This window comes from Liolophura sinensis, chromosome 7 (genome assembly GCF_032854445.1).
Source record: "Liolophura sinensis isolate JHLJ2023 chromosome 7, CUHK_Ljap_v2, whole genome shotgun sequence".
Classification (NCBI taxonomy): domain Eukaryota; kingdom Metazoa; phylum Mollusca; class Polyplacophora; order Chitonida; family Chitonidae; genus Liolophura; species Liolophura sinensis.
The window spans coordinates 46,388,129-46,519,599 of record NC_088301.1 but is presented as its reverse complement, the minus strand read 5'-3'; the positions used below and the strand labels follow the sequence as shown (position 1 = coordinate 46,519,599).

The following is a 131,471-nucleotide window of genomic DNA, read 5'->3' as shown; positions in this document are numbered from 1 at the left end:
TTTGGGTTTTCCCTCCTTCAGATATTTATACATCACTGTATACATGTCGCCAGTGCGTTCGCCATGAGTTCAAGTCAAACTTACGCTGGCTTCCTATCCGGGAGTAAGTTGGAAGGTCAGGCAGCAACCTGCTGATGGTCGTGGTTTCCCTCGGGCTTGCCCGCTTTCCTCCTACCATAATGCTGGCCGCCGTCGTATAAGTGAAATATTCTTGAGTACTGCGTAAAACACCAATCAAATAAGTAAATAAACAAATATTTTAATTTGAATGGAGCCTCACCGAAAGAAGTCATCATTGTCACTATATGATTTGAATAACAGTTATATATCAGTATGAGTTAGTGAATGCGTACAATGAAGTAGTCTCCTGGAATACAACTGAGTCACACACTAAAATGACTAAACATCACAACACTTGTATATCATTTTCCCGTGTGTCAGAGGTTTCTTCCATTATTTCTTCTCTTTTCTCAGAAGTACGTTTATGTTCGAAACTCTCCAGTGTGCCCTTTGTGATGAGATTTATATTTAGTTGAAGGCTATACATGTTATACGGCATGGTGTTCTGGTGAATTGGCTATAACTTTTGCTCCATAATAACCATATAGTTTACAATGAAGATCCCGTATGCATGATGTTGTGTCGTTTTTTATATATACAACCTAACTGGTATCTAAAAATCTAAATCAGTGTGTATGTATATATGTCTTTTCTTTGATTTTCTCCACAAGCGTTCATACAATCGACTTCGCACTTACTGGCTTTATCACTGAGAGGCCAAGGAAGTGCAATGTTGAGCTTCTGAAAAATTGCCTATGCAATGAAGCAATGGCGATGGCTCAAACGATCTGAAATGTCTGAAATCAGGAATGGTGTCAAATATTCGAAAAATGGCAAATTGCTTTTAAGAATAAGGCACTGGTGACGCCACAAATCTTTCACTGTGAATAAATACCATATCACTCCATGAAGCATTCACACAGTGTGTCAGGTAAGTCCAAAAAGCACTGAACTTGGTTTTACCAATAGTTTTTTTAAAGATTACCAGAGACAAGGAAATTTAGTCTCGCTATTATGCAAGATCAGTTAGCTATATGCAGGATATGAGCTCACATTAATTAAATATACTTATATAAATGGATATGATATGTATTTGTACTGTGAATAAGAGTACACATTAATTTAATGTACTTCTATAATTAGATCTGTAAAGTTTTTGCAAAGTTTGGTTTCTAGAAAATAACCTTCCATCATTTTAAATAATCACAGGGGCATTCTTCTACTCAGGTGATTGATGTCTTATTTTTTTATTCCAGTTATATTTGTGGCAGCATTTGTTCCATATGGTGGAATAATTTTCATGTGAACGAAGTCTTGCTTGCTTAGGCAACATTGGATATGAATTCCTAGCAAAGCTTTATCGGCAGTCCCCATTAAGCCTAATGCAAGACTGCGATAAAAGAGGCAAACTTAGATGTCTTGAGGCTACTCTCAAAAATACATCTTGCTTTTAATAAAAAATAAATTTCATTTCAGTAGTCTTGTGTCAAACATCTTTTGTCAATCATCTTGAGGATGTTTCAAATAAGCTTATAAGATCGTGTGGTTACCAACAAAGCCAAACACCTTCAAACATTATATGTTTTAAACATCATATTTAAAGTTGGAAAATTCTAAACGGGCTGTTGCCGAGTGGTATAAGTGCTTGCCTGTCAGCCATTAAGACATACATGGGGTGAGTGTAAATCTCGGACATGGGCGCCGAATTCAAAGGCTGTTAATACAGCTCCGTTCTCGAGAAATAACTCTTGTGACATCACTAAAATAAAATGACATGCTTATTAAACGCTAGGTTTAGAGAGAGAGAGAGAGAGAGAGAGAGAGAGAGAGAGAGAGAGAGAGAGAGAGAGAGAGAGAGAGAGAGAGAGAGGTGAGAGAAAGAGAGAGAGAGAGAGAGAGAGAGAGAGAGAGAGAGAGAGAGAGAGAGAGGGGCCTTGGTGTAAATAACCTTCTTTGGCTGGCAGTTTCATTCCATTATATTATTTCACCATAATTACAGCGAATTACCATTGCATGACACCTAGCTTCGAACCTGTAGATACTTTAATTGTAATTAATGACTGGGTGGAGAATGTCTGGAATGTACCCCCGATTGGTTTGTGTCTGTCTGACTGTAGTTTATCCTCATTATTTGATAATTAACCATATTCTTTACTTTCCTGTGAATGAAGGTTGGTTTTATTTTGTTTGTCGATCCTGAAAACCTATGACAGTCGTGAATAGTGATCGCAATATCCACCACCATACTGCTAAATAAGGGCGGGCATTTGCCGGCTTTCTCTTCTATCACGGTGTTGTCATCCCGGCAAGGTGATTAAATAATAGTTCTCCGTGATTACAAGCTTAAGGATCTGCTTCAGAATCTATCGATCAATGTACCGCTGGCACTTCATTTACCCGAACGGAACGAGACAGGGCGCATCAGTATTATTTCCTTAGGCTCTGACTCAAAGCACATGGAGGCACCAGCCCCTTTTAACGGGTTCATGTTAACTATACATTTCACGCTCTCCCCAATTCTCCATGTCGGGTGGCTGTGAAATAGCTCCGAAATATCCTCATCGACATTTCATTACTATCACGAAATAACAGACATCTGATACACTAATTTTAACGGCTATCGTAAAAGCCTTGGTGACATTTCATCTGAACGGTGCGCAAGCCAGAATCCACACTGAAAAAAAAAGCAGCAAGAACGTCGGTTGAGATCAGATGGCTCGTTGTAACGCTAATCAGACGAGGGCCTTGTCAAAGGTTGCACCTACATTTGAAATCACTGTTAATGAGTGTCTAATTCGACAAATGGCACATCACCACAAATTACCCCTTTCTGAGGAAGACAGCGGGGTTTCCGAAAGGCACTGCACACCAAACGAACCAGGCGGATGGATCGCCACAAATTACCTAATTGTCTTTCTTGTACCCAAGCGCTTGCATGGAAGACCATGGCATACCGCCACTTTTGGAGGGATAGGGGGAAGTGAGGCGACGTGTGCTACACCAGAGTGGCCGGAAATGATGATAGGTTCGTAATACAGGCGAAGGGTCTTCCTCCTAACTAGTTTTGGCAAAAAGATGGTGGTATGATGGCAGTGACCGGATTGTACCGGCTAAATTATAGGGGTAATTTCTTGAGTTATTTACTCGAGACCGACCTTTTCTATGTATTAAGGAAAGGCACAAAGTCGGTTTCTGAAGTCTAAAACATATATCCAGTATTCAAAGCGCCCACACGATTTCATCACCCATTGTGATCGCATAACACCTGTCACCTGATTTAATGCACATACCGATAAAATACAATTGTTTATCCAGCAAAACTGAGAAAGACCCTCCTCAATAAGCTCAACACACAACGACAATACATGTGTATTGGGCAGTTTTATGAGTATGTTACATAGCAAAGAGAGGCTATTATGACCGTAGACAACTTAGGTGAATGGCTTAACTATAGACCTTGCCTATGCACTGGTTACCATAAAATCATTTTCATGCGCCATAGAGCCTGTCGGTGGTTTTCCGACTTGTTGACAGCAGCCGCGAATAGGTCCCGGATACATGGCCTGGAGACAACCAAAGTCGGCTCAACTCTGTCACTTACGTGATATACTGACCTTTTCTTTTTAGGCGTTGCGTAAGCTTCTGATGGACAAATATAAACCATTCATTCATTCAGCGCAATTAATGCTTTGACAAGAAAAACTAATCCATTACAACGACTTTCTGTGAGCACTCTTCATGCAGGTACAGCTATGATTCCATCGATCTGTGCACATCATCTGATAAGAAACGCGACAGATTATATTGAATTTCGGGCAAGGTCACTTATCCGTCAGCCATGGGGAAACATTACGAAAACACGCTTGGTATATCTTAATATTAACATCACATGTTAGATGTATCTAAAATGTACAATATTGCCTTCCTGCATAGTATGCTTAACTTAAATCTATTCTTATTCTACTCAATTCTAATATTAAAAAAACTCACATACATGGTGTTCCAAGAGGAGAAATATCCAAAAATAAGAAAACGTCTGCGCTAAGCTTGTAGAATGCCTCATCAGGAATATCTCTGGTGACAGCTCCTCTATGTCAGGTTTCACGAAGCTCTTATGAAGCCGCCTCGCCTCTTATGCTCGCTATATCAGTCTGCGAATCTTGTGGACAAAAAATAATTGTATGACCGAGGCTCTCCCTCTCTTAATCAAAGCGCTTGTAGACGTCGAACGGTCTTCGCTTTTTACAGCACAGACTGTTGCAGTAAAGAACCGCTGTCATGTGTGTGAATATTTGGGGAAAATACAATTTTTCAGGATTAGCCAGTTGTAGCGCATTGTCTGTTTGTGACGTCATCATTGCCTAATTTGCATATGCAAAATTCAATTTTTGGAATACTCTACACTCTGCATTCTTTTATCCTCAGCAATACATCTCAGAATGAAGGCAATGGCAGAAAAGCGTACATCGAAAATATAAGCATACATACATACAATCCTTCCTTTATATTTACATATTTTGCTGTAAAGCGGCTGATTAATTCATGTTGTTTTTTTTCAGTTTTATTTATTACATTACACCAGCTATTGCTCTCATGTTAAAAATCAGCGGGAACGTCACATGTTGCCGAATATTACACATTCCATTTCACATAAAAGCATATATGTTTTTGCAGGAAACCAGATATCAACAATATAATGGATGTAGATCTTCCACAAATTCGTTTTCATTCAAATTTAAGTGGCTGTATTTATAAAAAAAATTAAATACGGTTGGAGGGTTTTAAGCGATAAGTAATATCCACATTTTGAAAAAGGCTCTGGTAACTGGATGACTGCAATGATGACGGCATTCTTACATTTAACTATAGTCCCTGGAACGAAGGAACAAAATGTTTCAAATGTATTTAATAAATTCAAGCTTTGTTAAAGATGACGTTGACGAAAGCAGTATTCACTAAAGTGGAGTATCTCTTTGCAATATCACACTATCCTGTGGCAGTATCTTAGTATCGCTTTGTGGCTGGCGAGACTGCAAAGGAAAAAATGAAACGATACATGGCCTTGCGCTTTTATGTATACGCCTTGGTCCGAAGAACGCTCGTCTTTTGTCATATACAACAGTATGTATAATTGCGTATATATTAATGTTTTACAAAGCTACTTTGTATGTTTGGTGACAATCAACCGACAATGCTTGAAAATACAAGATGGAAGAATATATGACTGTTAAATAAATGTTAACGTATCGCGTGTAAACTTTTATAGTGTTATATACATTCACGCACCAATCGCTAGTCGTGCATTGATCATTCATGGTAAATAATATCAACACAAGTTGCAGATGCACATTTCAAGCAACATTTCGTAATGGTTTACATAATATAATATCGTATGCAAAGCCTAACAGAAGGGTTAAGCTGAATTAACAACAGCTATATAGATCAGATGATCGCTAACGACTGACCTCCATGATCATTTTAAGATGTTATTTTATGTTTGTTTTACTCAATAATTTGTGACACAGATCAAAATCATGGCCAAATACAGAAATATACTAAATCATGCAGAGGGATATACGTATACACATAAGTAGAGCCCTATGGCGTATTAATATTCAGGTAAAGTTAATTAATGACGCAGCTCAGAGGCTGATGGAAGTTAATCAATCATAGTTTCAAAACAACACGTTTTTTCAACCATTAACTGATTGATAAATGTCTACTATAAAGTTTTGGCAACTCTACCTTCACATGGTATAAAGCATACTAAAACCGGTTAAGATATTTTGCACACATCAAAATTTGCGGGTTTATTTGGTATTTTACTACATGTCACATTGTAGGTTTTCTACCTGTTGGTAAAGTACAAGTGCCCTTTGGGCACAGCACCTATTGGTCCTTGACAAGTTTATACCCATAAATAAGCACTTCTTGTTAAGCGGATTTCAGATGGTCCCATCGGCACAATAGCCTATACTCTGTTCTATTTCAATCTGCGGACTTGAGACAAACAGAGGAGAGCTGAGCATCGAAGTCGTGTAAAATCCGTACGTAGGGTGCCTCCACTTTCATTTGGGAAAACCTATACCAAGTTTAAACACGATACTAATGGAAAAACGGTGTCTGAGAGACATTTGCTGCCTCACTACAATGTCTCATTTGTGGAGAGTCCCATGTCTATTCATCCTCAATAAAGCGCCCGAAGTCTTATTTAAACACTAACGCCATTGAGTCCAGCTGCCCCACAAGTTTATCCTAAACCGGGCAGTGGATTAAACATCTCGGCGCGCCCAACGTACAGACTTGGACTGGAAGATTATCACGAAATTCATTTGACATCCTTTCAACAAACCAGATTTTCTGCGGGTTGGCAAACACGTGGTATTGACCCGATTTCTGGTTGTCGTGTATATGACCAAGGGATGTTTTCATACAATATTGCAATCATTATTCGGCTATTTTTCCATCATTAATACCTTTGTTTTCGCATGGGCGTCTCCATATGTTTTTCCAGCCGATAGCTTTCAGGACATCAATCACCTACTTCCTGTGGTCCAGAACCAAGAAACTGCAAACAATCGCTTCACTATGCTTCTTGTAGCATTCTTACCACTGAAATGCTATACTATGACGACTTGTATTTGTCATGCGTAACTCATTCTCCTACATCTTACATGTATATATCGCACAACAAAAGATCGAATTCGCTCATTTGACCTCCCAATGTAGACCCTAAGTTTCTCTTACACCCTACACAAATTATAAAGAAAAGTAATTATGATCAAACTTCCTAGGACATAATGGTAACATTGTTTTATGCTGGATGTCCTGTATAACAAGTATGGCAACTGAAGATTTAAGTCTGATTTTTTTTTGCTATTTATTATTTGTCCGTTATTTTACATCATGGAACAGGATGTTCCTAGGTTTACTCCAAGTTAATGTATAAAATGATATGTTACTGGTTGGTAAACGATTGTGTTTATCATGGTAATTAGGACGACCGAGTTGCAACCTTTGACAGTCGCTGTGGACTGACTAAGAGACCACCACCTGTGACATGCCAGATCGCCTGAAAGTTTGCCGTCGATCTGAACAACACATTGCCAGCATAGATTTTGAGGCAATATCAGACTAATCCCTCCGAGCAGTCTGGCTTTTCATTTCCCGACAAATATATGTGGTGTTTGGCTATTTGTATCGTTGTGCGGGGCAACAAGCGTGACGTACTTATTTCTCTTATTGAAAGACACGAGGTCGTTAAAGGCAAAGAGTTATTCGCCGTTCGTCTATTTAACAAGCGTCCGTCTGAAAGGAAAAAAACACCATGTCAATGAGCTCTAAATTATTCAAACTTGAAGTGTACGTAGAAGAGACGCCTAAGTCATGAAATATTCAATAGTTATTGGGGCCTATTGAGCTAGGGATCGATCTCTTTACTATAAACACATTGCTGGGATATGAGCAGAGATTAGTTTGAAACAACTCTCCTATAACAGGAATGATCTAAATTCCAATGTGCTACACAAGTGTAACTTGTGATTTAAGAAATACTGTGAACAAGTGCTCCGTTTATTGTACAGTACATCATTGGAAATTGTGAAGCACACACACACACACACACCAAATCCGGACATTAGTGCCCTTAAACATACATAGGTCCCAACATTCTTTACGTTGTCATGTGCATGTATATGGTCATATACACCACCAGTATCTAAAGGTGTCACATTGTTGTCATTGTACATAAGTAGCGGACGCCATGGTCATACAGATTTACCTCGCAGACTTTTATCAAACCCTTCGACTTAAAATTGCTGTATCTGGAGTTCATAACTCGCGCGGCGTACTTGAATGGACTAGACTTGGGTTGGGACTATGAACTGTCCAACGAAATGTTAATTTCCTCTTTTTTGCACCCCGCTATTCTAAGGCTGTGTTCAGCAAGCATGCTACTAGTTAAACTGCTTGGTGATATTATCGAATTTTATACGAGTAGCTGGTAGATGGACAACACTAACGATAAGGGAAATAACTCCAGCTAAAGATCATCCGGCTGTTGGCGGAAGAAAGAATGGCATGTACTCCGTCTTCAATGATGTGCTAACAGACGTCATGCTTAATGTCATCTGTCTCTGAAGTCAGCTACAAGTGGTCACAATCAGAATCGGAAATACTCAAACTATTTCTTATGAAGATCAAGTGTCGTGAGGTTTAGGACAGGTTGTTTTCATTAACATGGAACTACCTCCACCTTACGAACGAACGCCTTCATTAGCAAGTGGAACGTCCCTTTCAACACGTGTCTCAGTTCTGGATATAGAGAGAGCTTATAATGACAATGTGAACCTTGAAAGGAGAGATCGCTTCAAATTGATGATGCCACGAATGCACATGTACATGGCAGCTACATGCGCAGTAATGAACTTCATTCTTCCTGGTTTTGGTACGTAGTGCTTCTGTATAGAAACCTTCTGTTCCACTGACTAGTTTAAAGTAATACACGATTAGCGAAAAAGGAAATACTCCTTTTGACTCAATATTTCGGCACTTTATTTTGCCATCATCAAGAGTTGATGCTGATGATGGCAAAATCAACATAACTCTTTCGTTGTTCTTCCCTATGTTCTACTTAGATTACAAAAATACACATAATTTGATACAACATTAACACGACACGATTTCACAACATCCATTAAAACTACAATGGATATTAGGATATCCAAAAATTTCGATGATTAAAATGTTAACAAGATGAGCATTATTGCAGGTTGTAAGTTTAAGTATGATTGAGCACGGAATAAACGTTTTTAAAGAGGAAACAATAAAGGAAAATCTCATTAGAGCTTGTCGATATCTTTTTTGACCGTTCGTTTGAATCCAGAAAGCGCTAAGAAGCACAAAACACAGAAACAAAAATTCCTCTCATGAATTTGGCATTTTTATGTTTACGAGAAAACAGAGGGCGAGTAACCTCAACTGAGTTCACCACGGAATGTACAAGCTTTAGTAACCTGACATTACCAAGACCGTCATGAAGGCGACTTGAAATGGAGACAGCTTTACCTGAACAATGACGCGATACACCCGGGGGGAATGTCAAGGCTTACCGGGTATTAAACACATGCCCAGTCAGTCGTGTAAACGTATTCCGATATCACCATGCACACCTCAAGCTCCAATCAATTAATGTAAGTCGGTGAGCAGCCAGACTACTTTGATGACCACCCGTGTCAGTCAGCTGATTGCTCAACCGCCATTAGAAGAAACCACAGCCTGCGATTAAATCTAGTTGATATCGAAAATCACAATACAATTAAACATTGTTGCCCATCATCAAGTCGAAGAAAATTGGTAATTTTAATCAACGCATTGCCTTGCTAATTTACAACAGTCGTGCCCTGGGATACTTTGCTAAACAATTTTCTTGTATATTTTTAGGGACAATACTGGGCGCTTTTTCTTTGTTCTGTTGCTGTACCAAGTCCAGTGATCTAACAGCTTTGGAAATGACCACCACATTTTTCATTGGAGTGATGATTGGCTTACTTCAAATAACTCTCGTGCCTGTTTTTCTGATTGGATGGGTGTGGAGTATTGTATGGGGACTTGCAATGATCGGAGTATCAGGTTAGTGCTTTACGCTTAAGGATAAATGGAATAGAACTTTTGTATATAGGGTGTATAATAAAAGAGTTCTCACACAGTTAATCCTTTGGGATTGCCTAAATGATTTCCTACTCCTTTTATACCAATGATTCCATTCAAACAATCCCTGAGACTTTAGTTGCAGCTCTCACTGGACCCACATAGCTGCACTGCGGTAAATGTACAACAATATATATTTTGAGCCAACAATAGTGCCTTACAATTTCCTAAACTAATCCCTTTACAAGCTTTGTCTCTCATTTAACTCACAGTCATCCCACTACACACGCCTTCCTGAAACTAATTTATGTACGGAATTGTAAAATCCTATGTCGGCTAATCAGATTTGGTTTAACTGGATGTGTATAGATAAATTATTGATGAAGTGCTTGTTCACACTATTTGGCTACTCGTCAGTATTGACGATCATGGCTGCCGCCTTTACCGCGTGTCTGGCGAGGTTATCGGATTCTCCGTTGACCATACAAGAAAATGACACGAATAACTGTCATTTCCCGTCTGGAAACAGTGTTCTGCCTCCTTTGTGCAGGCAGCGTTCTCAGCCAAACAAGTGGATTTGTGTCAGTTATTCCACCACAAGATCTGACCCGTCACAGTATCGATAGATTTGATTTGACAACTACTGAGCATATGCACTAATCATGGAGTTGCACCACAAGTCTTTCGCTGTACATAATTTACTAAGCCCGTCCAACAACTAGCGCATAAAACGTAACCATAAACCGTCTATGTATAATAATCTGTAATGAACCAGAGGATGATTGCTAAGCTCTAGAAAATGCGAGAGGAAATAGTTAATACTCCTACTCCAAATAAAAATAAGTGCACCTAGCTTGCTCTGTCTGTCGAGGCTTTCATTTTGAGAGTGTCAAAAGCCATGAGCAATGAATTAACGTAATACTTTAATGACGTAATTGACCAATGTCTGTCTTTGAAACGAAAAAGTAATTATAATGGGTAGCAAGTATGCCTGCGATTGAAAAGTGCAATCTTGATTAAATAAGGAAAACAGCAGAGTGTGAAAGATACAGTATTTCCATCAGCTGCCAATACAATGGTAGCTTTAGGATATATTCATATTTAGTACATTTGAGATTCCCATATACATGTCTGTCAAAAGAAATCTATGCCGATATTCATTTATAAACATGACGCACTTTTCTAAAACTTATACCACTTACCTAATTCCATACATGAAAACATGATGCAACCGTTTGTGTTGTTCACTGGAAATGGTGTGATGTACAACACTGGGTTGTCTGACAAACGTAGGCGAGTAGAGAGTAACTTTGGTTCCTTGTCTATATACCAGTTATTAAAGGCTCTACTCGGTGTTAATCTTGCATCTGATGCAATGGCAATGTCTAGAGGAGGTTGGTTCTGTCAACAGAAATCGGTTTTTGAAGAGTAAATGTACTGAGAAAAATTTCCCTTTCTTAGACTTGACAATCCCGGAATGAGCCCAATTATTCCGAGTTCATCATTTATGGCACTTTTCATTGCTGAAGGGCATTCACAAATTTCGAGAACGGCAACGTATTTTTTGACAGCTGTCCGCTCATGTCATGGCCTGTCAGAGGGCTGGTAGCGATCGGTCTCTGTCTACAGGTTTAGTTCATTTTCGTATAAAACCAATTGACTATCCACGTCGCCAAACCTACCGCTCTCGGGTGAAAATGTTCTTTCCCATCTCATCATTTACAGCTTACCAGAAGCCTGTCGCGGATACTGAAATAGATCATGACACCCTTTGTTATATTCGTGAAATGCATTATATGCTATGCTCTATGCTTATAATAGCTATTGTCATCCCAACAGCTGATAAAATTTTAACACATGGCACTCCTCACAGGGCTGCCAAGTTTTAAAATGATGTACTTATTTAACATTCGACACATGTCCCTCAATATTCAATAAAAAACAACTATATTGTTTCCACTCAAAATAATCACATACATTTTGCCACTGACACATATTTATGCATGTGATCGACAAATACCAAGTAATAAATGTGCACTTCTTGGCATTTGTGGAGAAAACACATATACTATACCTGTGTTACTCGCAGTTTACGTCATCAATTTTCAGCTCAAGATTTAGTATCTACAATTAACAACTTTCGTTGTTTTCCCTACAACCTTAGGAAAAAATCTAAACAAAAGTCCCTTCAAATATCTAACATTAAATTACTTAAAACATCCTACAGCATGCCGTCATTGTTTTCCGCCCCATTTGTCTGTTGTACAAATCACAGTGTTTTAGACAAAGGCATCAATTTGTTTCATGACAAAACACCTATATACAATGTGAATCTGTGCATGAAAGCAGAAGCCAATTAAATTCTAATATAGGAAAAGTGGAACATATGTTTGTGTGATATGCACTGGGTTTGTGCTACATTCTACCCTCCCATATATACAGTATGTTAGAATAACAGTCATAAACCAGGCACACATTTGCACAGCTGTGTTTGAGGTTTGTCTTGGGGCAATGCGTCTACTATAAGTTATCCTATCTTTCCATGGAATAGTTTTCCAAAACACCACAGAAACTGCAAGCACCGGATGCTAGATTGTACACTTTAGTTTTATGAAAACCTTTTCAGGAATAAGAAATGGCCAACGACTGAAGTGTGTTATAAATGAACTATAAATGATATAGAAATGTTGAACATTGCTGCCTTGTGAATGGAGGTCGTATCCGCTTTCAGGTGAACAATAACAACTTTCCTAGCTTTCAATCAATGTTTAAATTGTGGGATAAGTTAACGTGTTGATACAGTTTCACTTAACATCAGTTAGACCACTATAAATAGAAGTGATTCGTGGCTAGTATTTATGAAAATCTATTTTTCTGTATAACCTTTGAGAACTAAGATTTTTGTTAGCGTTCACAGGGTGGAATTTGAAAGCGAGCGTAACTCGATTCGTATCGCGTGAAAGCGGCTTTATTCTTATCAAACGGAGTAGTGGAAAGACATACATCGTTTAACTTGTAGATATGACAGAGACTTATATGTCAAAAGAGTACTTGCGACTAATTACAATTACCTCACTATCGCCTCTGAATATAACTCTGAATTGTATTATACCAGCTTAAGTAGGACGCTACTGTGCACTATAATCTCCTTTTCTACCACACTGATACGTAGCCGTAGTCTACACATAAAAGTACATGTAGTGTACACTATAATCCTAGAAATACTTTATACAAAGTCACACCGATATTTCTGTGATAAGAATCATCCGGCCCCGGGGTCATGAAGCGATCTTAGACATGAAGTTCAAATTTTAATTGTCAAATTTTGTATATTCCTTTCCGTTAATTTTCCTGAAATTTATTGAACAATAACTTTCCCAGAAGCAATATTTTGACCTTGTTACATTAACCACAGTGACTTTAAAGTGATTTGAATTTTTGACTTAACTCTAAGGTCGCTTCGTGAACCCGAGGACCGATTAGCTACACTTAACTTTCAAGTGGTGTAGACTCTGGGCTCTACAAATACACAAACAAATAAATATACAAGTACTGTAATGCCCTGTCACATATAAACCAATGAAATAAATAAATAAATGCATTCATAAATAAACATTGTCTTAAATGTACATGATTGTGGTTCATAAGGCCACACGAGCCAATTGTATATGATTCAGCATCTTAACATATACCACTCAATGATAAAAATTAACAGAAATTAACAGAACCACAGTCCCTACACCATTTAGATATACTATTCACGCGTTTTAAGTATTGAACCATTCTTTAGGTTGTTCATCAGTGTTTATTGATTTAGCACTTAAGACTTATTTTAGGCATACACCTAACTTGTTTTGTGAATACAACCGGCTTTGTATTCTTTATAGATAGATATATTTATTATTTCAGGGCTCGAACCTCATGGAAATAGGCTGGTGCTTGTGGAGTCAGTTTGTTTGAACAAAAAAGGTTTTACGTTTTGGGGTTTTGGTATTCGTAGTCCCTCACATTGAAGTCCATGAACACTAAAAGTTACGAATTAGGCTTGCAGTAATGCCATTTGTTTTACTTTAATTGCAAAAAGGGCAAGAATTTTACATCAACATTTGGCCAAATTTCTCTATACATAATATTTCTAACATGATGCAAGATCAACACACAGAAAGCTTGCACGAGGGGAATCTACTGAAGCGGCTGGCACACTGAGCCAACAGTAAATAGATGGAGGATATACAACAAGTGATCCATTAGGTCAATTATTAGACATATGTTCTGAGCGTTTGGGAAAATTACAACACGAGTTTAATAAATTTGATATAATGGGTCACGCATTGCATATCCTATTTATCCCATAACTAATTTTGAACGGATTTAGGTGGTTGATAGAGAAGACAACATCTGTTTGTTTTGACAAGTATGTAAATGAGATGCGTACTGATATCGATATATGTGAAACGGTTGGAGGTAAACCACACATTTAACTAAATATAGGTCTAGAAAACATTGAGGAAATCTGTGATTTCTGTGAAGAGAAAAGACGACGAGCTTTGATTTTTTTTAGATTATCAGCATTTATAACTGCTCATTAATCCAAACATTTGTCTCTAAATCTGTAACCTAAATCTTGTTCATATCTCTATGACTTGCAGAGTGCGGGGAGTTGTGATTTCGAAAATCATACTGAACGAAACATTTAAATTTAGGCTTTTAGTGCGAACATTTCACCTCAAAACTTATTTGCTGGCCTTACTAACCATCAAGGAACTTGGAGAATGCAACAAAACAGTGTCTACGATGTTTCAAAGTGACTGATTTTGGGTTTGGACTAGGTTAGTGATCACTTACAGCCCCGGGACAGCAGGGGCAAGACTGGTGAAAGGAAATGAAGCGCTTGACGCTCTAAGCCTAATCGGGGTACTAGTGGTGTAATTTTTCTTTGTTCCTCGTCAAGAACTCGGAGCAAATGAAAATTAAGCCACTGGTTTAATGAAATTGACATAATGGGTCACTCATTGTATATACTCTATCAGTTGGTGATTGAAATACATATTGACATTTTGTTATACAATCAACGTTAAGGATCACCCTAAAACACGCCAAGTCATGGAGCTGTGTCTTGTATTCACCACGACGCCGATGCCAATGGGTGATGGGAAGTTTAAATCTTCTTAAATGAGACATAACAAAAAGAGTCTAATGAGTACAATTGTGAAATGTCCATTAGTTTTACAAAAAGGAAAGCGACATTCTCAAATACAGTCGTAGTGCACGATAACTTCCGGTTGCGTTTTTCAGTTCTGAGTAGAACTTAAAAGACATGCAATTGAATTCATCACATACCTCTACAGTCATGCAGAGCTACATCCAACATTCAAGACTCACAATGTGGTCCGGAACTTTCTTGTCCTCGCTGACGTAATGGACATTTGGCTTTTCAGCTAATTGATATTCCTTGGAATGGGAATTTCCGTCTGTCATTCTGTATTATCGCTTTTCTCGTATTTCCTGCATTGTCAGCATGAAGGGAATAGACACATTTTGTCCTGTTGCACAACTTTCACAAGGAACTATAGATACTTTGTCCTCTGTTACAACCACATAGCGTGGACATTGGTTTTCCCGGAAGATTCCATTAGTGCTAACTTTCAGTGAAATCTATGTTTACTGTACAATAGTCGTCAACCCAAAATGGACGCTACAGGTCATTAGTCACCAAGCCAATTCCAAAAGCCACAATTAACACAAACCACCAAAGAACTGAGAAAGTATATAAAGTAAGAAATAAGAACGGAATCATGCAGTAATTTTCAATGATGTGGGAAATACACATGGTTTTTCTAGGCGAATGAGTAAAATCAGTATTCAGATCGTTTACCTAATATATAAGCCGTGAATAATAAAATATGTATCTCAGTTTTGCTTTGATTGCAACTGTTCATATATCCAACGTGGCGATCTATATTTCGAACTCAACATATTTCTCTAACACAAAGACACCCATATCCGTGAGCAGGGAAATTGTAAGCCTAGAGAAAATGCCAGACAATCCTTCAGATTTCCAAGCTGCAGTGGAGCCAGTTATAGCCGAATCTGGGTTCGAGCAAGTGATCTCATAAGTGGACCACGGCGAGATCATGCTTTAACCAAATTATTCAGGTAAGGCACAAACAGCAAACAAGAAATAATGAGTGCTTTGAGCATTTAGCTGAATTTAAGCGTTATCAAAAGGGGATATGTTTTTTTCTGGTTGGCAAGATATGAGCAAATGGCCATTAGGTAAGGTCTGAAACGGTGCATTGAACATGGCGTTGAAGTGAAGTCGCGCTATAATTCTGTGAGCGTTGAGGCCATCCTACTTAAAGCATATGCCATCGTGGTATAATCGAAATTATGTCGAAGAAGGCCAAACAAGCAACACTAATCTCCTAACTATCAAATAAATTTAAAACACCTGTGTGCTTAAGATAATACATCCAAGAAACTGAAAAATCTGTATAACACAAACAAGCATACCTTACCTCATATACTTAAATACTATTTTTATTCCTGGGGCAGAGTAAAAACAAATAAAAATTTAATGGTTTTGATTTTTGTGGATTCCACTTGTGTTTAACGGTCATGTTATGGGTTTTATGTGAGGTTTCTGATTGTATATGGAGACGACTCAGTGAATCAGCAAATGTACTTGGATTAGAGTGCTGTTTCTATCCTTCGCTTCTATCTGACATCGTGACCAGTAATCAAGATGATTTAAAGGTTAAAACGTTCTATATCGTGACCTCTGAGATGCCCAGTCTGTCCAGGTTAATTAAGGGCTCTCGGTGTCCAGAGACTTAACCACCATATATACCTTTCTGGATAGTTACTCACGCAAAGTCTGTGTCCAGTCTCATTCTAAGTATGGTCAATTATCGGTTAATTTGTGGTCAGCTTTCAAGGCTTGATGTTCTGATCTTAATCGATATGTAACCTAGACGTCTCAATGTCAGAGCGAAGAAGCTTTAAGATCACTAACCTGTAAGGCGAGAAGCCTGTTTAGTTGTGCCAAACCTTTGCAGGCCTAATATTGCTTGTTACACAACAGTAAAGTGGGTATTTACGGCGTTATCAGTGATGTACCCTCAAGAGGTATTATCGCCTATCTAATGCCGAAAAATCTAATCACATCTCATTATTTCAGATACAAATCAGTGTGTGTAAGGCGCGAGTGTTCAATGAAACATATGCTCAGGAATTTTGCCTGTCATCTTTTTAGCCGGTCTTTGTCTCTTATGAAATATTCATTAGTTTAAATATACATCTATAAAAGAGGGGATTGTTCCATGGGTCAAATCTCCAGTCAGTCCCCGCCAAAGAAATCTTTGCTTCAGTTACTGTATACGTCTGGCGCTAGTTGTGTAGCCTCCCCTATTTACGTGTAATTAAGGATTATTGTTAGAAAGGGCGGAATCGGCAGTGCACATTGACTTGGACCTGAGAGACCGCTCGCCATTGAGCTGAAATTAGCCATCTGTGTAGGGAAACGGAAGTACTTGAGGCTTTAGGATCTTTTGGGGAAAAAATCAAAGAAACCCAACGAGATATTCTTAGTCGGCTTCCAGGACAGCTACAAAGCCCGTTTCCAGAACCTAAATTTGTATAATTAAGCAGCTCTGTTAGAGAGTGGACTATTCAGGTCGAGCATTTGCCGATAAAACTGCTGATTTACGACACTATTTGAAAAGTTGAGGTAAAATGCCAAACCCATCGTTGCTCGTGGGTTAACCTTTGCACTTCCAAGATTGGGAACTCAATCATCGGCTTTTGCTAGCCGAGAAAATGGCACATGGCAGTGGGTTCAACGACATTGCTACCACGTATTGAATGTTTTTTATCCTCAATTATGCGTGGATAAATAGAATTCTATAGATGACCAAAGTATTCTTGGACAGTTGTTTAGTTTAACAGCGTTCATTTAGCTCACGTGTAACGTGATATGATTATATGTAAATAAGTACTACAGCATTCACAGCAAACCTAGAGCAGTGACAGCAGTGTGATAGTTGGCAAATGATCGTATAACAGATGAAATCCGGCCATTTGTGAGTTAGGCTTCTATTCCAACTGTTCGTATATCAACACGACCCGTTACATGTTTATAGTCTCAACCAAGAGTTGTAACCGCTTGCAGCTTTGATATATTGGAAACTTATTGAGGAAAATATGAATTTTCGAAAGAATAAATCAGCCAATATAGCCACATAGCCAAAGTGTATCCATTTACTTTAGAATCAAAAGTAAGTTCGCGATAAATTCTTTTATTGAAACACTGGATACACTCAATTTTATTGTCATAATGTTATGAGTAACCTTATTGCATACAAATTCAAACCGGCGAATATATCCGCTAATGAAATGGTCGTTTATATCTGGCCAAGTCTCAGAACTGCGACAATGACTGATCGGATTTTGAACGTTACGTCATGATAAACAAAACAATCTGTCGCTGTAATCGTTCGGTATCCAGCGGCCAGTGCTGTGTGAACCCCTCTCATCTTTGGCATACTAAGCTGTGCACTTTAATCAGGTACAGCTGTTAGATGTAATAGTAATAGACATACAGTTATTGAAAGCAATGGATTGCTAGAATTATATGCTTCCATGCACTTGAACGATAGGTTAAGGTCTTTGTAACGTTCCTGATACTGGCCTGTCAACAGTTTCCTATGCTAACTTAAAGTGGAAAAGGCGAAAGTCAAAATATCCAACCGTATCGAAGAAGAACTGCCCTATACTTGATTTAAGCCCAAGGGGTCGGAGTTCTCCCGATATGCGTGATTTATCGACGCCATTTTCTGGAACGGACCCACATGGCTCCCAAGTTGGCTTGCCAGTGACAACCAATCAACAGTGGCGCTCAAACATGGCCTTTCCAAGCTATAAATCTTTGGGTCAAGACGGTTAGGTTATCAAAAAGTCCATTCTAGAAACGGGTTACCCACACATGTATTTACGACAATTTATTTTGTGTGTGAAAGTATTAATTCAAAAAAAAAAAACAATCGTTCCAATTCCAGATATTGTATTTTACCGCTTCTTCTTATCTCGTCACAGACTGTATGTAAAACAGCTTTGATCTCATGTTTCTGCAAAAAAATTTGTGACTTATTATATCCAAAGGTATTACTTAATGGATCATTGTATTTTGCATTGTATTTTGCTACAGATTTGTTACACCAGAAATTTTCAGTAGTATGGCCATGGCCGATGGATAAATAAACAAGTACCTAATTGCAACAACTTTGTCTTATAAAACGCCTCACGGTATATGAAGCTTTTGTGATATTTTGAACTCTGACACTACTATGTGTGTTCTCTATTACTCCTTCTTCGTGGCTTAAAATGCAGTCTTTGTATTTAGGACGTCAGTTTCACGTTCAAGTCATAACATGATTATTTTTCTTTGTTATTATCGTCAAACATTGGAATAATTTGCTTAAAGAGTGCAAATGAAAGATTTGTCAAGAAGCACCAAGCTGGGTGACTATATCTAAACAAATAAGACGTGTGTACTAAGAATTATCAGTTCGTCTTTGACACTAACTGACCGGGGAAATATCTGTCACTTCCATGTGTTATTGAATGGATTAATGTTGATGTCCCCTGTGCCTTGGGCACATACAAATAGCCAGTTGGGGTGATAGTGGTTGACCTGGTTGCCCCTTAATACCGAAGGGACATAGCTAACGGCCAGGCAACAGCTTTAGCACCGTTTTATCTCTAGCATGTGGCGAGACTTAAGTCCAACATCACGTGTCACCAGAGTACATTGATGAAATTAGCATAGTGTTATCGTAAGGGGAAATAGTGTGTTTGCCGTCTAAGTTTTCCGATATTTCTGTCAGAAAGGCTTGACCTACATGTCGACATTTTGTTTTCACCAGCACGTACATGTACAAGTGGCTGTACAACATGTGGATTGTTACACACTAATGCTAATATACCATTACCATAGACTCTCAGACCGGGTAGTGATATAGTTGAGACCTGTACATGAATATGTACTTCAAACAAACGTGATTAGTTAGCAGTAAACAATTTTTCGATTTAAGAGAAAACGTATTCATTTTTTTTAGCAAATACAAGAAAATTACACTGCAATACCTTTGTTAAATTAGGTAAAGCATTACTGTAAAGGACCCAGTCCGACACAGGTTAATCCAGGTTACGTTGACTGTTATCATATGAAAGTAACATATGTCTGTAACATGTGTTGCCATGACTAATATAATTAGGTTAATGCACCTAGCTTTGGCGGAATCGAGACCATAACATAATGCATATAATGGCTATGGTCTTCTGGTCAAGGTACATCCCGTTTATTACAAGAGACTTTACAGTTGTGAGTTTCTAGACTGCAACGGGATTCCGTGCGGGTTAGGACACTAAACACTGTATTTGGACAGTCATTAAGTTACCGGCCGGAATGTCCAACTACATGTACCAGGCCTGCGGAGAAATACGGTCACTTATTAATGTGGACACGCCCAACGTAACATCATCACAGGTGATATTTGTCACTGGTCGACAGGATATACTTTTCGTAATGACCGTCTCTTTGAAAATCTTTTCAAAAACCATCATGGCACGGCATAGGTATACGAGCTTCAGCTTGAAGACCCTACGGGCAAAACAGTATAGCACGCCAACACTTTTGCATTTCCCTTCACTAATGGTAAATATTATTTGAGGAAAACGTTAAGAGTTGGACTGTTGAATATGTTAGCGCATATTGCTCAGAGACAGGGATGTTCGCAAAAAGCTACACATGCCATGTTATGTACACAGGGCTTTCATTATAAAAATATACACAAAACCCTTTTCTGTCACATCTGGTATTTTTACGGCAGTTTCTATTTTCCTATGTGACATTTTATTGCCCCATTAATCCGTGCTATTGCAGCATCTAAACAGCATGGGATAATCAGGCGTCGTCCATCTCGTGTGCATCTGGATTGCTGGATATAGATCAATACACACCTGTACAATGTTGATATACCTCTGCTGTCATTTGTCAGATCTCGTCTAGTGTTTATTCAATAGGTTGCCTTAATACTAGAAAGCCATTTAAAAGTAACAAGTTATATTCAAACGACACATAGGTTGATACAAATTTACATTATTTATAACACTTACTGTGGCTAGCCGCCGTCACATATGTGACATATTCTTGAGTACAATGTAAAACATCAATGAAATAAATAAATAACAAGTACAGTGATAATCTTGACGCGAAATATGACATATGACACGTACTATATATTGAGCATTTATGTCACACTGCTAGGTCAGGAGAATTTAAATCTAGCATTTTTCAAACTCGGCGTTTTTTTCCTACTGTTTTCCTTCTGCATATCAAAATCTTATGGGAAACAACAGGTTTATATTTAATAATTATTGTATTGCCATAGTCAATCTTTTTTGAGTTATGAAATCATGTCTTTCAGCTGGAAAATGTTAAGGAACGCAAACTCACGTGAAATCCACACGTTGTTATCTGAAGACAATGAAGAAAACATGCCCCTTATTTTAGATGACATCGAACAGGATACAAGCTACTCAGCAGATTAGCGGATGAACACCACATAGCTGAGTTCCATTCTAAATAATTCAATATCATTGTCAACTTTTTACAACTTCACAGTGGTGGCAGTACAAATGTTATGAATGCTCTATTTGCAAAACAAAGTAATGCAGACCCTGCAAAAGCCTATGCAAAAAAAAGTGAATAAACGAGTCTATCTAAAACAAGTGCACCAGCTGTCATTTCATTGTATTTATTTATCTATTCTTTATTTTTTTCCCTTTCATGGCAGTATCTGAAAAATGCATCACTGCTTTCTCCGTCCACAGCCTGAAGCCATTGTCTAGCGCATGTGGGTATAGTTATAGGGTATATATTCCCCTTCACTATACCCTCCCACGTTATCAAAGGGAGAGCACACAATTGAAAAAAATATGTGTAATATATTCCCCAAGACACAGCATTACTGCTGTTTCCCAAGTTAAAACATATGCTATCAACACAACCAAGACCTAACCGCCTATGCTGCTCAGGCATAGTAACATCGAACAAACTATATAAACATGAATATATATGAGACATGTGGGTCGCGTCAAGCGATTGAGGAGGAGTTTCTGTATTTGTCTTTCCTCATATAGCCATCAGGTAAGCGGAAAGAAGCCTATTTTATGTTCACGTATTAGTGTTAGAGCGTTAGGGATGACTAGCTGGTATCACATTTTCCACAACGGCTGAATTCGTAGAAGTGCTATTAAAAGTGGAAGATCATGCTTACTCAGTGATCAGTCTGAACAAGCTCATGACCGTGTTAATGTGGACGCCCCTAGCGTCTTTAATGTATGCAAATGGCCATTTGTGTGACAGAAAAACTGGCGGGTCTACCGTTAATCGCACGGAGAGATTCTAAGGGGCTCGATGAGAGATCTAAATCCCAATTTATCACCCGCATAAGGAAAATAGCATTGGGCTCTAAATCGGGTTAATAGGTCTGTTTTCCGCGAGAGAAAATAATCCCCGTCTTATGGTACACATTAATTCTACAATTGTAGGAAAATCCGTATCCACTCTACAAATTACTGCGCATGCACACTTCAAAGGCACAAACGACGTGAAAGAAATGCCACTGAAACGTCAAAAAGCAGACACAGAGAAAATAATACAATAATACACAAATATTGTAAGAGATTACTTAATTTCAACTTCAATCTGGATAAAATAAATGCAAATACTCTGCAAGTTTACTCGGCAAGTTTATATAAGTTTATACTGTGTTTGATGATGAAGTCTTGCCTTACCTTGTTCTCTCGCGACAATGAAAACGTCAAATAAAACTTCTGGAATAAAGCCTTTTCTCCCTGTGACTGCCATACGTGTTATCTAGGCCTAATAATGGCACCTTTTACTGTTAATTTCCTCTGGAAGATGTTCGAAGTACACGTACTATGTTATCAGATCTGTCATAAACCATGGACGTGTTGTTTGATGTATTATATGTATAGCCCAGGGCCCAGTTCTTCAAAACTGTCTTTAAGACTTAATGCCAGATTTTCATTTAAGCCAAGTCTTCCGTTTTTTACCCAGTCCAAACATAAGTGCGTAACAGTGTATTAGATATTAATTAAATCTGCTGCTGTTCCATCAGATCTCTGTACAACTGTACTGATTGCTGGGTTTTGTTAAAATTGTAAATATGTAATATGACTTAGTACCAGTATTAACTAATAGTGTTTTTAGTTAATAAAAAACACAGACGATGTCCTCAGATGTTGGAAACAAAGCTGGTGATCTAACCAAATATACAATCCAGTTGACGTCAGATTGATTTCAGTAGGTCTTGATGATATATATCGAAATATAATCCGCCTCTTCGACGAAAGAATATGATTATGACGAACCCTCACCGATAGGGGCCCTAAAGTTTTTACTTTGTTCGCGTCGTGATAAATTCACTGATCTTTTTTACAAGTCCCTGGATATGTACTTTAAAAATATTTCCTTGTAGTACTTGATTTCATGGCTACTTCACTATTGTCACTAAATTTACTGTCTATATAACAAAATAAAATCTATTGATTCTAAAATTATGTAAAAAAGCCTATAAATGTGAATGCAGCCGCTTGATGGCGGCGCTTTCAGAACGGTTAATAAAAGACGAGAAATCTTGCATAACCGAAGGGGATCCGGATTGTTTAGTTTTATATCAACGCTCGCACAAGTTCATATATGTTCATTGGCGAATTTTCCAAGTCTGACATGTTTGGGGTTTATCTTGCTGTGAAAACTGTCTAAATGCAGTGGTAAAGTGTAATTTTCTGAGCGGCATTGATGTGAAAGCTGGCTAAGTACAAATTGAATAGCCCAGAAGGAAATCACGATAATTCACGGAAGACCATAAACGTCGTGGCGCTTGCCCTAAGGAACAGCCGATCAGCACGGCAAATACAGGTCTGACAAGGCCGTCGGATCTTGATTTCGCAACGTGTGTCACGACTACAGACTAGGAACAACACTGTGAAATAAGGAAAATTATCCCACACTCACAGCTCCAGGCCCCCCAGTAATTGCTGAATCCTTTTACAGTAGATGGCGAAAAGTTTTTTCCTATCTACTAGTAGTGAAGCGTAGGGCAGGGTGTAAATTGCTCCAGGGAATACATATACCGGCACGCCAGCCAATTGTCCGCAAAATGATCTGCTGTTTCCCCTTTTCTATGTGGAAAGAAACGAAAGAGAGCTGTGCAAACTGTTGTATCACAAATGATGCAGAAAAATAAGACAAGGTGACAAGGTGTCTGAAACTACGTCATCCAGAAAAGCAATGAGCAAAGAAGTTTTTAACTGTCACGATAATAAATTGAAGGGTGTCGGAGCATTCAATGTCGACGGTCATAAAGCAACGCCATAATTTTCAAATCTTCGTATGAAATAACATAAAACATGAAAGATTTTATAACATATTGTAAGACGATTCACTGGAAGTAAAAATAATCCCATAGCACCTGATGCCATTTCCTGTTTTTGTGTGTGTGCACCAATCAGATTCCACTGGTGTTTTTATACAAAACTCCTTTCGGTTCGTTAATCTTAATGAGAGGGTTCATTAAAGGCACAGAGGCCTGGTAAATCATCATCTTGATTCGTAAGGTTAATAACTCGGCAAAAAATCAGACACCGTTTTCCAAATTTCCCTTGGAGAGTGGGCTCCGGACTATTATTGTAATGACCCGTATAGCCCAACGAATATGCAGAAGTTGTCAGTAAAGTTGAAACAAGCTGTACCTGATATTCATTTCTGTAGCATATATAGCAGAAAACTTCGACGCCATGAGACCTTGGTCATGTATTTCACTGCTGCATATTAAAGCGGTAGAAGCGTCTTCAACATCTACGGAATAAATAAACACAAAGCCTTGGCAGCTCTAAGCCATCTTGTCTAACTAACGACATCATACATACCGTTTTTGCTGTTGTTGTATCCGATAACGATTGTCCGCGCTGGGACATCGTGCCAGTAGTCTTGAAAAGGGTTTGCTTTCCAACAACAGACTCCGATATATTGACAACTCAGTGGTATCACAAATTCTTTTAATTCCTACGTCTATAGATGTGGTAAAAAAAGCTATGTGGAGACTGAATGGTACAGGAGATTCCCCCATGTAAGTGACAACCTTCCGGAGCGGCAGCTCGTTTAATCCGAGTCTCACCGATCGATGCAGGTCCGAATCGCGGAGAAGCCAATAATAACACCCGCCCGATAAGCGCTCGTCCGGGACCACCGTCGGCTACTAAATCTGATGACGTTCGATTGAATTGAGGAGAAAAAATACATGTACCCAAAACGGATCATTATTCTGTAATTTCTCTTGTCATAAGCCATCTGAAAAACACCTCGGTCTAATACCAGGCCAGCCGATCTGCAAACACAGGATGAAAAACATTTGGCTCTCATCTTCGATAAATTTAATTAGCTATTCTCAAATTGTAGCGCCATACTTTAACAACGTTCTATTTTAAGCCTTCACACGGAAAGCAAAAGGCCTTCTCCCGAAGCGCTCGATATGAAAATCTCATGGACGCATTCTGTCGGAAGATATTTATCAAATGGAGAAAATCACGCGTTTTTTTTTTTCGTCACGGAAAGCGATAAGATTGTTATGTTGTAATCACATGTTACCAGCACAAAAAAGATCGCCTAAAATCTGATAATAACAACATTTAAGCTGATGTTTTACATGGAACCAGGTCCATTATTTTAAAATAACGTTCCCCGAGATTTCATTTTGTGGGTTCTTTAATTTAGATATTTGCAGATTTTGGCCAGTCCATCGTAAAAGTTTTTGCTCGACAATCAATTTTGTTTCTTACCAAAAAAAAAAAAAAAGACAGAAATATGTTAAACGTAAGTAATTTTTGAAGTCATGCATTCGCTTTAATGAACACAATAGTCCAACCTGTGCAATTAAAAAACACATGGAGTATAAAAATTCGTGCGCCATAGAATGGTTCCAATTCATGGGTGTTTTTATTACACGATGCAACAGCTTAATCAAGATTTCAACTGCTCGCTTGATTTGTTGCAACAGTCTTGTTTTTATATTTATTTTTCGATTGCTGATTGATTGAGTTTAATTATATGGGATTACATTCATTGTTCACGTAGGCACTGATTTCATTTCCTTGGCGAAAATCAGCAGCTCGTAGAAGCCGCCATGTATCTATGAATGACTATGGGACTCATGATCGTGGTGACGCCCCAGTGCTCAGGGGATCAGCTTACTGAATATCCAGCTTCCTCATGCAGCATATCTGATATATATCCATGTCATTAGTGCAGATTATATCGAAAGCTATGAAAATCATCTATAGGAAATGTCTCTTCAAATGAGAGATTTCTAATTCTATATAATTGAGAATATCCCTGTAATACTTTCTAATCAGTATTAAATCCTGAACCCTTGTCTTGAATCGCTAACGTGTACAACACTTATCTCCTGTCAGCACGAATCCATAGATTTAATTCTTACCTAACAAAGCTAAACATACAAGCAACAAAAACAATCCAAACCTTTCAGCTAGCCTAAATGGACGTAAATTTCACTTTCTAGGCTACTGGGCAAAGTTATATCCCTTACATCTCTCCCCTTTCTTTCTATACGGTTCTGTCGTGTAAAATAAAAATGAAATCAAAATAAATTGTTTACGTTATTTGCCAAAAGCCGGGCTGATGCAACGAATTCCTTCGACCATGGAATAACTTACATCACTCTGAAAACTGAAGTTAAATGTAATTTATGCTTTGAGGGCTCTGACAGCATCTTTCGATGACCAGCAATTCCTTCTGTCCGAATTACCACAGGCTGTAACAGTCATCAATACTGGAAATACTCTATATGTGATTTAGTACCGAGTACAATACCCGTATGTCGTACAAACGCCAACAGCTTCTACTCAAAGCAGCGATTAATATAGGAAGTAACAATAAGACGGCCGTGTAACTGCCTTTTCCCGATACTATTCAGTGTGGCGAATTTATGTCAGTGCCAGACTGGTTGCCAAATGCATGATTTATCTCCAACAAGACCCCAAACAGGCTTCTTAAATAAACCAAGGCAGGCCGAAGACTAGTCAGTCATATTTTTACCAGCATCGAGTAGCTTTCAATCGATTAATGGCCATTTATCTTTGCAGGGAATCAATGAAAATGCTTCAGAGCAAGATATGTTCAATGCCTAAGGGAGATTGCCTTTCGGTAGCAGGTCGTATATCTAAGAAATCGCTCCCGCCATTCAAAGGAAATAGGCCAAAACTGCAACAAAGACCAGGATAAGACTAATCCAAGAAATTTGAGGATTTTTGCGGAGAAACGAATCGCTTCAAAAGTTATAATGCGCCATTTCATGTTGTAACCGCTTATCTTCAACTGACTGGTGATCATTTAATAATGTAATCATTTAAAACAAAAAGCATTATTTTTTTTCGACTGTTTGCTATAGCGTGGACTTTTTACCTGATGTGAAATAAAACGTATGGAAGTCAACATATCCTCGAAGCAACGGCATGATACTTGTCCGTTATGTATGTCACACATGATGAACATGAAGCACGTATTAGTCTTTAAACAATCTATTGATCACTTAAATAATGCCCCCAACAGATTTCTTTCCCGTTTTATTTGAGCTTTAATAGAAGACTAGAAGATATGCAACTGAGCCTCCAGGAATTGCAAGATCAAAATCTGTTTGCGTAAATACACCAGTATAATAAAAGACTTAGAGCATAAGAAAGTAAAATCTTAGCAGTCTGACAGTTGGTAAATGGTAACTAACGCCATTCTGGGTGGCTACAATTACCAGTGAGGACTCGTATAGCTCAGTGAACAAGTATGTAATGTTGTGATCATAGACGTATAATTGAGTGAAGCATCAGTAACAGATAATTTGAATCCGGGCTTTGCGACCGACCAAGGGTGACCATGATCGCATCGTGGCGCACTAAGTACCCAGTGTCGTGTGTTATAAAGTATTTCCTTCAGGCTGTTTTTACACTAGCTATAGTGGAATTCCTAACTTTAACTACATATCTATATATGTCTCGAGCAAAGGATAACATAAATTAGTCTGATTTCGTCTCCATGAAGATTCTCGCTTATACAGTACACTCGCTAATTGGTTTGATCAAAGAGGTAAGTGTTGGTTACTCCTCTCGGAAGGATATGACGAAACGCTTCACTAGTCCACGTAGATGCCAGTGCCTTTGAGCGAACTCATCTTTGATACCATCGGTAATGAACACGAATGAATACGAGATGGAGACGATTTTGCGCCAAGACTGTCCGCTCCTGGCAGCCTAGTGCTTCACTGTGTGTTGACTGGCTTAGTTTATAAAGTATCTCGAGAGAATTATGATGAGATCGAACAGAGGCTAGTCTTGGCCGACAGCGACAAAGCTAATCAATGTCTATGGTGTATTGTCCACGACCTTTCTCCTTCATTTAACGAAGGCGTTCTTATGGTGAAAATTATCTTTCTAGTCCAACACCTAGGTATAACGCAACTTTCTGTGAAATACATGTTCCTGTATGTTGCCAGTTATGTTATCGCAAGATGTTAAGGAAGTTAACCATAAAATACATAGATGTTTTGTAATCCAGGTGATGCAATAGAGTTTTCACTGAAAGTAAATCGGTTGTTCTGGTATAAAACAAACATACCTGTAATATTGACGAATGCTCCAAAATCATACTTCAGGCTTTCATTCACCTGAAATGTACTATCCAAAGTCGACAATAGAGTTCAAGCATCACATTATATACGGATTGCACATGCTGTGGGGTGACGTTCCGGGAGCGAAGGAGATGAATATCAAGTGCCGAGAATTGACAATTCCTCATATCCCTTCTCACAGCATGTACCAAATATTTATTATACCCAAAATAATAATAATAATAATAATAATAATAATGATAAAGCAGTTCAGTTGATCTATGGCGTCCGAGCCTAGAGTTAAAGAGGATAAAACTTAAAGAGTACGTAAGAGTACTATTGACATTGGATATCGTTGTCAGCAGTTATCTTTCGTACAGCAGGACGTGCACTATCCGGACTGAGCGGAAGTTAAACTCCTAAACATGGCGAACGTTGGTTCGACTTGTTCATTTCAAAAATTAAAACTGCGTGTTTACTGTTAAAAGATGGTTAATCGTTACTGGTTTTGACATATCACATTACAAATATCAGATCATACCAAATATATCGACGAGTTGAGTTTATTTTTTTCTTGAAATTGTCCGCGTGGACCTGCAGGCCAGAGTGATTATATCAGATTAGGTTATGTCTTAATTCAAAGTCCACCAGCAAGTAATTACACTTTTTACTCACAGCTTTCCATTCAAAGGTAACAACTGAGATAAATATGAGCTGATATAACCAATAATAATGGGAAGAGTCTGTAACTATGGCTGAAATCTATGTCAAGCAGCCGAGCTCCATAGAAAATGTCTATAGGTAGTGCCCTGATCACTTGTCTCTTCTTCCATCAAGATCGCCTTCCTTTTTCGTAGCCTGGCCTGTTTGCTTATGATACAATTATACCATTCGTACATCAAACGAAGTAAACTTCTATATTGCCAATGTAAACCAGGAATCTGCCGGTGGTTTCATGCGTCATTCAGATCTGTTCCCGTTGCATTGTTTTCCGTCACCGTTTATTAAATGTAATTTTAAAATAGTGGTGTATAATATAGGCGAGTTAATATCGCTGCACTTTGCTTACCTAATTCTGACTACGTCATCGTGCCAGGGGCAGTCTTAGTTGAGTAGGAGTTTAGATGTATTCAGCTTGTCTAGGGTTGCTTACTCCTGTGTTCCTGTTAAGAAATGTCCGGTGGATAGCTTGATTTTCGCTGGTTACTGAAAAGTTGGTTAGCTTCACTTTATGACAATACAAGTGAATTTTCAGGATCCTCGTATAAATTTTAGAAATTAAAATTAATCACTGATGAATAAAAATGACTCACTGCAATTAGTTGCTGCATTGAAAACATGGTGACTTTGAACTTTTATCTGTGATTATGATGTGCCATTTGTTATATTCATTTATTTATTTGACTTACGGTGTTTTACGCCGTCCTCACCAGCTGTTCTAATACGTATGTATGATTGCTGGATTCATTCTATGGTATACGGAAATGAACAATGAGTCAGAGAACTTAAAATATAATATAAATATAATGGGCTTAAAATATTTTAATGCATAGGGTGCAACAAGCAAGCATATTTTTTTTCATTTATGGCATATGCCTGGGTCTATATAGTATACGACAGCAAAACATTGACCGTCATGACTCTTTCGGTATGATTTACAAGCACCTTTTGCGACATTGAGCCGATTTTACAAATGGATTCTTAATTTTAATTGGGCAAAATCTAAATAATACAAATTTATACAAAAAATCTGAATAAGCCGCAAAAGTTAATAAAAAAACACACAACACAAACCCGGAAATATAAGCTGCGAAGGGATAGGAGGAAAAAAGGAAACGCGTAACGAGTATCTTGGTTGTCAATAGGTCTTCGAAATAATTCGTGGCTATATCGTCCTTGGTAATTATTTCTTGAGTCGAGAAACACGGTTTCTAAAATGGCAAGGCCTGCTAATGTCTTGATAGCGATTTATTTGTAAACTTATATCTTTCGCTGATGCCAATAACGAGGGTAAATGTCAATTGTGCAGGGCATTTGTCTTTCAGATATTTAATGGCACTGCTTCCTCCATTCCAACCTAAATTCTTTAGCGCTCTATGGAACATTTTTATCCAATCGGAGGGAAGATTAATATGAAGCCCGTGGTGTTTGTAGATGCTTCATTCGGTTTTGATTGATGTGGAAAAAGAGGCTTTATCTGGGTCATCGTGCACTGCCCTTCAAAGCTTTATAGCGGCCTCGGACCCAAAATAATTGTTCAGCTACGGCGCTAGCTGCCAGAAGAGCTGATGAATTTCCTGTTTTTGTTTCGCATCTTAACAGTCTTCAATAAATCAGATGATGAATCTTCGATAATCTTAAAACGTCCATAATTAACTCGAAAGTTCTCTTTTTGCCTATAAAATGGACATGTCTTTCCATTACGATCAAGCATTTTTTTATTTCTTATTATCTGAATAAAATCTTAGGCTTTATCTTGAAGACTACAATGACACTCTATGCTCTGATTTCTCATCTGTATAAGTCGTGCGTAACGTAGTGGTTTTTATAGTGTTCCCTCCATAGCAATATCATCAGAGTATATACTTAGGGTTACTCAAACAACGTTACTTACTCTCCAGCTTCAGCTTTAAAGCAGAGGGACAGCTTTAGTTGACAAGGTTAATCCCGAACTAGTTGTTGATTGACAATCAAAAACGAAATGAACGAATCGCTGCCTCGTCATTGTGAATTGGAATTTTTTAAACCCGTCAGTGGTTTCAATTAGAAAGCCCCAGAATAAATTCAGAGTAAAATACGTCCACTATATAAAACGTCCCTTTGGACTCTGTTATTGTAATTGTTTATTATGCCAGCGGATGGTCACGGGTTTTCCCCGGTTTCCTCTCACCACAATGTTGGCCGCCGTCGTATTAAGGAAATATTCTTGAGTACGGCGTAAAACATCAATCAAATAAGCAAATAAAACGTGATGACAACACAGCATTTTGAGCAATTCTAGACCTGTCACGCCTGATCATTTGCAAGCTGATTTCTTACTGTCGTCTTAAATCAGCTTCCATGCAATCGAATTCATCCTCCAGAAAGAGTGTGCGAAAAAAATGATCGACATAGGTCTTCTTGTAGTTGAGATACATATCTTTGGAAATTTATTAACTACAGACGAATGTGTTTCGTGGGCCTGAAAGCCAATACGAATTAAAACCTTGTTCCTTTGACAACCTCTGGTGATTCAAAAACACGGTACTAAAAAGTCCCTATTGTACAAAACAAAGGACTATGTTCACAAGAGTTTCCTTTAGGCCAACTGCAGGAAAAGTTGTGGTTCGGTCCAAATTCAGTGTGAAATTATGGAGAATCACAGCATTTTAAAAAAACACCTGATATCCGCAGACTCTTACCAGTAAGACCGCCGGGGGATTTGGGCCACTGTAACAAGACACAAGTTTGGGAGAGTCATAATATACGAGATTTTGTGTTTTTTCCAAAGACCTCTGTTCCATAAACTGTCCAGACTGTAATCATTATAAATGTGTCTGTAAGACGAGTCGAGCACCGGTCCAGCATACAAACTGAGGATGCCATTCTCATAAAGCTCGAGAATTCATAGCCAAGTCATGACAAACCTTTTGCAGTGACCACTATCAAATCCTGTAGCAATTGATCGTTTTTGCTCTTTTGGAACAGGCGTTTGCTGAGGCATATTGTTTCCTCACATAGAAGAAACTCTCTGCCAATAAAGCTTTATTCAGCTTTATCGGCTCTATAAGTGAAATATGTTGTTAATGCTTTTATTTGAAATAAATCCTTTCATATCTTAAGGCAAAGTACAAATTTTGAACTAAAAACCCAGTATCTGAGGGCATATCATCTCCTCGGCCTGGTTGTTCAAAACTGATTTAAGACTTAATACCAGATTTTACTTTCAGCCAAGTTTTCGTTTTTTACTTAGCCTAAAATAAATGTGTAACATTATATTAAATATGAACTAAAACTGCTGTTGCAAGTTATACTTCGACTTTGGAGAAGTGCGTTGGGTGATGATTTTGGATAAAAATTGAAATTTAAAATATGGCTTAATACCAGTGTTAGCTAATACACTTTCGAACAACACGACCCAGTATTATACTATATGTAGAATTACATTCATCATTTACCGATACATTTGCCGCTATTAAAGATTAAACCGTAGGCATTTCATTGAAACTATGTCAAAAAATGAGCTTAACGTACCTGCAAAGTACTACCAGAATACAACTGCCAATGGTATAACCGCAAGTGATTCAAGTAGTGCTTGCAATATATGTGCTTTTTTATCTTCTGTTAAGTTACAATTTAAAAGTACCTGCTCATTTTCAACGGATTCCAGTTTGTTTATTTTATTGTTCCGAATTAACGTCGCTTTCAATACTATGTAAAGCCTAGTTTTCTTTTGAAAAGAGCTGATCGTGCCTTATTTTGCTTGTTGACAGACGAGAAGTACCACGGTAACCTGTCGTCAGAAAGCTCGTCAGTTGCCGGATCTACGTCAGGGATTTCAGTGCCGTCCGCATCTCATGTTCACCTGTCTAGATCTAGCTCCATTAACAGCAGTATTGGTCCAAACACATTTCCGTTCGAGGCCATTTATGCATCGACAGCTAACGTCACTCCGGGTACATCCATTGGAACCGAGATCACCGAAGCGATGCCCATGAGGACGATGCCTGTTAGCACAATACCAAACACCCCACCGCCACCATATGACGCCGCCGCTATAACTCAGGTCTCCACGTAGCCTTCGTCAGCTCTGTCATCTAGTAGCTCCTGATTTAGTTATTAAGCGAGTCAAAAAATAACTTGTCGCTGACAGTTTTCGAAGGGGAGTGCAGAGCGAGGCTAGTTTTCATCCATAGGACGGTTATCGGTGTCGCAGCAAAATCCCGATTGAGAACTCAACATACTGTATACGGCTGCGGAGCTGTCACTTTAGTGGTGACAGGTGACAGTCAGCGGGAAGATGACAAGGCACCCTCATACACCAACATAGAGGCCAGTAATTTTCATGTTGGGAGCGGTTGCAATTAATTTGATTGTAACCATTTGGTAGCGGGGTATGATTGACGTCTGGAGATAATATTGTTTTATAAGATCAATTTATTACCAATTTTGCCTAATCCCTCGCGATCCCACCCGCCGACTTGACATTCTACAGGATGGAAGCTGACAACCGTCCTCTATGGGTTTACAAACTCCGGACATGTCTCTAACTGATGAGTTTATCAGATATGGCCGATATGGACGGCCGCACAGGTGATTGTCCGCCCAATCACTGTGTTTGTTCTGCAGAATGTCATAGCGCCACGCTAATTTAAATCCTTGCTGGGAAGAAAGTTATGTTATTCAAGCATTCCTTCATTAACCCTCATACAATGCGTCTAACTGGTGTACAACGGGCAAAATTACTGTGGTAAGGTAACGAAGTCTTTATACACAGCATATTATTATCGGTCGTTACACACTTCAAAATCAGGACGATGAATGAAAACACCAGACTTGATTGATTTTCATTGTCTAAGACGAAACTTCACGCATTCTTGTTTTGCTCAAATTCAGGACTGATGATGAATCATTTTTGTGTCGAACAGTACCTCATGCGTTGTTTTATTAAGGAAGAGACAATGAGACAATGAAAAAAGGTCAAAGAATGATCTACCATTTGCGAGATAAAAATTGGCAGTATTTCTTTAGCTTGTATTTGGTTTCACGATTTTTTTCATGATAACACATTCTATCGTGTCTTTTACAGACGATACCAGCATTATTTATGCTATGTTTATTGCACACATGTTAATAAATAAATAAAATAATTTGGCGTTAGCAGGAGTTTGGGAAATTGGGATTATTTACTTAACAATCCATTCCTTCATACTACCCACGTTTGAGAGGAATTGTCTAAAATGACGTAAAATGGAAAAATTCTTCCAGCGACAAAAGAATACAACTCCCTCTGTCAGGCGTCAAGGAGTAATATTTACACAAGAATAGTAATGGACAATATTTCGATTAAAATCTGAACCAAAGTCCTCAGTGGCCGAGGAAGTTAGCGCGCCAACGCGGTGCAAATGACCCAAAAGCCTCTCACCAATGCACTCTCTGAGAGTCCAGTTCAGTGCTGGCTTCCTCTTCGGTAGTTCATGGGAAGCTCTTCCAGCAACTTGCGGATGGTTGCGGATTTCCTTGGGCTCTGCCTAGTTTCCCCCCACCATAATGCCGGCCGCCGTCATATAAGTGAAATACTTTTGAGTACCGTGTAAAACGTCAATAAACAAAGAAATAAAAACAAAATTTCTTTCAAATGTTTGAGAAATAAAGTGATAACCGAAATAGGCTAACTACTAATCGGTTTACTAGCCCTTGGTTGACCTACATATCTTCAGTCTCAATTAGGGTATAACGATTGGTATATGAAATCGAAGCCACTTGATGACCACCTGTCACCCTGTGGTTATTTCTCGTGATGCCCGAAAATTGAGAAAATGCCTGCGTCTTTATATTTATGCCAAAAAAAAAAGATTGTCGTAAAAGCAGTTAAATGAATTTAAATGTAGCGTCCGCTCAGTTCGAGTAAAGATACGTCTAAGTAAGTTCAAATCTATAGGCCATCGAATGCTGACAGTGCATTTCAGTGCAAGGTTGACTCCAGTCCTCATTTGGCTGACAGCCACATAAGATGGTTTAGTGATTCCTTACACGTGGGTTGATAAAGTATATGTAATTAATAAAACACGTTGACTATAGAAATGGAATACATATATTTATTAAAGCATACCGGGCATTTCTATTTACACATCTTCGTGGCGCCGCCCTACAACCAAAAATATTTGTAAAGCTACAGGTCGCACATTTTGAAGCTTTATACATCATGCAGTTCAAAGAAGAAAAGTTCGAAGTCGCCAAAAATTTTTTGGGATTTCCTACTCTAAATGTTTCGAGACAAGGTGCCTATGGCTTTGTCAGGCAAAACATGGCATTAACCCTGTATAACTATGGAAGTTTTGACAAGTGACAGGAGAGTGACAGGTCTGAGGCGGGCGGACTTAAAACAGATATACTCTCCACTATTTGTAGTGTCACAGGCAATACTGAAGAAAAAATAATATTGTCCATTGACTAGTGAGGTGCGCACTTTCATGCTAAAAGGCAAAGTAATTGAATAGAATCTCGTGATATTCAATAAAGATTTAGGTGCCGTACACTAAATAATCATTTTATTAACAGTCTGCGTTGAGTAGCTATAATTAGCTTTTGGCATGATTTAAGGCCAGTGTATTCGTCCAAGTTCTCGCCTTCATCCCGTCATTCCTGTGGCCGGATAGAAGTCGGTTACAATTCAGCTAGACACATGCTTCGGTGTCAAGGCTGTGGTCGCTTCAAAAAGCCTTTGCAGAGTATTTCCTTATTCTGTCACGGCTTCCGTAACAGACTGGTCGTCTCAATGAAGACTTGGCTCTGTGCTAGAATATCAGGAGGTAATTAGGCAGGCACTAGCATACTGCTGCAATAGACCCTGGCGGCGGGGAGTCATACAGCCAAGTCATATGCACTCGTTGGAAGGTTATGTATATACTACGGGTGTGACCTACCCTAAGTAGGCCTGGGTGATATTTCCTTAAGTAATTTTACATCAAAAACGAACACACTGGAACAAAAGTCTGATCGCGTAAAATCATATAATGAAAATTTTCTTGCCATAAAAACAATGAAAATGGTTTCACACACGTATGTAACTTCCGAATTAACGAGCATGTTTAATAGTGAAACTGAAACATTAAATCGCCCAGTGTGAATATATTCGATCCTCAATGTCTTGAATTGCTTTGTGGGCAGAAATACTGGGTATTAGTTTGAGTGTCTTATACAATGTATATCTTGTGACATAATTTCTGCTGTGCACTACTTCACATACAATATAAGCAAAGTCCTTATCAAAGTTTATCAGTTGCGTTTATAATGTTGTCTAGCGGTAGTCGCCCATAACAGCTGGCATATAAAGGTCGAACAGACGAGTGCTAATCTGCAAACCACTTAGGGTTTATGATCGAGAGCCATAAAATATCCTTGATACCTTAAAACAATGAAGTGGCAAACGACAAACATGAAATGCTACAGTTGAATAAGTGAAATGAATTTAATACCAGTTTATTATGTCATTTGCTTTCATTAATTAGTCCTTTAGATTTCATAAAGTTCTCTCAAGTAGTAAGCGAAGTATCCAAATCAATGTCTAATTCGTCACAAAGGAAAAGTCAAATGATCAAAGACCAGGTTTATTTACATATAATTCTAACGGAAGATAATCCCCTGGAAGTAGAAGTAGGGAGCAGATACAGAACACGGTCATGTGTAGGAAACACTGACTCATGACATGGTGGCTTTAATGTGTTATGTGGATCTTACGTATATAAGCCAGCTTGATCATTGAAAGTTCATGACTTTAGTTTTTCTTGACTCGCACAACGGACCACTGTAAATGTTGAATCACGCTTAGGGAGTTCACGGCTATCGGATTCTTTATGCCCATAGTCCATCACAAAAGACGGACGCAGAGTGTGGAGTCCGTCATCAGAGCAGTATCATTTCATAGTTCAGGGGATCAAAAGCTTGATATTCCACGTTAATTCATTTTGAGGCCAGTATATAGCTGACATTGAATGGCGGTGCAAACAATGAATTCAACATTACAACTGGATTAACCATCAATAAACATACTTTAAATTGTTAGAGTTATAAATCTCTAGGTGATTTCCCGCAATGCAAGAAGTGGGTGTGAATTATATTCGAGTTGGTGGTTATTGAAAAAAATGGTGGTATTTTTGCAGACACTACATGTATATGCTAGAAGTGTACTATTATCATTTTGCTTACATTCTGAATTTATCTTGTGTAAATAATAATGCCGTCGGTTAAACAGGGAAACGTATTTATCCACATGACACCAACTAGCTAATTGTAAACTCTTTTGTTTTAGACAGTTATCCGTTGTAGGGTGTTTTTCATTCGCACATACTCACTCAGCAAAGTAACTGTGCATAGATATAGATATATTGTTCTTCTGTTTTTGAATACATACTGTCTTTTTCCTATCCATGGTCGAAAAACAACCTATGTCAAAGAGCAGACAAGATAGGTTATTCAAGTCACAAACATGTTTTCAAGGTCATTGACGGGGACCCTGATTAGGTCTCTAGCCTTTGCGTCAACGTGTTGGGGTGGACGTCTTTGCCGTCTCAAACGCTGACCCAATTCACAGGTCAAGAGCCCGCATGAAGTTGTTAGCATCCATAAATGATCTTGTCGCTCGATCCTTACGGGGACGAGCATTGTCCCGTTGAAATGTGATCTCGGAGACGTGGCCCTGCAGTAAACAACTGACTGAAGGATCTGGCCCAGGTAACCTGCAGCATTCAAGTTACCGTCAACAAGAACGGCAGTACGATGACGAAATCTGAAACCTCCCCACACCAACAAAACAGTTTCTCTCGACAACACAGGTATTAAAATAACGACGATACACGTGTTGAAACCCATCTGAATGGGAAAAGTGCAAACGTGACTCGTCCATACATACTTCATTTCGCTGCAGGACGCCTGAAGTCCAGTGGTTCACCACTGCAATCCTGGTGACGGTGTTTGGCGTCAACGACAATTTAATCGCAGGACGCCAACGGCTTGATTACGTTCGTTTAACGTCAGCCGTAATACCTTACGACTGAATGAGTGAATGTTTCCAATAGCTTACATGTCACTATCCATTGACACACAAAATTGGCAAATCGGAGCAAGCAGAGTCGTTAAATACTCACCATGTGACAAATGAGTCACTTGGTCAGTGTGCTTCATGTAACGTATAATTTGTTCTGTGAATTCCGAGGTTGCCTATAAGGAATATTAAAGTAGTATGTACTTGTATAATCTTATTTGTTCGAACGTTTTTAAAACTCTAATACTCAGTAACATTTTTGACCCAGTGTACATTTTATGATATAACTGGCTATTTTAGTGACTTTTTCATGAAGGATTGTGTTTGTTCTAGAAGACGCAAGCGGATACGAAGTGCGTGTATTTTTATAGAAACATAAACGGTTTTCTAGAAACCCCAGAAAAAAATGACTGGGATGTAGCTAATTTGTAAAGAAAAAGTTTTAATACGTATAGGTTACAGCCACTAGATAGCCTCTTTAGTAGTTCTGCAGAGGGCAAAATTGCCTCTTGAGCCCACTTGTTATTATTCGATTCGCCTTTTGTCTTATTACTGTCTTCGAATGTAAAGAATCTCTTCAGCTGACGCCATACATACAGCTGAATGCCATTTGTCTTGATATCGCATAATGAGTAACATCCTTCATGTGATGAGAAATCATTGTTGACGTTTGAACATTTTTGTTCAATCGGAAGGAAGTTTCATATAATTCTCCACGAAGCATGACGTGTGATTCATCAAATAAGATTGATGTGAAAAGGAAAGTCAAATATCGCTCATAATACATTGTCGGGAACACTCTTAGCTTACCAATGTTTATATTTGTAAACTAAACGTCTTCAGCTCATACTTTCCGGATTTATGAATTGTTGCTTTAATGTCTGTAGACAAAAGAAAAGCATATCCTTAATGTAAAATGGTGCCAGTTATAATTGTTCTAATTATATTACTACATCTCGCATGGGTTCTACATCGGCACACGTGTAATTCGTCAACATAGCATTTTGAGTATTTCTATAGAACAGTGACGTGTAATAAATTGCCGGTAATCTCTTATTGGTATGTGCCTTATTCTGCAAACGCAATGTTTGAATAAACAGTTAGAATAAAACCCTATTGTCTGCTATAAATTGGCAAAAGGCCGTATTTCCCCTGTGACGTGTCGCCATTTGCCAACAACCACGCTGCTCTGGTACACTCTGTACGCTAAAAATTAGTAGTATAGAAGGGGCAGAACGTGTCCCATTGGGGAGGAGGTTGGAGCGAAGGGAGTGGGGATTGTAGAGGAGGAGTCCGCGTTGACCCTACTCCACAGAAGATAATAGTACATAGAAGTACATAGGCGTTTTGGGTAGGCTTGTAAAGTTTAGTGTTGAAATGTGTGGCGCCAAAAAGGAGCAGTGAGGTGGTTGGGTTGGATGTGTTTTTTCCCGCTCTGTTATTTCGTTGACGTCCACGCTGCGTCGTCCAATGAGCGAGGTGCGTGACAGACCAATGAGCGACAAGGGAGCAAACGTCGCCTTGAGCAGCTCTTTCAGCTCCCTGGCGCCAAAACTGACCAATGACTACGGCTATCCGACCTGCCTGTCCCATGCCAGACTACGCAGAGACGCTACGCTACGGCCATCCTACCTTCCCATGCCACGCGAGAATACGCAAAGACGCTACGCTGTCTGTATGAAACGATCCGAGCGAGGTTGTGACCAAACTTCAGCTTGCCCCATGGCTGTGCGTGATGACAAGATGATTGAGATTCTCCAATGTCCCATAGACTCGGACTCCCCGGATAAGCGTGTCATTCTCGACGGAGAGGGTCTGCGGATTTCGCGTCAGCCGTTATCCGACGGCTGGTGTATCTGCACTCTGTCTACCTCTGACAGAGCAATGTTCGTCCACGTGAAGAAATGGAGAGCATACCGACCGGACGGTCCGCTCTACCCGACAAAAGAAGGCGTCACTATCAAAAACCTAACAAACTGGCAAAAGCTGGTAGAAGCCATCCCCGACATCGACATGTTGCTGGTGGCACCCGAGGAAGAAGAGGCTCCCGGCCCCGGCCCGGCTGTAGTATCGTCGACCACGGCGGCGACGGCGGTGATGATGAGGACGGCAGCGGTGAAGACAATTTGAAGGCGGAGCCCTTGATATTTACTCTGGAACAGCTGAAACTGGTTTAGCTGAAGTCAGAGTTTGAGGCTCTACAACCCCACCTCTTACTGTTGCAGCGCAAAGCGTACGCTGCTGCCGCTGGTCTCGACAAACAAAGCCTGGGTGCGATCGACCCATCCTCCCTTACGTCCTTGCAGCAGGGACCCTTGCTTGTCAATTTCATGCGCCAGGCTTACAGAGCAGCATCACTACCGTGGGAGATGGGAAAGAACGTGAAGCAGCAATTACGTGAGTTTTTGAACGAGCCACCTATCAAGAAGTCTAACCCTGAATTTGCCGGGATGTACGTGGAGCATAAAACAGTCAACCTTCCCAAGCCTTCCACGACTGGTCAGGACAAGCCTGTAGACGAGTAAGTGCTTTTAACCGCGCCACCCTCACCACTTTTAGTACGTGTCGGTCATACCACTAATTACCCATGTGCTTTACATGAAGGCGAGTTCTGAACATAGACCATTGCCAAGACTTTCATATCGGTGATTTATTCACCACGTCACTACCACTACAAGACATTCCTCACGATAAGAAAAAATTGACACACATCATTGTTGAAGTTCACATGCAATAAAGAAAAAATAGAAAAAAAATGTTCTAACGTTGAATCCCCGGTCTTTGTGTTGGTTATTTCTCACCTGCACCAGGTGTGTTATTTTTATTTATTTTTTTTTCGCTACGGGTCATTTTGAAATTTTGATGACGGCTACATGGCTCGGTCGGTGTCGGCACTAGAATGACGGTGTCTTCTTTGTGTCTTTTCTAGCCTAAAGAAGTTGCGCACCAGGCTCAGATGGAAAGAATGGGTGGGCAGACTCAGACTCGGTCGATGCCGCTCTCCATGCATTATACTACGACCCCGACAGTCCAGCGGCTTGCAGCGGCGTTCAACCTTTGATCATGCCAACCCGGCAACATGGTCTCAAAATGAGTCGGGCCCGTGTGTCGGCTTGGCTGGCCCAGCAGGACACGTACACGCTGCACCAAAAGACAACGTTTGACAAAGAGAACCACGACAACCGTTACCGTTACGCTTGGGTGGTTCCACTGCGCACCAAAACCGGTGCTCGTCTGATCGAGGCGTTTTGAAAGTATTTTCAAGATGGAACTTCGGCCGTTGTATCTGCAAACGAACTAAGGCAAAGAGTTTCGGAACCGACCGTTCTAGGCATTTTTAATGGACAACGGGGTGTTCTTCTTTCACACGTTTAACGAGTCCAGAGCGTCCGTGGTAGAACGGTTTAACCGTACTTTGAAAGGACGCATGTGTAAAAATTTCACCGCTCACAACACTCGGCGGCAAATGGAAGCCTTTTCGGCGCTGGTACCGCGGCTACAATCGAAGGTATCACCACGAGGATGTTGGGGTGACTGTCATTCCATATCGACCTACCTCAAGGGATGGAACAAGGCTTGCGCGTAAATAAAGGCACCGTGGCAGCCGTGCTGGGAGTTCTCTTGTACGTCGGAGTTTTAGTGTGTGGACTAGCCGCGGAACTCAGCTTGCAACTCCTCCAAGACCAGTCGGCCATTCATTATCTACAAGAGCAATTGAACAAGACGTTTCTCTGTCGGTCCGGGAAGCCTTCGACCCACCGCCGCCGTCACCACCACCATCAACACCGTCGTCGCCGAGTGACATCGCCAGTCAGCTTGACAGCACTGTCCCGGGCGAGCACCTGACCTCCACCCCGCTACCCACCACGGCGTTTAAGACCGAGCGGGACGCGTTCACGGACCAAGCAATCACTCCCCGGTTGAACTTTAGGGGATTTCCCAGTTCACCCTAACTCCGCCGACGTCACCGACCATCACTCCCAAACAACACTTCGGTACTGATCACCGTTTCCCACCCGTCTATTCTTCACCCAACACGGCGCGGCAGCAGCAGCAGTAGCAGTCCGTCTACCTCACCCTCCCTGCCCGCGGTGACGGCGGCCGTGACCAAAGTGACCTCCCGCACTGTACCTCACCCTCACCCGTACGATTCATCCACCTTCACGATCCATGGATACTCGATGGGAGCATCCGTTTACCTGCATCGTCAGAAGACCAACGGGGTGTGGAAAGTCCGTGTTTGTGAAAAAGTTGGTGGAGCAGGCTCAAGCTCTCATTCTCTCACCCCGTCGTCTGCTGCTATGGGGAGTGGCAGCCGTTGTCACCACATTACCCAACGTTCGGTTTGAAGAAGGTGTGCCTAGCCCGTCAGCATTCGACCTGGGGGAGCGGACCATAGTTGTCGTGGACCTTTTTGATGACCAAAGCGGACGAACGCGTGACAAAACGTTTTACCAAAGGCAGCCACCACCGCAATCAGCGTGGAGTACATCGTGCATAACTTGTTCAACAAAACCAAAGATCATCGAACCATCAGTCTGAACGCACACTACTTGGTGTTGGTTAAAAACCTGCGAGACGCGACTCAATTACCACGATCCCTAAACAGATGGCTCCGGGGCGGACGCAGTACGTGCGTGGGGCGTTTGAGGATGCCACAGCCGAACCTCACGGGTACTTGCTGGTGGATATCAAGCAAGCCTGCCACTTCGCGCCCCCTCCTCACCGCAGCACCAGCTCTCATCGGTGGCATCATTGAGAGCATAGCTGCGAGGTAATGCAGCACGTCATAAAATGGGTTTGGCCGCGGCTGTTAGACACGCTCACGCGGCCCAGTACTGTTAAAGCCCTCAACGCACTCGGCCAAGAGATGGCATCGATCCTTCACGACAAGACTCTCTTGAAGATGAGAAAATGCAGCGGTTTCACCACACCTTCAACGATACCGTGCGTTTCAAGATCAATACCAAGCCACGCGGCAGCCAACGAGGAACCAACCCATCGCCAAGCGTGTCGCTCGTTTGAGGGAGGGGAAATTTTAGAGGGCGTCTCCGTCACTTTACGGCGAAAGGCTACTCTGCTCTGGGGTGACACCGAGCGATCAGACGAACGCTGGCATGATTGGGTGCGGGAAAAGGTGGACACACCATCCGAGACGAAAAAATCTACCTACCACACCACGGTCTCTACCCGTCCGTTCTCGCCCTCCTCCCACCAAAACCACTACCACCACCACATCACGCCGACCCAAGAGATGACAACTGCGTCCGTCTCCAGCCATCATACCCCCGTTAAAATGAAGTCCGGCGCCAGATAGAAAGGCCGTCAGTCCGCCCGGAAGAGATCACCTCACCAACATGTTTTACGTCACTCTGCCCAGTAACAGCTCGCTTGACTACTTCCCCAGCAATACCTTGACGGGTTTTACGAACGGTCGCAGCTCACGGCCCCTAGTCGGTCAGTTGACATACTGGAACGCCTGCACTGCGACACGTTCCTGCAACGGCGTTACCTGCTGAATAACGTGATTGTCCGCACCCAACTTACCCCCTAAAAAGGAAGCGTTTGCCTTGATGTCCTGTGAGGACGGTCCCAACTCCAATCCCGCTTGGAGAAGGTGTGCGCAAAGTCAAAAGTCACCAGTGGTGTTCAACTGGGTCGTTTGAAAGCGTTGGCCCCTGCCAAGTACCCTATCTGCCGCTTCCTGACCAAGTATTTTTCCGTGCCCAAAGGCCACACTCTCATTAAAGAACGGGGAATTTCGTCAGAAGGTACATGAACCTCTTTACCTCTGAAAAGTGTTTCAAGACGAGGGGAACTCCAACCTTCGCACAGCGTTCGCCAATGGCAACACGCTGTTTTATTTCGACTTGACTTCCAACTTCCACGACAACCACCAACTGAACCTGGTTCAGAAAGGTGATTTGCGCGGGGATCACTGGTAGAGATGAAGCACACAGGCTGGTCGTATTCGGGCACATTGGAGTTCACGCTGACACTCATGGGGATGTGTTGGGACGTCCATTCCGCTGAGCCGGTAATCGCTTCGTCCAGAGGGACCAGGTAAGCTTCGATGTCGTAACATGCTCCTTAAGGGAATATTCCGTCATCACCTTCCCAGAGGTAAATACCCATGTCCACCAACACTTCGAAAACAGTGGGTTGATTGTGGAATACACCCCCGGGTTCTTACAGCGAATGGCGTCGTTGCACGTTTGACCGTGCCGCCGTAATATCTACGACCTACTAAACGTGTAAGATTGGGTGTAACGAGCCATGTCCTTGATGTAGCTGAAATGCTAGGTGCAGGTTTAACTGCATGGTGGGAGAAGCATGGCGCTGTGCACTGCGATGGACGAGTTGAGCGGAGTAAAAGTTGTCCATGGGGAGAAGTTAGTACACTTGAATGTTCACGTTGAATAGGCTCATCACCATGTCCAGTGCACTGAGAGGCACACCGCGGAAATGCCTGGGCTTCATCTCTACCGTCTCTAGATAAATTCGGTGGTGATTCTGAGCCTGGTTCTCGCATTTTTCGGGGTTGGCCTTGTTTAAATGGACGGCAAAACACCGAAAGAAACACAAATGAGGATGTATACCCTATAAGGTACATGAGTTCCCACTAGCATGTGCAGCCCCTTGTTATCCGCCAAGTAAGGTGGCAACGTTACCCCGCCTAACCCCGCCAATGCGTCGCTGGAAATGCTGGGGAGGAGATAGTCGAGGGGTTAGGTTGAGTCGGACTGGAAATGGCTCACTGGGATCTTCTAGTTTTACTTGTTTAACTCATCCGTCTGTAGACTTGCTGGGATCCCGTCACTCGAGCTGGCTTCGTTTGCCGGGGAAGCGAGTCTCTGTGACACAGAAACATGTAGAGTAGTAGCCTAATTATAGCATACTATAGTATAACTATAACAATGTATACCTATAGTAGAGTAGAGTATAATATAATAGAGTAAAGAGTAGACTATAGTAGAGTAGAGTAGAGTATAACTATAGTAGAGTATATTATAGCTATAGTATAGTATAGTATATTATAGAGTAGAATAGAATAGTATAGTATAGTATAGTATAGTATAGTATAGTATAGTATAGTATAGTATAGTATAGTGTAGTGTAGTGTAGTATAGTATAGTATATAGTATAACTATATTAGAGTATAACTATGGTACAGTATAACATAACTGTAGTATAGTCACATTCCGTTTAAACATGTGGGCTAAGATTAGCCATACAGCACCATCAATAATCTTTAGTTTATTCAATTTTACATAAAAAGGCACCAAACTCAGAGAATATGGCCACAGAAGCGTGTTAGAAGCATACGGTTATGTAACACTTGCTGTGCCACTTCAAAAGAAGTTCATCAGTAAATCACAAGTATCGAAAATTGGACCATTCATTTTACGAAGTACGAAATGTGTTCATACTACATCGTATGATAAATATGTCAGCTTTAGTCGACGGCTTTCAGGTCTACGAAAGAACGTAAATAAGACGATTGTTCAACGTCATGTGTGACTTATACAAAGCCCTGTGGAGTCGGGTTTCCCTATCCCCATTCCCTGGGTTACGTGAAACATTCTTGAGTACGACGTAGAACTTCAGTTAAATAAATAATCAACGCAATATAGTGCCTTTCAGTTCCGTACAGACACGCGCATTAGACGTTTTTATGAAAGCCGGATGCAATCATTCTCTCTTTCTATACCAGTAACAATGGTATTCGAAAGACACTGAAATGCCAAATCTCGCAGAGTGTATTGATTCTCAACTTTTCTCGTCAGAATATCGCCTATATGTCTGATATGGTCAGAAAGTAGCGGTATCCACCAAATAACTGACCTGCTTGTCCAAGTTAAGAGAGAAATTCGGACGCCATTTAGTCGACAATGCGAGGTTTAGAGGAATGGCGCGCTGTGGAACCCGACTGAATTTCGACTAAATCTCGCGTTGTGCACTAAAGCTCTACCGAATCTCTTTACAATAGTCTCGTCATAATATCTTTACTCAACATTTTAACTGTCTTTCCAATCTTATGTGAAAGCGACATTCTGACGAGACGCACCACAAATGTAACTTTCTGAAAAATTCTTGAGCACGTAGTTATGCACCAATCAAGTAAATACATATATAACAAATGTTCAGAGGACCACATGTGCTATCAACCAGGATTCACGTATGATTTCGCTATAGTTGCCACACGTTACGTAATACCACAGCTTAACAATTATCCACTCTAATACATGATAACACTTCTTTAATACAACACAGCATATATCTTTAGTCACGCATGAAGTATGTTGCCAAAGAAAAAAAAGAATCGAACTCGAGGTATAATATATTTTCCACAGTGACTTCTTTCTTTCACTGTACGGTGAAGGATGCCTCACAGCTTACGGCAGAAATACGGAATTTACACTTGCAAAAATATGACAAAACTGATCACATTGTAAAGTTTATTTTTACATATGATGACAAACGTTAACCAAAGCGAAGCTCTGACAACACCTAGAAATACACACATGAAACTTTCAGTAAAGATATTTGTCTGGTTAACGTTGATATTCATACGTATGAACGAAAAACTGGCGTTTTTGACCGAGAATGTTACTAAGCAACAATCTCATTTATGGCCACATAACTTTTATGGGTTATTCGACCAAGTTTTATACTTTTGATTTGGAAATTTACAGAATTGTGCTGGAATTTTGAAATTTGCACTTTCTTATCGTACCTCTCTGGGGCCCATTCTCCCCCTTACCGTACTAAGTCCTTTCCTTTAGCCAGTATCACATAGCAACACAAGCTGTACACATGGATATGTTGGAAAGAAAATGAAGTTAGGACACTTTTTCTCTTCTGCATAAGCTCGGTTTCTACGGCGAGCACTACGGCAAGGTGCCTCGGGTGACGTCATTATTATTCAAACACCAGTGGCATGCTGGATATTGTGCGGAGTTCAGTATGGTTCGACGAGGAGCGACACAAGTTATCTGAACTGCTATCGACTTATTCTAAACCTTGTTTCTGACACTGTCATATTTGACATTGCTCAATATTTTTTAGAGTGGGATGCTAAGAAATTCTGTTACAAAACAAAATTTAGTCTACTCGCTAGGACAATAGTGTAGGCTGTGTCACCGCGTTGAATTTGTTATAACGGCATGTTGACGCAGCTAGTGTAAAACAAATTACTCGCCACGCCCATAGCCCGGCATGCCACTAAACGTTCTTGTCGCTAGAACCGGGCTTAATGATTAGAAAAAGTATTCTAACTGCATTTTTCTTGCAATAATACGCACTAAGACGCACAACATATCAATGTGTAGAAAGGCAATTTTGGAAGCGAGTGTGGCTGATTTTCCAGACAGCTGAAGATAGTCGACTGCTTGAAAGAAATAGACTAATTCCCTCCTGAATAACCCTGCGACAAGTGATGTTTTATGAGGTTCAATTGGTAACCAATGAAAAACAATGTTATATCTTTTCCTTTTACTCCTAAACAATGATCGTGAGAATCCCCTGGGCTCTTCCTGGTTCCTCCCATCATAATGCTGGCCGCCATCATATAAGTGAAATATTCTTGAGTCCGGAGTCAAACACTAATCAAATAAATAACTAGATAATAAAGGAAAAATGTATTTTAGGTGTATTGTCAATGAAACGTAGTAGAAGCGTCCAACAATGATATCGCCTGCTCTGATTTAGCTGTACATGAGAAATGTTTAATGTGGGTTTGTACAGAGCTGAAAGGCAACTTTTGGCCTTATTGCTGCACTATAACCAGCTGGGCCGTTGCAGAACACACATTGTATAACTGGCAACATTAGACGGCACTTGGCCACATACTACGTGTATGTAAATATCAGTTGATATTAAAGCGGTTTACTGCACGGATTTATGATATACCTGAAGGCCTTAATATGCAAAAGTTGGCACTGGGTTATGCAAATTTGTAGAAGCACTGTCATATAAGCTCTGAGATGTGCCAGGGGGGTACAAGACTGTGCCGGGTAGGATTTAGTCACACAATCTGGCTATATTGCCTTACATAGATATAAACATTGTCACTCGCAATAGCTCGCTTGAAATGGCCTTTTATTAAAGGCTATTGTAGTGTGTTTATTGTCGTAGGAAAAATAAACATTTGAAAACAGCAATGTCGGACATTTTTGGTTATATATAATGTCCATTATAGCATATGCTTTTCTTTTAATGACGAACTATATAGCTCGAGTGAGATAGTTGGAGAGCTGTCACATTTTTTAAAACTAGTCTATGGGCATCCGAAAGGTGCATATCTCACCAGCATCTCCCCAAGACTTGGATCAATGAAAGTGCCTTCTAGAAAAAGGGCAATTTAAGATTTTTATAAAATTGAACCATTTATTTTGAAGGTTTGCTAAATGATTGCGACGGAGTATTCTATCAAGTACAGCTACTCAGTGTGTCGCCAATCATTACTGAGTTGTACGGGTTTATCATATGAATAATCTTATGATGTTCACATTTACATCATAAGTTCGCATCATATATTTGAAAAATATTAAAACCTAAGGATATTGAGCTGTTTACTTACTTCTTTACAAAAAACCGTGGTTATTTTGGGTGGTTTCGGCAGAACCGTATATTTACTACAGACGTAACGTCTCCAAACACAAATAAAACAAAACGACATCGTGTAAGTGAAACAGTTTGGAGTATGGTTCTAAATGACAATCAAATGAATAGATAATACATGTCATTTCTCTTCTATTCCCTAAAGTTCATTTTAGGCCAGACATACATGTTGAAAGAAAATTGTTGTTTTGACTGTTATTATTTGGAATAGGAATGACATTTCCTATTGAAATTCTATATCAGCTGATTCTAATGGACAATAATATTAACACTTCTAAGCAAACCTTGCCTGAATGTGTTTATAATCCGCTCACCTGATAACAGCCCTTGTGGGGTGATTAATGCTGTTCTTTTTGTTATCATGTTAATGAGGTCCACATTGCCTGCGCGAACAGAGGTCCGTAAAGGTAGTGGTCTACAGGTTACGCAAAATTTGTGGAAAGAGCAAGTACACATATATGTTTAGCATGGACATGTCTATTCACAACAGGTAATACGTACCCCCATTAAGTCAATCCCCCCAATTAGCTGGAACTAAGAAACAATTATATAATTTTGGTTTTTATCTTGAAGTGAGAAGAAAGCGCCCAATGAAAATGTGAAATACAAATGGCCACATTTCATCCCCCAAAGGTTTTAATATCCTAAAGTTGGCCATATAATCCAGATATTTGAATGTGTTTAACTCTTTTTTAATAGTTGAAGAAAATAGTTAAATTTTTTAGTTCTGGGGTCAGATGAACCTTGCTTCATGTTTTAACATTTTATCACTTTCACACAATTCAAAGACAAAACCTGAAGTTCCGACTACAAAACACACCGCATATACCTTCATGTAAGGTGAACTCACGCTTTACAGTGTGATTTGCATCTTATCGTAGTTCCAGATATCAATCCTTTGAGGAAAAATGCTCGGTTGTGAGGAAAGCTTTGTGTCCGAGAAAGTTATACGCGTTTGAATTTTTAAGACTTACTCAAATTCAAAGAATGTTGAGAAAGGTACTCCTAAAGGGCCATTTCCGCCGAGTACGATAATCGCAGCGATTCCTGCAAATGTTCCCGCTTCGACACCCACAGTGGATCACCTCTAATATAAGTAGTCGGGAAACGCAGCACTTCTGGTAGAAACGGCCCTTAAGGGTACTGTAATTTCTCCGCTGCTGTCAACAATGCTATAAATGATCTACCCTCGTTTATTCATCCTATGATATTTGTCCTCAAAAAGTGCTTAACCTGAGGTGATTATAACGTCATTAAATCCCTATGAAAACTACACCGTTAAATGTTCTACAGATCCGCTGTCAGAAACGTCGGAAATGGGCTCTTCCGATCAGACGCTAACAGCAAATTTTGGGATGAAGTTAGAAAACTCTCTGCATAATTCAGCCAGTTTAGTCTTTTCATCATCTTGATATGGTTCTCTATATTCTCAACAAAAAGTCACAGCCTTTCAATGTTCGTGTTTGGAATATTTTGCAGAGTGATAGGTTCAGAACCGGGAGTTTACAGAAAGGCTGTGTCCCGCCATCTCCCTACTGAAGGTCCAACTACCATCTGTGCCCATAGACCTGCACGGCCATGTCCATGCAGAAGTCAAACAGTCCTCATTATATGTCTGTGATTTCTAACGAATACGTCAGCCACAATTGGTCTACATACATGCAAGATCATACACACGCCTCCAAGAAGCCTAGGACTGGTTAGGTTGGTGCTTTTGTTTGCGTACCAGAATTGCGATATGTTCTCTATATATTAAGCAGAACTACATGCAATTCTGAATGGTTTGCCCTTTCTTTAGATTTAAAACCATCTTATATGGAATCTTATATTCATAGATTACCTCAGTGCTTTGCAGTCAACGGCTTCATTTATAATCATTTATAATCCTCTATAATCTTTTCTGTGCTTGGCGTCTGTTTTGTTTGGGTTCCGAGGCATTCCGCCGTACCTCGTAATGGACAAGACGCTAGTCTGGTCAAGCGAGCCGTGTGTCTGGGTGATGTCACTTCTAATGTCACACTTTCCACAGCTGAGGCAATAAATGAAGTAAAGTAATTATCATTTAAACACTGATAAACTGAGTGAAACACTTCAAGGAAGGGTCCTTTTTTTCAATCCTTTAACCCCGTTGTCAAACTTCAGGACAGCCTCCATTTTTCCATTTCTTAGTAGAAAAGCAGAAATATTGTTTCCGACTTCTGTGGGGACATATCCCTATCAATCAGTACTTAAAAAGATTCACAGTGAGCTATTCAGATCTGTGTAATGTTTGTAAGGCTGAGGTGACCATCCATTAAGTTTTACTCGTGTGTCCTCGAGTTCACATACAAATACTGTTTTCTGATCTTCTTGACGTGGGAATTGTTAACCCAACTGTGAGAGCTATGCCTTGTCCACTGAAAAAATAAAAGTTTAGTTTTTAAAGCTGAGGGGAATTATTTATGTAGGATCCACAGATTTTAAGGACGCCATTGCGGAAACAGTTCTCTAGGAATTGGCCATTGTTTATTAGAATAGCCTGAAACACCTCTAATTGCCTTGGCGCAAATTATCATTCGCTGAAATTATTATTATTTATGACGAGTAAGACATATTTGTCCTGAAGAATACATAACTTTACGTATTGGTCCAATCACAGCTTTGGAGTTGGATTCCTGGAGACTCGCCGACTCCGCTATTTCCGGGGCCTTTCCATTAGGAAGCAGTTGACGGCATTCAAAGGTCATTAGAGGTTGTTGGGAATCAGTTGTTTTCCCTCTGTATGACATGTACGTGCATACTGAGCTCACCCTGTGTGCCGCAAATAACGAAGTTCATGAGTTATTTGCCAGAAGTTGATGGTTTACTCAGAGCACACCGGTTTTCTGCACAAATAAAACTTATCACAGAAGAGTGAGTGAAAATTTCTGGAATGGCCTTCAATTCCAATCAAATGAACCAGCGGATGGTCGTGGATTTCCTCCCTCTACAATGCTGGCCTCCGTCGTATAAGTGAAATATTCCTGAGTATGGCGTAAAACCAGGCTAATATCGTTTTGTATACGCTTTATTCTTCAGCATGAGAGCTATGGTATTTGTAAATTATTATCAAAAGTAATCAATTCATATTATTAAAATTAGTCTAGCGAGTCAAATTGTAATTTAATGCCTATCCGATCCTATAAATCACCCATTCGGATACGCTCCACTGTGACATTTAGCTTAGACTATTCTTTGATCAAAGGGAGACAACCGAACGACTGCCCCCTAAACTGGAATGCAAAATGTTTTTTCTCCACAGAGCGCATTGACATATACATAGAGCGTGATATAGCCGCCTCCGTGTATCAATATCGTTGACGCCATGATATTTGGGAGAGCTTCTTGCGAGAAAGCCTCCGTAGAATATGAAGAGTCTTGGCAACATCCTAAATCCCACATAACAATACTCTTAACAGTACCTTGTGATTGAAGATTTCACGGTTTATATGGAAAGCGATTTTAATGAAGAGTTGTATCGCCTCAAAATGTGAATAGATAAACTACTTTTGTAAAATTTTAAAAATAATAATTCTCCAAGAAAATTAGCGTTTTATCTTGACAGGTATAAGCAAATCTTGCTGAAATGTGTTTATAAATTCCTTTCTCTGCCGCCGCATAAGTGAAATATTCTTGAGTACGGCGTAAAACAGCAATCAAATAAACAAACCCGTCACGATGGCATCCATGTGGAGTGATTAATGTTGTTATTTGTGTTATCATGCATATGAGGTACGAAGCCAGATAAGGACATCTCCCCCCCGCGGATCACCGTCCGCGGCACAAGAAAGGGGCAAATGGAATGGTACCGTCCGTCATCCAGCTTCCATAACACTGTCGTCATGAGCAGAGCTCTGCGTAAGTAGTGGTACGTAAGCGTTTTAGTCGTTGGTCAAGTCATTCATTCGCTGATATAATTATGAAAAACTGCTTATACAGAATAATGTGTTCTTAGGCAAAATAATCTCGGCAATTGCAGTGTGAGTATATAAGAAAGTCGTATGTGACGCACTGTCACAGGATAAAATCAGGAGCTTCATTTAAATTACTTGGATGTATTTTTGATTTGCTATATGATAATATTTTTCGTGACTTTATATTGCCTAAAAATTACATCTTGCCCGTATGTTCTTATGATCGTACATCCGTCCGTGTAGACCTATAAAACAAAATGTTCTGTATGCATGGAAAGACGCGGTATGTCCGCGACTCACTTTCGTCATATTCGCTTTTTGCTTTGGCAATTACGCGGCCATTTATCTTACTCTTAATACAGGTATACGTTCTAATTTTGGTGGCGAATACACGGTGTACAGCACAATGGAAATTTGCCTCTCTTTCCACAACTCCGCTCGAATTTCTCATATACTATCTTAGCTCTGGCCGACAGAGGTAACACGCCAGGAGCCTCTCACCAATGCGGTTGCTTTGAGTTAGTCCAGCTCATGCTGGCTTCCTCTCCAGCCGTAAGCGGGAAGGTCTGTCAGAAACCTGCGGACCTTTGTGCACCCCCCCACTCCCCCACCAACTTGCCCGGAATAAAGGTGTACAGCATAGAGAGTAAAACCGGAACAGCGACGACAGTGTGATAGCTGTCAAATGGTCACACGTATACGGTAACCGGTGAAGTATGGCCGAATTATGTAAAAAGATTTTACATGTAGTTGCAATTTATTACATGTCAATGGTTTAGAAATGCTCAAAATGCTGATGTCTTGAAATCAGACATAACGCATAAATAATCAGAATAAAATTTAGTTTGAAAAACAAATTTATTGCTCGAGTTTACACATAAATAAACGAAATATATTAATATGAGTTGAAATGAAGATTAAAATAAAGTATCATCAACATAATTCACATTTTCAGATAAATAAATGACGCTTGCTTTATCTCTTTGCGGTACGTAAATCACACTGTTCTGTTAGTATACATTCATCTCTATAAATATGGACTTCATAGTCTGAAATAAAATTTATCATTAAAGTACGCAACTAAAATAAGAGAACCTTACAATACTCTGCAACTGCTTCGTCGTCGCATTTCACCAACAGTATTAATGAGTACTGTTATGGTATATAATAAATTATATATATGTATATATTAAATAAGTATATCCTTTTGTAATGATACCAATGTTTCTGTTAACAGCAGAAGATGTATCGTTCTATCAGTAACTCTTTAGAGCACTTTGAACTTTTTCAGTAACAAAGCCCAGTGGTGAAGGTATCCACGATGATGACAGTGGTGACTTGTCGAGAAGCGTTCTTAGCTGTTTTCGTGGAGAAAGCATGTTTTTCATGGTGTTGGACAAAATACCCATACCGTTCGCCTCTGGTTTATGAGATCCATTTACTAATGATTCTGTTCTTATCGCTCTCTGTTTAGCAAGCAGATTTGGGATTGTTGTTCTTATGGCCTCCTGAGCCTTTTCTAGAACCGTCGCTCCTGAAAATATGACACCGTTTCTACCATGGGAAGCCCGATAGAACGTACATATAGGATTCGCCAAGAAAAACTGTCTGTAAACATGAACATTCAGAAATCCTTCGTGGTTCGAGGTTTTAGCGCCTACCCTTTGGGGAATGTTAAACAGATCAGGGCAGTCCACCAGGTCTGATTGCAAAGCCCCATTTTTCCACCGTAACCAACTGTGTTTGTGATCGTCATATGCATTTAAGTAAGCGTCCACGATGATTGCGTGCGTTTCGACGGACAAAGCGTAGGCCAGTAGTGACGTTATGACGGCTTCGCATCGAGTATCTATTGTCTCCTGAATATCTTGCACCAACAAATTCTCTTCCGTTACAAGCACATCCCTATATTGTACGTCTTCGTAGGGCTTTGACCAGCAAGATACCAGATAAACCCGAGGGAGGTCGGCTAGATTCGGTATTAGCCCTTTCAAGTTCCAGCAAAACGCACCGTAATTTCTTAGAAGCACTTCCCCATCCGTGTTGTCTGCTTTGTTTAGAATGATACGCAGTTTTCCTTCGTGGCCTTTAAGTCTACGGAAGACCTCCCGTAACTGTTTCCCGGCATCAAGCTTTGAGGAATCGAAAACGAAGAAGATAAGAGAAGCCCTACTGATAAACCACTGGCAGACTTCTATATAGTGGTGCCCCTGCATCTGTTGATCAGAGTTTTCCATGATACCTGGGCTGTCAATTACTGTGAGGTGGTTTAGTACCTTAACTGGAAATTCAGCCCCGTGTAAATTAGCCGCCAAGTTCTGGAAAAAAACATTAAGGCATTGTACATGCAGGAATATACATGAAATAAATCTAATGCACAGGTATGTAGAGAAAAAATAAGCCTAGTGTAAAGATAGGCAAACACAGAAAAATAAGCCTAGTGAAAAGGTTATAGAAAATAAATACAGTGTAAATGCAGGTCAAGAAATAAGTTCACATATATTTAATAAGTTTATGATACATAGACAATAAATCTTGTGTAAAGGTTACATACAAAATAAATCTATAGCGTAAAAGTAAGTATATATCCAGAAATTCAATCCTATAGGTGAAGATACAGTACGTACATGCTGAGAAGAAATTTAGTGTAATATGAATGTAAGAGAATGCATATAGCATAGAAAGTACACACATGGATGGAAATCTCATGTTACGCTGTGTCTTGATACTTAAAAATCTGCCTGCAAAGATCGAAGAATACTCTTACTGGGCAGAAAAACTGTATCATATTCCCAAAATGACCATTCTGCAGAGATCATCCGAGACTTTTCCATATACTTACCATTCCATATTTCGCTAATGCAGAGTAGGGCTTGGATTCATCGGCCAACAAGGCGGTGCCAGGCAGCATCTTCCGTCTGCGGCCGTGGTCAATTATAACGAAATCAGACGACGTGGGATCCACACCTATACGTGCACCATAGTAATTGTCCTGATTAGTTCATTGCCAAAACTTGACCAAACTGTTTCCAGTTACCATTCATTTCTTAATAGGGCAGCACAGTAGATCTACACAAGATAAAAGGAGCAAAACCGATATCAAATGTATTTCGCAACACTTTAAATTGTACATATCTATAGAAATACTAGGTCATCTATCCTTTAGCCATGCTTCTCATTAAGCACATTTTTGGTATACGTACCAACCCTCAATGCGTGAGGTCCTTCCAAGCCTAGAATGTAGTTGATCATGGAGGTCTTACCCGAGCTTCGAGGACCAAGTACAAGCAGAGATGGTTTTGCATGGATATCGGATACTGGCACAACAAGAACAACCAATCAAGTCAAACCAATATATATCGCAACAAATATATTACTATCTGGTTACCTTCGCAATCACGAAAAGGTGCAGCAGGCGCATCATCACCATCACAAATTCAACAATACAGGTACAAATACCTCTGCCTATATGACTGGCTAATAAAATTTGATTTATTTATTTGATTGCTTTTTTGCGCGATACTCAAGAATAATTCACTTATACGACAGCGTCCGGGTGAGTAAAAAGGGGAAGTAAATGAGTAAAGAGGCAAACCAAATCACATAAAAAATTATCCATGTATAACAGCATAAAATACGTCAGTATTCTGCATAAATGCCATCAAATCACTAGACTACGTTAAGTTTTCAGCGTAAAAGATTAAAACCACTCTAACAGCATTATTATAACCCCAACCATTTTACTGTTCTTTTTTGCCCTGTGCTGTAGTTGTTTAGATACTTACATGGGTTGTATCTTCTCTTCAAGTGAAAAAATTTATAAGCATCCTCCAGAGGTCTGATATTGGACTTGTAGATACTAACCAATTCATCCAAAATAACTTTATCTACAAAGGGAACGATGGAAATATAGCAGGTTACTGACATAATATACGCGTTTTCAGGTTTCCCTACGACCAAATTGAAAACCAGATATTTCTGGAGTAATACGGAGGCAAATTCTGGGGTCAGTTTATGGTTTAAGATAAATTCAGCTATGAATTATAATGAAAAAGTAAAGACTCTTTGCGGCACGAAACAACAGCTAAAAGGCCAAAGCGCGGAATACGTATTCTAGAATTCTTTGCAGCCAGCGTAGTAATTTATCCCTCAGTTTACTAGCATTATATTCAGATTATTTCATAATTAAGCGTACATAACTTGCAAACCTTATTTTCAAAACGCTCTTCATCTTTGTTTATTAAGGCCTGTAAGTGATTGGTGTTTAACGGGGTATACCCAAAAAAAATTCTATAAATTTTAAGGGTCGAGGAGGTAAACCCGGATAAAACCATAGGCTAGTAACTAAAACTTTGCCTTATGTGACATATATACTTCTGCCGTTAAGGCAAGTGATGTCCAATAAACAATAAGGTAAGGCTTAAAAAAATATATCGCCACCTAAATCCCCTAGAAAAGAGGAAATAGGGTCCTCTATAGTATTCTCTGCATGTGGGAGACCGAAATTGATCCACTTTTATTATTATTTTTTTATCAGGACCCAGTCGTTCAAAAACTGTCTTGAGACCTATATAACACATTTGACTTTAAGCTAAATTTTCAAGTTTGTCCTTTGCCACAAAGCAATTGCCTGATAGTATATTAACTATGAACTAAGCCTTCTTCTGTTACATGGAACGTGGGCTTTGGATAATTGCAATAGCTGCTAAGTTTCACTAAAATTTTAAATATATAATATGACTTAATACAAGTATTAGTTAATGCACTTTCAAACGACCGCGCCATGGTATTCTTTCATTTTTTGGCCTGGGCACAAAAATAGCGAAGCGCATTTGAACAACTCAAGATACCATTTGCAAAATGGCACATACTAGAGAATGTGACCCCCTTTTAAAATTTAAAATGAGTGCATTAACGAATACTTACATGCGGAGTGAGGTCGTGTTGAGGCATCAGAGTTTAGAATGGCTTCGATATGGTCTCTGTTGCGTTTCTTCGCTTCTAAAAATATCGAAAGAATAAATGGATGAATGGGATTGAACAACAAATTGGCAATCTTTCAGCTATACCGTGTCAAGAAAATATTAGACGGAAACAGTTACAACATTCGACATGACAATGAAAACATCAATAACCGAAAAGAAAAAAATACAGATGCCTTTATATTTAAGCCATCTAACACAAAAACCCTGAAAAAGACAAATAGCGGTATATAACTAGTCTCGTCCGTATTTGTACTGTAGTTAACCCAATACATTAACCTAGTCCACCAGACTCCAAAATAAAGCACACATGCTACCTATACCCGCTTTTGTGGCATTCCTTAAAGGAGAAGAAAATTTAAATATCAATCAAACATAATTGAAAACAGTTTGGATTTCCTCGCAGGTGCATGCCATAAATAAAATTATAATATGTACCTCAAGTTGATAAATTATAAATAAAATCAGCGCCAAAATCCGCTGTGGGCGACTCCATTTTGCCTAAGAAATAGTCGTGTTAGGAGAAGAATTGCCGTCGGAAACGGCCGAAGTGCAGTTCGTACATTTCCGGTGGAACTCAAAAAATGTGCTCTTTTCAGCCTATAGTGTCATGTTTTTAAATTTTCTTCTCCTTTAAATTAATGAAACATAAACTGAGTGCATGCATGGGGATGAAATCAATTTGAACATACTGTAGATTTCTCCATGTTATACTGATAAAATGCAGTCCGCCTATTTCCTCGAAGTACTTTTTATCATCAGATTTTTTCAGCGAAATTATTAAAATGAGATTCAAGAACGAACGTATATATAGTATATTCCAATGTGGAAATCCTAGTTGACATATGCACATATCTATTAGGAGACAATAGGATTATTTAGTCCACGGCAGTTATATATATATATAGGCTTATATATACGTGTTGGTAGGCCTATGTAGTAAGTTTGTCTGGCTGTATACCATGCATGGGGTATGCCCATTCGATGGGCCATGACGGTTATTCTTAGCACCAAAAACGACATCACGTTTACGAATGCACACGTGTAATTATATTTGTGTTCTGAAGCCTTAATCACAACAGGTTATCTGTTACAACAGGGTAAGGTCGGTCTAAAATGGAGAGTGCGTATTACCAACGGTACTCACATAATGTTATGGGCATAAATTCTGGACTTTGTATGTAAGCAGTAAGATTAATATATAGAGGCCTGGCTATGCTCTGACTAATGCATGGATACGCACACATGCACAGCCTACAATTCGAAACTTGAGGGCAATGACGAGTGGAGGCTATAATTCTGGTGCCAGAGTTACTAAACAAAAAACAGAACTTAATGCTATAACGATCACACGGATGGGTGATTTACGTACCTTCCATTTTCCTTAAAAACGATTATGCCCGAATTCAGTTGTAATGATCTGAAACAGAAATTATGCATCAGAAGCTTTCAGGGATAGCGGTGACAAATACAATGCAGCAAAAAAAATGACTTATTAAACCATGCACGTGACAAGGTCACGGTACATTCTACACCCGCATCACCTTTTCATTTGGCCACATGCCATATGTTCAAAGGGGATGTGGTCACATACATGTACACTTTGGAAACTATATTCTGGCTCAGACTGAGCCTCTTTACATATGACAGCATGTCCTATACATGTGCAGGTATACTGCAGGCAAATACACCATGCATCAACACCCAATAACAATGTTGTGTAACTTCCAAGTTAATTAACACCAAATGCAAACCAAACATGGCTGGCTGAGCTGTCAATGTTCAAGTCTCTTGTAGCCCTAAACTACTGAAGCCAAAGGGTTGGTGACAGTAACATTCATATTTGTATCTTCTATGACGGCGTAGTCCGTACAACAACCGAAGCCATAGCTATTCCCAACCATCACTGTTCGAGCTCAGAGTGAACACAAATGCTAACCACATTCAAAATGATATGAGGCATGCATTTTTCATGCAATCAAAATAAATTAAAACACGGTGAACGCCTACACTGAGCAAGCCTATGATATACAATTAATGTAGATGGTGATGATGACAGTATAACAAACGTGAACATTTACAGTTACATGTATTTAGGCTCACCACACACGCACTGGGTCCTGGAAAACATCCGCTGATGCCGATTAGTCTGTTATCCGAACAGCTGGCCAGGCTTGCGTGGCAGCCGAGCTCCGTTATCTCTCTGTGTTCAGCTGCTAGTGTTATGCGGGGTGTGTTAGCGTCTGTTGTGTACACGCTGCTCAGACAGTCTGACGTGCATATATCTGACCGGTCAGTTGTACGGCTGGACATAAGCGGGCATGGTCAACCGACACGCTTGGACTAGTTGTGGGCACACAAGCCGGTATGATTTAATGAAGCCTGCATGCTATTGATCGGCTATGCGAGGACAGTCTGATCTTGGCTATTCATAATGAGTGTGTCCAGCAGTGTCCGAGCGCTCCGTTGCCGTGACAGCCTGCGAGTTGCAACTCGTCTCTATAATGCAATGATCTGTGAGCCGCATGACATAGGGTCAACAAAATTTGGCCACGTTAAATAATCACTGTAATGCTTCACATGTGCATCTGTCGGAATCAAAAGATGTGTGAAGTCTCAACTTAAAGGATTTGTTAAGTTGAGCTCGCTGTTTACATCACGTGACCGATGGCTTGACCTCAGTTCATTGAAGAATCTGCTATTCACAATGAGAATCTGAGAAGGGAGTCAACGACTTACAAATTTGTGGACGCCAATCTCAACTTTACAAGAATTTAACTGTACGCATCGTGATTATACACTTATTAAACCCGTTCATTTGTTCCTTTATTCTCCCCACGTCGGTATATATACCCAACATCAATGTAATTTAATTCCGCCTACACTCTATACACCTCTACAAATGACATATGGATCTTACTGCTACGTAAGAAACTTTTTAAACAGCTATAGTTTATCGTTCTCTTTCAAAGATTGTAGCTCATTGCATACCTGTGGCCAAATAAGGTATAAACAATCGTAGATTTGCTAAATAATACTGTTTAAAGTTCGCGGGAAACGAGGAGGTACAGTATAGTATGAAATATGGCAGTTCTGGTGGATTCACTGGGATTTCTTTTGTTGTTTTTAACGGTCATTGCTTTTTATATCAATATAATTGTTAATTTGCATATTAATCAATTTAGTTTCCATAACTGTTGTAACTGCCATAACTCTGGACCTATCTATAGTGAAACATGTTGGTCACGTAAATGTACATTTACTATATCATCTAAGGCTGTATGAAATGTGGAGGGCTGAGTAGAACTACATCGCTACTTTCTTAGTCTTTGGTATAATCAAGGAATACATTGATCTGCCAGTCCTACTATAAATTTTCCGCATTTCCTGTGGTCACCCTGTAAGATTGTTCATTAAACTTAGCACGTGCTTAGCATTAACAGAGTATTGAAAATACAGGACAGGTTCGAGATAGGGGATGATATTTTTTTCTATCAGAGTTTGCTGTTTTGTTTTTATGGGTTTTTTTCTTTTTTTTGTATTTTTGAGACTTCAGTCAACATACTGCACAGTTTGCTACGCTTTTCCTTGTTATCCTTGAACGCATTTTAATGAAAGGTGGTGCATTATGATACACCAACTTGTATACATTTATGTTGTTCTATATACATGCATATACGGGATGAATATATTGGGTTGAAGGTACACTACAATACAATTACTGTTGGCTGATCAGACGGGTTAAAATGACATACTCTTGTCAAATATGATTAAAGACTTACATCCTGTAGGCGTGCAGCCACGCCAGTGAAGACAGTGTGATACTTAGAAGATGTTCACAGGTTTAACCGAACAAATACGGCCTCTTGTCAGTTTAGCTCAGTTAGGGTTTTATTCTAACTGTTCACATAAATTCTTGAATTAGGACACTCTTGTCTTATGATTAAAGACTTACATCCTGTAGGAGATCTAGCTAGCTTTGTACACTATAGGTACATCATAATGAAGTTCTACACAAAGGGAGGGGTTACAGACAGACTACGCGCACAATAAACCATCAAGATCCCATTGTTCATTGTTATATTGGGGCCTTGTGGGCAAGAAATGGTAACCAGTACTCCCTTGTGTGGCGTTACATAATAGTTAACTACTTATTGCTTTCCGTCAATATGATGTATATCATATCTGTGAAATTGCTAAGGTAACTTGCAAAAGGTCCGTAACTAACTTCGGTTTCCTTCACTCATAAAACTGGGCGCTATATAAAGATATTATGTATAATTGTCTTTTTGAGTATATAAATGTTTCAAGTGTAAAAGAAAACACATTTATAGATACCTTAAAACAAACAGATAAATTCAACGCTCAAATAAATAGAAATAATTTATCCTCATCTTCCTTGCGTATACTTGTATAGTTTACACCTTATTATGCAGAACTAATCTACTCATCTCCCATCGCAATGTATTAAAAGTGTATTAAAAGTTAAACTAAACTTAAACCTTAATAAAGATGTATTGGATTGAGAGTAAACCAGAGCAGCGACGACAGTGTGATAGCTGGCAAATGGTCACACGTAACCGGTGAAATACGGCCTCTTGTCAATTTACCACAGTCAGGGCCCTATTCTAACCGTTCTAAAAATTACACGCCCCTAGCATCATATCTTTAGCAGAATTAGGTAAAAATTAGTAAGAATTAAAAAAAAATTCATTGATGTCAATTGAAATTTATTAGATTTACTTATTTGATTGGTGTTTTACGCCGTACTCATGAACATTTCACTTATACATCTGCAGGTCGCTGAAGGACCTTCCCACATACAGCAATTTATTAGACGTCACTGATGGAGAATTACGGAAAAAGAGATGTGTTGCCATCACATTTAACACACAATCGCATACCGATCTAAACTGCTAATATACTTTTGAACAACCGGACACAGGTTCTATAGGTTATAAATTGTGTTGAACTACTCTACTCATTTTGGTTATGGCTATCTAATGGGTTTAACACGTGTGGGGAAACCGGAGAGATCTGGCCAAAAACATTCATCATGCAGACGATTCCGAGGTTTAGACGCCATCGTGCGTTAGCAGGGCATGAACACGTGTAACCAAACTTCATACAAATTAACAATACACAATCTAGGCCCTATTTGCAGGCTTATAACCGAAAATGCCACATCTAGGAAATGTCTCTGTGCTATAACTCCAGATATTTCAATTCAACACATATCATTCCAATCTCATAGGACCTATAACGGATTCAGGTTCTAGTGAGTTTCCGCGTGGGGGCGGTCGCGCGTATACCGGAAACTGGACTTAAAACCCTGGAGGTGAACAGCCTTCAAGTATATAAGCGTTGGCCGAATGGAGCGAGTTCTCAATTAACGCATCCATGACGAATTTTGCTTCAAATGAAATATAAAGAAAGTCATCCTTTTATATGGTGCTCTAGATTTGTACTCTGTACGTGAGTGCATAATGTCAGAAGATGTACATTGTTTAAATCAAAAGGATTATACTGATAAAAACTAAATCTAGATTAGGACTCCAGAGGGGTAGGGGGTTGTCGTAACAGTTCTTAATCCGATTGGCATTGGTCTCATACAGCTTATATACAGTGTATATCGTTCTTTTCAGTACTATATGCCATACAATTTCATCCTGCATGCGTCATTCAGTCTACCTTTAAAGCAATGAAAAATGCCACCAATTAGTTGGTAGGAGATAGCCTAAAAGCTACTTAATGCCATACAAATTACGCATATCCTTATCTCCAGTTCTATGAAATACAGTACCATACTGCATGTAGTCTACCCCCCAAAACAGTGCCACGAGTGGTCCTAACCTATCAATTTTTCTTATATATATAATATATACCTAATGTATTATAATAATCATAGTTCGATTGTATACAAGCTCTAAAACTGAAGCGATAAGTGTTTTTGACATGATCAAGAGCAAGATTTGAGTTCTTTTTCAGTATAGCAATTACAAATTATCCCTGTTAGTAATGCGAGGAACACTGATCAAGAAATCAAATGAAAGCATGCCAAAAACTCATTTTATCACGTTCACATAAAAAATGCAACCAAAACAATGACACCAATAGGCAGAACTAAGACGTGTGTTGTATCAATGGTATAATGTATTCAAAGATATACACTATGCCTGAAAACATAAATCTGATCATTTAACATCTAATATGTCTGTAATGCTTTGTAGGTTTTGTAAGGAATAAAAAACATTTAAATCTAATGTAATTGCAATGTAAAATAATCAAATATTCCTGTCTTGTGTTCACCTTTAAGCACTGACGAAAAATGAAAACAAAAGATAGGTATATGGAATAATTCACACAAAATAGCACTCTGGATGACCATGTATCAAAGTGTCCAAATTCGTGAAAGCAAGAAATACCCGAAAGATTTCTTCAACTTATGCCCTGACACACAGAGTGACATTATAATCATTGCAGTTAACACGGCAACCACTTTGCTGATCAGAGCCTAAGGTGCCTCCTTGAAAAAACTTTGTTATATAGAAAATGTTTACCACTTAAACAAAAACATATGTGATAATAAGAATAAATTTGACTCAACTCCAACTAGTAGTAAACCATACAACACCCCTGAAACTCTCTACAACTCTCAATACACGACAACTGGGCAACACAAATGAAATGAACGACCTTAGTGGCCATTTACAATATTACTAATTGGTACAATCCACATAAACTCAAAACAAATCACACATGCACCATATAATGTGATTGTAAAAGGCATAATGTTAAACCTTGAAGAAAACAATCACTGGAATGTTCATTTTCATTAAATTATGCCGCATCAAGATTAAGATAGGTGAGATACACATATATTAGGTGAAAAATACAACACAAAAAACACAGGCTGTGGTAGAAGACCACCCCACGCCCCCTCCAAAACAAATGTACACATACATGTATTTATATTCATACACCGGCAGACAAATTAAAGTGACCCAAAAACTAGACATCATACAATCATACAAGGCATAAACATACTCTAAAATGACCAATAACAGCTTGAGCAAAAATAATGTTCTGAAAAATATAATACTTTATACTTTACCAAGAATATATATGAATCAATAGTTCAAATATGAGACAAAACAAATGAAACATAAAAAAATCAAAACTTTCTCCAATTTCTCTACCCTCATACTTCATGTAATTACATTAAATCCAAGACAATGCACTAAGTGCTTTAATATATCAAAGTTGACGTTGAAAAATAACCCTTGCTCAGCATCATGCTGTCATCGTCTCCAGGAATTCTTCCAACTTGTGTCCTAGCTGAAGTTTTTTTGCCTCTGGGTTTTCCTCCAAAGCTTCTATAATCTTTAAACAAGAAAACAATTGGATTACGCATTCAGTCAGTTTTCATATGTTCATGTTTTTACGATGTTATATTTGAAAGATTCTGCATAAAAAACATGGAAGTCAAAAAAAGCATAGCATAGAGAGTAAACCTAGAGCAGTGTGACTGTGATGCTTGTTTTTATATACAGTAGCTGGAATTAGTTTTGTTGCTTGAAACTGATAAGAGCTTCTCTATGAAAGTTAACATACACATGTAGTAATATTAATTATTAATTAATACTAGAATTCAGATGACTGACATCCCCCCATACAGCCCCCAACATTTCCAAAAATGAAAGGAAGAAAACTAAGAAAACCTTAACAGAAATGACAGGACGTCATGTTGCTTAGTTTGGCTTCATACTGATTGTGCATTGATTGAACTACTGGTACATCCATTATGAAAGGAGAACTGCAGAAATCAGAATAGAATATAGTGTACATGTACATGAAAATACCGAAACAGGAGTAATTATTAAAATAATTACCCGATTACCGTTAAAATTTAAGCATGGACAAATTCAGATGATATGCAAGATGTATGGTAAATCGCAATAAAATTGGCCCAGAAGTTTGGACGGGGTTATATGGACAAAATTTGAATACATGGAAAGCATTGTCACATAAAGTCCTAGACAGGTGTAATTAGGAACATAATTACCCAAATTGCCATAAAACTCACGCATGCACAAGTTCAGATGATAGGCAAGGTGTATGGTAAGTTTCATCTAAATCTGCACAGTAGTTTGGTGGGAGACGCCAAGAGAAAATCGTGTCTACATACGAACAGACAGAATGATTCCAGTATACCCCTAACTTTGTTGAGGGGGTATAATTAATATACTAACAGACAGACAGGGTGATTCCAGTATTCCTGCCCCCCCCCCCCCCTTTCAAACTGGTTGAGAAGTATATAGTAATTAATATAGTACCATACTCACTTTACACTCGTGAGACTTCACCACTTTTGACAGTTCATAGAAAGCCGCTGTTTTGCTGAAGAGGTTGTTTGCATGTAAGGCCTAAAATGTGAACACAATAATAACATAAGATGCCCTAACCAAAATCTCTCATCTCTGGGGTTTATCTTTTTAATTATTTATTAGATTAAGTAATGCTCATTTTTTTTCACAGGCATTGTTGTTAGTTTTATGGGTGGAAGAAACGTGATTACCCATAAGTAAACCACCAACCTTAACCATGTACCTGTAGTAAACCACCAACCTTAGCCATGTACCTGTAGTAAACCACCAACCTTAGCCATGTACCTGTAGTAAACCACCAACCTTAGCCATGTACCTGAAGTAAACCACCAGCCTTAGCCATGTACCTGTAGTAAATCACCAACCTTAACCATGTACCTGTAGTAAACCACCAACCTTAGCCATGTACCTGTAGTAAACCACCAACCTTAGCCATGTACCTGTAGTAAACCACCAACCTTAGCCATGTACCTGTAGTAAACCACCAACCTTAGCCATGTACCTGTAGTAAACCACCAACCTTAGCCATGTACCTGTAGTAAACCACCAACCTTAGCCATGTACCTGTAGTAAATCACCAACCTTAGCCATGTACCTGTAGTAAACCACCAACCTTAGCCATGTACCTGTAGTAAACCACCAACCTTAGCCATGTACCTGTAGTAAACCACCAACCTTAGCCATGTACCTGTAGTAAATCACCAACCTTAACCATGTACCTGTAGTAAACCACCAACCTTAGCCATGTACCTGTAGTAAATCACCAACCTTAACCATGTACCTGTAGTAAACCACCAACCTTAACCATGTACCTGTAGTAAATCACCAACCTTAACCATGTACCTGTAGTAAACCACCAACCTTAGCCATGTACCTGTAGTAAATCACCAACCTTAACCATGTACCTGTAGTAAATCACCAACCTTAACCATGTACCTGTAGTAAATCACCAACCTTAACCATGTACCTGTAGTAAACCACCAACCTTAACCATGTACCTGTAGTAAATCACCAACCTTAACCATGTACCTGTAGTAAACCACCAACCTTAGCCATGTACCTGTAGTAAATCACCAACCTTAGCCATGTACCTGTAGTAAACCACCAACCTTAACCATGTACCTGTAGTAAACCACCAACCTTAACCATGTACCTGTAGTAAACCACCAACCTTAGCCATGTACCTGTAGTAAATCACCAACCTTAACCATGTACCTGTAGTAAACCACCAACCTTAGCCATGTACCTGTAGTAAATCACCAACCTTAGCCATGTACCTGTAGTAAATCACCAACCTTAGCCATGTACCTGTAGTAAATCACCAACCTTAGCCATGTACCTGTAGTAAACCACCAACCTTAACCATGTACCTGTAGTAAACCACCAACCTTAACCATGTACCTGTAGTAAACCACCAACCTTAGCCATGTACCTGTAGTAAATCACCAACCTTAGCCATGTACCTGTAGTAAATCACCAACCTTAGCCATGTACCTGTAGTAAACCACCAACCTTAGCCATGTACCTGTAGTAAATCACCAACCTTAACCATGTACCTGTAGTAAACCACCAACCTTAACCATGTACCTGTAGTAAACCACCAACCTTAGCCATGTACCTGTAGTAAACCACCAACCTTAGCCATGTACCTGTAGTAAACCACCAACCTTAGCCATGTACCTGTAGTAAACCACCAACCTTAGCCATGTACCTGTAGTAAACCACCAACCTTAGCCATGTACCTGTAGTAAATCACCAACCTTAACCATGTACCTGTAGTAAACCACCAACCTTAGCCATGTACCTGTAGTAAACCACCAACCTTAGCCATGTACCTGTAGTACACCACCAACCTTAGCCATGTACCTGTAGTAAACCACCAACCTTAGCCATGTACCTGTAGTAAACCACCAACCTTAGCCATGTACCTGTAGTAAACCACCAACCTTAGCCATGTACCTGTAGTAAGCCACCAACCTTAGCCATGTACCTGAAGTAAACCACCAACCTCAGCCATGTACCTGAAGTAAACCACCAGCCTTAGCCATGTACCTGACAAAACTCCTAACTTAAAGAGCCAGAACTGGATTTGAAACATGACTTCAATGATCATGTGGGCCTCTGTGGCCAAGGTGGTTAAAGCGCTAGCATGGCGCAAACACTCAGGAGGGTCTCACCGATGTAGTTTTACGTCCAGCTCATGTTGGCTATCTCTATGGTCCCATGTGGTAAGGCCCATCAGCAACCTGTGTGTGGTTGCGGATGTCCCCTCCGAATACAATGCTGGCTGCTTTCATATATGTGAAATGTTCTTGAGCACAGTGTGAAACACCAATCAAATAAATAAATAATTGAACAAGGGCCTAACAGTTGTAGCAGTTACAGCCAGCACTTGAACCATCTTAGCCAGCAAAAGTCCCCTGCCCACATTCCGCCCCCCCCCCCCCCCCAGTAGTATCTGTATAATCTAGTATACAGTACATCATTATGTAGATTCATAATGTTTTAGTAGGTTTATGGTAAGGTAATTAATACCACAGCTAACAGGTCATACATGTACATGTATAGGCTTATACAAACTCTGACTGTCAAAGGGCAGTGGCTATATTAAGGGACCAAAATAATACTGAAACTCACAAATCCAATATAAATGCATAAATTTCAACAAAACAAAATGTCAGATTACCTTTGTTTGGTTAATACTTACCATGGACAAATTGGACAGCTCTTCAGTGATATCCTGCTCTGACACAGCAGAGCTGTCTTCCACACGGTCATAGAAAGTAGACACACTTTGTCTGTAACGGATCACATCCTTACTGAAAAGCAGTTTGCTAGCTGGGGAGTCCTGGAAAAGAAATGAATTCAGTTTCAATGATCAACACAACCCTTAAACTATTACAGAGGTCGCCTCTCTTGCTGGATACATGTCACAGACTGAATTAGTAACAATACTTTGGCTGCACTAGTGCATCCAGATTTACAAAATGGCTACATAGACAAATTGTTTTGGGTATACTGGCTAAAAAGTGGGTGCATATACATGTACAATGTATGTCTACCCACAACCATTAATTTCAAACTCAACACATGTATTCATAAGATGACAGTGTTGCAGCCAATCAAGTTACATGGCAGACTGGCTTAGCCTCCCATTAAATTACTATTCTCTCTTTGCTACTGTTTTACTTAAGGTAATAGGTTGCAACTCCGGTCACAAGTTTAAACATATGATGTAAAACATTACAAATTCGTACTAACAATGCTTCATTATGTGACATATGGTAAAAATAATGGCTTAAGACTGAAGATTTAGGACTTGCTAAATAGGGAAACAAGGTCAGAACCCTTTCAAACGCCACTATTTGGATTTTATGTGACATGTTTTTTGTATCAACACTTTTTGACTATAGATTCCTTTAACAAAGAAAAGAAACTTTGAAAAATCAAGAATGAAAGAATTTGTAATAATTGAATGAAAGGAAAAGAAATTCCTCAGGCAAGTAGCATCATACAAAGAGGCACAATTGGTTGTTTGTGTTTCAGATATAAATGGCAAATCCTGATTGTTACGCACAAACAGACAAAAAAGCTGAACACACATGTAATGGTTGAAGTACACACATGTACATGTATGCTAACAGAAAAAGAGTTACTTTGGCTTCAGCACCTTTTGTCACTACAGATGAAATCATAATGAAGTCAAAATGGTCATATATAAAGAAAACTTCACAGACATAAACTCGACTTTTATAACACTCTAGATTGAGCACACATTACAAGACAACTCGATATTCTACATAAGAAATTTTACAATTTACCTTGCCCATACGCAGTTCTGTGAGAGAACAGCTGTCTATGAAACACTGAGCCAAAACCTCTAAACTGGGCTCAGAGAGATCAGGCTTGCACACATCAAAGGCATGGTGAGGAGCCTTCAGCAGTTTACCCCAGTACCGAATAGGCAAACTGCAATTACATTTAACACCTCATTTATTATACTGGTACAATAACAGGCTCATACGTCTAAATCTGAAGAATGATACAATTTGCTTCATACCAAATATCTATCAGTTTCAATAAGCGATCACTTTCTCTAACATGGAATCAAGTTTGAGATGGTAACATCTGTCATAGCAACAAGTAGCCTTACAACCAAGTTCTAGTCAACACCATAAGCCGAAGGCAGCAAGTTTGCATTTTTTTTTACACATATGCATTTCTTTCATTGTTGTTTAATGTAACACTCAAGAATTTTTTACTTAGAGGATCAGTAGTATGGGTGGTGGAACCTGTAGAGCACGATTAATCTTTACAGGATAGAGCTATAAGGTTAATTATTAACCATGAAACTGTTCATCTCAAATAATTTGTACAAACTGAACAGTGAAGATTTTGATCATGAACAGTTTTTTTTTTTTAATTAAAGGTACATGTAGTTATTAAAACTGGACCTACGTATTGCTCTTCCAGATGTGACAGACGTCAGAGTCATTTAATCCATTGTCTGAAGCCAGTTGATCAAAGTAGTCAAACAAAAATTTAACTGCCACTGGTACACTGGATTGACTAAATACAGTCTCCACAAAATGATCTAGGAAAGTCAACAGTGGAACCTACAGACAAAAAACAGATGTGTTAACCAATTTTCAGCATTTATACCAGAGTTCTGGAATTTATAAACCCAATAATTCTGAACATCCTCTTACGTTTTCAACAGTTCCCAGTTTAGGTTCATATCTCCCATCTAATAACAGACAAATAAGTAAATGTTCTATCGAGGAAATAATATTCCTGCTATGGGTGTCTGGCAGCAGTTTTATAGTCATTAAGGTGGTTGTTATCTTAGGTTGAAGGCGCAATCTGGGACCTAAAAATTTTTTAACCTCGTCTATCTTATTGTCTATAAAGCTGCCACTGGACACCCATAGTAGGAAACATTATTTCAATTCTATAACCCTCCCCAAAAAGTTTAATAGAAGTAATCTTATAATTAAATAAGAAAATATCCAGTCATTTTCGCACCCATGCGATGCAGAGTTGTAAAAGTCATTTTATTCTGATAGATGAGCAAATCAATGCTTTAATCATCTGAGCCAGATTAAAATCTATGTAATGAATGACAGCATCTGTATTAGATGACAACATTCCTCATATGCCAGTCCAACTGAGTGTTCTGTGTTGCATGCTCCTCTCAGACACCATTTACTGGTAATGTTCTTCTATCATTGACCAGATAATGGGTTCAGTGGAGTTGGTATTGGCAAACAGATGAAATTACACACATGTACAAAGTCTGCAGATCTCAGGAAGATTAAAACTCAAGAGAGAATAGCATTTTTAATAAGAAATGAATATAGACTGATATATGTTAGGGATATTAAAGATGTATTTACTTCATGACAATAAATGCTGAAAATAATGGCAAGAATAATGACCTTCAGGCCATCTGTAAAGTTTATAAAGAGAAATAAGCATAATTATTTCATTCTTACCTTAGTTGACATTAGTCTGGTTAAGTATATCTCACTTATCACACATTGCTTACTGTCATCGTTGTTATCTTCTGTTCTCACCTGAAGGTACACAAAAGGGCTATACAACAATGTTAAAATAAGTATTAAATGTTGCATCAATGAAATATTAAACAAGGTATTCAGAGAACACAGCAGTAGCTCACCTGATTAAGAAGTTCGTAAAACTGCAGATATTCACAGATATTATCCATGTGAAATACAGACCTTTAAAGTACAACATCACAATTATGAAATGTGTCTTCAGCTTGCCCATTCAATTGTATGCATGGAAAGCATTATTACACTATGTACCTCAATGGGGACATATTAAAAAAAGAAACAATTTCTGCTGCTGTAAAAAAAATTCATTCAGTTGTTGTGGAAATATATCTTTACAGATAAATTTATATAGTTAAAGAATTCTTTGCAGAGGAAGTTAAAGGTCTAGGGTCTTCTGTAAAAAGATGGCTGTGGCTTTAAAATAAACACAGATTTTGTAGCACAGTTACAAAAGAGTTTGTATGTAGGAGACACATGAACTCAAAACTTCCGCTCAACATAACGTGCTTAAACATGGGTATACTACAGCCTGTTTTTTTTTTTTGTCCATTTTTTTTTTTTTGTACCCATTTGAAATGCGAGCACTAATGTGTCCAAAATGTCCACTCACCAAACTGCTGTAAATTTATCCCATCTCACTAAGTATTGGCAGACCCATAAAAAGTCAGTCTCCCATTATTTGCACCTAAGAACAAATACTAACCAGATGCCAGATTCTGGAGTCCTCATCCACATTAATATCATTTGTAGATATTAGACTTGCTGACGAGCAACCTATGTTTCCTTAAATTAAAACAAACAAACACAAAGTCATTTTCATCCAACTGTAACTAACCACAGTATGACATTTTTTTCATGTTTGCATTAGAAAGCCATGTTGCATTCCACTGCTTTCCCTGCCCAAACACAGAAAAATCATGGTCAGTTGGGTCATATTAAATTCATGGCTTTCCACTGAAATACTAAACATTTGTCAATCACATGTATATTCAACAAGCCTTTGAAAAAAAAATTGAAGTGGACTGTGCCATACCATAGGGACTGTCAGTCTCAATTCCTTCATCCTCTTTGCTCAGTAGGGCCATCTTTGATCCATCTTTGACATTGAAATGTTTTAGAGTATTTATTCTGCGCCACTCCCCGTCAGCCTCAGTTGTATTGTCAAAGTTGTTCAAAATAAGTCTGCCATTCTTTCCGGAGTGCCATTCTGACAGAGACCAAAAAAGTAGAAACCTGGCTCAGTCCAAAAATTGGAACAGCCATAACAACAGGAGTCAAGCAGAAAATTGACTCAACATTTCATTTACACATCCAACCTCCTTATTACATTCTATAAAAATTCTATTGTTTTATGTCCACCATAAGCTCTCCTTTAAGTTTTGTCAGCTCATTAGATGTCCTTTCAGCTTTATTAACTAATTTTGCACACAGGTAACTATTAGATGAAATACAAGATGACTTCAAAATTCATTGTATCTTGACAATCTGTTCAAAAGAATGTTTTCACTTAGACTTACCCAGATCCACCTGCTCTTCCCGAGGACGTTCTGACACCGGGGCACTTGTATAAATCTGGTTTAGACACTTCTGTTTCACTTGACTAATTGCATCACAATCCAACACTTTACAGGAATATTCATTTCCACTCACATCCACTGTAATGGTCTATGATAAATGAAAAGAAAAAAAAAATGCAGTGCAATGTGAATACAGATTCGTCTACAATTGATAATTTTACATTACAATGATAAATATCAAATATCTTCAGGCAGAACTTCTGTCCTAGGAGACGCCAGATTGAAATATTAAATATTATTGAATATAGCTATCACCAAGGTTCACAAAAATTTCTGAAAATTAGCTGAAGAACTGAATTTGCTGAAGAAAATCTTCCGCAGTTTCTGAAAAATGTTCCTGATGTGATGTAGTAATATTCCTTATGTGACGATGAATCAGGCTGTTATGACGTTGCGTAAGACAGTTATGTTGGAATGACGTCATGCGCGTTTGAAAGTACCACATGATTTGTTGCTATAAGTCAATGATAGGTGACGTGTTCTTGCATGACGTCACAGTAGGGAAAATTGGAAACCGCAGAAAACTCTGTTTCTGTGTTTTCCTCCCAAACGAGTAACAACGGCTTTAATACAATGCGTTTTTGCTACAATTTAAGAAAGCAACTCTGACTACCTTGATCCTTATCATTTAACCTTGCCTTTAAGACATACATGTCTTAACACTAAAGTAGCTCTTTAAGAATTTTGTAATTATATATGCCAAAGCGTAGAACAACAAGATCTAACTCATAAACACACCAAATGATCTAAGATTTGGTCCATGTCTGTTGCTCATTTTCCCACTCACATTTCCTGTGAGTTCTATGGATTTTAGAAAGGTGCTTTGAGAGGTTTTTGGAAGATAGGATGATATCCTATGGGGAAAAGTAACTTTTAGCATCTCATGACATTTATTTACCTCCAAAAATGCTCTTTGTGGTTGACTTTTTAGGTCATTTAGGGTCAATTGGAAAATGGCCCGATATTGGCAGCCCTTAAACCATATGATCTAGCAAGGCTCTTCCTATAATAACTTCAGATACGTGCAGAAACACAACCTCGCATGTTATGAGATCGTTAGCTACAGGCCTTAAAACACAGAAAATGGCATGACCAGAATGTACAGTGGGGGACATACCAGTTGTTCATTACGAATGGTTTCTTTGAGCAGCCTCTCCTCAGACAAGGTGTAGTGTGCCTCTCCAGTCACAGCATCCACAGGCCCATAATCTGTTAACATCTCTGTTGCTTTGTACAACATGTATAAACTTGACCCTGTATGGTTCTGAAAAAAAAAAACCCCAAGGTCATACAACAATTGATACAAAACTCACTCCGATGAGGATTGCAAGCCAACACCTGAAACATTCACAACGTCCACTTTCTGGGCATACAGCATGACTCACTACAAGGCACAAATGTGTCTGCCCAAGTCTTCACTGCTCTTTGTTGTACGCACTGCTCTTGTTGTATGTACAAATTGTCAGATGTTAAATTCTCTAAACCTACAGACTATGAATGATCTGTCCTTGGAGGCTTTGTCGTGCATTAACTCATGCTGAAACCTATCCAATGGAAATGGATTCTATTTGATTGTAGTTTAACATCAATCATGTTGGTGCACATGATTGAAGAGATATTGCAATAGTTAAATTACACAATTTTCATCACTTAAAAAGATGATTTATACACGTTTGACTTCAAATGGATCACAGTTCTGGATTCTGATGCATCTTCATCTCAGTCTTTTTGTTACAATATAATACCTCAATAACAAATGTTTAATTTGCCAAGCATGAACTTTTGGTGACCATGCATTCACAAAACCCATCACCAAATGTGAACATATTTGTACTGACCACATTTCATTATGTTCAGTGGGTCCATGTTAGATGTATTATTAAATTTGGCTATGGACTTTTGGAGAAATTATATTTGCAAGCTAAATATGCATTCTGACAAAACTTAGGCTTCCTAGTGGAGATATTCTATATTATGATATGCACATTGGTTCAGTAAAGAACAAATATAAGTGCTCATCATAACAATATGTTTCAATCAAAGTCTTGGACAGACCCCGCTCCCCCTCCCCCCCAAAATAAGGAAAACCTCATTGGTTTGTTTTCATTCTATATGTACCGTAAATTATAGAAAACTTTCTCAATAACACAATCTTACCTTCATATTATCATACATGCACAGAGAAAGCCAGTTGCTGATCATCTTTTCTACAATAGTTTCATTCCTATGAAAACACCAAAACCAAGAAAAAATGCAAAGCCAACAAAGAAAGAAAAAGAAACATTACAGGAAAAGCATATAAATCAAAGCACAAACAGTCTTGGTTTTCAACATCAACAAAAAACACAAATTTAATGCTAAAAGGACCTATGATATAGAACACAAACACACAAAATAAAATCATGCATATTTATAATTAACAGAATAAAGCTCAAAAATGCTTAAAATAATACACACTTTTAAGGCATGGCCACTGCACACTGCTTGCGATCAGGCATGGGTGTTAGTTCTTTATCATATACGATATGGAAGTATCTTACAGCATGTGGAAGCATCAAGTCAACCACACTACTGAAACATCAAAAACTGAAATCATTTCACCAACCTTCTCATGATCTGTTTCTGCTGTTTTCTCTCAACTGCTCGAGACACATGCTCCTTAAATAGCTCCATCCATATTCTGTACAGTCAAACAAACAATAAAAACATCTAGCCAAATTTGTGGCATTGAGAACTAGCACAACGTGCGTAAGTAGCCAGTTCTGATCAAACAACTCAACAAAAAGCAGTGTCAAACAATCTGACACCAATGTATTAAAATTAAGGCACTAATTAAAGTTTCAAGGTGATCCATTATATGTTTCCAAGATATTGCCCTCAAAATATAAATACTTCATTCACAGATGAATAAAAAATGTAGGTGGGCCATTGGCACCAATTTTGATTAATGGTGACCAGCTAAAACCAATTTGTAATGTTATCTTTACAATTGTCACTATGACTGAAATTAATTAATTTATTTATGTATCTGATTGGTGTTTTATTCTATACTCAAGAATATTTCACTCTTAAGACCACAGCCAGTATTATGGTTGGAAGGAACTTGGCAGAGTGCCACAGGATCCTGCAACCACCGGTAGGTTCCTGAATGGTCTTACGATATATGACTGAAGAGGAAGCCAGCATGGGCTGGACTTGATTGCAGTCCAAGTTTGATAGCGATTTTTAAATTCTGAGATCTTGTGTTCACAACACAGACGGGATGTACAGACAACAACATTTCCATGTCCTCCTCCCAATATCTTGGCACAGCACGAATAACAAACTTATTTACACCTTTGTCATGTATCGTGACAGCAACCAGCATTACATGCATGCCGGGAGGGTAGTTAACATTTACTAGCAGCCAAAAATCAGCCATGCTTTCCATCCTTTCTTCAGCATCAATCTCAAATGTTTAAGTAACTATCTTAGCTAATTCTTAACTGCTTAACTGTGATAGTGTGACTTAACTTTTGCAGTCTTTAAGTTGCCGAGGCTTGGAGGTGCAAGAGCACATCTTAATTTAAGTTCCCTGTCTTTATATCCCATTTCTGACTTGAATATCCTTCAAATATCTTTTTCTGAACCACTCATTCCTAAGTAATAATTTGTCATCTTCCCTCTAATAGCCCTTGTTCATGTTGTTGATCATGCTTTATAGTTGTCTGCATTTATTTCATGTGCCAGATGAGTATCAGCTAAATGAGAAAGTACATGTACTGCGTGCAAGTCATTTACACCACAACAATAATGTAACCTAAATTATTACACACATTATGGGGATATTTCATAGTACAATATGCCTGCAGTTACTTCATGCGCAGTTGGCCTGCAGTTACTCTGTGCGAAAGAGGCCTGCAGTTACTCCATGCAAAAGAGGCTTGCAGTTAATTTGTGTGCAAGATGCTGCAGTTGCTTTGTGTGCAAGATGCCTGCAGTTACCTTGTGTGAAAGATGCTTGCAGTCACCTTGTGTGAAAGATGTTTGCAGTTACTTTATCTGCAAGATGTCTGCAGTTACTTTGTCTGCAAGATGCCTGTAGTTTATACTCTGAGTACAAGATGCCTGCCATTATTTTATGTGCAAGGCGTCCGCTGTTACTTTGTGTTCAAGATCCCTATCTGTTAATAATAATGCTTCTCATACTCTAGAGATGTCAAGAGAATCAGCTCCATTACAATCAAGCACCACAGTCATGCTGACATACATTTGCATCTACATAAGCAGGGATGCCGTGAGACCATTTACAGTTGCAAACAGACACCTTGGTCATTTTATAGATTTCTATGAGTTACTTTGTAATACAGCTAATGTAACCGATAATCTTGCTTAAGAGAGACGTACAAGACTCATGAATAAAAAACAGAGTAGAAACTCTAGTCTGTCTACTAGAGATTCACTGTCGCATAAATTTGATAATGAGTTGACAAGCAGATTTTCCCTCTCCTGATTTCCATCCTTACACCAGTAATTAATTAGTCTGCAATCTTCATAAAAAGTGCAAACTGTGACATGCATTTTAAGGAAATCAAATTATTATTATGGAATACAGGTTATGATAGAGGTTGATGGAGTTACAAGCCTGATGAAGCTAGAAACGTTTTGCATCTACTTGAGAATTCAGGAAAATATTTCCTGACTGAATGACTAAATCTTATACTTTGCACCCTGCGCACAATGGCATGATGAGTGCAGGTGCAACAAACTATTTAGGGTTACGTTGCTTTTTTTAGTCAATTAGGTACATCCATTTGGTTGCATACAGAAATACTTTACATATAAAATTGGGCTTAAGCATGTACATGTAATTAAATCAACACACTGGCTGAAAGGTTTAATGCAAATGATATGTTAGTGTGAAAGAGGCATGGGAAGTATTTACTACAAACCAAAGATCACAAGCTGATCTTTACTCTCTTTTAAATTTTACAGGTCACCAACTACAGAACATACATGTACATGTGCACAATATCAACATGTTTATAACGCAGACATGACAACTGAAGTCAGATACCACCGCTTGCAGAATCCATTAACTCACAATAGACATTGAATAACACAAGTGACTCTTGCTTCTTGCAAATGAAGCCTACTTTTCAATGATGTACATAGTTGTGCCCATATTTCTTGAAAGCCTTCAAAATTTTCACTATTTTTCATACATATATACTTTTCACCGTTAAGATTATTTTTTTTACATAGTATAGAAAAGGTTTGAAAATCGGTCATTTATCCTCAAAGGTACATTTTTATATGAACCACTTCCCTTGTAATATACAATAATTCAAAAGGGAACTCTCTTGGATAATGCTAGTATAATAGTGCGCAGTCATTCTCTTTCATGTCAGTTTTCCACCCTTCCTCAAATTTTTTTCAAAACATGCATTTTATTGGATAATCCTAGAAGAGATGACCTAAAGTTTCTGTATCACTGCATTTCGTACAAAATGGGCTATCAACCTGAATATTCATAAAGAGAAATTTCTTGCACCTTAGTATACGATATAACAGCTTCAAGTGGAAAGTCCTAAGTTTACTAACTTTATAGGTCTACCATGAGTTCACTCTTCTATCTACTGAACCCAGTTGGTTCATCTTGTAACAAGATGCCAGTACATGTTTCTACATTTTGAGTGTAAAACCTTGTGAGTTTTACCCTTCAAACAGACAGAGACCCTGGGATACATTCATTATGACCCTGTCTTGTAGTTTTGCTTTTGGGAGTCTGGAATGGTGTGCCGTGAACTAAAACAAGACAGAAGTTATCCTGAACAGAAATGCCTTACATTGTATGTAACTGATCTGGCAAACAATGCATACCATTCTCATTAAATAATCGATGCATATATTTAATGCCTGCCTTATACCAAGCCTTCCAAAATATGGTGTCCTTATTGAGGAGAATATGCTTATTAAACCATATCATCTGCTTATCCATGTCTTCAGCGTCCAGATCAAGGTTACTATCGTCAATGATTTCGCTCCAGATTTCAAAGATTTGCTTGAAAAAAGGGAAACAGATCATGGGATGTCATGTTTAGGAAAGTTGCATCTTAGGAAATCACTTAACTCTATAGTACTAAAACATGATTTCAACAAACAGATCCAATCGCCATTACCATTTGATCTGTATCATCTCAGTATCCAAGTGGCTTTAATTGCCTTGACCACTGATGGCACATGTAGTGTTCTAATAACCCCAGTATCATAGTCCCCTATAATGGGACAATATTTTACCTTATGTTCCTTGCCATCCCATAGAAAATCAAGGTCTTTAACATTCATATATGACCCATTCTGAAGTGCGTAATACAGAAAATAAGAACATCAGTTCTGACATTGCTAAAGACTTAATAACAAGAATTTTACCCTGCAGGGTTAGCTTACGTTTTCTCCATGTGATAGGAGTTCCTTTAAGATCTTTAAATTTTTCATTATAGTTTCTTATCATTGATTCATAAACATTGTTTGAGAAGTTTATCCCTAGAGTACAAATGGATATATCTTCTGTACAAACAATACCTTCTACCAGGCCATTGTTAACAAACTCCTCAAACTCCCTATTACAGGGAGACACTGAGATTTTTTACAGTCTATGTTCAAACCTGAATATTTATAATAATCTAGTAAGTTAATAATTACATGATGGGCAGATACCAAAACTGATACAAAACTAGAAGTGTCATCTGCATACAGTGATATCTTTCTTTGATTTTGATTTTGAATGATCCTTTGTATTAGCGCATCTGTTCTAATCTTAATAACCATAAGCTCAAACGCCAGAACAAACAGATATGGGGACAGAGGACATCCCTGATGAACACCACTCTCTACATCAAAGAAACTAGATGAGAAACCATTATTCTGTACACAGCTTGATATGTTGGTTTGCATGCACTGTATTAAGGTTTCTCCAAATCTAAATAATTTCAACACATTTTTTAAATCATCCTAATTAAGCTTACCAAATGCTTTTTTGAAGTCCAGGAACACTATTAGCCATGGATCATTATTTTTGTGACAGTGTTCCATAATATCATAGATCAGCTGAATGTTTTCACCTATGTATAGGTTTTCCATGAAGCCGGTCGGATCTTCATGTATAATTGAGGATATAACTGCTTTTAATCTATTTGCTATAACTTTAGCTATAATCTTGTAGTCTGTATTCAATGTGATAAGCCTCCAGTTAGAAAGGCAGGTTTCATTTTTATCTTTTTAGGTGTAAGAGATATAATGCCTCTTTTTTTGATCCACAGAGAGCTGTCCTTTCATGTAAGCATGTGGCTTTCTACCACAAGTACTTTAACATCATTCTACATTAATTTATAAAATTCTGCTGGTAGATCACCACAACCTGGGCATTTATTATTTTGGAGGTGTTTTAAAGTTTCTCTCCATTCATTTTCGATCACATTTAACTTTATCATATTCACTGATTTTGGGGACATTTTGTACATCAAGAAAATCTGCAATTTCTTCAGGTGGGCATTCAATGTTTCTTGAGAAAAGTGACGATAGAACTTTCTTTACAGACTCAGTATTTCCACTGTATTTGTGATGTAGTCCTGCTTCTCTGCATCACACAATTTGGTTATAGTTTTATTCAAATAGTTTCTTTTTCTAGTCCAAAAAAGCAATTTAAACATTTTTCACAGTACTCATACTACCTGGCTTTGCTATGGAAAACTGCTTGGTCATTTTTTTGCATGGATAGATTCCTTTAGGCTTCAATTAATAATTTGATCTTTTGTTCAGTATTTGGAACGGGATTTTTATTTTGTTCTTTTTCTAAAATACTCAGATCCTCAATAATTCTTTGTTCCATTTTGATATCTTTTTTTGTTTGTATACGTAATCGTAAAGTCATTAATTTCACATTTAACTCATTCCCATTTAAGGCCCTTGTCTTCTATATTTTCCAGGCTTTCCTTAATTAATTCTCAAGGCTGCTGTGTATACCGACTATCAAATAGTAGAGTTGAGTTTAACTTCCAGAAGCCTTTGCCCCTTTGTTTAAATGGTTTACCCACAATTGATATATATATATTGCTCCATCGAAATAACATGCTCATCCAGATCCAAAAGATTTATATCATGTTATAATCGAATCCGTGCAAAATCAAATCCTGACAAGGGAGATAATTTGTAATGGCTGGAATCACCAGAATTTTGAATGTGACTGACGACAGTTGTACGGTATGATACAAAATGTACACAAGAATTTCGGGTACTTGCATTGATTGAGTCACCCGGTTTAATAAAACAATAACCATTATAAAAATTCTTGCATGTCTCTTAATAAAGTCTTTAAATAATTGAGCATTATCGCTTGTAAAGTAATTAACCTTTACTTTATCCACGAATCAAGGGTATGTTATCTTCGAGAAAGGCAAACATTAGACTTGCATGAGAAGAGTATGCCAAGAATTCTTTTTTTTCTTAATGGAACAATGTATTTTGATGAGAACAAACCTTAATCAGCCTTGAAAATGTGTAAGAAAACAAAGCTGGCGGCAACAAATTGTTACACCGCTGGACTGGTGACAACAAATCTGTTGCTCAAAACCAACACAAAAGAGGATTCTTGCAAAGTCATCGTAGGTGGAGCAAAGGTCACTCCAAAATAAATATATTTCCATTTTTATTTACATAACAGCTAAACAGATTGATAATGTTGTTAAATCAAATTCCCACCACTCAGGCAGGCAAGCCTTATGGCGACTTGAAGGAAACATAACCTGTGAGGAGATTCACAGTTTTCTGTGCGCTGACAACCTCTTCACCATTCAGTGTTTTTGTAAATGTACTGTAAACTAAATGCACCAAACAGACAGTGCCACATACCAGGAGAATTCAAAATTATGCACAGAAAGTCGTGTAACCGTTGATTTTCATTGTCAAAGCTTCAACTTGGAGTCAACAGCAGGATCATATGTGAAGGGCTTTAATAGCACCCAACAAGCGTGAAGGGAAGCAATTCAGCTGAAATCTGGCTTGTTCCTAGACTCCCACTCAAGCATGTCTCATTGTTTACCCAGGTACGGTAGGATTACAATTCTCAGCACAGTTTTTATTTGTCATATTACAAATTTACATTAATAAAAACTTGATATACATTCAAATGTGGTCAAAAGCAATGCCTAAAGACATACTTGTGACAAAAATTCTGCCCTTTTTCCCCATGAACATAATGACACTGGTACAAAAAAAATGAAAGTGGGGGACACAACACCATCACATTAATTCCAATTTCGTGGTAAATTGATCAGCATAAATTTGAGGGAGCAGTGTATATATAAAGCTATGGTCAGAATAAATAGACGGGAAATTTCAGCCAAGGTAATGCATGGGGAGAGATTGTGGATATAAGCCAGAAATCTAGCCTGCTTTGCATCATGGGTATCCCCTGTCTCCATGTAAATTGTTCAGTTTCTGGGTCTAGTTGTCTCCATATATCTATTATGTTGTATTTTTCCATTGAGCTAATTATTTGTTCTGCATAATGGCTAGGTTTTTTTGTTTCTTGACCTCCCTTTTTGTCTATGCTATTATCTAAGATCGTGTTATGGTCTCCCCCAATGACAAGGTAAGCACGAGACATTTTCCATTTCCATTAAGGTTTCTTCCCAAACCTGTACCTGTTCTATACCTTTGGTCTTGGTTGGAGCATAATTACTGACAACAATCAAGACCATATTATCTATATCTATGTCGCAGATAATAAATCTGTCTTTTGAGTGTGTGAAAGTCTTAAGGATGGTTGCAGATGTGTGGAGAAAAATTGTAGCTCCACAACCGTTATTGTCTCCATTGCTATAGATTATCTCCCCTCCCCATTCACTTCACCGATACCATTCATCCTTTGGTCTGCTATATGTTTCTTGCAACAAGTAAATTCCCTTACCATTTTTCTGAAAAGATCTGAATACAGCTCTGCATTTTTTAAATTGTGCCAGCCTTAGGAAGTATTTACTGATGGCTTGGCTTGGCTTGACTGATATGACCAAATTATGCATTAACGATGTACATGTACATACTGCCTATTAATACTCACTGCATCAGGTAATCCAGTTTGTCCAGTAAAATAACTGTCACAATATTGGCCAGGTAAGACCTTGGGAATGAAAAATTATTGTGGAGTCAAGCATTACATTCGACTACTGATATAAAAAATATATGAACACACTGTATTTTCACTGTAAACTTCAAATACTGTCAATGTATATATATACATGCAAACATATTATATACAGATTATATTATAGAAAAAAGTTTGAAGACACAAGAAATTGATCCCTAATGTTCGGACTGTCAAAGCCCAGAAGAATACATGTAGTTTGATGTCCCTTGATTCGATTCTGATAATTTAAATTATTTATTTATTTGATTGGTGTTTTACGCTGTACTCAAGAATATTTCATTTATACGACAGTGGCCAGCATTATGGTGGAAGGAAACCGGGCAGGGCCCGGCGGAAACCCACGACCATCCGCAGGTTGCTGGCAGGCCTTCCCACTTACAGCCGGAGAGGAAGCCAGAATGAGCTGGACTTGATGAGGGGCTTCTGGGTCATTACGCTGATAATTTTGAACATATCTAGAGCCTTTCAATGTATTGATAACACAGTATTGTCTTAATCTCTTTATCTGTCAACTTAAGAGGTACGTAACATACAGGCAATTACTAAATTGGGATAAATTACAGATCATTGCCAAAATTATTTAGCAAATCAGGTCTAAATTTGATAGGATATGTAGGATCCTCATGTGAATGAATGATTTATTTATTTGATTGGTGTTTTATGCCGTAATCAAGAGTATTTCACTTATATGACAGCAGCCAGCATAATGGTGGAAGGAAACCTGGCAGAGACCGCAGGAAACCCACAACCATCCGCAGGTTCCGGCCAGGCTCTTGAGTCATTATGCCATGGTGGCATGCTAACACCCTCATCCACAGAGGCCCCCGTGATTGAATGAAGGAATAGGGTTTAACATCACACTGGTAGTAACTCAATCTCACCGTGGCAACATGTGTAAAACGATGAGTTTCATTTGCTTAGATGTAGTCATCTTTAAGACGTCTCTCTAACCAGAAATATGTGGTGAACAAACCGACCATACCCTCTCACCAAATTGGATGAAGCCATAGGGTGAAAGGGTTACAGCAGGGTGAAAAGGCAATTAATCATTACTCACTTGTCTCTGGCTGTCATCTTCTTCTCCGTTTCCAAAGCACGAAGACAAGTCAACAGGAAGAACTTATTGCCAACAAGAGAGTCCAACATCTTCAGAGTATTCTGGTTAAAATTTTCATCTACCCATCCTGTCTGAAATCATAACATGGAACAACATATGCAGAACTGTTATACTCAATTCCTTGATAAGAACAAGTGAACATGTGAGTAAGTATATATGTTGCTTTTTATATGATAACCAGAGGGATCATTAATTGCCAATAATACTAGCAACCTACGAGTTTAAAATGTAGAAAATAAACTAACCTGTGAGTGATTTAATAAGAAGTTTTCTGACATGATATCTGCAGGAAAGAGCATGGCGTAAGTGTAATGCGAAAGTTCCTTATATGGCACGCCATGTCTTATTACATCTGATGTAACAAGTTTGATGTCCTGCTGCAGATCAGCAAATTCTGAAAGAGAATAAAAAAAAAAAAGGTATACACAGACGTTTGACACTTACATGCAGATGACCATTTTGAAACTGAATGAATGAATGCTTTGGGTTTAATGTCGCACTTAACAAAATTTCAGTCACATGACAACAAGGAGTCATTAGGTATGTGTACATACACATATACACATACCGTGTGTTCCTGTGACAGGGTGAGTCCATGCTGCCAATGTGCCGCCGTCACTGAAGTATCATCCCGAAAAAACCAGACACAACACCCCAACCAGTCACATTATAATGACATCGAGGACAACCAGTCCTGTTTCATTGCTCTACCTCTAAGCCCTGAGAGCCAAGCGAGGCAGCAACAAGTACCATTTTTGTCTTTCATATGACCAAACTCAGGTTTGATTCCAGGTCTCCCGGAGACCATCTAAATTAACTACAGTAATCCATATCACTAAAACACAAAGATTTCAATCATGATCATCTCCTTATTGTGACATGATGGTTACAAATGCAGTTCTTTTCTTGTATGTACATGTACTTCACCCTGAATACTGGACAGTAAGCCGAGTATACTAAGGTATAAATCTGATAAGGTTTAAACCTTGCACCTTCCTGTCATGTACACTGATGCAGTAAATACAACGTTGACACACATGTATCTGTCCATATGCTTTGCAAAGAAAAAGATGTTTACTGATTACTTCTCTCATTCTTCACAACTCAACCTGATGTCTTTAACTACCATTAAAAAGAAATTTATTTATGTATTTGACTGTGGCTAATTAATTCATTTCCTTGCACCTTGGATGTCAGTTTTACAGATTGTAGAAACCGAGTGCTTGAGGCAAAGAGCTGACTTTTGGCAAATTTATGACTTTTTAAATACATAAATTTTTAGAAGCCTACAACGAATGTCAGACTGCTCAAAAAGCACTACTGTCATCATCTAATGTTTATTGCAACTTAAAAGTGAAGAATTGTGTCAGCAGGGTAATGTAAAAATTCCCTGTCCAAGGCTGGTTTTGAACCTACATCCATTGTGTACTAGAAAATGAAGGACAAGCACTTGTCTAGTAAAATCCAGCACTTGACCTTAATCTATATTTTAAGGTTAGGTCATTCGGCTATACTATACCTTGCCGAGCTTCCTGGCGAACATTGCGTTCCAACAGCTCATATTGGTTCTGTATACGCTCCATGTCCCTCTGGCGCTTTTGTTTGTGACGTCTGAATTTCAGGGTAATAACAATCAGCAGCACTAAGAGTATTGCACTGATTATGGCTGATGGGAGGATGTATTCCAAGATTGTATTTATATCCGGTTGCAAGGAACCAATATTGTATTCGGCATAGCCAACAATGACCTACAAAACACAACAAGGGTTATAAGTTACCCACTAAATTGATGTCATTCACAGAACAAAGATCAAGAAAGTATTATAAAGTTCTTAAGATTCAAGTACACAAAGGTGCCTCTGTCCACAATCATAACAAACACTAACATATATGAACATTACATGTACATACTAAGCACAAGGTTAGTTCAGTAGAACTGTTACTAACTACTATGTGAAATATGCCTTAATAACAGTCTGGCAGGATATGGTTCAAGTGTAATATTGTTAAGAATGTTAAGTTAAAGGGATTTAGAGTTTCACAACCATTGGAATATTGGACATATGGCTATTAAATCTACATGTGTAATTTCGCATTCACAGGATTTCTAATATTTTTGCTCAAGATAAGTGGGGAAACTGAGTTTGTCGTGTGATGTATCACACTTTGGTACATTATTCTTATTTTTTACTATAAAGACATGGAGAGATTAAGTACTTTTTAATGTTACTGTATGGTAATTGTAATGGCAAAACCTTGAAATGAGTATTTGTAGACCAGCGACACCTAATAAATTGTTGTTAACATCACTGCATTTTTTTTCCCTCTTTCTACTTAAGCCAAAGTGCTAGGGGGGACGTGTAATTTCCTATTATTTAAGCGTTTAATATAATTCAATGTTTATTGAATGTAGTTTATACACACAATTGGAGTCAGCTTGGATCCAGTGAATTAAATTTCAGCCAATCAAAGTAAGCCATAGTTTAACCAATCAGATAGCCTGGATGCTATCTGAAACAGCCAGTAGTGTTACAGTATTTTCAGCCAATATTATTTCAGTAGCAGGGTGTTGCTGCCAATAGATTTAGAGTGGCCTGATGAGTTTAAAAACTTTACATGGTTCAATTAGCCAGTTGCAGTCTGCAGAGTGAGGATCCAACTTGTCTACTGCATTGAGCAAACCCTCCTCCATCCCCTTAGCGCCTCCACTCAATAAGTATTTCAGAAGTTAGTTTCGGGGGTTAATATTTCACCAAATATGGTTTCAGCCATATTCTTTACAGGGAAGAAATGTTACACTTGGATCTAACAGTTAAATGAGAAAAAAACATACAAATGATGTCCAAATCAGATGAAAAAGCACGAAAACTTATTTGCAAATAGGGTGAATTTGTTGTTATGTCTGAATACATGCATTTAATCTATATAATATTATATAATATGAATATATTAAAAATATAAATATTATAAAAATCCAGTTTGAACACAAACAGTCTTACATCCTCATTTATAACATTATATTAGACAATATATATACCAAGACTTGGTCTCAAATACCCACATAAAAAAATATTTTCAAGTGTTTTTTCTCTCTAAAATACTGAAGACAACATTTACAACTAACTTTTCTCGCTCTTTCATCTGAACTTTACGTAATGTTAACGTTTTCTCCACCAGCTGGCACTACTGCTTATAGTAGAATGCAGCATCTATCCTTGGCTTACGACAGGCTGCACAATTTTGCTACAACCACCTCTGTTCAAATGTTACATATTGTTAGGACATGCAAAAGACCATTTGGTGTGTTCAGTCATTTCATGGTCATACATACACTGTATTTATAGCATTTTGAAAAGAAGGGAAAATTTAAATCTTTGATGCTCTATTTGTTCTTTCTCATATTTAACCACAATGTCGCAGAACTTTTCTGTCAGTTTTTGTCACTTCCACTATGATCTCTCAGCATCTGACCTTACAATTACTCATGACCATGAAGAACTTGGCAGAACTTGTTTCTATATTTCATCGTCTATTTTTATGAAAATTAACAAAACTGGAGTGATATATCACCGATAACACTGAATTCCTTGTTGTGCAATCTCTTAGTTTTCTTTTTTTGTCCTGAAAAATTTCAAGCAAAATAAATGTTCACTTCAAATTGCGATTGTACCTTAATAGGCAATTCCTCTTCTGCACAACCATGTGCAACCTTTGGCAATGTGCACATCAAGTTTGTGTCATTCAAATTTGTTATCATACAGGAGCTGTTGCACACGTACACCTTTATATCCTTTATTGTAGCTGCTGCAGTTAAATTCTTCCCCTGAAAGAAAACAATGCAACTGCTATCATTTGTGTTTGAACAAAATTCTACACTTCTGATACACACTTGGCTTCAGAGAGCTTTTTCTTGGCTTGGACATTCCACTGTTACAATTTCAGTATTCAGGTAGCTGTAAATGTAATCCAGTATAGTGAAACACAGTAAAGAGGCTTCCTAATTCTATTAAGCAATAATTCAATTATTACTTACTTTTGACAAAGTGCCTAGGAATGATCTACATACCCCTCAGTCCAAAGAAACCACATTATCTACATGTATGTGAAAAAAAGGAAGGACACTGAATCTCTACCAATGTTCATGGTTTTTACCGTTATGTACAGAAGTTTCTCTGCCTTGAATGGTGTTCTCTCAGACAGGTTGTTGTAAACAGGGTTATCCACATATTCAAGACCAAGACCAGTATCCTGCACTGATGTCACGTTGTCCATTTTAAATCCGACAGAAATGGAATTATGAGCTTGGCGTTTAATTCTAGCACCTGCACAAGATGTCCCCATCCCTTTCAAAGGGGGAGTCCGGCATTGTATCATTCCAAAACTGTTCTCCTTTGAGAAGCGGCATTCCTGAGGATAGAAAAAAAAATACAGCTGCTACAGCAAAATTGCTGCATGTGTCAAGCTACTATTAAAACTATAAAGCAAGCTAACAATGTATCAGTTTTCCATAGATGTACAAAGAGGTACCCAATTACTGCATCCAAAACTTTCACATTGGTTTGCTTGAAGAGTAATGAACTGAGAACTGTCTAGATGTGATAGTACATTTGTCACTATTACACTGTTTGTGTCAGACATACATGTACCTCAGATATTTCCCAATCAAGGCTTTCTCAGTCTATTATGACTGGATGGTGACCAGAGAGATCAGACAGGAACCATGGGTAAATGAACATTATCTGACTGTCATGCATGTAAACAGTAGATTATGAATGGATAGCTGCCATACCAGGTACTCTGATCACTATTGTTATAAGTACACTTACATATATGTAATAATAAAATGACATTACTAACGAATTTGCAGGACAAGAGTTTTTTAACCACACAGGCAGTCTGGCCTTGAATTAACACAAGAATGCATCTATGCAGGGCAATCTCTTTGTACTCTTACGGATGAAGAATGTCAATAAATTTCCCAGGTATTAAATGATAAAATTGTGAGTTGTGTGACTGAAAACATGCCTAGCAATTTACTGGTTAACAAATTATCTCCATAATGCAGTTACTTGTGTGATGGGTTGTGGTGGTGGTGGTGGTTGCAGAATAATGTACACTTATTGAGACCGCAAGAAGCCCATTAAATTTCATCTTTTTGTTTTAAAAACAGAAATTTTATAAATATTGTTTTAATGTCAAATTTAGCTGCAAAATGCAGAGCAGCACTAAACCCAAACCCTTTACTTTCAGAATTTTTTGCAATATACAGTATATGTATAGCATGCCCACTTGTCAGTCTCTTGAAATCACAAATTTATGCAGAATTAATGCATACATTTCTTAACTGCAGTTTTGGGGAATCTGTGTTGACAAGAGTCAACCAACAAAATGTGAACTTTGAAAAGAAGAAATTCTAGCTCATCAGAATCTTTATATCCAGTTTAAGGACAAACCAGTCAGTCCATGAATGAAATTTAAAACCGTGCTATTTGGTAAGAGGCATGATGATGAAACAAATTTACCAATAACTACCTGAAGGGTAAACAAAACCCCAAAACAGCTGGTCTTTTATTCCATGTTTAATAACTTGTTAATCAATGCTGAACTTAGAAAGCAGTCTTTAACAGTCATTAGCAAGAGCAAATTTTAACTATGCTATTAGGTCAAGAGGAAATTGTACTAGTTCAAAATTGTTTAAGCAGTAAATAAAAGGTTTTATACTTGCAAACATTTAAGAATATCACAACCTATCCAAACCTTTCAACTATCTAAAATTTTACCTTAATTTTGTAAGCTACATGTAGCAGAAGCTTGCTTAAACTTCCTGATACATGTATATGTGTATATGTAGCATGCTATACCTACTGTCTGGCATGGTCCCTACTATCTAGCACACACGTATAGGTAAAAACAAGAATAAGGCAAACCACCAGTCTTCTCCGAGTATCCGGTTAACCTCAGAAGAGCTTGATAAAAGATGGGATGTTTTGTCTAGCCTGTGACCAATGAGGAGTGGTAAGGCCCACATTTTAGGTGAATGAGCCTGTGATGGTGGTTTCGTACATGCAGCCTCATTGATCAACCGCTTTATATTCACAGCGTGAAACTACAGGTATTTGAGCCAGTGAGCCCTTAAACAAAGATTTAAATTTTATGTTCTCATACCTCTGATTGGCTACGCATATCTCCACAACGTATAAACATCTTTGGGGATTGTATGGAGTTCAGGTATTTACCAGTCACATTGATCAGTCTTCCACCACTGCCAGTGACAAAAAGTGAAAAATGACAGTTCACCACTTGTAAGATTTAAGTGAACACAAAGTTAGCCACTAAAGCTGAATTAATTAATAAAGTAGTATTCCAGAAATGTTCTAAAAATATTCTTAAAACTCTACTCCGCTTATCAACAAAGTAAACAGCCAACAATTGTCAGTATCTAGCCACTAAATGTGGTGATGCCATTTTGCCACGTTATAGCTATCTAGAGTCACAAAACCTAGGAGCTCCCCTGTACCACCAGTATTAACAATGTGACAATGAGAAAATACAAACAAAAACGCCTGATACCCAACCGAAAAGTGTCAGCTGTTCCTTGTTCAAAAAACTAGTTTGGTGATCGTCAGAGCGATGTTTGTGAACGCAAGCGTCATGTTTTAGCAGTCCTGCCTGTCCTCGTCCTGCAGGACTCTGAGCATTTGCCCTAGCTGACTGTACCAAGTTCAGGGAATTTAACGAACATACCAGAACCTTCTGATTGATAATGGAGCCTTTCATTCAGATTATGGGAAAATATTTTCGTAATAAATCTGAATTTGCTAAGGAAAAATAATCTGAAGTGTCACAATATTTTTCTTCAAGCAATGACTCTCCTGGGGTGGTTTTCTTACCAGCTCACCTTGACTAGTCACTGCAGTATCCTGCCCAAACATGTACGCATTGTGACACAGGCAGCCGTTCTCAGTTCTCACAAATTTGTGGTCCAAAAAGCATCAGATGAACACTTAATCTGACTACAAAATCCAGTTTATTGCATCGATTTCTGTCTATCTACTATAAGGGCCCACATTGACAATCAAGAGCTAATAGGTTTTTTGAGGTGACAGCCAATTATCGCATGATGCTCTCAGCGCTAGCGATTGGCCAAGTTCATAAAGGCTTCCACTACATGGCTACTAGGAGTGAATAGTCTTTCAGTGCTATATCTCCAATGCTGAATTTCATCTTCTCGGCCTTCAAAACTTCATAAAATTTTGTACATGTTTTGTCCTATGTTTTGTCCCAGGCATGCCACCCCACCAAGTCACATTATACTGACAGAAGGCAAACCAGTCAAGTTTCCTTGCTCAAACCTCACAGTGACTGATCATGGAGTCTCACCACTTTGAGGTGGACACTCTAGCCATTAGGCCATCAAAGGAGTCTCACTTTTTGTAAATTTGTTCTGAAATACTATAATTTACCTTAATGTGCCAGGTGATATACCACTTTCCTTTGAAAAGCATTTCAAAAGGTTTCACTCACACATGCACATAGTGAGGCTTAACATTCTACTGCAGCATCAACAGGGCAACATAACAGTGACTACACCATGTACATATGTAGGTCATAAATGAAACTGTGTAACACAAAACAATGTTTAATGTAGCACAACAAAACACCTATGGCATGTAAGTATTAATTAACTACAGTAAAACTTGCTAGGAGATGAAAATCTGCAGGTACCCTGCTGGTACAAGACAAGTAATCTCCAACAAACTTATATATGAAATAAATTTCACATAATAACTTAAATATCTGGTGCCCTTACCTACATGTTGAGCACTGACAATTTCTTACTGTCACCAAGATATAGAAAACAGAGGAGGCCCCAGAATCTTTTGAATCTGGTAGAATCCCTTGAAGCAGCTAAGACTGAAAAGGTATGTACTTACCTGTGAAAGGTCTTCTTAGGCATAATAGAATCAATGGTTGGGTCTATGGTGTAATTATATTCCATATTGGAGTTATAGGTTTTATTGTCAATCTTGACAGAAATTTCATCACAAAAAGCTGGATCAAAAATTCTACCAGTTATGCAAACAAGGCAATCATAACCACCACTGGCTGTTTTATCCCTGCAAAATACAAAAAAACAAAAAGTGAGTGTGACAAACATAATCACATCAGCAGTCCACACTACGAAAGAGGACTGGAGATACCTATCTCTGTCTTACATTCTGAAAAGTCTTTGGTTTGATTTGTTCCTACATGTTGTGTACAAATGTCCTACTCTTTATATCATGTGACCAGTTTATTCCATGGTCGTAAGTGTATATAGAGGTGAAGACACAATAGCACAAATGCAACTGATCTTGACTTGAACAACCCAGTTGCCAGACTATAGTGTACATGTATCTATTTTACCCCAACTGCAAGTGCCAAATTTAACCTTTCTACATGTACATCATGTGATATGGCTTCTGTTGCAATCACAATGTAGGGGATATCATGATGATTTCCAAGGAAACCAGAACTTAGATTAATTAAAATGACCCTAGGAACATAGTTCATCCTCAACTGATGATACTGTATGGTTGGATTCAAATAAGAGCACATTGTTTCTGTGAACGAATGGGTGTCCAGAAAGACAGATGTACCAAGCGCTACAGCTAGAACTCCGGTTCAAATTCAGGATGATTAAGTAAAATGAGATTTAATACAGTTACATGTAATTGAATTCCTTAAGTTATTTTTCCAACAATACAAGCTTGGTGACGGAGACAGGTACATATAGCTATAGCAAAGCGTAAAGATAAATTTTCTATTATGACACATTCAGACAAAAGAAACATTCTTCCCTATTAATAAATATTCAAGTATTTTGACCATGATTTCTTTCAAAAGCAAGTTTTATGACAAGTGCAAAGCCTTAACATACATAAATATATATACACTTGGTCACAATTAGCAATCATGCTGAATAACCCAGAGCAGAGCACTAGCAGCTAAATTTTGCATCTAAATTATCAAAGTGATATTCATGCAGTTTATTTTAATTTCTACACAGTGTCTTACTGGTTTGAGCTGTCAGAATTTTAGCTAGAGACCTATCTATGCCATACCACAGAGAAAAATATGTTTGTAATTTTGTTAACTTAGATTTGGAAGCAAGGCTACCAACGAGTTCCTCTGTATGAGACACATGGATGCAAAACCAGTTCAATACACAAAGTAATGAAGTCCTGAATTTGGTAATTTATGACAATGATGCCATTCATATGCAGCAATACCTCAGCTCAACACATGCAGTACTTTTTGAGATAAAACCCTTAACACTTACCTAAACATCAATTCTAATACATGTGTGCAAAACCAGTGTGCAATACTTTTAAAGACACCACCGCATTGCTTAACATATTGCTTAACATTGTAGTTGTACCCACACGCTCAAGGCAAGGTAAACAATTTAGCTACTGCTGTACTTTGTAGAGGCGAGATAAAAATGGACAAAACAGTTCAAACTCAAACTTTACCTGTACTTAAATCGATCACTATAAAATGTCTTACTTAAAACACCAGACTCAAGAATTTTCCTCTCATACAATGGACGTCAGTTTGAAAACTCCTTTCAAGCAGAGTGATAAATGGAGATGAAACCTACGAGACATGTACATTTATGATTAAAAAAAAATGACCACTTACTCCCGACATTCCTTTCTGAAGTTTCCATTACCTAGGTAAATTTCCCTAGCACTTCCTATTCTTAAATCCTTTCCTTTTATTGTTACACGCGTGCCACCGGATTTCGGCCCAATGTTTGGCATTATGCCAGTTATTTCAGGGTTCTACAAAATCAACATGTAAAATTATATTAATACAGAGACCTCTTGATCCTCTTGTGCAAGGGGATCGAAAAAGCAACCTCTCTTTCATTCTGCTCCATTTATAGATGCTGGTTTAGTCTGACCCATCAAAGGTTCTGCTTAGAAAAATCCTTAGCTGAGGCAGATAGCTCAGCAAAATTACCATTTCTAGTATAACAGCAAACAGCGATATTGGCTGAGCAATTGACCTCCTGCTGCACACCTGACATTATTAGTTAGACACACAATGTTTAATGTTTAGTGATTATTCAGCTTGACAAACAGTTACCATTCTGACTTGACTTTGCTGAAATCTACTCAATTACTATCAAATCACTGTTTGAGAGGACATAATGACAAGTGAAACTTTATCATAATTCAACCCGTTCATAATTTACCATCACATTGCATTATATAATATCAGCTATACTGTTGTGATCAGTGATACTTGACTGAACACAAACAGTGTCCTGAATGTCACACAGGACAGTCGTACATCATAAGATCTTGGCATCGTGGATATTTTCAACAGGTGTAGATCTGTGTGCAAGGCTATACAGCTTTATCTAAACAGTTCTTTTTTTTTTTTGTCAGAAACTAACTAATGTAACACCTGTTAACATGAACATAGTGCAACTTATACATTAAATTCTTCCTTTCACAGATATAATAAGACATAAAAGGTTTCCTTTTTAATTTTTTTAAATATGATGAGGCTTGTTAATTCCAAAACAAAGAACCTGGTTGTGTAAAATATATGCATGTTTACTAACACCAAACTTAAATTTTCCAAATGGCTTGCTTGTCTCATTCTGAACCTTCACAATGACCTTCCCTTCAGTACTTTCATCAATACTTTTGGTCTTGCACACAATGCTGAAAAAAGACAGAAAAAGAGATGTACAGCATGGGTACATTTTTATAACTGAAACAAACGATTATTTGATAATACATGTACAAAGTAATAATAAACTTTATTAATACTGGTAGAGAGTTATATACAATCAGTCCAACAAAGTATCTTTTCTAAAGACCCAAGCTCTCATTCACACAAACCTTCTCACCATAGTTATAACATTAACAGTCAAGTAGGTATATAATAAAAGGAATACATGCTTAGTTTTATTTCTGTATATATACAAGCAATTTCTAAACGTACTTGAAAAGCAGTAGAAATACATAAAAGCAGCATGATCTTCTATCACTTACTGCTTATTAGAAGCAGTAAATAAAAATACAAAATTAAAAAGCATACATGCTGAAAAAGAGAGACCATATAAAATCTAAATACTATGTCTAAAATTTGAAATAAAGGACACATTTTGTAGTGTGCAAGGTTAGGTGTTCCATATTAATTGGACAGAAAGTGAGAGACTAGTTTTGAATAGTGAGGAGTTCATCAAGGGAATGGTGAAATATTTTTTTGTTTGATGTGTGTAACTGCTTTCCTGGAAGGTTTTTATTCACTTTAAAAAAATTCTCCATGTATTCTGGGTAAAAGTTGTTTAAAGACATGTTTTCAATCATAGTATTCCTCTTTAATTACAAGCTGCATAAAGGACTTAAATGTCAGGTTGGTATATCTCCCTAAAAAGAGATTTCCACACTAATTTTTGATCCAGCAAGTGCTGTATCTATGGCTGATATATGGTTACAGTAAATCTTCAACCTTTTCAACCACTAAAGCACTTATGTCTGCACACAATTATTATGACAAGGCATTCAGAGGTCTTTGGTAGCTTGTCTGACTGGGCAGTTCGCAAAACAGCATAGTGTTCATGTCAAGTGATACATTCAAATACGGTTCTTAAATCCAAAATAAAGTAGAATGACCCTGACATATACCTATATTATTCTCTGATTGGATTACACAAAGATCCTGCCATTAAATCAACAAGAAAGGCCAAATTATTGTGTCATAAATACATATGATAAAAATATGTCTATGGTATGCATAAAAATTGCACAGCAGTGAACTATCTTACAGAGTTGCAAATAGTGGTCAGTGACCGTTATATCCAAACTGCGAACTGCATTTGACAATGTTTGTACAATGGGTGGCAAATGAAACCTTGTGAATGGATCAGTAAATGTTGAGCTATGATAATAAAAAACTTCCTTGTGGGGATTTCGAGCACCAACTTGCTGGAGAGGTCTTTGATATGCAAACTGCTACCCACGATGGTTACACTATGGGTTACCACTGCAATCCTATGACTGCCTGAGCAAATAATCAGCTGTCAACATGTGTATACCAGAGGAAGTGAAGTCCAAAAAATCTAGGCTTACTGTTATACTTTAGAACAGAGTGAATTCACTAAACAGAAAAAAACATGACAAATCAGATAAAATCCCCACAGCAACCTGGTTATCAATACCCTTCTTGTTCTACTTGTAGGTAGGCCAGTGCAGAAAAAATGTGGCCCTACATCGAAGTTTTCTTGATTACCAAGCACAAGAAATAGGTAAATTTGGCAAAGTCTACGATAAATCTAAATTTAAAAAACAAAGCCCCAGAAACCCTGTGTAATTGCAAGGTATTGTATCCCTGCATGAAGGATTTCTTGAAGATGTATTTACTACAGAAAACAAAGGGAAGTCCATATAACTGGTACTTTTGTGCACTGAAAGTCTTTCAATAAAAATGACTATAAAAAACATTCAGTAAGCCAATAAAACTAAAACCAACTAGAATCAGACTATCTGAAATACCCTACTTCAATCCCCAAGATTTCCAAGAATAAAAGAAAAAGAAAATAAAAATAATAATCAAAATGTCATTATTAGTAAGAATGTAGATGTTTAGATGATATAAAAGATATACGCAAAATTGCACGAAAATTGGTCCAATACTTTAGCATGAGATGAATGGACACAATCTGTGTACATGAAAATCCATTACTGAACTAAGTACATGTACCTTAACAGTAATGGGAGTACATGTAATAAGGAAAATACATGTATTACTGGATTGTAAATAAACTTCAGCATGTACAAGTTTACATGATATGGAAGATGTATGCTAAGTTTCATGTAAACAGGTTTAGTACTTTTATAGGAAGAGTTGTATGGACAAAATCTGAATAAATGGATGAGCACTATTACGTTCTAAATAGGGGTAATTAGGAAAATAATGAACTGACTGCCTTTACTCTTAGGCATGCAAGAGTTTAGATGATACACAAGATATTTATGGAATGCAGTAAGTTTTATCAAAATTGGTGCGTTAGCTAGGGAAGAGATGCATAAAGAAAACCATATCTAAAGACGGTGATTCCTGGTTCCCCCACAACCCCAACTGCATTGAGGGGGGCGTAATAAAAGAAGGGTCAACCTGTTTCGGTCATTAAAGATGGAAACTTCATAAAACTGTGCTTCTCTACATCCTATCGTTCTCTCAGAATGTTTCAAAATACTGGACGCAGAGGAAGTTGAAAAGGTTGAAGAATTAGAGTAGTCACACGCACTCAGTGATGTTTCACACACCATAGGTGAAAAATGTTTTTATTTAATTCATGTTTAACGCCACAAAAAGTTTTCTGACGAACTTTTACATCTCTGACACACAGATATGCACACAGTATTAGTCAGACTCCTTACAAGTGGTCTCCAAAGAATGTTAAACTGTGCAACTGTATATATGAACAACTTGGAATACAGGGAATGTACAACTTCCCAAACACTGAGTCTGTATATCACTGCATGCTGACTTAAACTGGGCATTGTGATTTGGTTTTGATGGATGGAATGAATCTATGACTCGGCATGGCAATCTCCCAATGCTGTGCTAATTAAGTAGTTTTATTAATTCTACTGGTGTCTTATGCAATACTCAAGAATACTGCACTAATATGACAGCATCCAGCATTATGGTGGGAGGGAAACTGGGTAGTACCCGGAGAAAACTATCCACAGGTTGCTTACAGACCTTTCGACATCTGACTGGAGAGTTAGCCAGACCTGAACTCACAGCGAAAAGCTCATAGAGCCATTGCACAGCACTGGCAATCTAACCACCTCTGCCACAGAGGTCCCTTAAGCAATTAATGACCTCAATGATCACCTAATTGCATATGATTTCTAACCAATGCAAATCAACCGTTCATTCTTTAAATGTGGTCGATGAATCCTGGTCTACCATAATACATGCACAAGAACAACTGAAGTAACATGTGTATAAGCAGTCACATGTACATGAACAACTGAAGTAACATGTGTATAAGCAGTCACATGTACAAGAACAACTGAAGTAACATGTGTATAAGCAGTTACATGTACATGAACAACTGAAGTAACATGTGTATAAGCAGTCACATGTACAAGAACAACTGAAGTAACATGTGTATAAGCAGTTACATGTACATGAACTACTGAAGTAACATGTGTATAAGCAGTTACATGTACAAGAACTACTGAAGTAACATGTGTATAAGCAGTTACATGTACATGAACTACTGAAGTAACATGTGTATAAGCAGTTACATGTATAAGAACAACTGAAGTAACATGTGTATAAGCAGTTACATGTACAAGAACTACTGAAGTAACATGTGTATAAGCAGTTACATGTACAAGAACTACTGAAGTAACATGTGTATAAGCAGTTACATGTACAAGAACTACTGAAGTAACATGTGTATAAGCAGTTACATGTATAAGAACAACTGAAGTAACATGTGTATAAGCAGTTACATGTACAAGAACTACTGAAGTAACATGTGTATAAGCAGTTACATGTACAAGAACTACTGAAGTAACATGTGTATAAGCAGTTACATGTACAAGAACTACTGAAGTAACGTGTATAAGCAGTTACATGTACAAGAACAACTGAAGTAACGTGTATAAGCAGTTACATGTACAAGAACTACTGAAGTAGCATGTATATATTTATTTATTTATTTGATTGGTGTTTTACGCCATACTCAAGAATATTTTACTTATACGACCGCGGCCAGCATTATGGTGGGAGGAAACCGGGCACAGCTCACGGGAAACCCATGACCATCTGCAGGTTGCTGACCGACCTTCTTACGTACGGCAGGTGAGGAAGCCAACACGGGCTGGACTTGAACTCACAGTATGCATATAAGCAGTTACATGTACACTGGACAACAGCAAAGATCATGATACACGTATACAATGAATCTTAAAATAGGTAGTAATTCAAATTCTGGATTTTCATGATCGCAGCTGCTTATGTTTATAAGGATGCATTATTGACTTTCTTGATATTTTTTAAAACGGAATTGTACATACTGTTAATAATTTCAATTTGGGCAAATCTACTTATTTTATCTACATTATTAGACACAGATCTATTCCAAAAAAGACCATACCTAAATGAAACATTCATGCCTTCCACATCACACTGATGACCTGCTAATGTTACACTTTTCACATCCTGGATGCCCCTGCCCAGCTCTCGTCCTCTGATGGTAACTAAAGTACCCCCTTGGTTATGAGTAGAGGTTGGTGTTACCTAACAATATAACAAAGGAGAGGTAAACAGACAAATTTTCCATCAATTTTTAAGATCTCACATCTTGGTGCTTTCACCCTACAATGTACCAAAAACATTTAATATAAAAAGTGTTATATATATTCCATCAAATGTCATAACGCAGGAAACACATAGGCAACCCAAGTTTCCTGTAGGGGGAAATACTCCGGGGATTCATACACGTCGATTTTACAAACCAATATTCGGTTGGTAAAATAGGAAAGTGAATATTATAACGAATATTATACAAAAATCCATTCAGATCAGAATTTGGATGTTTATTCAGTCAGGGAGAAAAAGGTGAGAAGTCTTTTTCTACTATTTTTGTGTGAAATAAACGTCACTTTGAAGGAAGCCTAATGCAATATGATGCCTCTCAAATTGGGCAAAAAATAAATACAGAACTGAGAAGGTTGAGCTAAACAAAATGCCATTTTCTCATGGAAAATAAAGCAGAAAAAGTACATTTAAAACAAAATTGAAGTATTAAGTAAATAGTATTTAAAGATGAAAAGAAATCCTCACATTTGTTCAAAATAAGTTGCTGTATTAATTGTATTTACATGTACTTCATTCCTAGCTATAAAATGGACGTTATCAGAAATATTCAGATAATGGCACAATAAAACATAAAATTTAGCTTGGTTTGTAAAATATATTTAACATGAGATGGACTCCAAATTGGTTGGTAAATTTTTTTTTTTAACTCAATTTGTTAAAAATAAAACTATATAGTTTCGGTTTGAAAAATTCGGACGTCTATGAATCACTGTAGTCAGGTATAAGTTTCAGGTAAAATAGTCACGAATAATACTGAAGTAAAATACTCGTTAATAAATTTCAAGTAGTATGAATAAGTTTCGAGTAAAATACTCATGTGTAAGTTTCGAGTAAAATACTCATGTGTAAGTTTCAAGTAAAATACTCACGTATTAGTTTCAAGTAAAATACTCATGTGTAAGTTTCGAGTAAAATACTCACGTATTAGTTTCAAGTAAAATACTCACGTATTAGTTTCAAGTAAAATACTCATGTGTAAGTTTCAAGTAAAATACTCACGTATTAGTTTCAAGTAAAATACTCATGTGTAAGTTTCGAGTAAAATACTCACGTATTAGTTTCAAGTAAAATACTCATGTGTAAGTTTCAAGTAAAATACTCATGTGTAAGTTTCAAGTAAAATACTCACTTGTAAGTTTCGAGTAAAATACTCATGTGTAAGTTTCAAGTAAAATACTCACGTATTAGTTTCAAGTAAAATCTCATGCATAAATAAAACAAAAAAAGGAATACATTGCAATGCGCTTAATAAACCTTTCCCACAAACACAGTTTCAAGTGATACATGAACATAGTGTCCTTATGGAGGCAAAGGTCAAACGACCTTGGAAAAATATGTCATAATCAAATAGTCGATAAAACAAAATAAGGTTCTCCTAAATGACATACAGGAATAGGTGCACATGTGCTACAAGTTCAAAGAATCTTGCTTTACAAGTTTAAGAGACATCATGTTTGTGCTGCATAGTACCAATTTATTTCTGGGGTCGTTTACACAAAGCCATTGTAGCCTACGCTGACTGTAACTACCATCTTTAACATGTGTCTCCATGGTAGTTACTATCAACTTAACCTATGATCATTTTATGCGAGCCGCTCCAGTGTATTAAAGGCTAACTAGTTATGTTATACTGAAAATAAATTTGGATGAATTCAATCAGAATAGTCAATTGCTTACCTGTGAGATGACCGGAGAAGGACAGCTCATGACACCCCGGGGACAAGTGGAATACCGACATCTGTTTTGGGAATCCCCTCTGCACCACCGACACTTGTAGTCCTTCTTGGGTCGGAAGTCTTTGGTGTAACTTCCACAGGTACTGCAGTCAGTGCCCAAAAACTCACACTTGTACACTGTCACTATAAGCAGCCAAATTCAGAGAACACATATTATTCCATGCTGAACACATATACCTGGTTTCCACCTCGTATGCGTGGATGAAACTGGAGTGTCTGGGGTAAACCTCTGGCATGTTTTTATTTGAATTGGAGACATTTGCAGGCAAATATTGTGTGCTGATATGAATTATTGTCCGTGTGATTTTGAGCTATAAGTTATGTCATACTGAAGATAAATGATTAAATTCGTTCAAAGTGATTAATGATAAGTTATTAAATTCATCCAAATTTATCTTCATTCATTCTAGGGAAATATTCATGATTAGAATCTACCTAGCAAACATGAGATTTAAAGGTGACAAATCCAGTATGCTACAACAATATTTCTATTTACAGGGTATTGTCTGACACGATTTCTTTGTTCTATTCATGGAGATTAGCATCCCAGGCCACTGTGGAACTGTTCAACAAACTCTTACCTGGTGTATAGTGCTGGTGTATATAGTAAACAGAAATCATGAAAGCATGACTAATTCTTATTCACATGGCTGTTTTTGCATTGTTCAAACATGCTTCAAAGGACATCAGATCCACTGGACTCATGAGTATGTTGGTTGCCACAGAATCCATAACATTAATGACCCCAGTTTAAATGGCGATCTAGTTCATTGTTAACTAAACATAAATGTCTTGTGGTCATGATGGTATGGTTTCTATTTTTCACTTTCACAGGGTTTACACCTCTATTTTTTTTTTTCAACTTGATTTTTGTTTTATACCATACTCAAGAATATTTCGCCTATACGATGACGACGAGACTTATGTTGGGAGGAAACAGGCCAGAGCCCCGGGGGCAACCCACCTAGGTGATTTAATTACCCTATTTATTTAAGTCCATTTTCAGTCTTTGGATCCTGCTAGTGAATCCCTGTGCAAATTTAAAGTTTCTGAGACACTCAGCCTGTAATATAAAATGATAATTTCAACACACAAAAGCTGGTTGAAGGGTAAAAAAATACATAATCAGCTGTACTTTAGAATTAGGCATAATGATTCCTTTTATCTCAGGCTGGATTTATCCGTTATAGTTACCCTTGATGACACTGAATAACTATAAACATTGACAATTAACTGAATTATAGATTATGATATCACACTTACCACTGATATGGCCTTTAACTACTAAACTATTGCTGCTGTTCCATACCAGCCAAATCGTTCCATTCAATTCACCAGACTTCTCCTGATACTGAAACTAAACAACAAGACATTTGAAACATATTTTGTTATGAACCCCGTCTTTAAACATTGTATCTTTATTTCTTCCCAAGTCATTGACTGACCTCCACTTTCCCATTCCTTTACGTTATAGTCTGTGCTGTAACTCAGTCGAGTTTTCTCAAGGCTTTAGTGTTTATGAGTTCAGTGTCATTGTTCGTCGGGTAGACATTCTGGAAATATGTATCAGTGTTGTAAACATGTTTACAATCAAACCAATTCGAATTTCCTTTATACGTCAGTCTATAAAAATGAGCAACAGAGCTGTGAAGCTTGCAGTCAAAATAAGTCCACATATGAGCAGATTTACTTAAGTCCATTTAAGAGCAATCACATTTACTGTCATTCACTGTGAAGGATTTTCCTGGGTTTGGAGATATCGGCTTTCACGCCATTCGACATTCGTTATTTGTTCTCCATTTCCTGTACGCAGCAATTTGTGAGCTTGTGTTTTTCGCCATTTGCTATTTTTTGGAGATGTTATTTTGGAGCTTGTATCGCTCATTGTCTCTTTGAGCCATTCGGTACATTTCATTACAGTTTCCCTGAAAGTGACTTTGTGTATGTTTCCAAGGACAGCTCGGCATCACGGATGCTACTGTCAACCCGTCCACTTTTAGAAGTTACACATTCACAGGTAGATGAGGAATAAACCATTCATCAGACTATCATCTATAGATTGGGGAATTTATCTTAACTGTGGATTCTATAGTTGAGTTGATTTTACGCCTTTAGAAGCCAGAATATTTCATCCACATTTGGACACTGTTAAACACTATATATACATATATATATACATACATATATTTGTATATTATTTGTATCATTTGTCTATTTTGTTAAAATATATGTATTAAACTCATTCAAGCGTCTTTGTGTTTCTTTATTTCATCTTGTGTAAGGCCTATCGCTGACCTGAGAGTTAAACAAGCCAGTTGTTTCTAATCTTTACTCTCCGACAGTGGCACCCTTACAATATTAACTGACTTATAAATCACTGAGACCATTGTAAGGCATAAATATAACACAATGGATATTGGCAGCTTTTAGTAGCTCTTCTTATTTTGATACCATAATTGTATCTAAGGCAAAGCACAATGAGTCCGGATCTCAACATGATTTCAAAAGGGGCTTTTGGAGTGAAAATCAAGTCATTTTTCAATGCGGTTTACAGACTAATAATACAAAAAGATTGTGTTTGGGAATATTTACTGCGAAACTAAAGGCATGAATTATGAAATAAATTTACTGTCCTTCAAATGAAAACATATCTTGAAAAGTTTTGAACTTTTTCAAATTATGTACCATATTTAATGGAAATAAAGTCAACCCAAATGGTACTTAGGCCTGTCAGCTGGTGACAGACTTGATGAATATAAGAAAGATATAAACCAGCTCTTAGCCAGTTTAGCAACAGTGAAAAGCTGTAGCCTTCATTGTTGCCATGGAATCTGGGAAATGAATATTTTGCTACAGAAAATCCCATGACTTATACCTATCACAAAAGAAAAAAGTACAGTGTACTGAAATTTCTTACCAAGTGAGAGTTGCACTTTACTCTTGTGGTATTTTCAAACTCCGCAGACACAGATTTCACTTGTTCTTTCATATGAATCTCACAGTGGTAGGAGTTTTTTGTCTGAAAATATGATATATATGAAATATACAATCTTTCTTGTTTTTGAATGATGGATGCAGTGAAGTAGCTACCTTTGCAGCCTTCATTCTTTACTGCCCTTACAGAAACTGGCTACTGGTGGGCAAAGTTGCAGCAAGTTTGTGACGAACTATTACTGAACAAATATATGAAAGAACACCCAAAAATTTTGATACAACTAACTGCATTATGAAAATTTCTTTCAATACCGTTTTTCAGGGAGGCATAAAATAGACTCTTAGCAATACATTTCCATAACTGATGGAAACGGACAACCGATGGTAACGCTAAGGCAGGTAGGGGAATAGGGAAAGGGTAAGTTTGGGAAATTCCCCACTTCAGTACCAAGAATATTCGCTGCTTGCCTGCTGCACTGTTACACATCATTAACACATAGGCCTGATAAACATGGTGAATTGTGACCCATTCTTGTTCAGGTGAATATGCTGGCCAGTCCAGCACATCAACATTTTCAGCCTGAAGAATTGCTCTTCTTACAGCAGCAACATTTTGACGGGCATTGTCGTGCTGAAATGTTACACCATGGCACCGGACAAATTGGGCAACTACTGGGCGCCAGAGTAGTCTATGGGCTTGCAATTTCGCTTCTCTGAGGGAATTCCGAACCGAGCTCAAATCTGGTTATTATGCAGCCGACTGTTTCATTAGCTGTAACAGTGACGGGCATCAGACGGCCACGGAGGTGGAGGAGGTGAATATGGCGGTTCTGGTTGTAGGGTGTTACACATGGTCAGGTGACCTTTTGTACACCTGAGGGTAAGGAGTGCCAGGGAAGACCTTACAGATCACTGAATATACTGCAGATACGGCCAAGCTTGCCTGACGGTCAAATTAGCGAAATCAACAACTCTTGGGTTTTGGGGGACTGCTGGCCTACTGGTGTAAGGTTTTGCTCTTGGCCATCCCACTGTACTATATTCACGAAAATCAGAGCATTATCTTGTGAGCTATTGCAAAAACAATTGTGTTGCCTTTATATTTTCATGTATTGACTCACTCATTACCTCTTTAACACAGAATATGAAAGCAGAAAAAATTTTAATCAAGAAATATTACTACAAAACTTTAGTTTCCTTTCAATTTAAAAAAATCACTATTGTAGCAAAATTTATAAATACATGCACCCCAGTTTTTTTGGTTTTAACAGAAGTGTGTGCAAAATAAACATTTTTCAATCCAAGAGAACAACTCCAAAAGACAAAATATTGTCCAGATATTATTATGTCAAGAAAAATTATTAACTCCTGCCAAGACTAAAAATCTCCAAGACAAGATTTGACTTGATTTTATCTATCTTTTCCTACCTAAACTTGACATCACGTGGAATAGTCCAATGATTTCTTGACTTGTGTCTTATGTGTCTTGGACTAATTTCTGGATCATGGTACATGTACTTTAACTTGACAAATTTTTTACATCTTTACGTTTGTGTCTTGGAAGATAATTCACATTTTGAGATAAACTTTGTGTGTTTGGTACAGATTTTCATCTCTTCATTGAAAGAATGCTTAGTTTTGCAGGTAAATGTTTAAGTGTTACATTTTTAGCACATGAAGTATAATTCTGAGGATTTTGCGACAGAAGAGAACATGCACAATGTCACTTCTGATAGTATTAAACAAATGCATATTTTTTTTTTTAATTTGCTGTAATTTAAGTATTAAATAAATTTTAAGGTATAACCATGACATCCTCTAACAATGTAAACGGTCGTTTTCTTCATCAAATTATATAATAATCTGCTTAAACATGCAATCAAATAAGGATTATTACTTTTCTTAAAATGTTTTTGGAACTTTTGATCTTACTCAGCTGATGAACTACAGATTAAGTTTTGGTTTCCTATTGATGAATTTAATGACATCTGTACAGATCTTCAAACCTATTATCAATTATTAATGTTTATGTGAAAAACCTAACGTAAGACCATTCATGTTATGATATTAGATATTCAGAGTTCTTCTTTTGGTGCATTTGATCCGGCACATAACGTTAAATTGTAATCAACCTTCTATTCTTTTTAGTGTGATATTTCAGGGGTCAATAAAAAAAACCCTGTCTACCTGTCTGCTACAGGCAGTTTTTATCGGCGACAGGTCATAAAAAAATTCACGTCACAGCAACAGGTAGGCTCAATAAGTTTACAATTATGTTTAATTCATTATCCATGCATGTCTATGTTTGTGAAGTCTTTGCGTATATTTACTTGACGTTCCCATAATCTAAATATTGTCACACAACTTTGTTATTTACGATCCAAACAAATCAACACTGTTTAGTAGACAAGACTGTTGTCAATGAGAGAATCGTATTTACACTTTCAATTCTGAGACCGAAAGAAACCACAGCACCTCAGAACTAGAGAACAGTCAATGCAGAGCAGTGAATCAATCAAAAATTGAAGTGTCACACATTGCTCAGGAGTCTCTCACGATTGCATCTAGAGTCGGTGCAAGCTACTGGCCACCGTCATATAAATTAAATCTTTTTTTTTTTTTTTAAAAAGTCATTATTTATAGCCCTGTCCTCTTACTATCGCCCCAAAGTGTAAATCTTTAGGACTGCATTGCTAACTATTCTTGCTCGAGGACTTCACCTTGCATCACAGATGGACAAGGGAGCAACTCAAGATACACACATATAAATCTACTCCCGCACAGACTTTTCCAATGCTTTTCCTTGGTTGTTACCTTGAATGGGAAGCTCATGTACATGCACAAAAACAGGATGAACTCTAGCAAATAAGTATAGGCAGTGCAGAAGCCCGGGCCCAAATAATGAATAAAAGGGAAAATGCTGCTGAAACCACATATTCTTGTTACATGGTGGCTGATTTTGCTTTGCCATGTAGGTGACCATGTTGACAGAAAATGATTTTGCCCACCTGAAAATTATGTGTTCATAAAATGCGACAATGACCATCAGTACAGCTAGGACAAATTATAGACTTCCTAAAGGTCAGGCTAATGGAAACAGGTAGATATCTGTAGGTGACAGGTACAAAAAAACCCTACCTGTCTCTGACAGGCAGCTTTAAAGAGACCTTTCTACCCCTGTCTTTTCAATGGAGAAGATACTTTGACATGATAAGGCAACTACATGTAAAAGCAATTTGTTACATTGCCTGGGTAAGGAGAGTTTCATTGCAAATGGACAGAATTGACTTTGATAAACAAAGATATTATAAATAATACTACATGTTTACATTGCAGCTGTCACGTTGGTGACACATATTTGAGTTTAACTAGATATAAAATTTGATAATAACTTACCTTTGGCTCAGGAAAATGATTTCCATCAATACTAATACTCTCTCGTTTCTTGTTAGGGATTGCCTTCCTATACGGAGTTAACTGTGGACATTTTCCTCCATGATGCTAATAACGATAAAATCAAAATCATATATACTCAACAATGTAAGTGCCTTTTGATAGGTCTCCTAACTTCATGTCATGTTATTTACCTATTGACCCCACATTAATATTTCCTGCTGGGCACATTTACATAAGAAAATTTCACTTATTCAGGCAAATGACCTAAAGTTTGTCTGGAAGGTACGGCGATACCCTACTGAAAAAAACATAAGCTTGAACACCAAAAATAATATCTCATTACATTAACTTTGCCTTTAGATATACACTTTGTTAAACAAAATTATATTTCATTCACCATATATTAGTGCATCAGTGCACCTCACCAAGGGACCCACAAAACTCAATTGTGATGTAAAACTAAACACCTGAATCAACCGACTTACCTGAATTACAACATGGTCTCATAAATCAAAGTTAGACACTTAACTCTGGTTGTCTAACAAGATCTGTCAGTCTACAATCTCATGATCTATTTGAACTTAGATAGCATAATGTTGACTGAATTTAGTCTGTGATTTGGGCAGTTTGATTGCTCTATAAACTTATAGATAAAATTTGAATATCTGTAATATTTACCTTACTACTTGAAGCGAATTTGTCAGCACATAAAGTATGGTTGTAAGTACAGTGATTTCCATAGATGCACCAGACACAGGAAAACTTAGACACACAAGCTGTGCAGCTGAAATGGAAATAAACTACCCACACTTAGCCACAAAAAGTGATAGTAATTCAAATCATGCTCATTAATATGCAAATTTATGCAAGACATATAAAATGGTCAAAAGACAGAAGTATGAAAAACAACCACCTTGTGTGCAAGAAAAGTATGTATTTCCTTTCCATAAATTTAGAGAAATCATGATGACACAATGAAATAAGCGTAAGGGGTAAAAATGAGGATAATCCACTGATATTGCTGTCACAATATGACTCAATTCATTTAGTTCTTTGATTGATGTTTCACACATACGATAACGGACAGAATTGTAGGAGGAAGTAGAAGGAAACCAGACAGGGCCAGCAGGAAACTCACGACCATCTGCAGGTGCAATATAGCTTTTCATCAAGGTGATTATATCACATACAAGTAAGCCTCTAGTGGGCAGAACATTCAACCAAAAAGTACATAGAGGAAACAAAGACCCTTACGAATTTTTCTCTTGAGTGCAGTCCACAATGGTCAAGCTATTTTTCACAAACGGCTTTCTGGTTATACTTGATACCAAGGACAGTGCCACATTCCAGGAAACTGAAAGAAACGCATGATTTTAATTTTCGGCGAATTTTAGATGTAGCAAGGCTCACTGATACAAGCATCCATTCTTATCATACTGGCATGATTCATCCCTCATCAGATACAAGGATATGGCACTGTGATACCAGATTTGGTACTTCTGCTACTAACCTGAGTCTAACTGAAGTAGAGATAAAGGGTGTTCCACAGAATGATAATGGCATCTGTATGTAGGGCATGTTCTGTGTCGCAAATGTTATCAAAGCAGCCAGTTTACAGAGAAATGTACTTGTCTTCCTAAATAACGTTATCACTAATTGTATTGATATCAATCTTGGTGCAATGTCTGTTTCACACTGATTAAAGTGCTTTTGGTTCCATAAACCTATGTATGGTTTTCTTTATTTTACATCTGCAGGCAAATAGTACTACACTACTTGTTTGAGAAGTAAATGTAATCAGACTGACGTAATAGCTGCACTATCAATGTACAAATTCACTGTTTTAAGGTCTATCCCAAAAAGGGTACACTGTTCTTTCAGTATAACAAAATATATGGTGTTTGCTGTGGGATGGGATATCAGGAATTCGACAGTTCTCGACAAGTGAAATTCAACTTGGGCTTCGCCCAATTCTTCATATCCCATTTGACCACATTCAGTCAATGAATAATAGTCCATTGTTTTATGGCAGGGATAATTTTGTCATCCCTTAATGTTGTCAAAATAGGAAAAACTATAAATGTAATGAGATAAATGAAATTTACAGTAGAGCCTATCCTACAGCCTTAAATCCTCCTTCCTTTGTCGCCTGACAGTCAAAGTATGATACGCCAATGACTGGCCGACAGAGAGCAAATCTGCTCTTATCATTGCTGTATTATGGTGCCATGATTGGGGTATGATTTTATGACATAACTCCGTCTGCATAAAATTATAGTTCTCAGTTCAGGTCATGAGAGGAAAATGCCTTACAACGATAATAAACTATGATGAAGATGTGCGGACTTTCCGTGTATCATAGCCTGAGGATCCAGTCATCCAATCACCATCCACGTATCTTTGTGCCACAATAGGCATAGGATTTATGGTTAGGACCTGAACCGTTACATTCACTAACCTGGAACTCGGTCCTGTCAACTGTGCTGTCTTGAAAGTGCCAATGCTGTACGCAAAAAGAGGTGTCTCCTGATGTTAAAGTAATTCTGAATTCACATCACCTCATTATGTGGGAATAATAATGACAAATAACAAATGTAATCGACGCACCCACTTGAACACCATTAGAACTTCGCAAGCTGCCATTTTCAGGTGGACTCGGCTGCTCTTCCCATAATTAAGATCATCTTTTTCCTCAACGTAATTGATTATAGTTCATTTCTGTTCATTATTAACACACAATTAAAGTTAAGATTCCGAAACCATGTCAATTGCCCTTTAGATGGTGTACATCTCATTGGTTTCAATCAAATCATTCCATGAGCTTATCTTTTTCCTGATAATGCCGAGTGCAACCCACTCAAACTGGAAACCGCGTGTTAGCAAAGTTTGGTTTGTTGCTGATGTTAGAGATACATTTCTGTTCATTGTGACATTATAGTCTTCATTATTCACGAGTAACCAGGTGATATGAAGCATGAACTACTGAAACGAATTACAGAAACAGGGTTTTGTTGCATACAGCTTTGACATGCTGAGGACAGCATATGTGGAAGGACCGAGCTCCAGGTTACTAAATGGAAGAGTACAGATATGTAATCTTGAAAGCTAAACTGGAAAGAATGAAACAGATCACAGATCTAGGATCTGGCTGTACAGTATATACTGCCAGCCCCAATACATTGAATTTATTTATCAACACATAATGTATGGATAAATGGCTTCTAACAATGGAATGTAAATACTTAAACTTTTTGTTTCCTGATTTTGTAGCCTTTTCTTCAAATGGCTTCGAAAAGCTGATCTAGGCTCATTTTGAACCTGTCAAATGAGTTTCGGGGAACAGAGCTTGGGATCCCAAATGAGCAAAACACTTTTCAGACTTAGATTATGTAGCAAGGACACAAAAGAGTTCTCCTGTCGGTGGCAACAATGAAAAACTTCAGCTTAATACATAAGGTACTGAAATCACGAATTTGGTAATTTATGGTACCCAGTACACAGTGACTTGAGTCATTGTGCTATATATGCATAAAAAGCTTCAGGGCAATACATGCAGCACTAGTGGAGATACCACCCCTAACATTTCGTTTAATATTGATTCTAATACACAACAAACTAGTCGTGAATTTTGTAATTTATGGTGCCAGGATATTTAATATGCACACAGACCATCCACCTTGTGTTATTGTGCTCTACATGTGTGCAAACTCAATACAAGCAGTACATTTTATGTTACCATTCTCATTGGAAGAGGTGTATCTAGGACATCCTGATTCTAGTTACATTTTTTTTTTTTATTTTTAGTTTATGTCATGTTTTTACATAAGTGTCAGCATCCAATAAATGGGACAGCAATGTGAAACAAAATGTTATGCTAACTGGTTATTATGTCTCATCATCATAGTAAAATCCTCATAGAATGGGTAATAGGATACAACATTTTTAAAACTTCAGTTGATTTCATTAACTGGTAGGTTAAAACATTTAATACATTTCAATGAACAGGTCACAGGAATCTGGGGGTATGCAATGATACATAGTGACAGTAAACTGGAGATTTGTCCAAATCTCACTTTTTTAGTATAAAAATACTCAAGGACTACAGGATTATATGGCCACTGTAAGCTGTACTGAGTCATTAACAAATTTCAGTACACAGGCAGAAGTATGCTACTACAGTATATGCCTGACTTCAGGAGTCCTTAATCCACCAAGTCTGAAACGATGCTAGTCAAAGTTGGCAATGTTATACTGAAGAGTTATAAGGAATATTTTTGGGTGTTCTTGCAGGATCGGATTTATTTATTTGATTGGTATTTTATGCCGTACTCAAGAATATTTCATTTATACGACAGCGGCCAATATTATGGTGGGTGGAAACTGGGCAGAGCCCGGGGGAAACCCACGACCATTCGCAGGTTGCTGCAGACCTTCCCACGTATGACCGGAGAGGAAGCCAGCATGAGTTGGACTTGAACTCACATCGACCGCATTAGTGAGAGTCTACTGGGTCATTACGCTGCGCTAGCGCGCTAACCAACTGAGCCAGGGAGGCCCCCTGTGGAAAATGATGCTTGCACCGCAACTCAATGGACTGTTAACACAACATGTGTTAATCTGGTTGGTTTGTAAAGCATATTTGGGCAATTCAATAACATTGTAGCACACTCCTCTCTGTTTCTGTACTTTGCATTTCACATACTCCACAATATACTACATGTACATGACCAATCTAGGTATCACTGTCTTTTTCCCTTATACATACCTGATGTCTGACCAGTCAAATTCTCTGGAAATGGACAGGAGATAGTTTTACCAGATATGGTCCCGTGTACAGTTCTTCTATCAGGACTGAATTGACACTCATATAGTTCCCCAGACAGATTCTCTGGCATTGGTCTTACTGTTACTTTAAGCTGTAAAATACAAATAAGCATTCATAACAGTTTCTGGTCCTCATGAGAGGTAGAATACATAGATAATATTGCACAGTGAAGGTTGAATACCATAAATATTGTTCTAGTGAAAGGTAGAAATGATAACCCATTGATGCGAGAGAACAATATTTATGGTATTCAACCTTCACTGTGCAATATTCTATTTATTATTTATATCCTGACATTTTCTCTACATGTATATAAACGTGTATCAGTTTTTCTGTTGCATCCAGGTGCTCAATACTAATGCAATATAGGTGTTTATGAAGAAAATTGTAGAAGAAATGAAGAACTACATATTGCGCGAAAGTGCATGGCCTTGTGATGTGGTTCACCAGGATTTCACTGCAGACGTGAAATCCAAACGTGAATGCAGCAGACAGCATGTACAAAAGTAGTTCCATTAAAGTTAACTCTGGGTCATGGGTCAAGGTCTCCAGCAGTGTAATAGCAAAATGTAATAACAAAAGTGATATCTAACTAGTGAAGATATCATTTTTATCAGTGAAGGAAATACTGGGATTTCTGTAAATTGTACGTATCATACACATAAACTGCAATCCTAGCTAGTTGAAACTTTGCTGTTCTTTACATTGACACACCCGATGTCATGTGGACAACATATAGCATTTCATGAATATCTCACTGTGTAAGTTATGGTTCATTGAGGATTATTAACCCTGTTTAGTTTGCAAGTTGTTTGTGGTAGAAACCATTAAATATCAAGAAAATAAAATAAGCATGTTCAAGCTGATCAGAATGTTAGCTAGATACAATGTCCAATGTGAAGACTAGTGAAAGGAAAATAAATATTGCTCTCAGATAGTAGTGCTGGACTATATGTATAGCCATCAAGGACAGCAATTTTGGCATCTGCCTCCACACACTCTGCATAAATTGTACGCTGAATATTAAAACTGAGAACGAAAAACGAAGAAAAAAAAACGAAAGAAACTTAATGGATTTGTACCCTTGACTGTCAGGAATCAATTACCATGAGCTAGTACTGAAGACAAGCACAGAGATTAGGTGACTTTGATCTTAGGCTGATAGCAGAGAACCAAAGAATCAACAATACATTGTTGCAAAGTTGTTGCCCGAGAACAAAAGACAAAGAATACATGGTTGCAAAGTTGATGCTTGTTCCCATGGTAAACTGCACAGACAAGTTTCATGCTGTCTTGCATAAAGCTTGCGTGCTAAATTTGGAGAAACCTTATTAATATAAAAACTCTAGACCCTAGACTATCAGGCATCGTTTACAATGAGCATAGTACTGAAGACTTGAGCAGAGATTACGGGTCATGACTTGGGACTCGGAAAGGGTATCTCAGGATTCACTGCATTAATTGTGGTTCTTAATGACTGGGAGCTGCGGACGAGCATTGGCAGTGGTCAGGGGATTACATGGACAGTCCCCAAATGTAATCACACTTCATTGAGCAGTTAGTCTATGCTTCTGCCACCAACAGTTCATATTTTCCTCAGTTTTAATCATAATGAATTTAGTACATAAAGGTTTACTTCACAAAAGGTGCACTTTGATTGTTTTATGATTGCCATTTTATGATGAAAGGGAATTCAGGAGAAAACTCCCTGGAGATTGATAAGCAAGAGCATGAATACCCAGTATCTTTGCACACGTGGAGTGGCACGTCAAATATCCCGTTGTTAATATGCATGCTGAGCTCTTCATGTCCAAAGCTATAATAGAACTTAGCACCCCCGCAAATCCTTACTTGCCAATTACCAAATTGCATTTCAAGCGACAACTCACAATTACAGGGCTCAAAATCTCCATGTGTCTATTCCTTAATATTCGTTGATGGTTTGCCAATTAAAGGCAAAAATATAGTCTTACCGGTCGCTGGTGACACCAGAGCATATTTACATACTGGTAATCATAAAACATGCATTTTACATGTAGCCAGTCAGTGTTGTGTGAACTTCTAATATGTCAACAACACAAACAAATCCTGTCTGACTCCTGATATGCCGGACTTCCACACTGTGCTACCAGAAAGGGGTCAAAGTTAATCGTGGTTGTTTTCTGAAACTGTGCTTCTGCGTTTAATAAGCAGGGGGTCTCAATTTCAAAACGCGGGAAAACTAACTCTTCTGCAATAGGAGGACACTTCCGAATGTAAAGATACAAAACATGCATGTAGACTGACATGCTGAATTGGAATTACATGGACATGGGAAGCTGAGGACAGATATTTCTCAGTGAAATTTGTTTTAAGCTGAAATACATTTGCACACATATTTGTTGCATAATGAGGGCTCTCAGCAGACAACCGTTCACCAGATAACGGTGCGAGATTAAATCCATTTTTGCCTAACCCGAATAATCGGTTTGTCTGCAATATACATTGTGTATTTTTTTTGGCGTGGTCATGCTTTGAGACAATGTTTGGAATTTAAAGATTTGTAATAGTCTTGATACTTTCTTTCATTTCATTCATGGGGCTAATAACTCTCTTCTGTCATCTTGCTGCCAAATCAGACTGTGCGAAAGTAAATGATAGTAAATCACGTGAAAATTTGGGTCATTTACCACAGGTGGCTCTGATCATCTGCTGATAACAGAGAACAAAAGGCAGAAACATTACATTGTTGCGAAGATGATGCCCGTCCTCACAGTGAGCTGCAGTGACAAGGTTAATGCAGTCTTACATAAAGTTTGCACGTTAAAATTTTGGCCAATTACAGTCACAGTGCAATTTGTATATCAAACAATAATTTTTTGGAATCTTTGTAGGGCCATCCACTTAGAAACCGCTAGCGAAAATTTAGCTTCAGCTGTTGTGGAGAAGAAGATTTTTTAAGCTTATCAATAAAATTCAAACTGGCCAATAAATCGGATGTTACTGGCCAAACATCACAAAACATCATAAGTTACTTCATACATTTATCATTAAAACTCGAAAGTTTGGTTTTTCTACTTTTACCAGAATAATAACATGAACGACTAAGAAGTGTCCCGCTAGGATAGCATGGACCCCTAATAAGGCTCCATTTTATTTTGTTTTAGTTTCTGCTAGTTGTGGTGAGGAAAATTGTTGCCTTAAAAAAAAAAAAATCATACCGTAGTTTCCCGGAGTTGCTGAAAGTTCACCTGCAAAGGATAAATACTCAGTGACAGGCATTCCTGTTCCCCAACAGCAGACAACCAGTGGTTTCGGTAATCTTTATATCGACAATCATCTGCCCTGGTACATCTATAATCAGACAATTAGCACAAGCTTAGTCAAGGTCAGTTTACCATTAAACAGGTATAAAGGTCAGTTGTCTATGTCCGAATAGCCAACAAACGTTGTTTGAAACTGCACTAACAATCTATTATAAGACAAGGCCATATAAACATGCATGCTTTGTCCACTCTGCACCATTGCTAACTATATATATATATATATATTCCCACAAAGTAAAATCCCAAGCTTGCAATGTTTTGATATAATCTAGGGCTTGAAAGAAGACAGTCCTTAACAAGCTATCCCATATAATTTAAATCTGAAGCTACAGCTGTCTTGTCAAGTCAACACAGAGAGGAGTCAAACACATTATAGATGATATTTCAAACACATATCTTGTGTCTTGGGTATCTTGTGTCTGGCCAGATATGTTCAAATGTGCAAGTTATATGACACCTGAAACAGGTTTCCACAGGTGTGGAAATTGATACCTTTGAAATAGCCACATCAACATCAACTGATTTACCACAATTTTTAAACAATGTATTATTAGTGGAAGCCTGCTATATACTTGAGTTCAATGAGTGTACAAAAGATCGAATTGCATTACGCAATGCCCATTCTTACTGTCACCATTTTAAATTCCAACAAGAAAAGTTGTTATAAATTATGAGATTTAACTGGTAAACGGGTAAATTCTTTCTTTATGGAAATAATGTTTTCAAACGCATGTGACATAGGAACTATTTCTAGTGTAGCCGAGTATGTAAAATGAATAGGATTTTAGAATATGTAAGAAAATTGTTGGCTGCAAAAAATTGTAAAGCATAAAGGCTTACAAGAGGCAACATACATATGGTGAAAACAGTATACAGCCAAGAATTCAACCTCTTCTTGGACAGATCTTAAGGGAACTTATTCAATTGGGAAGCTGAAACAGGGAGTACATATTCATTAATAATCTCCTTCTCTTAGCAGACGGGGGCCTCTGTAGCCAAAGTGGTTAAAACGCAAGCACAGTGCAATGACCCAAGAGCATCACAGAGTGCGGTCTCTGTGAGTTCAAGTCTAACACATGCTGGAAGGTCTTCCAGCAACCTGCTGATGGTCACGGGATTCCCCCCAGGCACTACCCAGTTTCCTCCCACCAAAATGCTGTCCGTAAGTGAAATATTAGTACGGCATAAAACACCAATAAATTAAATAAATCAATTTCAACAAACAGCAGATGAAATACAAACACTGAAATACTCACCTCTGCTCCAGCACACACCAACCACAGAATGGGTCTTTACTTTTCAGACAACTTCCACAGTTCTCGAGTGCAGAGCAGTTCTGTACTGGAAATCTCACTACCTGTAATCAGAAAGTCTGATATATTCTGCATGTAACTGGTGATAACCACAAATTTAAAAGCAACACATGGATTTATGTTTAGAAATATTCAATTTATATTCACAAACATGGATACTGATTACAGCCTGTATTATTCAGAAATATGCAAAATTCACAATTTTGGTAAACTGAACACTTTGAATTCCGTCTATTTTCACAAACACTGCTATGGAAATTTCCATATTAACCAATAGGGACTCTCACTTGCGTGACTAGATGTAGTTAAACAGAAATTTAAAGCCTACCTTGGGTAGATTTGCCATTCAAATTGTCTATAATAATATTAATAATAATAATAATAATATTAATAATAGTGAAGTATTGACCTTCCTGAGGCCCTACATTCACTCGCACATCCGCTCGGCAGTCACACAGGTTATTTACAAAAAAAAAAATTTTTTTACACAAGGCATTAATCAGTTCAATACTTCGTAGATATACATATCTACAGTTCAATTACAACCATGAGTCAATTATTGACCATAATGCTCATAATTTTTGTGTCTTAAAATAAATATCAGTATATAGATTTACATGTAGCTGTCACTTAAACAAGTTTTCCCCACCAATTATCACCTCTGTACCTACATGTATGTATACATGCACACAAAAATAAGACAGTAAATATGCAAAAAAATTGAATCCACTACAAGTCATGGGTTTTCCCTGGGCATTGCAAGGTTTCCTTCCACCATAATGCTGAATGTCATTGTTATGTACATGTGAAATATTCATGATTACGGCGTAAAACAACCCCATCAAATAAATAAATATATCAATAGTCATACTCTATACAGAGCACATTTAGAAAACAGCAATCTGGTTCATAACCACTGTATTCACCCATCAAAATGTAAACACACATGCCTGACAACTGTAGCTTGGACACAATATCATACACATTTATACATGTATGGTAGAAAAGAAATAGCAAATCTGGTTAATATCAACCGATGAAATGCAAATCATTGCTTTCTATAAAAAAAAATCAATAGTAGATTAAAACTGTACATGCAAAAAATATTTATTTATTTCATTGATGTTTTACGCCGTACTCATGAACATTTCACTGACAGCGGCCAGCATTATTGTGGGAGGAAACCGGGCAGAGGCCCGCAGGAAACCCACAACCATCCGCAGGTTGCCAGAGAGGAAGCCAGCGTGAGCTGGACTTGAACTCACAGTGACTACTTTGGTGAGAGGCTCCTGGGTCATACAAAAAAAAAAAAAAAAATAGGGCCACACTGAATTATCTCCTTTGACATCACTATCCCATTTAAAAGGTGTATTTCTACGAGTCGCTAGGTGAGATCTCAGAGAATGGCTTATGGCATGTCTCCGAGTAAACCCAGCACATAAAAGCTAGATGAAGACCATGTTATGTATTTTTTTTTTCCAAATTCATTTTGAAGTAATCTAAACATCCTGGCCCTAATTAAACACAACAGACAGTTTCAGCTAATTCTGTCATGTATAGATATTCAACCCAAGCTGAAAACATCCTCTTCATTTTAGATCTCAACATTTCTGTGACTCTCAAAGGCTGATATGTTTTTTTTCTACATTTGTCATTGTTATGACATAACCTACATACTGCATGTTTCAATGGATGGAGTCCCACTTCTAGCAGTTTCACACCTCTAAAACTAATCTCACTTTATGTCATTGTCACTGTCATGTAACAAGGGAGGTAATTCAGAGAAGGCCTATTGGAGAAGGACAGAATCCCTTTGGCATGATAGTGGGTAAATAATACTACTGAGCAATGCACTTAAAACCCCTCGACCTTAAGGACATGCTACTAGAATTTTCGCCCTTGTACAAGTTTGGTAAACAGGGTTTTTCCAACTAAGACCATCAGCAGCGGAATATCCCCCATGTCTCATTATGCTTTACATGGATGTAAAACTTCAATGCATCCTGTACTTTTTGAGGTACCACACCTAACATTTTGTTTAACTTTGATTCTAATACAAAAATACACTACGTCAGAATTTGGTAATTTACAGCATTTAATATGCACACATCGTATACCGTAATGTTATTGTGCTCAACATGTGTGCACAGCCTGAGTTCAATACAAGCAGTACTTTTTGAGATACCACCCCAAACAAATCAATGTTAACACGATACACTAAGTTTGAAATTCAATAAATTACCAAATTTAATAAGCATACACCAAAGCAAAATATCTCCGTTGTGTTATTGTGCTCTACATGTGTGTCAACCCTGATCTCAATACCTGAAGTACTTTTTTGAGATATCACTCCAACATTTTGTTCAACATTGCTTTCCCTGTTATTGGATGTCTACGCTCAGGGTACCACATAAGCTACGCCTGGTACAGCTAAAAATGAGCTAGCAGGAACTGCATTTATGATGAATTACAGTGCATAAAGCTGAAAACTGAGGCACCAAGAAGACAAGAAATGAAAGCTGAATTAGCAGAAGATTGATTTGTGACGCCTACAAACTTCCACTTCTCATCCATTCACCTTTGATGTTTGCTGCTTACTTTTTTTTTAGTATTTATTAGTATGTACACTTGTTCTCCTTTCCTATATCAAGGTTCCAATGCAGAAAAAGGTAATATACCTTGAGATCGTCATGTTAAATACATGGTTTACTTGAGAGACTGTTGTTGATCAGAAACAGTCCCTTAGAGAATTACAACATTGTGAATCTGTAAAAACAATGGTGTCCATCAGCATGTTGACTGTTATCTTGTGCTACATGTACATCATATTTAGTATGATACTGACGAACACTTGCCTTTCTTGTAGTCATGGCGAAGAGGTGTGTCTCGTTAGAATCCAGTAACAAGTCTGAGCCGATGGCATTGCCGTTATCAACTGTCATCCTGTCATAGATGCTAATCGTCGTCTTATTCACGAGTTGTCCCTGAAACATACCCATGGAAGATTGCAAGTTTTAACCATGTACAAAAGGTGAACAAAGTATCTTGATGGAATACTGTTCTGACTTCAAAAACAGAGCTTCACAGAAGCACACATTTATTAGGGTCACATCAATTATATAGATTATCTAAGAATACATGTACATTGTATACCAGCAGTAAACTAATGGTGAGAGCAAGAGGTGAGGTAATACTATTTTTATTAAAGCCATATACTTAATGAGCCATATCTAGAATATCTGACTCACACTAACATTTACTGCTGTCAAGTGTTAAATTTTAAAAACATATGCACATTTTCAATGTATAATGTACATAAATTATCATAAGGTGGTTAGCTTTTCAAAAATTTAATTTCAATTAAAGGAGTAGAAAACAACTATTAAATTTTCTTTTGCAGTTGGCTAAGAGATATATCTTGAGGTGAGAAAAAAATCAAAGAGTTTTCTGTCAACCTGGTGAACTGTTAAACTGGACAGTCATGTGTCCTGGATCACAGTTCAGACATCAAGCACATCAAAGATAAGGCTTTGAAGTGGCCAGGTCTTCCTGTGTCAATGACCATGAACCAAAATAATAATATACATGTAACAAAGATCTCCTAAATATTTCATCTGACCCATGGCAGTTCATTAAAATACAAGGTTTAGCAAAAGTGTGATGTTTAAGGGCTAATATCTCAAAAATATATATATAATAATATATATGCATGTACATATATACATATATTTCTTTTCCGAGGCCATATTCTGTAAGCCCCATTATGTGGATTTCAAGACCTCTAGTCCACTTGAACAGAAAATTACAGCCATCTAAAATGCTTCCAGAACAAATTAGCATTTCAAGACTGTTGACAATGAACAGTACATGGTCTTCTTAAAGGGATATATCTCAAAAATCACTAGTACTTTGGAGCTATAACTTGGCAAACCTCCCTCATATAGGATATGGTACATGTGTGTTTGAGAATTTTTTCAAAATAATCAAATGTCATTACAACAGACGGATGAAATCACATAGAATGATCTTATACGTAAATACTAAGTACGGCATGTTCCAGCAAATACTAAAAAGAAGTTCAAGTTTTCTGGTGCACTAAATAGGTTTTAATAACAGTTTCTCCTTGCATCTCTCTCAATGCATGTCTTACCTTAAGTATGTCCCCATTAGATGTTCCCAGGAAGAGAATAGTGTGGTTCTTCTCCTTGACAGATTGTATGGCTGTATAGTAGAAAGTGCTGTTTGGAACCAGTGGGGTGGAGGTTATACCCTTCAAACCTATAATACCTTTTGTGGCTTTCTCAAGTATATCGCTGACAATACAGGAACTGTCCCCCACTAAATTTGTCTGTGTGCACAAACATAAAGGTGATTTATCTAAATTAGAAACAATATGGTTACATTTATTAGTCACATGATTCTCATAACCACAACAACATGCAAATTTTCAATACTGAAGACGACTCTGCAGTGATATCTTGCATGTGCCACATCACAAAAATGACATATTCTGTAGCAAAGCTACCAAAGAGCTCGCCTGTAGGATATAAAGACATACAGCAACTAAGACACATGAATACAAAACTTCATCTCCGTACATAAAGTGCTGAAGTCAGGAATTTACACTAATGAATATGCACACAGAGAATCTCCGACGAAACATCTCTCTCGTGTCATTGTGCTAGGGGTACAATATCATATATATATATATATATTTATATACATATATATACATATGTACAAGGATGAGTTATTAAGTGTGCGCTAATGTACGCTCATATACTGTGTTCAAGTTGTTATACATGGGCATCACATCAAAGACACCAGACATGACACCCCACCCAGACACATTATACTGAAAATGGTTCAACCAGTCCCATTTCCTTGCTCTAACCTATCAGTCCTGAGTTCCCAGTGAGGAAACAACTAGTATCATTTGTAAAGTCTTTGGCATGATCCCACCTGGGTTTGATCCCAGGTCTCCTGACTTTCAGGCAGACGTTCTTACCATTAGCACCCAGTTGTTCGCAAGTATATTTACTAATACTTATACTAAGTAATATTTTACACTTCAATTTTTAGCTTAACTCAGCAGCTAATGCAGTTCTCTAAAGTCAAAGTATACAACGTCACCTGTTTGAGTCTATATTTATTTATTTTTTTTAGGCTACATTCAAAACTGAAGACTTAGCGTTAAATCAGGTATTATAAACTAGTTATGAACAACTGGGTCTAGGCCGCCGAAGTGATCTGCAGTACTTTTTGAGATACCACCCCTATGCCGTGAATTTTATAATTTTGTAGTTAACAATAATTAATATGCACACAGTGCATCAATGATGGAACACCCCTTTGTGTTATTGTGTTCTGTATGTGTGCAATACATGACACTTTGTTTTACATTGCTTTCCCTTCTATTGGGTACTTTGTACACGCAAGCTAAATTGAGCAAAAAAAAAAAGATAGAAAAAACTGTTCATTTTATATCTTAATCACCCCTCTATATTATTAGGGGTCAAATATTGCCTTGCTGCAACATACATGTACCTACCACCTCCATATATTTTCCAAGTGGTCGGTGTAAAATAAATTTATTAAAACTGGCCAACAACTCAGTGACTGGCATTGAAATTACCTCCCTCAATAGCTCATGCAGCTGAGCAGTATAGAAAATTTATGAACAATGTCAGACCATCAAGTGTCGCTTACAGGACGCAACATAGAGCATTTTTTAAAATGTGTAACAAAACTATTCATCTTTCGGCATGAAATTTCTGGTCTAAATTTGGCCCTGAAAATGTCACCAGGGTGTGGTGACAGAGTTAAAGAAAGCCAAGAAGGCTAGTCGATATTTTTAGTCCCTGCTATATGGGTTCAGAGCACAGATAAGATGTAATCTTAAATGAGGAGTTGATACATTTAGACTGATACATTTTCATAACATTCTTTACAAATCATTAGTTTACTTTCTGTAACATCAATACATAGTTTAGTAATCTCTGGCATACATGTCCACTGCTTTTGATGCAGTTTTATATTTCACTCTGACAATGCTGTGAAAAACTGCAGGTATTTTTGTACCAAAAAATGCAACAAAACTGACAACCTATCTGCATGAAATTTCTGGTCTAAATTTGGCCTTGAAAATGTATGTAAATTGTATCCTTGCTAAAGCAGACATAAAAGTAATATTCCCCAGTGTACATGTATTTGAACATGTCAGCACAACTTCATGTTAAAAGCGAGATGATGCTCAACAAATGGTTGACCTGATTTCCTTAGGGTGCAAGTCATGGTAACTGACATTCAATTTTATTGTACTCAAAGGAGATTAATACAATGCATATTATATAACTAAGAGAAATATGTAAAAGTTTTTAATTACTTATTAATTTTTTTACCAGAAGCCACCTGTAAATGTAATTTATGTATATGTATGATTTGTCCTTATTCCATAAGTTGTCCTTTATTCCAGCCCATGTATAGTGTAAAAGTAACCTGTATCCCATCAGTTTTTACCAGAAAACGACATATGTTTTGTGAAGTTAATATTTATACAAAAACAGGTAACTTCACCATAGACAAAACAATTTACCTTAGCTTGTGAAATATTTATAAACTCAATTCAGACGCCAAATTTGGCCAGTGATTTTTTTTAGATCTCAATTTAGCCTCCTCAATTTATGAATTTCTGTCATTAACATTTTCAACGTTTATATATCCCTGACAAATCAAGTGAACTGACCTTCTAACACATTCTTCATGAACACAAAATACCCATCAAGTGACTAGAGCTTAAGTCATTATAGATGTACACATTCATGGCTGAAGGAATAAAATTCAAGTTGACGTTGGCCAGAAATTTACAGTTTGTCATATGGCACAAGGAGGAAAAATTAAAATGATGAAATTGATTAATCAACACACTTGTGTAAAATCAGGGTCAGACCCTGTTAAATCAGGCAAAAAGCTGTCTAATTCACAACATGGTAAACTGTTGGCATTTTAAAGATTTTTTGTTTTCAGAATAATCCAATGGGTCACTACAACAGCTGTCTGAAATGATATCAACTGGCCAATCAGTAGCTCTGTGAGGATCAGATAGTATTAAACAACCAAAACTGTTTGCACAGGGCAGTACAGTTACATGTACATTTATGTGCAATATTTAACAACTGTTACAAATGTCTCAGTGAACAGCATCATTCTGGAGCTTTGCATCGAAAGCATCTGTGACACTATCAACATACCAGGCAAGGTTGGTAACTTTATCACAGTGAAAAAAAAAAAAAAAAATCAATGCTGATTTTATAGGTTTATCATAACATGACCACCTTTTCAAAAAACTTATATGCAATACTAATAGGGACAACAAACCCATAATTTGTAATATCAGTCCAATTGCCTTTTATGAAGATGGGGATGACAGTGGCTTTTTAAGAGACATTTCATTTTGTGTTAGTAGGGAAACAACCATTATGAAGAGCTGCACTGAATATCAAGCATTGTTGGAAAGCCAATTTGTCTCTACTCCCTTTCCGACGAAGTTCCAAATGAATATATTCATTGTATTCACACTTGTGGGTTTTGGCAGCTTTCAGTAAGCAAGACATATTAGTGACATTGTTATTAGAATCTGGTAAAAACACTGCAGAAGAAATCCTTAAAATAACTGAGGAGACATTTCATGTTTGAAACCTGGAATTCAGCCTTTTGATTGGTTTCCTTTCATTTTTTGTTTTCTTTTTGTAGATATTCAGTGCAATAGAAGTTAAATGTTCAAGTAAACCTAGCGTACATGTATACTCAACCAAATGTATTTCTTTAAAATAGTAAATACATGGTAGATTTTGGCAATTTACACATACTTATCCTAACCAAAGAAAAGTCTGCCAAACATGCAAGGAAAAGCCCATTACATAAGACTTCACCTTTGTACATGTATCTAAGTGTCTACTAAATTAACACATACAAAACAAATCAAGTCATAGGTCAGATTCTACATGTACATGTATGGTGTATCCATAGCAGACAAATAGAAAAATTCACCATTGAGTTACCTCCCTTGAAAAACTTAACCTTTTCACTTCAATAATATATTGTTTTAGAAGTAAATTAAATGTTTCAGAATATGCGCCGTCACATAGATGTGTACGAAGTCTGGTTATACGCCAATGTATTAATCATAATGCTACATTTAAATTTAAAAAATTATTTTGTAACAAATTTTTCTGACGGAGGAACATACATTTTACTAGGATTCTACCCAGCTTGATTAAAAAAAAGATTGATTTTTTTTTAAATCAAAAAAATGCTTCCAAGAATTTGTACATTATTTTGAGGGCAATTGTTCTAACTGTAGCCTGGGATAAACTCAAGATATAGCTGGAAGAGACCAAACTGATTCTGGCAGCTATACCAAGGCTGATAAAGACGAATTACAGATGGAGACCAACAGATGGAGTCTCAGATACTGCTTCCATTCAATCAGCTGATGATTGCAAAGATTAAGTCAAGGCCGCTAAGAAAGTATCGCTAAAGAAAAACTGTACTGGCTACAAAATCTGATGAGTGGCTAAAGCTACTGACTAAAAAAAATACTGACCCAGAGGAAGCCCTGGAAATTGGTTACCTGGTTATCAAGATAAAGTGGGAAAATGGGAGTCTTGCCATAAACATGGAGGGACTTTTGTTCACAGTGGAAAGGTATGTTGTATACAAAGACAGATTCCAAGGCAAAACCTATTTTAATGAACTTCAGCATGTGCATGAATATTAATAGAGCTAAAAATCTCTGCAAATACTTACATTGTTTTCATCACACTTTCCTCCACTATTAAACCAGTAGTTGTTTCTTTGTGCCTGTCCTGATTTAAGGCAGTTATCTAAATTCTCCTGGAAATTTCCATCAATTTCAACCAAACTGAAGACACAGATAGCCGAGAAATTAAACAAATTCAGCTTGTTGGGATCATCACCATCAGTAAACCCGGCCACTAGAAATTTCCCATTTATGGTATCCACCAGGTGTGCAGTGGTCAGTAATGGGTACCTCTGTTCTCTGTCCTTGTCTTCACAGGTAAGATTCATATCCATCAGAGAGTTGTATGTGTATTTTGTGCCCATTGTGTCGCTACCTTGGTTACACACACGCTGTATTTTGGAGACATATCCAGGGGTTACTAGGTCAAATTTTTGATTGGTCAAAAAGTAAATGTAACTGGCTTCATTAAAACCTGCTCTGTAGAAAATGTGATAAGGCAAATTCATTAACTGAATGCCAGATGTAATTTCAAAGCCAAAGGTAAAAGGCTGGAAAGCATTATTAGCTGCCACTGTTCTAGTTGATAAAGAGTACTGTTGATCTGATGGAATGCCACGTTGCTGTACATATGTCACACCGACAGCCATTGTCTTTTCTTGTTCACTTACAGGATGGGGAACTAAGATAGCCACTGTTGAATCATTTTGGGTATTTGGTGTCACCCATAAGTCAGTCGACATATCAGGTCCATTTGAGACATGCAATTCAGTGATATTTTGGAGATTTCTCAGCTGACAAGTTCCTTGGAATAAAGTACCACAGACAATCAAGGTGCCGTTCCTCTTGTTTGCCAGCAATATCTTGTTGTAATAATCCATTAGTGCCCTGTTACCTTGACATGAGGGATTACAGTTAACAAAGTCCTCAAATGGCCCCATTTCAGCCTTGATTTCTTCTCCCCATGTATTTTCACTGCCAATAATCTGTACTTGAAGAAGTTTGTTCTTAGCCCCAATATAAATGTTCTCCTTCTCAGAATTTTTGAAATAGGCCAAATGAAGGAAATCACAGTCTGTGTCATTTTGACAGCTGTATTCCTGGGCTAGTGTAACCTCAAATGTCACCAGGAACACCACAACTTTGGTTAGAAAAATTGAACTTCCTTTCCAGTTCAAACATTTACTAAGTCCTTCCCACCAGGTGAAAAATGCTATGTGCATTTTGGAATCAGTGTGTAGCATTTGAACGATGCAAGAGGGTAGCCAACTTCATTAGCATAGTTAATTCTGAAAAAAAAAAAAAAAGACATGTAAATGTTATTAGTGATTCTGCGGAATTTATACATACAGTCCTCCCTAGCTGTACAATAAGTAAACGCCATGAAAGTATATTTAAGCTTTATATAAAAACAGCCATCAGAAGACTGTGAATCCCTGTTACACAGTGTTATGTAATAATACACCAGTAATGCAACACCCATCATAACACATATTTTTTTTCTTATACAAATAATAATTTCGCGGGGATACTTCATTACATAACTCAGGAGGTTGGTTTATTATATCACATGGCAAATTTTGTTACGTGACTCACTGATATTACATGACACAGAAATTTCTATTACTTTATACAGTTATATTACTCAAGTATTATTACATAACACAGGCCATAATACATTCAAATAAATGATACTTACATGTACCTGTGATATATTGAGCTAACAGAAACATCTTCTTATCAACCATGTAAATTCCACACAAAACATACCTACAGTGTATGTGCTTAAGCTCATCTCCACAAATAAACTGTATCTGAACATGTAATGCAATCAGTATGACCTCTTGTGCATTAGTGACTTCAAGTTAGCTACATATGTGTGGGTGAAAGACAGCCAAGCTCAGGTCTGCTCGCTGTTTTGTCCAACCAGGAAGTATATGAACAGGGATCCTAGTGAATTTGATATATGTCAGACTTTCAAAATTTCCCAAACCATTGACACCCCTTACTTAATAAGAGCCACTGCAGAATGGAAAAAGACTTCTATTCCATGCTGTATTAGCCATTCTGTATCCTACTTGGCTGTCAGAAAATTAATGCACTAGAAATCAAAATATAAGTGAAAAGAATACAAAAAATCAAAGCAGGCTTCACTAAATAGATCACTTAAAACCATACATAAAAAACTATAAATAACTCATAAAAAGTTTTTAACTATAAAACTATACATAATAAATGAAAGTATTTTTAGGCATAGTTTCCAGTTCCCTGTAAGATGAACCTAACTTCATATTTTAGCTGCATTGAAGGTTAATGCGCACGCAATGTTCAATTTCAGCAGAATTTCACACCACCTATTGTTTTGCCGGGTAAGAAAACTTTGAAATCTAATTAGTGGTATTGTTACTGAAGGACATAATCTCAATAAACACAGAAATTATCACAACCATGTGTCTTAACTCCTCCTTGCTTTGGGACTTGACAAATCATTATTAGCTTTTAATCCTATAAAACTTCAACCCACTTCTTTATGTTGTTCATCTCTGACTCAAACGGAATGTAAAATGATGGTCAGTACACACGTTACAATGTATGTTAATGGTATTAATTATTTTCATAATTACCCAGTTGCCATTAAACTTAAGCATGCGCAAGTTTAGATGATAGGCAAGAGGTATGGTAAATTTCAAAATGAACACAGTACATTGGGAGCAGACACATGGACAAAACCATGCCTACAGACAGAAGGATAAACAGGGTTTCCGGTATATCCCCCCACCTTTGTTGAGGCCAATATTAAACAAGAGAAAAAATGAATTTCTATTGCTGTAAAAATCAAAAGCTTAACCTTTAATTCATGTATGAATGCCTAACTTTCACAGGAGCTAAAAAAAAGCTTAACCTTCCATTCCCAAAAAAAGCTTAACCTTTAATACATGTATCAATGCCTAAGTTTCAAAGGAACTAAAAAAAAAAGCTTGACTTTCCAGAGTGCTTAAAAAAACTGCTTAGCCTTCAATCTATGTATGAGAACCCATTATACAGGACCCCCTCCCCCCCCCCCCTAAAAAAGCTTAACTGGACACCAACATTGCCATTTTTCCCCAATCTCACAATACCTCTCCTTACTTCATACAGGTGTGCTAAAAACTGACGAAATTTATCAGGAAAAAAACAAAAGGACATAGACATGCAGAGTACATTATAGTCACTTTATACTATTGTGTAAAATACATCGCATCAAAACAGCTCTGGACTTAGCACAGTTCCTTATGAGAAATAAAAATAAGAATGTAAATCTCATTGGTAAGTTAATTGTCAAAATTGCTCATGTATGAGTTTTATTGTTACTCATTAGTTTTTATTATTATTGTTTTCATAAATTTACATGACCATTACATATCAATTTCTCCAAATACTATATTTTATATTCTGTATTATAGTATAGAAACAGTACAGATGAAACACCCGTCTATATGTTCATGCATGCCGTCCGAGTTAACGGCGTTGAAAATGTACTTGTACACATACAACGCACAGACAACACATGGAGCATTGCACGAATACATGTCCATGCTGCACTACAATGTAGAGAAAAGAAAACTGTACTTATGTTATATTAACCTCTTCAGGTCTGGTGATAGCTGGTAATAGGCAATGGTAATAGGCAATGATTATTTAGTATATATACTTAGACCAGTAACTACAGTATCCTGTTCATATGTACATGTAAACAACTACGCCCAACGAAGCAGTCATGTCCGCATGTAGGCAGGTTCACAGCATTGAAACTAAATAACAACAACTAAGATTACTTGTACACAGAGTGTACATTTAAACATATATGTAATATACAGAAGACACACGCAGGAGTGTTTGGTATACCAGAAGTTTTGCAAAGTAAAGCATCAGTAGAAATGATTTGGAGTACAAACTGAAATACTCATCTTGAAAGTGGCATACTACAAAATCTATGGTATGCAAGGGGTTCAGATACTTTTCTAACTTACTAAGGAGTTGATTACATAGAAAAGAATAACAATTACAAATCAAAAAGAACTTTGAAAGCTTCCACTTCCTAATGTATAGGTTTATTTACTTATTTATTTGATTGATGTTTTACACCTTACTCAAGAATATTTCACTTCTACGATGGCAGCCAGCATTATGGTGGGAGGAAACCAGACAGAGGCTGGGGGAAAGTCATGACCATCAGCATATTCCAGGAAGACCTTCCCATGTACAGCTGGAGAGGAAGCCTGCATTACCTGGACTTGAACTCACAGTGATCGCATAGGTAAGCGGCTCTTGGGTCATTGCGCTGCGCTAGTGCGCTAACCAACTGAGCCACGGAGGCCCCAGTATAAGTTAATTGAAACCACATATATTCAGAAGGGACGGACCAACTGATGATCATCATTCTCTAACTTATATCCTTACAAGCATTATGAAAGTACATGTACGTAGTCCACCATTGGTCCCTAGGCGCCAGGATCGCAAAGTGATCTTGGACTTGAGTCAAAATTTTAATCATTAAAACAGTGGAATTTGCCAAGAAATTCATACATCATCATGAAAAAGTGTGTATCATATTCTGTGAAATGGTTCTATATCATCTTACTGTACACATTCATCACAATACTCAAACTTGTTCTGTATTATCGTATACTATAATGATGAAAATATATATGATGAAACGAATGTGTAGAAGAATACATGTTATGGACAGAGAGACAGATTCAAGGATGAGGTAAAAACCTATAGTCCCCTCGGGGTTACCCCTTATAGGTCAGCATTATGGTGTGAGGAAACCAGGCAGAGCTGGGGATAGAAATCTATTTATCAGGGTTCCACGCTATCCTAGCAAAACTTTCATTACTAACTTCAAAAGGAATTAAAATCATTTAAATGTCAAGGAATTAAATTAAGCAGCCTATAAACACTATGGAAATTTTTTTTTCTCATTATAGAAATTCAATGACCTGCATACAAAATTCATGACTTCAAGGCCTGGAAATTTTAATTTTAAATGCTATGACTCAAGGATTTTCCAGGGCTACATATATTTCTACAATACAATTTTCTTGAAAATGGTGGATTTTTACTAACTGCAATTTTGACATAAGTCACCATAATGGCCAAGATTATTGACAAGCATTGAAGCTACCTCCCATGATAGCATATGCAGCTGAGTAATAC

General features: G+C 37.9%; 3 protein-coding genes across 3 annotated transcripts; all 3 read right to left on the bottom strand.

The window, feature by feature from the left end:
- Positions 1-53,897: 53,897 nt before the first annotated feature.
- On the bottom strand, positions 53,898-59,161 carry LOC135471888 (sarcalumenin-like). Its single transcript, XM_064751305.1, has 6 exons — positions 59,124-59,161; positions 57,696-57,770; positions 56,555-56,656; positions 55,973-56,086; positions 55,612-55,736; positions 53,898-55,087 (listed from the first exon to the last, which is right to left on the bottom strand). The coding sequence occupies exons 1-6, from the start codon at positions 59,128-59,130 to the stop codon at positions 54,026-54,028; spliced, it is 1,485 nt and encodes a 494-aa protein (XP_064607375.1). The 5' UTR covers positions 59,131-59,161; the 3' UTR covers positions 53,898-54,025.
- A 3,344-nt stretch (positions 59,162-62,505) lies between these two features.
- On the bottom strand, positions 62,506-89,444 carry LOC135470964 (plexin-B2-like). Its single transcript, XM_064750013.1, has 19 exons — positions 89,421-89,444; positions 88,747-89,001; positions 88,265-88,417; positions 86,114-86,342; positions 84,840-84,988; positions 84,535-84,665; positions 83,391-83,450; positions 75,897-75,971; positions 75,449-75,515; positions 74,409-74,555; positions 73,232-73,379; positions 72,748-72,921; positions 72,418-72,497; positions 71,634-71,714; positions 70,597-70,754; positions 69,960-70,107; positions 68,846-68,986; positions 66,097-66,177; positions 62,506-65,134 (listed from the first exon to the last, which is right to left on the bottom strand). The coding sequence occupies exons 1-19, from the start codon at positions 89,442-89,444 to the stop codon at positions 65,045-65,047; spliced, it is 2,391 nt and encodes a 796-aa protein (XP_064606083.1). The 3' UTR covers positions 62,506-65,044.
- A 1,038-nt stretch (positions 89,445-90,482) lies between these two features.
- LOC135470963 (plexin-D1-like) lies at positions 90,483-127,213 on the bottom strand. The gene is made up of 17 exons (XM_064750012.1): positions 126,320-127,213; positions 121,662-121,859; positions 120,367-120,495; positions 117,455-117,555; positions 116,094-116,226; positions 112,834-112,984; positions 109,323-109,422; positions 108,747-108,852; positions 108,069-108,173; positions 104,656-104,757; positions 103,002-103,095; positions 101,680-101,861; positions 99,779-99,921; positions 95,213-95,315; positions 94,279-94,421; positions 92,529-92,711; positions 90,483-90,856 (listed from the first exon to the last, which is right to left on the bottom strand). The coding sequence occupies exons 1-17, from the start codon at positions 127,211-127,213 to the stop codon at positions 90,754-90,756; spliced, it is 2,970 nt and encodes a 989-aa protein (XP_064606082.1). The 3' UTR covers positions 90,483-90,753.
- Positions 127,214-131,471: the final 4,258 nt, after the last annotated feature.

What these genes read in the sequence shown, in the direction of transcription:
- LOC135471888 (XM_064751305.1), bottom strand. An exon ending in GAAGAGAAGATACAACCCAT is followed by an intron (nt 56,087 to 56,554) that starts GTAAGTATCTAA and finishes TTGTTGTGCCAG; the next exon opens with TATCCGATATCCATGCAAAA. An exon ending in CATTAGCGAAATATGGAATG is followed by an intron (nt 55,088 to 55,611) that starts GTAAGTATATGG and finishes GTTTTTTTCCAG; the next exon opens with AACTTGGCGGCTAATTTACA.
- LOC135470964 (XM_064750013.1), bottom strand. Translation starts at nt 89,444, where the DNA reads ATGTCATTTTATTATTACATATAT. An exon ending in AAGATGACAGCCAGAGACAA is followed by an intron (nt 83,451 to 84,534) that starts GTGAGTAATGAT and finishes TTCATTCCCAAG; the next exon opens with GTCTTACCTGGCCAATATTG. An exon ending in CAGAACTGCGTATGGGCAAG is followed by an intron (nt 68,987 to 69,959) that starts GTAAATTGTAAA and finishes TTTCTTTTCCAG; the next exon opens with GACTCCCCAGCTAGCAAACT.
- LOC135470963 (XM_064750012.1), bottom strand. Translation starts at nt 127,213, where the DNA reads ATGGGGCCATTTGAGGACTTTGTTAACTGTAATCCCTCATGTCAAGGT. An exon ending in GAAAGTGTGATGAAAACAAT is followed by an intron (nt 121,860 to 126,319) that starts GTAAGTATTTGC and finishes TTGTGCACACAG; the next exon opens with ACAAATTTAGTGGGGGACAG. An exon ending in TGCACTCAAGAGAAAAATTC is followed by an intron (nt 108,853 to 109,322) that starts GTAAGGGTCTTT and finishes TTTCCATTTCAG; the next exon opens with CTGCACAGCTTGTGTGTCTA.